The sequence below is a fragment of the Colossoma macropomum genome, unplaced genomic scaffold (assembly GCF_904425465.1).
Source record: "Colossoma macropomum unplaced genomic scaffold, Colossoma_macropomum, whole genome shotgun sequence".
Taxonomy (NCBI): Eukaryota; Metazoa; Chordata; class Actinopteri; order Characiformes; family Serrasalmidae; genus Colossoma; species Colossoma macropomum.
Genome location: NW_023494801.1, coordinates 24,112,784 through 24,255,288, shown reverse-complemented (window position 1 = coordinate 24,255,288; position 142,505 = coordinate 24,112,784). Strand labels below are relative to the sequence as shown.

General features: G+C 38.5%; 11 protein-coding genes and 1 long non-coding RNA gene across 20 annotated transcripts in view; 6 read left to right on the top strand and 6 right to left on the bottom strand.

The window, feature by feature from the left end:
* The first annotated feature begins 12,912 nt into the window (after positions 1-12,912).
* notum1a (notum, palmitoleoyl-protein carboxylesterase a) lies at positions 12,913-21,557 on the top strand. 2 transcript variants are annotated; one of them, XM_036590109.1, is made up of 11 exons: positions 12,913-13,541; positions 15,835-15,887; positions 17,466-17,561; positions 17,782-17,842; positions 17,988-18,046; positions 18,177-18,279; positions 18,477-18,668; positions 20,392-20,489; positions 20,734-20,881; positions 21,004-21,051; positions 21,190-21,557. In XM_036590109.1, the coding sequence occupies exons 1-11, from the start codon at positions 13,183-13,185 to the stop codon at positions 21,494-21,496; spliced, it is 1,524 nt and encodes a 507-aa protein (XP_036446002.1). In that variant the 5' UTR covers positions 12,913-13,182; the 3' UTR covers positions 21,497-21,557. The 2 variants fall into 2 exon arrangements, with proteins under 2 accessions (XP_036446002.1, XP_036446003.1); XM_036590110.1 differs by having other exon boundaries at positions 13,417-13,541; positions 18,174-18,279.
* A 3,166-nt stretch (positions 21,558-24,723) lies between these two features.
* LOC118821496 (myeloid-associated differentiation marker-like protein 2) lies at positions 24,724-26,560 on the top strand. Its single transcript, XM_036590149.1, has one exon. It carries the CDS (start codon positions 25,548-25,550, stop codon positions 26,457-26,459), a length of 912 nt encoding a protein of 303 aa, XP_036446042.1. The 5' UTR covers positions 24,724-25,547; the 3' UTR covers positions 26,460-26,560.
* Positions 26,561-29,335: 2,775 nt separating this feature from the next.
* Positions 29,336-34,915, top strand: pycr1a (pyrroline-5-carboxylate reductase 1a). Its single transcript, XM_036590148.1, has 8 exons — positions 29,336-29,452; positions 29,692-29,774; positions 29,856-29,926; positions 30,070-30,249; positions 30,742-30,963; positions 32,218-32,310; positions 32,397-32,560; positions 32,835-34,915. The coding sequence occupies exons 2-8, from the start codon at positions 29,708-29,710 to the stop codon at positions 32,989-32,991; spliced, it is 954 nt and encodes a 317-aa protein (XP_036446041.1). The 5' UTR covers positions 29,336-29,452; positions 29,692-29,707; the 3' UTR covers positions 32,992-34,915.
* An 847-nt stretch (positions 34,916-35,762) lies between these two features.
* On the bottom strand, positions 35,763-41,944 carry LOC118821487 (5-hydroxytryptamine receptor 3A-like). The gene is made up of 9 exons (XM_036590128.1): positions 41,905-41,944; positions 41,246-41,406; positions 40,266-40,310; positions 40,047-40,156; positions 39,744-39,916; positions 38,234-38,394; positions 37,073-37,283; positions 36,737-36,877; positions 35,763-36,044 (listed from the first exon to the last, which is right to left on the bottom strand). Exons 1-9 carry the CDS (start codon positions 41,936-41,938, stop codon positions 35,785-35,787), a joined length of 1,296 nt encoding a protein of 431 aa, XP_036446021.1. The 5' UTR covers positions 41,939-41,944; the 3' UTR covers positions 35,763-35,784.
* A 311-nt stretch (positions 41,945-42,255) lies between these two features.
* Positions 42,256-52,004, bottom strand: tsen54 (TSEN54 tRNA splicing endonuclease subunit). 2 transcript variants are annotated; one of them, XM_036590104.1, is made up of 11 exons: positions 51,901-52,004; positions 51,240-51,398; positions 50,563-50,626; positions 48,264-48,347; positions 47,768-47,866; positions 46,678-46,730; positions 46,486-46,590; positions 44,466-45,085; positions 43,983-44,043; positions 42,931-43,044; positions 42,256-42,730 (listed from the first exon to the last, which is right to left on the bottom strand). In XM_036590104.1, exons 1-11 carry the CDS (start codon positions 51,960-51,962, stop codon positions 42,583-42,585), a joined length of 1,569 nt encoding a protein of 522 aa, XP_036445997.1. In that variant the 5' UTR covers positions 51,963-52,004; the 3' UTR covers positions 42,256-42,582. The 2 variants fall into 2 exon arrangements, with proteins under 2 accessions (XP_036445997.1, XP_036445999.1); XM_036590106.1 differs by lacking the exon at positions 48,264-48,347.
* Positions 51,457-56,468, top strand: LOC118821511. The gene is made up of 3 exons (XR_005008343.1): positions 51,457-51,562; positions 52,561-52,662; positions 56,208-56,468. It is a non-coding gene; the product is annotated as an uncharacterized LOC118821511 (long non-coding RNA).
* A 9,533-nt stretch (positions 56,469-66,001) lies between these two features.
* On the bottom strand, positions 66,002-70,490 carry foxj1a (forkhead box J1a). Its single transcript, XM_036590125.1, has 3 exons — positions 70,362-70,490; positions 69,165-69,781; positions 66,002-68,042 (listed from the first exon to the last, which is right to left on the bottom strand). Exons 2-3 carry the CDS (start codon positions 69,738-69,740, stop codon positions 67,197-67,199), a joined length of 1,422 nt encoding a protein of 473 aa, XP_036446018.1. The 5' UTR covers positions 69,741-69,781; positions 70,362-70,490; the 3' UTR covers positions 66,002-67,196.
* A 3,975-nt stretch (positions 70,491-74,465) lies between these two features.
* ubald2 (UBA-like domain containing 2) lies at positions 74,466-92,795 on the top strand. Of its 2 annotated transcripts, XM_036590159.1 has the most exons (3): positions 74,466-74,744; positions 79,632-79,688; positions 88,501-92,795. In XM_036590159.1, exons 1-3 carry the CDS (start codon positions 74,625-74,627, stop codon positions 88,879-88,881), a joined length of 558 nt encoding a protein of 185 aa, XP_036446052.1. In that variant the 5' UTR covers positions 74,466-74,624; the 3' UTR covers positions 88,882-92,795. The 2 variants fall into 2 exon arrangements, with proteins under 2 accessions (XP_036446052.1, XP_036446053.1); XM_036590160.1 differs by lacking the exon at positions 79,632-79,688.
* Positions 92,796-100,879: 8,084 nt separating this feature from the next.
* LOC118821792 lies at positions 100,880-126,482 on the bottom strand. Its single transcript, XM_036590518.1, has 14 exons — positions 126,141-126,482; positions 116,912-117,016; positions 116,406-116,486; positions 116,079-116,192; positions 114,502-114,835; positions 112,639-112,724; positions 109,409-109,531; positions 109,077-109,151; positions 107,964-108,128; positions 106,538-106,656; positions 105,898-105,963; positions 104,241-104,342; positions 101,759-101,933; positions 100,880-101,495 (listed from the first exon to the last, which is right to left on the bottom strand). The coding sequence occupies exons 1-14, from the start codon at positions 126,480-126,482 to the stop codon at positions 101,343-101,345; spliced, it is 2,040 nt and encodes a 679-aa protein (XP_036446411.1). The 3' UTR covers positions 100,880-101,342.
* A 2,031-nt stretch (positions 126,483-128,513) lies between these two features.
* mfsd11 (major facilitator superfamily domain containing 11) lies at positions 128,514-136,564 on the bottom strand. Of its 4 annotated transcripts, XM_036590123.1 has the most exons (14): positions 136,360-136,564; positions 136,012-136,174; positions 135,723-135,778; positions 134,833-134,940; positions 134,575-134,654; positions 134,382-134,478; positions 134,196-134,254; positions 133,920-134,079; positions 133,304-133,344; positions 133,149-133,214; positions 132,853-132,978; positions 132,591-132,765; positions 132,215-132,350; positions 128,514-130,804 (listed from the first exon to the last, which is right to left on the bottom strand). In XM_036590123.1, exons 2-14 carry the CDS (start codon positions 136,105-136,107, stop codon positions 130,643-130,645), a joined length of 1,362 nt encoding a protein of 453 aa, XP_036446016.1. In that variant the 5' UTR covers positions 136,108-136,174; positions 136,360-136,564; the 3' UTR covers positions 128,514-130,642. The 4 variants fall into 4 exon arrangements, with proteins under 4 accessions (XP_036446016.1, XP_036446015.1, XP_036446013.1 ...); XM_036590122.1 differs by having other exon boundaries at positions 132,591-132,978; positions 136,012-136,264; XM_036590120.1 differs by having other exon boundaries at positions 132,591-132,978.
* A 2,986-nt stretch (positions 136,565-139,550) lies between these two features.
* The window catches only part of mettl23 (methyltransferase like 23), a 3,922-nt gene continuing 967 nt past the window's right edge, over positions 139,551-142,505 (bottom strand). The window contains exons 1-5 of one of the 3 annotated variants that reach the window (XM_036590156.1): positions 142,226-142,384; positions 140,682-140,786; positions 140,346-140,583; positions 140,014-140,098; positions 139,552-139,832 (exon numbers count right to left, since the gene is read on the bottom strand). In XM_036590156.1, coding sequence (XP_036446049.1) covers positions 139,670-139,832; positions 140,014-140,098; positions 140,346-140,583; positions 140,682-140,765 — 570 coding nt within the window. In that variant the 5' untranslated portion in view covers positions 140,766-140,786; positions 142,226-142,384 and the 3' untranslated portion in view covers positions 139,552-139,669. Of the gene's footprint in view, positions 139,833-140,013; positions 140,099-140,345; positions 140,584-140,681; positions 140,787-141,265; positions 141,486-142,225; positions 142,385-142,505 lie in introns of those variants that run through there. The other 2 variants (XM_036590154.1, XM_036590155.1) reach the window with 2 other exon arrangements.
* Positions 141,684-142,505, top strand: part of jmjd6 (jumonji domain containing 6, arginine demethylase and lysine hydroxylase) — a 9,973-nt gene continuing 9,151 nt past the window's right edge. The window contains exon 1 of the mRNA XM_036590139.1: positions 141,684-142,111. Coding sequence (XP_036446032.1) covers positions 141,983-142,111 — 129 coding nt within the window. The 5' untranslated portion in view covers positions 141,684-141,982. The remainder of the gene's footprint in view (positions 142,112-142,505) is intronic.

The following is a 142,505-nucleotide window of genomic DNA, read 5'->3' as shown; positions in this document are numbered from 1 at the left end:
GATAGAAGTAGCAGAATGAATTCTGAAGTGTATAGAGCTTTACGTTCTGCTCAGATTCTGTCAGATGCTGCAAAACTGATAGGATGGCACTTCACAGTATAGATGCAGTGAAAGCAACGCAAGAGCTTCTTAAGGCAAAGAAATAGAATGTTCTTAAATTGCCAAGCCAGTCACCTGACCTCAACCCATGTGAGCATGATTTTCACTGAAGACAGAACTGAACACAGAAAGACCCAAAAACAAGCATCAATTAAAGACGGTTGCAATAAAGGCCTTGCAAAGCATCTCAAGGGAGGAAACTCAGCATTTGATGATGTCCATAGGTTCCAGACTTCAGGCAGTCATTGACTACGAAGGATTTGCATCCAACTATTAAAATAATCCTTGTATTTAGAATTATGTTAGTTTGTCCAATTACTTTTGAGCCTTTGAGAATGAAAGGACTATGTAAAAATGTCTGTAATTCCTACATGGTTAATGCAATATTTTCGTTAAACCCCTTGAATTAAAGCTGGAAGTCTACACTTCAATCACATATTGACTGATTCATTTCAAATCTATTGTGGTGGTGTACAGAGACAAAATTATAAAAAATTGTGCCAGAAACATACAGAATTCTTTTGAAAAGTTACTTTCAGCCACATCTAAGCGCTGCAGCAATTGGCCAAATAACTTTAAAACAAAGAACAAGGGAATTAAAACAACAATGGATTATTTTCCAGATATCCAAGTGTTCACTGAATCACAACGTTTCAGTAGGATTGTATCCAATACTGGTATAGCATTTCAAATTTGTAGAGGCAAACTGCCTAACTCGATAAACTTATCTGTGCACTACTGCATGATCATGGGCTTTGTAAGTAAGGCAACAGTGGCATTCATTAATGTTTTGTGTTATCTCATGAAATTGAGAGGATTTTCATTTCTATAACAGGAATTTGGCAGATTACCCTTTACAGTATGATTTGCAATAATATTTACTTTAGTCAGAAACATTTTTCTGTTTATTTGATTCATTTTCATACCAAACTCATCACTTCTAGCAGATTGTTGTTTTGTACATTTGCTTATTCCTTGAAAGTTCTATTGCTAGAAAGGTCTTCAATGTTTTTGATGGATTATAGGTGAAGAAGTGTCTGACATCCAAAAGAAACATTCTTCTGGAATATGGAGCCATGCAGCTTCAGATTCTGGGCTCCCCTCCCTTTGATGGTAAGAAGAGAAAATGCAGTTTTTTCAACATTCTCGGCTACTGCTTTGAGATGTGTTCCAGGTGGCATATTTTCACACCTGTTAGACCATATATTCACATTACAGACACAAACAAAATATCATGAAACTTAGATCAAAGTGAAAGTGCTCACAATCGCATCATCAGTACACCCATTCCTGATACAAATTCTGTTCCTTCATTCATGATCACAGTAGCATCTGAAAATTGTTTATTTTGAATTATACTATGTTTACTTTGTGGAACATAACAAGGATAACAAGTTACTGATCTAATTCTGAAAGCTAAAGGCAAGCATACACTCTTAAAAAAGGTGATTCTTTAAGGGTTTAGTAAAGAAAATGATTCTACATAGAACCATGAACACTCAAAGAACCCTTTGCATGATTAAAGAACGCTTTGCATGATTTGCATCATGATCTGGTTCTTCAGATTGATGGAGAATGTGCATAAATGTGCTATACATGGTCCTATATAGAACACTTTTGAAAATGGTTCTATATAGCACCCAAAATGTTTTTTCATTGTTACAAGCTTGACCTCATAACAATAGAAGAACCATTTTGGGTGCCACTGCCATCTACAGCACATTCTCCATCAATCCGAGTAACCATTTCATGATCCAAAGAGCCCTTCTTTGAGTGCTCATGGTTTTATATGGAGCCATTTTCTTTTCTAAAGAACACTTGAAGACCCCTCTTTTTAAAGAGTGCATAGGAAATGTTATGGTGTAATAAAAGGTAGATTTTTTGTAGATCATGTGGATCTAACAGCCCTTGCTTTTTCACAGATGTTAATCTTTACAGGCCACTCATAGAAATAGCGCTGACAGCCTGCATTTGGGGTCAGGGAAGGGTCAAAGGCCAAGCACTTCCTGCTGACATGAAAGCACATCTGAGCACACCTTGCTCTTCGTCTTTGTCATTTGGTTCTCAAGCCATCTGTATCCTCACAATCTGGGGCTGATCGAAGCCAAACAAAAGCCATGTGTTAATTACCTTTGAAGAGGTAATGACTTCAGGGCCATGCACAGCCCCTCATCTGGTTTCAGAGTTTGGACAGAGAGTGGGCTATTCTTTCATGACTGGTTACAGTGCAGCTTCTCTGGTACCTGTCTCACGTGTACTTACTCCTAATAGAAGCACCCCACTACAAAATTAACCTAAAAAAATCTAATTAACATAAAAAATTCTATGTATACTGCATGCACCATGTACACCTCGTGTAAAGTAACATCATGCTATTAAGTGTATGTTGTAACATAGTTTTTTGTTCACTTAGCATGAGTCTAATGTATGATAGAATAACTGCAGGTGCTATAAGCAGCAGCATGCTCTTTGCTCTGTGTACACTGTAACATCCTTAGTTTATGGTACAAAGAGTAAATACATGTGCTATGTATACTCAGTGTAAAAAATATTGTTCAAAAGCATAGTTTTTCTAAAAATGCTGACCTTGCTTCGGCCACCTTAACAAAGTCTACATATCAGAGTATAACAAGAAGTGTCTAGGATCTTTAGCAGCACAACAGCCCTGCAATGCCACACACCCACCATATTTTACAATGCAAATTACAGAAGTACTTTCCTGCAAAATCATCGCTCTTTTTATGTCAAACTCATCTGTAGTGTCCATGGTCAGGGTGATTGTTAATTTTTGTCACAGGATTCAATCAATGTTCCAATGACGTTTAAAACCTAGCTGCCAAAATAAGCACACTTCGAGCAATGAGTGACTTTCAAGTGTTGTTGAAATCTCAAGACAAAAGTTAAAAAAACATTTTCCAGCATTCTGAGAGCATGTTCTGAGAGCTGGAAGCATTAGTGGAAAGCAATCAGGCAAGGGAATGGTGTCATCTTGATGAAAGACAGGCTGTCAGGAAGCTGGTCTGGACCTGGCACTGTTCTGGCAGTTACTGGGTTACACTGTGCTAAAATGCAACATACCAAAATATTGCTAAAGTATGACTTAACTGGTTTCCAGAAATGGTTTAAACAAATCAGCAGCATTTGGTGGTCAATTGTTAAGTAACTGTGCAATATGTATGTACAATGGCAGGTAAAAACACAGCACAGTGTTTTCCCTTCTTCTTCAAAACAATAAAATGAACACAAATGTGAAATCATAGCGTATTTTCATTTTTTGTGTATTTTTGACTGGAACACAGAGTCTCTGAGCTACCTGGGCATTTCACTCGGCAATAGGTGAGATGGTTGAGTGGGGTCAAAATTGATATCATTAGTTAATATTATTTATGTCTTTTATGAAATAAGATCATATAAGATGATGTAAGATTTACAGTTTTATTTGTGTCCTATGTTGTAGTTAGACACACCCCTCAAGTGCCCCCTCTGTTGGAGGATCCCATTAACTTGTTAGATGTGTGCCGAGTAGGTTGGTAAACAAAATGTGTTTTTATGTGGGGGTTGTTTTGCATTGCTTTGAGCCCTCAAAGTTGTCAATCAAGAGATTGTCTGAAGTATAAAACACTTGCTTTAAAGTACAAAACACTTGCTCCCATTCTTTGGAAGGTGACTCAACTATGTGAAAATGTTTTCTGTAAGCAGATATTAAAAAGTAGCTGTGCCTACAAATTTTTGAACTTAAAAAAATATTCGTAAATCTATGCTTATCATGAAACCAATGCCTGCAACATGTTCAAAAAGTAGGCAATTTAAGACTAGGAACATTGTGAAAAACATTGTGAACCTTTTGAAATTTATAGATCCTTCACATAAATGTTCCAATGAATGTTTTTCCTAGAAATGTACACGCAAGCCAAGACCCATTTAAGAACCATGATTTTTTAAGAGGGTACTCAAAGGGGGATTTCACATGGCAACAAACTAGTCATGACCCACTATAAAGATTTCCTGACTTAGTCTACTCGACACTTAAGAATTAGCAAAATGTTTACACCATAAGCCACATAAATAAACGAGCTATCTCAATTTAAACCAGTTATTGCACAACCTGACACCATTACTCTCATAGGTCTCCTGTGCCAGGACACCCCACAGGAAAGCTGCCCTGTCTTGAACTGGTTAGTTTATATCGAAAGGGGCATCATCTGCATCCAATAGAGGGTCTCATCTTACGAAAGCGGAGTCTGCACGACAGATGTGTCCCACCTCTTCTCTCTCTTAAGTCTACATCCAAGATGATACCACTCATTTGAGTCAGGGTCAAGATTCTTTCCTAATTCTCTAGTACATGGTGATGTAGCTATCACAAAATTCCCAAAATTCTGTAATTGAAGGACTATGTTTGCCATACAGTAGATCAGCTCTTCCCAGCTTCAGCACCTGCCCATCGGCTTTTATTATAAGCGTGTTTCAAGTCAACAGGTTCGCTATTCTTTTACATGTACAGTATGGGGAAACGCACTGAAATTGCTTTCTGTGGTAATCAGCCATACATTACAGATGCCACAGATGGAGATTAGATTGAAAACCCTTTAGTTATTTAGCCCTCTATTGTATCCAGTAGGAGAGCAATTTTAAAAATCTTTGATTCAATTTTCTTTTATTTTATAAATGTATTTTATTTTTAAAATTGAAAAATAATGTGTGTGGGGTCATTCTGGGGTATGTTGACCTGAGGCAACACTGTGTGACAGTTTTTTAATTGAAATATTTTTATATTTGGAATGAAACTGAGACTGTAGAAATTGAGTAATAACACAGTTTGTCTATCTTTAAATTCCAGAACTACATTTTAACATAACCATGTTACAACACTGTAACATAACAACTATGATGCAACATAGTAAGATACTGTTTTAACTTTTTGGACATTTAAATGACAGCTAAAAGTTAAAGCCATGTTAACACATAATAAGTATCAAGTCAGTTTCAAGTAATCATGACTGCAACGATACTAGCAAAATATATTGTATGCTGACTGCTGCATGACAGAATTAATATAACAAATATTCAGTTAGCTTCAGTTAATCCAGAATGCTGCAAACAGAGTCCTCACAAGGACCAGAAAGTTTGACCATATCAACCCAGTTTTATCAAACCTACACTGGTTGCCAATTAAATTCTGCATTGATTACAAAATTCTTTTACTGACATATAAACCTCTAAATGGTCTCGCCCTTTAGTACCTAAGTGAACTTATCTCTTATTATGAACCATCACGCCTACTTAGATCACAAGGTGCTGGCTTACTATTAGTATCTAGAATTAATAAAGTTACATCAGGGGGTAGAGCCTTTTCATACAAAGCCCCCCAGCTTTGAAATAATCTTCTAGCCAGTGTTCGGGACTCAGACACAGCCTCAGGCTTTAAGTCTAGACAAAAAACCTACTTGTTTAGTCAAGCCTTTGGTAATTAGTTTTTCCCAGTTAGATAAAAGGTGCAGATCTGGGGGTTCATGGACAGAGTATTATGGTAAGCTGGGAGTGTAGGTGCTGTCGTCCCGCTGCTCTCATGCGTTCACTCAAGTTTGTTGATGGTGGAGCGGAGAGGCGCTGACATCTCAGGGAGCCCTCATGTCTCTGTTACATTTCTGGCTCTCCCTTTTAGTTAAGCTATAATAGATAGACTTGCCAGAGTCTCTGCTTTACTCTGTTAACACTGTAAACTGTGAACAGTCACTCTTTACAGAACTAACTCTCTGTATTTTCTTTGCCGAGTTGAACAGCTGCCCATCCTGTGCGGTCTGATGCTGTTGCTTCTTCTGACTTGATTGTGTGCCCACTGCTCGCCAGCCCCTCGGGACCAGTTTAACCACTATGGAGCTTCTCGCTGTACAGCGCTGGGCAAACCTCACCTGCATGAATTGACCTTTCTGATGCTGCTGCTGATGCTGCACAGACTCGAACAATCTAATCTTAGCCATTGCTTCACCTTTTTTAATATTTTATACTAACATTAAAATCTTATCATCTGTTCCTTTTGCTCTTGTGTTATTATGTGCTATCCAGTGTCAACCAGAGGAGGATGGGTTCCCCTTTTGAGTCTTGGTTCCTCTCAAGATTTCTTCCTCTTGCTTTTAGAGAGTTTTTCTTGCCACTGTTGGCTTGCTTTGGCTTGCTCATGGGGGCTCAGCCCCAGATTTTTCTGTAAAGCTGCTTTGTGACAGTGCCTGTTGTAAAAAGCACTATATAAATAAACTTGTCTTGAATTGAACATATTGAGCTTCTAGCCACTAATACTGCACACAGGTTAAATACAAAATATGTTATAAATAAACAAAACACTGGCTGCATAAGTTACACTACACTGGCTTTATCCACTCCACTGTTGCACATTGCTCCTTCTAGGCAACACACACATTTAAGCAGTTTCTAATAACAAAAAGATATATATAATTCCATTCACACGAAATAAATGTGAGTCATATTTTTGTATAGATGAAAATATATTCTGTCTGGTGCAGAAATGTGTGTAAACCAGAAGAATGTGACCAAAAAAAAAATGAAAAAAAAATCAGAATGAAAAAAGCTCCAGAAGTTATGAGGTTTATGTGAGTTTGTACCAAAAACGTAATTCATTTTTACATGACCATTTCCAACCTCTCTTATTGTATAAAAAAAACAATCTGTATTTGTTAAGGTGCTTTTAAGACTGATATATGTAAATGACCTCTGATCTGATTGGCTGTCCTATCTTGTATTTCTCACTCTTTGTAGATCAACACCAATAAATGATTACATTTGACTCAGTTAGTGTAAGAACACGTTCCTGTACAAAAACCACAAAAAGGCTTCAAGCTGGAGCTCAACAAAAATACAGAGAACATTTTATATGTGTTGATTACTGCTTTGTTCTTGGGGTGAAGACATGCACCTGTTTCTGATGATGGGAGCCTGACCCTGTCCCTTTCAAGAACCTGAACCCTCTTGATCTTTCTGCTGTAACATGACCTAACAGTTCCAACTAGCAGGGTTTAATCATCATGGAGATGGGCTCTCCTCACCAACAGCTCGTGAGACATGGGACTGAGGTGGAAGGAGGGATGAGGATTTGCGAGATGAAGGAGGAGAGTGATCTCTCTCTCTACTTTCTGTGATATATCTGAGACATAGGCATGGTGGTCACGTGGGGTAACTCTACCAGGCCAAAGTTAACCAGGAAAACCTGTGGATCTCTGAAGGGCACATGCAACTGATCAGAGATAAAAGACAGACTTTGACTTTCATAGAGGGCTGCAGTCAGGGAGAAAGGGGTGGTGATATGGCATAGGGCACCTTTTGAAGCCACTGCATTTGCATCAGGCCCAGCATAGTTCAATCTGCCTCATCTGTAGCATACAGTTGACTACCACACACAATAATGTTGACGCATTTTGACATTATTCGTCAAAAGAACAGAAATACACTGTTCATTTACGCATTTTTCCTTTTCTATGTATTGAAATTACTGTCTGTGATAACAGACTTTATGCTAGAGATGCGGCTAGTAGAGATTAGGTTGAAAAATGCCTGAGTATTTCTTTCATCCACCTGTTCTCACAATGGAGAAAAAGAAAGTGAACTCCCGTGACTTTTAATGTAAGCTTATCCACAATGCCATTTTTAATCTGTGTCACACTACAGGAGTTAGAACACGTGTGGGAAATTTAAGGGTTCTGTGTTCAGAGATGACATGTTATAAAAGCGAGAGGCATGGGTCGAAGTGGCTAGACTTGTTTAAGGCAGGCTTTTTTCCTCTTCAGCCCACCACATGATCTAATCTGTATATGAATCTGTTTGAAGTTCCTCAGTGGATACCATCATCCCTGTTGGTGTGACTTCATATCAGGGTTACCATGCTACAGCACATCAAGTTGGCATCAACTTAAATTATATCAGTTTGATGTCTTTTGTGCCATCAGTCTGTTTCTATGTAGACTCTTCATATAGCTTTTAAATATGCTTTTTAACCAAAAGACATACATTTTGTAGAATAAGACATCTTCATACAATAATTTTTAATAAAAATAGAATATAACAGCAGCCAACTAGGACATTTTAAATCTATAATGATTTAATAATATCAAAATTAAAAGAAATGGCATTTGTACCTGTCCAGGGTGTATCCTGCCTTCCGCCCAATGACAGCTGGGATAGGCTCCAGCACCCCACCGCAACCCAGAAGGATAAGCGGTTTAGATGATGTATGTATGTATGTATGTATTTGTACCTTTTAGGAACTTGAATAACAAGAGAAAACACACAGGATAAAACATTGTTTTTCTTGAAGTGGGAAAAGCTTTTAATTAAGGTTGCGCACTGTTTTAGCATACCGTTCACCGTTCCAATTCCAGATTGTCCAGTCTGATTGTGTGATGCGTACTTGCATACAGCTTTTTGATCAGATGCACGGATCCCGTGTAGCAATGGAATTTTGCGGAATTTTTTCCCATAGAGAATGAATGGGGTGACAAATTGCATGCCAATCTACTGTACTTCTGCTTGCCCGAACAACACCGTTTCACATACACTATCTCAGGGCAGGCCCCCAAGAACAAATTCACTGTTGTTTTGACCCGCAATCATCCATTTGTCGTTTTTCTCCATCCCTCGTTTCTCCCTTAGACTCCTATTCATTTTTGCCACCCCACAAAAGCTAATACTTCTTTGCGTTACAGGCACCAAACATCATGTCTTCACTCAGGAAAGGTTCCCAAACTTTAATCCACAGCCACACTGACCCGCACTCCTCTATGTGTTGTTTTTTCATCCCTCGTTCCTCCCATAGAGTCCCATTCATTTTCACCCAAACTGTAACCCTGGTTTTTCCTTTGCCCATCAGACACCAAAATGCATGTACTAACTCAGTGCAGGTCCCCAAGATAGAATCCAAAGTCATACTCACCCGCACTCCTCTATTTGTCATTTTTCATCCCTCGTTCCTCCGATAGAGTCCCATTCCTTTCCGCACAAACTGTAGCCCTGTTTTTTCCTTTGCCCAACAGCCACCAAAATGCATATACTAACTCAGGGCAGGTCCCCAAGTTCCAATCCAAAGTTCATACTAACCTGCACTCCTCTATTTGTCGTTTTTTCATCCCTCGTTCGTCCCATAAAATCCTATTAATTTTCAGGCCCCAACAAAGCCCTAATCTTTTTTTTTCCCTACAGCCACCAAACTACATGTACTCACTCAGGGCAGGTTCCCAGGCTCTAATCCACAGACATACTGACCCACACTCTTCTATGTGTCATTTTTTTCAGCCCTCGTTCCTTCCATAGGTTCCCATTCATTTTAAACAACACAAAGCTAAAACTTGGTAATTCCCTATGAAATACTAAATACACACCCCATGCACCATGGCAACTACCTAGCAGTAATTTAGCAATGGCGTGGGATACCATAGCAATTGCCTAGCAACACTCTAGGTCACCTAGGATATCATAGTAACTACTGCACAACCATTCCACGTTTCCTTCAGGGAATGCACTTTTCTAGTTATTCTTATTTTTCTGATGTTTCTTTGCTGCGTAACTCTTCCCGCAGTTTTCGAGATATCAACACCGTTCCAATTCCAGATTGTCCGGTCTGATTGTGTGATGCGTGCTTGAATACAGCTTTTTGATCAGACGCACGGATTCCCTGTAGAAATGGAATTTTGCGGCATTTTTTTCCCATAGTGAATGAATGGGATGAAAAAATGTATGCCAATCTACGGTACTTCTGCTTGCCCGAACAACACCGTTTCACATACACTATCTCAGGGCAGGCCCCCAAGCATGAATTCACTGTTGTACTGACCCACACTCATCCGTTTGTCGTTTTTTTTCCATCCCTTGTTTCTCCCGTAGAGACCCATTCATTTTCACCCAAACCCAAGCCCTATTATTTATTTGGTGCAACAGACACCAAAATGAATGTACTAACTCAGGGCAGATCCCCAAGCTCTAATCCACATCCATATGAACTAGCACTCCTCTACTTGTCGTTTTTTCATCCCTCGTTCCTCCCATAGAGTCCCATTCATTTTCGTCCAAACACCAGTACTAGTACTATTATTAACTTGGCCCAACAGCCACCAAAATTCAAGTACTCATTCAGGGCAGATCCCCAAGCTTTAATCCACAGCCATAATGACCCCCACTTTTTCATCCCTCATTCCTCCTATTGACTTCCGTAGTTCCATTACTTCAGGAAATGCACTTTTCTAGTTTATAAATGAAAACGTACACTTTTGCCATCAGTATATTTACAGTACTGTGCAAAAGTACCATCCTTTATTTTTAATTTCCAGTCAAATGGCCATTAAGTACAAGTGCTTAATTTCCCAGTATCAGGAAAAAAAACAGATAACACATATTTAACAGTACATTACACAGAAGCCTAAACAACAAAATATAATATTTTTAATATTTAGTATGTCCTCTATGAAAGTTTCCATTTAGTGAAGACTGGTTTTCAGTTTTTTAAAGAAATCTGCAGGTATATTTTTCAATGCTTCTTCTAAACTTATCCCAATTACATATTTAGACTCATCAGTCCATTAAACCTTACTCCATAACTCAAATATCCAGTTACTGTGTTCTAGTGCAAACTTTTTCTTTTTGTCTATTTCCTTTTCTCAGTACCAGCTTCTTGACAGCTGTACATCTTTTCAAATCCATGGCGTTGACTGGAAGGACGGACAGAAACACGTGTAGATTTTTGTTTCAGATCTGAAGCAAGAGTGGAGCTTGATTTTCTTCTCTCTCTTAAAGATGAAAACTTTACGTACTGTTTATCTGATGGTAACAGTTTTGGTGGTTTACCAGACCCCTTATTATGCACGTGGATTATTTGATATCTAACATCCTCTAAGATTTATTATCCTTGAAAATGCATATGGTTTTTACTGGATATGAAATAAACAAAAGGGTGCTTTCTGATGTTTATCAAGATATCATCTAAACTATTTTAACATCAAAATATAGGCTTTTTGTAACTTACACATTGTCTACAACGACTTGCAACTTAAAGTACCTTGCACAGGAAAACAGTGTTCATCAGTGTCTAGCTGGACTTAAATGATCACTCTAGGTGTTGCTTCAGCACTCTAGGTGTCAATTCAAAAACGGACACTTCGCTGTGTAGCCATTGTTGAACATCTGACAGACTAGGCTTGGAAGTAAGAGTGCTGAATTATCCAGTGTTTCTGTGTGTGAATAGAGGCTGACTGCTCTATTCTTTTAGTGATTAGCATTTAAACAAAAGCGGACTCGTGGTAAGTCACTCTCATTGAATCAAAGGACGGGCTCCTCTGTTACCAGGGTGCTACATAAATGACAGTTAGACTCCTGATTTCAACCAATAGACTTGTGTAAAGTGAAGTGTTCCTTTATAATTGGCCGCCGGGGCTCTTTGATCTCGCCGCCTCTGTTACGGTGAGAGAATCCCCAAAGGCCGTCACGCCCTACGTAAGCTATTTAATGGGCCAAACTCTTCATTAAGCCATCACAAACCAACAATCCAGGCCTAATGATAATGATAAACGAATTATCATTGTGATTTGAAACAGGGAGCGGATCCTGATAAGTGTTTGTGGGCATCGACATTTGCCCTCGAAACCTCCTACGTGATCCTTAAAATGGGTTCATTAGGTCGACACATCAGGCTGAACGATACGAATGTTCTCAACATGTTTACATGTACTGTATGTTCAAAAAACCTGTTCATCAACACTGGAAAATGTCGTGATGAAGCTTTAACACAAGGTTGCAATCTTCTTCCCAAGCAAATGTTAAAGTCGATCTGCACTATACAGCAAAAAGGGAATCTAATTTCATGTTGGGGGAAAATGCCCAGTTTTCTCTACACTATAAAGAGGTAACCGTTATTTGGATTGGCGTGCGATGAAAACTCGGTTTATTCAGGACGTGTGTAGAAATGAAGGGTACCAAAACAAGTAGACTGACTAAAATGGGTAGAACTGGTAGATATACGCCCTGCGATGGACTGGCGACCTGTCCAGGGTGTATCCTGCCTTCCGCCCAATGACAGCTGGGATAGGCTCCAGCACCCCACCGCGACCCAGAAGGATAAGCGGTTTAGATGATGTATGTATGTATGTATGTATGGTAGATGTACTGCCCGAGTGTCGTTCTTATCTGCAACATTTTTTCCTTTCTTGTTTCATATTTTCATGTTTTTCCACTTCAGAAAGTCTTATAATGTGAATCAGATGCATAATGTGAATAATCTGAATCAGATTCATAATGTGAATTATGTGAATAATAATAATAATAATAATAATAATAATAATAATAAAAATAAAAATAGTAGTAGTAGTAGTAGTAGTAGTATTCGCCCTTCGCATTGTTCTCTTCAAATAATTCAGGTTATTTTCAGTGTTGCACTGTCGTGTGTTTACGATTTTCTCATGCACCCTTATTGTATCATTGTTATACTTTTTTCTTCCACAGCAGAAAAAGCGAGTGTGTCACAAGAAGTTTGAGTCTCACTCCATAAAATCATGCGGATTAGGAAACAGGCATTTCAAGGCCAATAAAAACTACCACATCAAATAAAACATCGTGGATCAAAGGAGCCAAAGCATGAGCGCTTCTTTTTTTCCTCTCTTTTTTTTCCAATAAATGAAAAGGGTTGAAAGACGTGTCGTTTGGCTCCGCCCCCGAGGTCTGCCCTCCGCTCCGATTGGCCCTGGCGAAAGAGAAGGGGGGCAAATTTAAATAAAACCCGGGGCTTAAGACACACGCACAGGTATTCAAGAGAGAGGGAAACAGAGAGATCGTATCCTGCAGCACAGCCTCACGCAGTTATACAGTGGACGCAGGACTACTTAAATAACTTGTAGTGTTTTCTAGAGCCCAGCTCTAGAAAGCAACAAGCCTGTTTACCGACGACCCTGTGCTCACTGTGGTGGTGTTTTAGTTCGACTGAGAAAAGTCACCTGTCCCACTGAGTACTGTGAGGAACGCCAGCAGCTCGCGCTCCCTCCTCAGCCCGCTTTCCACAGCAGCTCATACAGACGTGTAACTCGCCTGAAGGAGATGTGCAACAAGCGTCAGCAGGAGAGGCTAACAGTAATCGGTCTTGTCCACTCGGCGCTGGTGCTGGGGCTTCTTCAGTCCGGAGCTCTGGGTGCCCGTAGGCTCCGGGGAGGCCGCAGCGAGCGGAGAGCTTCCCTGCTGCCCTCATCCCCCCATCGCCAGCGCGGCGACACTACCACAACCGAGAGCTTCGCGCTGGACTTCACGGCCGTCGAAGACAACATGGACAGTTTCATGACTCAGGTGAAAAATCTGGCGCAGTCCCTGTACCCGTGCTCCGCTCAGAAGCTCGACAATGACATGAAGTTGCATTTTCTGGAAAATACGTCAGTCACCTGCAACGACGGCACACCTGCTGGGTAAGTGTGTGTTTGCTCTTCACAAGTGCCCGCACGCAGACGAAAATGGCAGGCGGTGTTACCGAAAGTCGCAGGTGACTTGCGTGGGCACCCCGGCAGCAGGTGGGCGAATTTAGAGCAGTGGTCCCCAACTCTCTGGAATGCAAGTCTTAATTTTAACCTAAACACACTACATCTGATTGGCTGTCTTCAGAAGTCCCTGATTTTTCTGATCCAGAAGGATGAGTGACCACTGAGTTAGGGATTAAGCACGTGGTCCTGAGAGACATGGACGGATAGAGATTCTATCCCATAAAGTACTTTGCTGAGTTCTGCAGTGCACGTATTTATTAAAAAAACGCCTAAATTCAAACGGAATAGCCTTCAAATCAAATAGATTTACGAAAATGTAATGATTATCCGCTCATGTACGCCGTGTTCTGTATTGTGTAGTGTACCAGACGTTGCAAACGTCTTTACATTTCCAGCTTCCACTAACTCTAGTTGCGTTTTCAGAATTATAATTTTGACGTTTAGATGGATATTTAATTATAATAAGAAGTGCACATTCAGATGCGCCTGAAATAATATACCAGCCTCACTTCCTCCCTGATGTTCATTTCATTCATACTCTTTAACATGGCATGATTTCCTTCAGGTAACTTATGTTACACAGTGGCCTGATCATGTTACTGGTTTTCTTGTCTGTACCACGTTTCTGATCATCTTAAGTGACTCTTTGCTACACACTGTTTCTAAGTGGGTTTTCTAATATTGATATTTTCTACATGATCTTTTGTCAAGGTATTCACACACAACATTTTAAATAACTAAAAATTCTTTCCTAATCTAAAAAGCATCCAGTGTCCTTTGCCTTAGGAGTATGCATATCACTGAATGAAAATGTACTGTAAATTCTAACATGTTTGTTTTGTACAAAATGTGTTTTTATTGCTGGTTGTATTGCTGAGCAGCAGTTATTAGCCGTACATGTGTTTAATTACCTCAAGAGTGAACAAAGTAGGTTTTTAAAGATGAACAGTGACTTCTCTGTGGATCCTTTATAATTCCTAGAATGTAAACTTTAATGTTCCATAGAAATGTAGTTCTGTGTACCTTAGAGTATATAGAACTAATCTCTTTATTGTTCTTCATCTCTCTGGTACAGTGACTGTGGCATAGGTAGGACAAGCAGACTGCTACCCATATCTTTTTTTGTGTGTATCTGATGCTTGAGCCAGCAGTTTTACAAAGGTGCATTGTAGAACTATGTACATAATTGGTGGACTTTCAAGGAGGTCTGAATGCTCTCAGATGACACGACATGCTCATACTACTGACTTTTAATGAATGTTCAGTACTGTGCCATGAAACAAGGTAGATGAAAAACAGAGTTATTGATGTGTGAAGAAATAAGTTCTCTCCATAATTTTAAATCCATTAATTATTCACATGAACAGTAAAATACATAATTTACTATAATCTGTGCTTCAGAAACTTTTAATCTTAATCTGTACTAAATATCCTATCATTTATTTACACACTCCCCACCATTATACCATTTATATATTCTCCCCAGTGCGGGTTTGCAGTAGGTACACAATAAATAACACCACAGTTGAAAAACAACACATTTCATGATAATGTGTACCTGCTACAGGTGAAGCCATAAATGCTTATGTCAATTTCCTATTCAAAAACAATCAAGGCTTGTCTGAATACACTAGTTATGAGAATGGAGAACTATTCATAATTTATTTAAAGTAGGTTCTGTCCTTGGAAGCCTATAAGAAAACTAATTAGAAATGAGATCCTTGGACTAGTATTCCTACCTAGAATCCTACCTACACCTGGCTTGTATGCAGAATTTTGCCGCACATTGCCGCTATAGTACAGTTCCTTGTCCATTACATGAAGATAAGCTATTGTGCTGCACTGTTTATATGATGATGTAATTGCAGGACAAGACAGGACAGAGATATTTGTTAGTGTTTGCAATTCGTTTGTGTTGCTGTCCCATCTGAGCCATGCAGATAAACATCTTCATGGAACCTCTGGGTTGCTCTGGGTAGACGTTGCCTTTATAAACTCCTACACAGCCTACAAATTGCCCATATGAACTTCATAAACTGCCATGCACGCAAATAATCTTAATCTTAATCATTACCATAAAAAATATTGCATCTTAGGTTATCATAAAGACATTACATTGTGCAATATTGTGAGCATTCTGGTTCATAGCAGTGCTGGCACCTCCTCGAACGCTTGTTGATGTGGGTAATGAGTTTGTGGGGTCTTGCCTCTTGTCTTTTAGGTACTACCTGAAAGAGTCAAGGGGAAGCAGAAGATGGCTGATCTTTCTAGAAGGCAAGTTTAAATAAAATATCAGCTCTGATTTGTATCTTTGTACCTTGTCATGTTGTCATTATTTTTACAAAACTCATCAAATGCATTTTTATTGTTACAACATGGAGCAGTACTCTATCTAGAGTACTCAGTTTTTCTTTACATACCTGTTGACAAACAGAGTAGTGTGGAAACAGGGACTATATCTACTTGGCTTAGCATTATAGAGAACTAATTTCTTTTATATCATTCCTACAGGATTACAAATGCTGTAATGTCTACATTTTATTCAGATGAGCACAGTAGCCCATTGCCAAAACTATCTTCCAGAGTGCAGTAAATGTATTATCAAATATCTGTTTGAAATATATGTCAAATCAGATCTGTCAGGTGCTGCTATTTTTTTTTAAAGGAATTATATGCTGTTCCCTTGTTATTGTGTGTCCCTATTAAATAGGTTTACACCATAGTGTTTTTGTATTCTGCCTATAAGTGAATTAAATTGTGCGTGCTAATTTGTGTGGGATGGACAGAGGCACACATATTAGCATACCTAATACACACAAAGAGTTGTGTTTTTGTTTATTTTTTTTTTCCTCAGTAAAATTTGTACATGCATGACCTATTCAAACATCCAGATGAGGAGTCTGTCCAAATCAAGCATTTTTCTTTTTTTTAGTGTGATGAGTGTTGAGGCTATGTTGTGTGTCCTCATATTAATCTGCTTTTGTTGAATAAAGCCACATCTAGCTGATTTAGTTACTTATACTACTTAATAAAATAAATGATACATAGATAAGTTTAATGTATATAGCTTCTTTTTCTTCCAACGTTTCTTTACAGAAGTATCATAAACACATCAATATAAACAAAAATCAACAAGATAACACAATAATTGAACATACAAAGAGTGAGAGAGAGAGCACGAGAGAGCACGTGCACTGAAAGAAGAGAGAAGAGTTTTCCATAGTATCATGTTGGCATCAAGTAGAGATGTACCGATCATGAATTTTTAGGGCTAATTCTTTTCTTTACAGCCAAATTGCCCGATACCTTCATTCTTTTTGGCTGATTTTTATTTTACTTTATTTTTTTGTCGGGGTAAATGAACGTATGAAACACATTAGCACATTACCAGTATGTTATAAGTTAAACCTGCAACTAAACATTTATTTGCCCTTCAATGGGCCAACCTTGCATATGTTTTAAAATTTTAAATCAGTTGCCTATTTAAATAAATTGAATCAAATAAAATGCTAGATTGAAAAAAAGCAGCTGGCTGTTTATAAGTATGCTATGAAGTTTTGGTATAGGTGTACCAGCAGCATTGAAATACAGCACAAGGGTACTGACCTGGATGTTGTTATTTATGTCATATAATTGCAACAAAATAAAAACAATAAATTGACCAAATGCCAATTTTGGGATTTGAGCCAAAGTCTGCCCGTTCCAGTTGTGCATCCTTAGTATCAAGCAAAGCACTGCTACTCTTTGTATCAGTATTGAAGTTAAATCATAGAAGAATAAAGTTGTATTATGGCAGCCCTTATTGTCATGCAATAACAAAGCCACTCAACACAGGTCTCTTACACTCTGTAGGTGGGTGGTACTGCTTCAACAAAGAGAACTGTGACAGCAGATATGAGACAATAAGAAGACTCATGAGCTCCTCAAAATGGCCCCAGACCAAGACAGGTTAGATATACAACTTGAATGTTCTGTTTTATAGATCAGCATAAATACCCATAAAGTACTTTTAATCCCATCATGCTTATGTGGTTCCACCAAAGTAAGAATAGCAAGAATTACATGCTTTCACAATGATGCAGTAGGAAGGTTATTCATAACAGATGTGAGGCACAGATGGCATTTTCACTTTTTTCATATTTTCGCATTTTCATCTTTTCTTCTGCAGGCACAGGTATTCTGTCTCCACTACCAGAGGATAACCCTCACTGGTGGAATGCCAACATGGTGTGAGTACTTCAGATTTTCTTGTTTTCTCACATAAAAGTTATGTGGTCAATGATTCAGTTTAATAAATTGCATATGTTGGTGATTACTGATTTGGGGGGAATCTTGCTTTGGGGGGGGGGAATAATTTTGCATATTTTTCTTCAGGTTCATTCCATATTGCTCCAGTGATGTGTGGAGTGGAGCCACCCCTAAAACAGATCAAAGTAAGTAACTTCTGTACTGTATTCTTCTGGGAGATGGCTTGTCAGTTTTCAGTTCTGTTAAGAGTTAAATGGCATTGACATGTTCTGGTTGCATCCTGCTCTTTTTTGTATTCATATTTGTGGTAAGCAGATGAGTATGCTTTCATGGGTTCGCTCATCATAAAGGAAGTGGTGAAAGATCTGCTAAGTAAAGGTCTGGACAACAGCAAGATTCTACTCCTAGCTGGAAGCAGGTTAGTCTGTAGTGTGAATCTTCCTAATAGGGCTGCATGTTATTGACAAAATACTGGTATTGTGTTTATCTTGTTACATATTGCAAAACACCTTGCAGTATGTTAAAACACATTGGTAAAATTAATAATGTGCCCTCAATAACGTGACCACATTGTCCTGCGTTATTTTGATTAAAATTTGTTTTTGTTTTCTGAAGTGCGGGTGGTACTGGAGTGCTGCTAAATGTGGACGCTGTGGCAGAGCTGCTGGAAGAGCTGGGGCACCCCAACATACAGGTGAGGGGTTTATCTGACTCAGGCTGGTTTCTGGACAACAAGCAGTACCTCTGCACAGACTGTGTGGACACAATCAGCTGTGCCCCTACAGAGGCCATCAAGAGGGGAATCAAGTAAGTAAACACTTCTTAACGTTGATATATTACATAAATTTGTATGCCTTAGTTGCCTCCATTGAAGAGTGCTGATCTTGGCACTAATTGTAGGAAGCGTAATTTCTCAGATTAGCACTTTCATTCATAGAAATTTGGTGTCTAAATTAAAAATTACCTAAAGCCCATAAAGGCTTCTACAATTTGTATAGTACTTATCATAATGGGACATAATGGTATGGTACTACAAAGATTGAAACCTTTATTTTTTTTACATTTCTTGGGCAGAAGCAGTTAAAAGGGATTACAGAATTTGAGACATGTCCTAGAGGAAAACTTAAACATTTACAATTGTTATGAAATTGTGTGTGTGTGTGTGTGTGTTGTTGTTGTTGTTGTTTTTTTTGTTTTTTTTTTAATTAAATTTAATCCCGCCAGTGCATATATAGACATCAAGTTTGCACACAAAGCATCTTTTAACTTTGTACTTTATATTATTAATGATAACTGAGTTTCATTTTTACTTAAAAGCCACAGAATGCTCACCTTTGTTCAGCCAGCCTAACGTGGCAAGCTATGTCATTATCAGAATTGTCACTTTCACCCCAGAAAGCGTCATGACAGCCTAATGTCAGGGGAAAAAAAAGTCATCTGACACAGATGTTATGTCAACTTGGCATCAAAGTTGGCTAGGGCAACCTCTATGAAAATGAGTATACATATACTTATGTTTCATATATATCAAAATAGATATTAATGCTAAAAATTATGCTAGCATGGATATAATGCTAAAAACCTGAAAGCCAGCAGTCACTTGAAAAAAGTGGCTGGAAAGCAGCAGGAAGCAATGTGTCTAAATTAAGCACAGAGACATCTGTCTAAAATATGCACATTTTGAGCATTTAGACAAATTGCAACTAATTCAGAACAACGTACTCTGGTCATAATGAAACAAAAACAGAACTCTTGTGCATTAATTCTGCCCATCATGTTTGGGGAAAGAAGAGTTGCACATATGATCTCAAGAACACCATACCCACAGTGAAGTATGGGAGCATCATGATATGGGGCTGCCTTGCTGCAAACGATACTAGGGCATTACAAGTCGTTGAAGGAAACCTGAATGAGACAACATATCAGGATATATTAGAGAATAATGTAATCTCGTTAGCCAAGAACTGAATATGAGGAGAAGATGTTTGTTTTGACAAGACAGCATTCCCAAACTTACAGCCAAAATAAATCAAGTCTGGTTTCAAAAAATAAAAAAAGAAGGTGAAGGTGCTTGCATAGCCGACAGGCTTGAATTCCGTGGAAAATAAATGGAGAATTTTGAAATTGCGAATCCATCAGAGGCCCTCATAACCTTGTGGAATTGAAGATAATTTGCTGAAAGGACTGGGCCAGATTTGAACCATAATACTGGAAAAATCTAATTACTTCATACCGTCAATGTCTCAAAGCTGACAACAAAGTACTAATGTTATTCATTTTTTAATGTCAGAGGTTTTTTTTTTTTTCCCCAATCTTTGTTTATGCTTCTGAATACGTATGGTTTTTTTTAAGTACTAAGTCAAAAGATATTTAGTGCAAATTTGAAGCAGATAAATGCATGGGAAATATATTAACTAACAAAAACAAAAGTGTCTGGATACTTGTTTCCCCTCACTGTATGTCCTGTCTATAAAGGTTATCATGCGTTTACATTATAAATGTATAATCTGAAGTATGATTTTCCCCCAAGGTATTGGGGAGGTGTTGTGCCTGAGCGCTGTAGACACGCGCATGAAGGGAGTGAATGGAACTGTTTCTTTGGTTATCGAGTTTACCCAACAATTAGACGTGAGTCACAAAGCACATGGTTCCGAAGAACAAATGAATTCAACTCATTAAACAGTATAATTCTAAATGTATACCTTGGATCTTTGTGTGGCATGCATTTGCGTCCAGCACGCATCTGTCACATATCCTGTGCTGATTTATTATCAAGGTGTGTGTGTGTGTGTGTGTGTGTGTGTGTGTGTGTGTGTGTGTGTGTGTTTGCTTGTTTGTTTTTTTTTGGTTTTTTTTTCCCCACTATCCCTAGGACCTGTGTTTGTGGTGCAGTGGCTTTTTGATGAGGCCCAGCTGACTGTGGACAACATCCATCTTATGGGTCAGCCTGTCCAGGAGGGACAGTGGCGTTATATACAGAACCTGGGCATAGAGCTTAGAAACACTCTCAAAGATGTCCCGTAAGTACAACGCCTCTTTCAGAACTTTCAGAACCATAGGCAATCAGAGAACACCCTTTCAATTAACAGTTACGTTGTGGAACACGCAAGACATATTTTCTTGTTCTGTCTTTGATTTCCAGAGCTATGTTTGCTCCAGCATGCCTCTCACATGAGGTTATCACGAGAAAGTAAGACATTTTCTTGTATTGTTTTTCTATTATGAGCCATACACCCTTCCTTATGTTCCTTTCTAAGACGCTTCCTTTCTCTTACTATCTGGAAGTGCACATTCTTTGAACAACAGTGCCCTCTTATGTCTGTTGTAGCTACTGGATTGACATACAAGTGAAAGGGACATCTCTTCCAAGAGCTCTGCACTGCTGGGAACGCAGTCTCCATGACAACAGCAAAAACAACAAGGCCCCGCCCAAGGGTTGTCCCATGCACTTGATTGACAACTGCCCATGGCCCCACTGCAACCCAACGTGCCCTACCATCCGAGATCAGGTCACCGGGCAGGAGATGAATGTCATCCAGTTTCTCATGCATATGGGCTTTGACGTGCAGAAGATGGCTCAGCAGCAGGGCATGGACCCCAGCAAGCTTCTGGGCATGCTCAGCAGTGGCAGCTAAACATCATGACAATGGAAGGACTGCCTCCCTGCTTTGGTGGTTCTTCCTGTCTGGCTGTTATTGTACCTCTGAACAGTGACCTCGGACCACCTTAACCTGACCTGTTCCCTAACCTCACCGTGAACCCCTCCCCATCCTTTAGTATAACATTCCAGTTCTCATTGGAGGTCTCCATCCCTTCCTGTCATTAGCACTGACCTTAAATAAAGCTGGACTAATGAGAGCATAAATAGCTGCCACATTCTCTCATCTGTCCCACATATGTACAGCAGCTTATTAGCCTTGAAGGGCAGGGAGACAATAGAGAACCCTCAAATGGATATTTAGGGTGATAGAGCTGTTGTCAAATCCACCTCAATGAAAACCATGGGCTGCTCACTGTTAAACAAATTCCACTCTCATGCAGTACATAGCTGCAGAGGGAACTTTTAACAACACCCAGGGCAAAACAAACGTGTTTCTTGTCTCTTAAAAGAATACTTCACCCAAAAATGCTGTTGGTGCTAATGATCGAAAGTGGCAGGCAGGCAGCATTAGCGTGTTACAAATCTTGCAATTGAAATCAAACAAAACACTTGATACTTCTCAGGGCACATTTACTAAGCACATCCAAAACAAACTTTAACAACTGCAATCATTGATCCGTAGTAGTAGTAGTAGTAGTAGTAGTAGTTTTTTCTTGGCATGGTCTAGGCTAGTGGTGAGCACTTTTGTTTTTAACTAATTTACATTAGCGTATATGATACCAGCTTCATGTTTTTCTTTGTTCATTCATTTGTAGGCATTAACTAGGTAGATCTCCAGCTGCTGGCAGAAGTAATAGCTAGTGAAGACCTAAGAATTGTTTTATAAACAACTTGGCTTTCACCTGACTTCCAATTTGGCCAGTTGACTTTGGAATGTCGAAATTTAGTTCTGAACAAATTAAGCCTGTCTAGCCTGCCATTGGTTACTGTTTATTCACTTTTAGCCACATAAATTTTTTTTTTGGGTGAAGCATTCTTGAAATTAATCTTTTGGTTGTAAAAGTATGACAAATGTAATCCAATTTTACAGATTTGAATTTTTAAAAAACCTTTTTAAACCTATATATTACACATTTTATTAGGTTCATATGTCAGTTGAAAGAAAAGACTACAACATGGTGGTCATGGCTGAGTTGTAGTTTAGCTTTGTAGCATATATGAAGTACAAATAAAAATGCTGAGTTTATAAAATTGCTATAAGGAGTCCTATAAAAGCAGGCAGACACTGATGTGACTCCTAGCAATGCTGATGTTGGATAAGCTTCCTTGTGTATACATAATTGAATTGATTAAAAGTATCCCAGGTCAGCACACTGCAAAGTAAATGCAGCATTTGTTAGTGTACTCTCACAGCAGCTACAATTTGTTACAAGTCTTTAGTAAAGTTTAGATGATGAACTAAAGTTCCTTTGTACGGTCATGACATCTTTTCAGTTGTACACAAAATTGAACCAAACTAGGATGCTAGTGTTTAAGTCCTGTTAGAAAGTGTATACAGTGAAGCTGGCCCAAGTCTCTTTTATACTACTTGCTGCTTCCTCACCATTATGACCAGAAAGAGCTGTACAATAAACATCTTCTCAGTTTTTACAGTTTTTTTTTTTTTGTTTTTTTTTACTCAGGTTGACTTCTATTCACTTTTTGATACACCTGAAAAGAGACCTTTTTTTTATATATGGAGGAAAAAATGAAAAATGAAACTTCTGACCACAGTACTATTGTACTGCTGCAACAGTATGTAAAGTTAAAGGAAATGTTTACCAATTTACCTAGACATTTTAACTTGCCTAAAAGTTATATTTATTACAATCAGACCCAGAGTTAGGTAGAACTAATAGAACATAGATTAGTTTTATATTCACAATAATATTTAGAGTATCCAGAGTGAAACCTTTGTTTATTTCAGCACAATGGTCAACCATTTCTTTTAATTTAACTTTTAATGCAAATGATTTAAATTCTATCAGTGTAATTTTTCTCCCTGTTATTTACAAGAGAGGAAATTTTCAATGTGCTTCCGTAAGCATTTGCTTATGTTTTAGTTGTGGGTTTTTGTTTTGTTTTGTTTTTTTGTTTTTTTCTTAAACATTTTCTCACTTGAGAAATTATTAAATGAGGCACTCTGGACTGTTACAATATTTAATAGAAAGTTTGCTTTTTAATATAAAGTTTGTTTCTTGAAACAGTCTGCAAAAAATCAAGGCAAAACCATTGACAAAGGTATTACTATTTTTTTTTTGCTCTGTAACATATTTTTTTAACAAAGGAACTCAAAGCTACATGGTAATTTACATATTTATTTTGCTATGTAAATCATATTTATAAGTGATATTTTCACAGAGAAGTGATTCTTTGTAAATTGTACATATTTTTCCCATTGTGTTGTCTGCATGTATTTGTATCAAAAGGAACACATTACAGTTATTCCAAAGAATCATTTCGTCTCTTCATTGCTCAGATAGTTTTTTCTGAAAGATCCCAACGGAGAGCTCCCTACATAAAAAGGTCTAACCGTGTAAAATAAATTTGATCTCTTACTCAATTTTTCATAGTCATGTTTTTGTAGTAAATGTCTGAAACTACGTCCCTGCAAGTCCACAAATATGTTGTGTACATTTTTAAGTGTATAGTGTAAGGTGGAAAGTGCGTGTACCAACACTGGGTTAAAAATAGCCTTCATCACCAAGCAATTGTGTTGCTTGGGTTTAGCGCTCCACCCAGTGGGCACAAGCTTTATTCTCTGAAACTGGCACATGGACATTGCATGCACTCCACAAGAATTATCCAAAACCGACAAGCCTGCAATAGAATATGTTCACTCTATAGAGATATTGTGATGCTTCCTAATATGAAACTATGATCATTAAAAACAATCAGCATAAAGGCATCACTTTTCTAAAGTTGAATGAACTTGAAAACACCCATGTGGTCCTCCACCCAACACATTCACATACATAATTACCCCAGAATTTTCAGGGGTTTTTTCCTTTGCTCTACTGAAGCGTAAATGAGGATCTTTTCATCAAGGTCTGTCATTACCTCACACAAAAACATTTCCCTAGGAGATGCACGCACAACTTCCCCATTCTGTGAAACACGACTCCCCACACGGTTGCCTGACACAGACATGTGGACACCCACCCCATTCCGCTGTGGAATATAGGCACCTATTTATAGAGATGGTGTGGCTTATGGCCCTGAGCTCAGCAGAACGGTCATTTGAACAACTTTCCCCAGTGCTCTACTGCTCTTTCAGAGACTAGACGAAAACCCAGTATGTATAACAGTTCTAGAGAGACTACAAAGAAGGAGCGTAATGTCTTCAAACGGCTGGAGTTCCTGATTTGAACCCACTTTGTTTTTTTTTTCTTTTTTTGTGTTCAAACCACCAACGGAACGAAATTTTGTGATCTCCCTAGTTTGGAAAGGCATTTACCAACTTTAGTTTTGGAACTTTGCTGTGGCATTGTTGGGAAAATTCTGGGACCTTCTATTTCTTGAAAGAAACTGCTTTGAGCTGTTGGAGGTGGCATATGTCTCTCCCTAGATGGAACTTTCCATTTTGCTCCAAAGGTAATGTCTGGCTGGCAAATACTGAGCACATTTATTAAGAACAGTACAAAAAAAACTACAACATGATTTAAACAATTTTATATTTGAATATATTGAAATATTGATATACAGCTCATATTGATATACAGCTCAATCACAGCTAAGACATAACCGTACATTGCTGTATTATAAAAATCCTCTTATCTATCTTTATCTAAGATCTTTTTGTAAAATTGCTTTAAGAGGCAGGCATAAGGCAGACAGGAGTTTTCTCTGTAATCTGATCCCACACACACGGCAGTAATTACAATGCATGGTGGGAAAGCACTGAAGGAGATTTGTAATTAAGGGCATCTATAAAAAGATCCAGGCAGAGGGCGAGGTTTGTGGAGCCGGGTGTGGAGGTGCGGTGATACCCAGTCTACAGTCAAGGGTGCTTGGGCCCATCCTGAGTGCAGCACACAGGCCTGCTAATGGATCCCTACGGAGGCCACTACCTGAACCGGGATGCAGTCCTGTCTGGCCTGGGGGCTGCCCGCATGTGCCAGCTGGTGTTAGGTTGCACCACCATGGCTCTGGTGGCCCACAGTGCAGGCTTCAGCGCCACCTATGGTACTTTTTGCATGTTCGTGTGGTGCTTCTGCTTCGCAGTGACATTGATCATCTTCACGCTGGATGTGGCACGGCTTCACGGCTGCATGCCCATCTCTTGGGACAACTTCACCGTGGCCTATGCCATGCTGGCCACACTCATGTACGTCACAGCTTCTGTGGTGTACCCAGTCTACTTTCTCAGCAGTGAGTGTCCATCAGAAGGCTGTGAGGTACGCAACTACCGCATTGCTGTCACAGTCTGCTCCAGCATCTGCTGTTTCACCTATGGGGCTGAAGTCTTCTTGACCAGGGCCAAGCCAGGACATGTTGTAGGGTACATGGCCACCATGTCCGGCCTGCTGAAGGTGGTCCAGGCCTTCATTGCCTGCATCATCTTTGGTGCCCTTGCAAATGACAGCGAGTACAACCGTCACATCCCCACCCAGTACTGTGTGGTTGTCTACAGCCTGTGCTTTGCCGTCACTGTGGTGGTAGTGATCTTAACCGTCTCTGGAAGGACATCGGCGCTGAGGTTTCCCTTCGATCGTTTTGTCATCATCTACACCTTCCTTGCGGTGCTGCTGTACATGAGTGCCGCTGTGGTGTGGCCCGTTTTCAGTTTCGACAAGAAGTACGGCACCCCTGGTCGCCCAGATGACTGCCCCCGTGGGAAGTGCCCTTGGGATAGCAAGCTGGTGGTGGCTGTGTTCACTTCTGCCAACTTGGTGCTGTACTTTACTGATCTGGTGTACTCTCAGAGGATTCGGTTTGTCTCCCAGTCAGCAGCCTAAAATAACCTTTCTTCCAACTGCCAGAACATGTACACATACCTCACTGGAAATTATAAAGAAGCAATTATTGATACAAATAAGACCATTGTGCATTGTGCCATTTCCAGCTTGTTAGCAAACCACCAAAAAAATAAATATATATATATATATTTTTTTTGGTGGTTTGCTAACAAGCTGGAAATGGCACAATTCACAATATATATATATATACACATATATATATATATATGTGTGTGTGTATGTGTATATATATATATATATATATATATATATATATATATATATATATATATATAAATAACAAATGAATTTAGGTACCACAATATTACCTTTTTCTCATATTACCCACCCCATATTTAAAAGGTTTTTATGCACAAAGATAATGAATAAAACAATGGTTCTTAATAACCTCAGCAATTTTTAACAAGGACACACAGATCTCCTGCAAAGTGTTATCTACCGGCTGTTGTGTTGAAGTTATAACCATATCTGCTTCCATTCTGTGATATCTTTATTCTCAAGAAATGCTTTCATTAATAATCGATAATAACACTTTTTAAAGTCACAATCAGGAATTTGTAGAGCCATTTTTGTTTACATCAAATGTTCAGTAAATGAAGGTAAAGCACTTCAAATACAACTGTTTTATCTTATTGTGGGCAGAAGATTTTACACCATTCCTTTTAAGCAATGACTGTCAATTTGACTATTCATGTGTATAATGGTTGGTTATTGCATTTATCCTTTTTTGCCCTTCCTTCAGTGTTTCAGTGTTTTTACTTTGTTGTCCAGAAATTCCAAATTATGGTTTTAAAGGCAGGAAACTTTTAGTTTAGTCTATTTAGATCTGTCTATTTTATTACTATTCAGCAGTGTTAATCATACAAGTTAAAACCTTTTGAATTTATGTCTAAATGTTAAAAATGGTCAACTAGTATTCAGAAAAGCAGTTTGAGTACTTTATTTAAATTAATTGATAAATGGCTGTTTGGTTTTAATTACATCAATTACATAAATGTTATGTCTCCAAAACTATGGCTGACATGCCATATGTTTATTTATGATAGATTTAATGTACACTCTTAAAAAAAGATGGTTCTTCAAGGGTTATTTAGTAAAGAAAATGGTTCTATATAGAACCATGAACACTCAAAGTACGCTTTGCATGATTAAAGGGTTCTATGCATTGTGAAAACATTCATTAGATTGCTGGTTGTATATACCACTAAAAAGCGTTCTGCTATTGTTATAAGCTTGACATCATCACAATAGAAGAACCTTTTTGGTGCTATACAGAACCTCTTTTATGCATCACATTCCCAATCAATCTGAAGAACCCTTTCACAATGTAAAGAACACTTCAATTATGCAAAGAGTTCTTTTAGTGTTCATGGCTCTATATAAAACCATTTTCTTTACTACAAAACCCATGAAGAACCATCTTTTTTTTTTGTGTAGCTTCTATTTCAATGTTTCAGACTTTTCTTTTGTGTAAGTATCCCTTTCTAAATGTGTTCAAATGTATACAACCACTGCAGTGATTAAACAAGATTTCATATTGTACTAATCTTTCAAATCAGTGTGTTCAGGCTCAGTCACTCGGTCACTTTAAGATGAATCAAGACATGCGCATTTCAAATAATTTGTCTTTGATACATGGAGTTCATATGAACACATGGACAATAAAAAGGAATACATTTGGCATATATATGGCAAATATGTTGTTGAATTGATGAAGCAAAACAAGCTAGCTAGCTTTGGAATTGTTTTTCCCTTGCAAGGGAACCTCATTCTCTCCACACGTCACACATCTACATGCATAACTGAAGTTTTTGGGGATACTTTTAAGCCACACTAACTTACATTATGTTTATGAGCTAACAACAGTCTTGTTATCTGTTGGACAATGTTGATGCTGCACCAACACCCCTTCTTTGAGCTCTGCCTTCACCAAAGTTTGGATTGGTTTAGAAATCTTACATGGTTTGTTCGAACTCTTATACGTCTTTGTTTCTATCCACATTTAGCATAAAATTTCTTATGGTTTTCCCCAGATGTTCTAGCTACAAGATTATGTCTGGCCTTATGAGACTACAAGTAATCTAGATTTTCAGGTTGGAAAGCATGAACATGTTATGGTTGTTGTTTAAGAAGTTGTTAGTTGTTTTGGTTGTTGTGATCAGTATACAGTAGTGTGTTATACTGATTAACTGTGTGATTAGACTAGCATTTGCTTCCCCATCTATGCAAGCACACCATGCTCTATCCATGAGAGTCCTTATGCAAGACTCCTAATGCTACATTTGCCTACCACTGTGTTAAATTAAAAGTCGCATTGGATAAGACCCTTTAGCCAAATATAAGATGTCCTGTAAATTTTATGTAAATTTCTCAACATGCTTTTATAGAATATGTTTTGAATAGCACAAAAAACCTGATGTAAAAGCAGGAGTGAAATAACATGTTGTGAACGTGTAATCCATTTTTAAACATCTACCACAGTCAACACTCGCATATAGCCTAGGTGTCTGTATTGTAGAATAAATGCAATCATTTCATCATATAGGTTACATCGAGTGTAGGCATCGGGTGTTATACAAACATGTTGTTACATCACTCCACATTTTTAATCAGATAACAAAACAACTGTTTCATTTTTAGTACCTTAATATATGTGTATAGTACTTCTCCAGTAGAATAATTAGATAACATAAAAAAATATTTTTCACCTTGGTCACCTGAGTGAAGAGATTTTTAAAAAGTGACGTAACTGTCGCCCCGCCAGTAGAGAACAAAATCTAGCACGATGATTGGCTGTTTGCATAGCAATGCTTTCCTGTTATTGGTTCTTCAGCTTGTCAGCTTTGTCGTGTCATCTCGCAAACGCACAACGCCTGACGATGAGCATGACGGTGACACGCGAAACTAAGCAGCAGCTAAAGTGTCCGAAGGATTTTTTTATTTATTTATTTGTTTATTTTTTTTAACAAGAGGTAAGTATGCTTATTTATTCTGTCCTTACTTAACTAGTTTGTGAGTCTGTACTGCAAAATTTCCAACCTGCCTCGACTGCGACCAGGAAATAAGTGTAAATAAACATTAGCATGTGTGCTGAACAACTGTCCATGCACAATATGCGTTATACTCGATATGCTCGCCGTAGCACCGAGTGTCTTTTACAGACTATGCTACGGAGTTTTAGAAGTATTTGTTCTGTTCGGTTCGTATTCAGCTAGGCAGCTCTCAAAATGAGTGTTGGATTTATCGGAGCCGGGCAGTTGGTCCACGCGTTGGTGAAGGGATTCAGTGCTGCAGGTAAGTTACACTCTCTTAATGGCTTCTTCGTCGGTTTATAGAAACAAAACCTGAGCTGTTCCTTCCTTCCTTCCTCCTCAGGTGTGATCGCTACACACAGGATAACAGCCAGCTCTCCTGAAACGGACCTATCGACAGCCACTAGTCTTCGGGTCAGACCCGAATTTTTCTGGTTGATTTTGTAATCTCCATACAGGAATGCCTCTAATGACAATATATTGTAGTTCTATGTGTCTTGAATTAGTTGTTTTTAAATGCTTCTGAATGCTGATGCTGATTAGTAGTTTGTCTTCAGAAAATGGGAGTGAACCTGACCACCAGCAACAAAGAGACTGTCAAAAGGAGTGATGTGTTGTTTCTGGCCGTCAAGCCACATATTATTCCATTTGTGTTGGATGAGATTGGACCAGATATTGAGGAGCGTCACCTAATCGTCTCCTGTGCTGCAGGTGTCACCATCAGCTCCATAGAGAAGGTTTGTGAAGTGATTGCAAGAGACTTTAAACATAGCACTCAGTTCATGCGTAATTACAAACAGTGTTAACGAGATGAGAAGGCCTAGAAATTCACACACGAGAAGTCTACATCAAAACCAATATTGGCAGACTCTGCAATCAAAAGATATATTATTTCTATATAGTGCACATTAAATAACCTCTTGCTGTTCCATGTCATTATGGGTTTTAAAGATCTTTAAGGTAGGTCACAGGTTTTTTTTTTTATTTATTTAAAAGGATTCAACATAATACCTGAAAATTAAGCAATAATTTTCTTTTTGTTGCGCAAATGCAACATTTCAAACCAACTCTTTAAGCTATCTAAGATTTTACAAACAAATAAATAAAACACAGCAGTTGTCCTCATTTTGCTTGAATATCTTTCTGTCTTACGGAAACTGCCCCAGAATAAATCATGTTAGTCTGATCTATGAACAATGGTCAGTCTCTGAGCATCTCTTATTTCACAGAAACTGCTTCAGCACCGGTCTGCACCTAAGGTGATGCGCTGCATGACGAATACGCCAGTGATGGTGCGGGAGGGGGCAACAGTGTATGCCACTGGCATGCACGCTGACTTGGAAGATGGGAAACTGCTTGAGCAGCTGATGTCCAGTGTGGGCTATTGTACAGAGGTGGAGGAGGATCTGATTGACGCCGTCACAGGCCTCAGCGGCAGTGGGCCAGCCTATGTGAGTAAGACTGGGGGAAGTCTTGGCTGCCTGGACAGACAAGAATCCATCTCAGGCATTGAGAGACTTTGTCTGTACCATCTCAAATAAGTAGTTTGGTAAAAACACAACTATGCTATTATAAAGTTTTACCCTTATCCTAAATGTAGTCTATCAGCCAAGACTGCTTTGTTTTTATTGTCCAAAGTTTGGTGCTTTAGTTTTGTCCTGAAGCTACATGGCTAATGTAGCTAACAAGTGATGAGGGCTTATACCCCACTAATTAGCATCCTGCAAATTGCATACATAAATCATTACCAGTGCTTTAAACTGGTTTGAAGACATAAACCAGAAACAAGCAGTATTTCAGAAAGAACAAAAACAAAACCAAAAGTGTAAGAATCCTTAACTCTTCTTGAACAGAAATGTTCATGAAATGTTCATTGATTTTAACTGTTATAGCATCTCCAATCTCTTTGAATGACACCACTACACAATTTTGGAGGTAGATTTAGGTAAACTGAGCTTGCTATAAATGTTTGTGTACAATTTACATTATGTTAAAGTATACCATTTACTTGGTATACAGTAAGTTACAATATAACAAGCGCAATGCAAGGCAATCATTAGGCTGTCTGTACTATAATAGCAGCCTGTTAAATAATTTGATTGACTTTTTGATAGCAAAGTTTTGGAGTAACTTACTGTTTGAAAACAGTAAAATTCCATAGCCTGTGTGTGTGCAAACATGTCCATTTCAATATAAACGCAACCACCAAGCCTAACAGCTTTGCAGAACCTACTACTTAATATTAGGCCTACACACAGACACTGCAAAAGGAATAGAAGAACATTTTTAATTTTGTTATAACTAATTTAGGAACATTTAAGGTTAGATTTGGAAAGCAAGAATGGAAATGTGTGGTTTCTGACACACTCTGAAACTGTCGACACACTGTTGTGGTCAAAAGTGGTCAAAAGTTCTGACAAATATCAGACTTTAAGATGGCTACTACTGCTTTTTTTTGTCTGTGTGATGTCCACTTTTTCTGTGTTCCTTTAACACTAGTCCTCAAGAGCGTGTGAACCTATCCGATTGCTTTTAGGAAAAACTGATCCAATGTAGCAACCATGAATGCAAATGCCATAGATTTGATCTATATTGAAGAGCACAGACTTGCTTTACAGATAGCTCTGTTACTGTTTAGCTCAAGAGCCCCTGTTTTGTTATCTGTCATGGTCCTGATAAGATGTTAAGCCTATATCTTTGGTCAGGCTTTCACTGCTGTTGATGCACTTGCTGATGGAGGAGTGAAGATGGGGCTGCCCAGGAGACTAGCTGTTCGGCTTGGAGCGCAAGCCCTTCTGGTTAGAGCTTTGTCTAAGACATTAGTTATATTTATTTAAAATGATTAATAATGCAGTGACTGTGACTGACAGTTAAATGTTTCCAGGGAGCAGCAAGAATGCTACTGGACTCTGAGCAGCACCCTGGTCAGCTGAAGGATAATGTTGCGTCACCAGGGGGCGCCACTATCCATGCTCTGCATGTGATGGAGAGCGGCGGTTTCCGCAGTCTGCTTATAAACGCAGTGGAGGCATCATGCATCAGAACCAGGTTATCAGAAAAATTGCCTTCAAGCAGTATAGACAGCATGCAGCTGTTATTGCTTTATAGGTCATTATTTATTCCTGTCTGTGTTTTTTTATTATTATTATTATTATTATTATTATTATTATTTGGGGTTTTTTTTGTTTTTTTTTTCATGCTCATGGGGACCCACTGCCCTGCACAGCTAATTATCAGGCCTTATATGAGCTGAATTAAAATTAGGCATGATTTGCGAGGTGTTTGAAGCATTTTTAAAACAGATCTTATCTTCTGCTGCTAGGGAGCTTCAGCACTTAGCAGACCAGGAGAAGATTTCTGCAGCTTCAATCAAGAAGACCACTTTGAAAAAGGTGTTGCAGCAGCCAGGTGTGAGTGGGACAGGGGTTGCGGTGCGGACTGGCATCAGCCTCAACAGCCCCAGCTCCAAACACAAATGAAACTGAGGCTGTGGGTGAAAGGTTGCACTCCCATACTGTTCAGTACATTTACTTTATTGTCAGTGTTTCCCAAATTTGAAAAATGCCAGTATGATCCATTTTCATGTGCATGCACAGGGATATAGATGCAACAGATAAGGCTTGCGATTTCAGTAGTTTCTGTGTGTAAATAACCAAAATTGCAAGTGTAATCTGTAGCGTCCATATGCCTGTGTGATATGTGAAGGAAAGTTGGAATTAGGCACAACGCCAGCAAAGAGAACAAAAGAAGGGAATGAACCATGTTGACTTACAAGGTAAATAATATTACAGGAGGTTCCAGACTTGGGCTTATATGGTGCGAGACTATTAAAGACTGACCAAACTTTTTGGCATGAGATGAATTTATTTCTTTGCATGCAAGCCTGAAACGGGACTGAGGTTAGGTGACTTTAGCCTCCAGAAAAACTACACAACTCTGTGAGACAGGGATGACAAAGATAAGGTTATAGCCTACGTCACCATCTTTCATAAATAACATTGGCAGGAATGTACAGGAATGTGCTGTTAAATTTTTTGTTGTTTTGCTGTTAGATGTCAGATAGTCTTGCAACTTTTACATCTCTTTTAGCTCTCGCCGAGTAAAAGCCAGTCCTACACTTACTCTTTTCTGGTCTCTTGCTTGGTAACTCTCTTTTTCTCTCCCTCACTTCCTCCAACAACGTCTTCTTCAGTCTCTTTGCAGCCTCTGCCATTATGTCTGTGCTGGGAATACTGAGCTAGCTTCTTCTTATAACTAGCTAAACACCCATAGTCGTTGGTGTAGGATATGGTGCCGTAAAGCATTACGCAGTTCTCGCAAGAGGTCTCGTGCCTGCTCTTTCAGAGTTATATAGCGCTATAACAGGCATTCTTGGCCTGGAGTGGCAATGGCAGAAATGCCATTCTCCCTATTATAAGTCGTGTAGCAATAAATTGATCTTGATGCTGTTATTTTAAAGTAAAATTGTCACAAATTGTTGCTTTAACAACTCAGCGCAGTTTGAGTCAAGCACAGTATGAGTATTCAGTATGTTATGTAACTTTTTCCCACAATTTAAGTATCTTTTAAAAAAAAGCCAAAGATTGTCCTACCTGAGCATGGACCAGTGTCAAGTTGCAGAAATAAGACACTTTTTCTTAAATAGATGCTTCAACTAAATGTTTACACTGTCATTAACCCAGTTTGCCCATAACATGTTTAGTGTAAAGATCATCTTAACTGGTAGAAAAAGTGTTCAGTATGACTCGCACTACCATTTTGTGCTAAGATGCTTTAGGGACAGTCAGCCGTCATCCAGTAAATTTTGATACAACAATCAAGAGAAGATATGGTAAATGTTTAGATTTCGATTTCTGTTACAAAAATATGTAGCCTCCATTTTTATGTCTTTTCTGAGCTGTCCTCTCTGCTTCTCTGGGATAAGAGCTGAATGCTGTATTTTCATACTTTGAGTATGTTTGTAACTTCTCCTGTCATTGTGTCCAACTGATATTGGAGCTGTGCATTGCAGCAGAATGTATGAAGTACTACTGTATAGAACATAAAACTGCTAGTTGTTTGGGAGTAGGGTTGGCCTTTATGTGAAGATGTAAAAGGAGAACCCAGGCATGGTAATTTTAAATAATTACTGCTGCAGCTGTGATACAGGTAGTATCAATTTGTTGTATTACTTAATACACATAGTTAGCAGGTTTATTAGGTACATTTACCAGTTTGTTAGGGATGCAATAGAGTTAATAAAGTTACTGACTCGTCCTTCTAAGCTGACACTAGGATACCAGTATGTTTACATACACTTAATAATCCGAATCAGAATGTAGTTATTGGATTAAGTGCATTTTAACGCACTTATTCTGCATACTTACAGGCCACTTTATTAAACACACCTTCCTCGTTGGTTCACCTTGTTTGTATCTTATTTTTCTCATGCACAGTTATTTTAGTCATCCTCTTGCCATTTATCAGTGGTCAGTTTCTGAATACAAGACCACTGCTAACTGGGTATTTTTGGTTGATGGACTATTCTCAACCCAGCAGTGACACTGTTGAAAAACTTTAGCAACACTGCTGTACTTGGTACACTCTTACCAGCGCCACACACTCTGCCATACTGCTGTGTTAGGATTGGTCAACCTAACATATACTATCTAGACAGCAGTGGTCCTACGGTGGTCTCTTTTTGACCAGCTGTGCAGAAACAGATGGGATACAGTCAGTAATTGTAAACCTACAAAGCCCATCTGTATGGTCTGTATAGTGGGTGTACCTGATAAAATGGCCAATGTACAAGGTGGCTGTACCTCAGTCTATTTTAATGGAAATGGTTAAACTTCATTCTTGACAATTCAATTGTATCCAGCCTTTAATCTTTTGGAAATGCTAAATGGTGAAAGAATAACATATTTGTATTTGAAATATGTCTTTGCTCTGTTGCACTGTTGCTAATTATATACTGTTAGCCTATATACTTATATAGGCTAACTTTAACTATACAGAACATGCTGTCGGGTTGTGGAACTAGCTAAGTAGTAATTATATTAATGTAAAACAAATAATTATTTTTGGAAAAAATCTTTTGTGGTCATATTTACATTGCACCACAATAAATGGGCCAAATAAATGGTTAAAATAAGTGTATTTGAAATAATACGATGATGTTTGCATTCAAATGATAAAGCTATTATGAAGATTCATATAATTAAACAACATATAAATAGCAAAATATGTGAAGCTGACATTTCATTATTGTTTGACTCCACTGAAAAGATAAACTATGAAAACCAAGCCTGCCAAATCTGTTGCAAAAACAACATGACACCATTTACATAGATGACAAAGAAGGTTTTGTCTGTCACTTGAGCTATTTTTGTCCATCGTGATGTCTTCCGTTGCTTGAAGGTTTCTGTGGTTGAGAGATGTTGATGTGCTTTCTGAAGCTCTGTGATAATCTGTTGAAGGACAGTGATGCTACACGACTCTCCATTGCTCCCTGTAGACATGTCTGAGCAGCTCTGTGGAGCTCTCTCTCCAGCTGTAAACAGAGATTAAAAAGGCTTATGTGTCTCAAGAAATATGTAACACAAAAAGACATAGTCAATCTCAGTGCATTCAATCCAATAATGAAACTGACCTGTTCATGGTACAAAGACCACCAGATATTTATTGTACACTAAGATTGATACTTTTGGAATTTTGTTAACGTTCTGCAACCAGTCACCTAATTTCTGGACTGAAAAAAGTTTGTGAAGTACAGCATTACGTTTTTAAAAAATTCATTATTTTTCTTTGAGGTATTTAGTAGTTAGTTAAAGAGCATAATTAATCAGGAAATTTACTGGCTTTAGCCATTTTAGCTTTGCTACTTTAAATTATTATATCAGTAATATCAGGTTATATCAGTAAAGTCAACCTACAAATAGCAGTGGAGACTATTTTTAGTCTTTAGATGTAAAAGAAAAATAAGTCTCTTTCAAGTTAGATGATACGATCATGAATGATTGCTGTAGCTGTGAGGCAGATTAGACGAGAAAACAGCACATTATCGCAGCAATGTGACTTCATGCATACAGACTACATACCATTTGAGATTAATAATGCACTCTAAATGTAGGTATTTTATATACATTTTCTTATTGGATAAAGTGGGATTTTGCCAACATTCTGTAAAGATGCATTTATGGACAGAGCATAGACAGATCTTGGCCTTCAGATGCAGGAACTTACTGTTCTGAAGTGCAGGAACAGTCATGGTTTCTCCAGGCGGTTTTGCCGTGGCCTGGGTGACACGAGTCTTAAGAAAAGTCACAAGTATAGTCTCCAGAAGGCTTACTGCTGTGAAGGTGAAAATGACACTGCAGTAGACCCCTAAGGTGACAGCAAGGTTGTCATGTAAAGTTATAGTCAACCACACTAACAGAATGGCTGCTTTTAACATAACATTGCTGATGTAATGTAAGCTAATGTATTATGGTGTTCATAAAACATTACCTTACATCACATCTGTATAGCTTGGTGTTCAAGCTATACAGTTTAGGAAATATATAGACAGTGCAGACAAACCTATCAGTGGAAGCCTATGAGAAGTGGAAGGCAGCATGTCGTGGAGGATTAGCAGCAAGACAGAAATTGCCAAGAGTAACGTCACCTTAAAGCTTATCTTCTCTCCTCCATCATCAGCGATGAAAAAGGAGGCCAAATCCAACACCAGGAAGTACAAGATTGGGAGCAGAAAGATGACTACATATAGTAGGGGTCTCCTTTTTATGGTAATCTGTTTGTTAAACGTATAGTTGTATTGCAGTTATATATTATCATCATCATCATTAGTAGGCTTACAGAAATGAGTTCAGGTCAGTAAAGACCACAGCACACCAACCCAACAACATTATAGTGATGACTATAGGGGTGGGTGAACTCAAATTTATATCTATTCAGATGACAACAATAGCACAATAATTCAATAAAGTCACTTTTTCCAACAATCTCAGCCCCTTTTAATGCTTCCTCACTCATCTTCATTTTTTCACTTTGTAGCTGATCTCTAGAATAATATTTAGAGACCATCTAGGTGTAGGGTAGGTGTAGCTGAGAAAGGCAGCTCATTCCATGCTTGAGTTTACAGCCCTAGTCCCTTCTAATGACATGCCTCACATGGCAGGCAACAAAAAACATTCGTTTAGTGTGGGTGCCATGCTATCTGCTACTCACAGATGGTGTAAAAGTCTACACTGATTAATGTGGGAGCAGCGGAAAGTTTCAGGTCTAAAATGTGCTTTTGTTGAATTTATAAGAATTATTGAAATTATTGACATTCATTTTTATTTTGTTGTGAATGCAGGGTTGTTAATGGTTATATAATAACAGCATCACTTTTATACATACCTTGCAGTAATTCTACAGTATTTATAAAAAGAACTGAAAAACCAAATATGGACATAGAATCTCCCAGCAATCCCACACAGGCAGTGCAACACCAAAGTTTTGTTTGCTGGTGTATGTTGGGTCAGTGTGTTCTGGCCTCAAAGGCGATATTGAAAGTTAGTCTGATTACTGAATAGCAGCAGTATTTGCATATATGCCATTTAATAGAATGGTCAATTTTTGTAGCCAAATCTGAATACATTTTTCTTAACATTTTTTTGTGTCATCATAAGCTAATAACAACATAAATAATGACTGCAATAATACAGTCAAGGCCGTATTATATTGTGAGATCGGTACCGTATATGTGAGCTGGTCCCATTGCCTTCCATTGCTCTGTAAATGAGTCTTCGACATATTAATGCAGACTAAGTCCCATTCTCCTTGGTTTTGAAAGATCTCCTTTGAGCTTAGAGTCAGCATGGAAGCATTGGAGTAGGCATCAATTCGAAATTCTTCAACTGTGGAGCATTGAGGAGGAAGTTGTTTAAAGGGTATGAGAATACTGTTGCAGCTACTAAGGAGTTGACTGCATATGCAATGGCTTTTACATTTTTTCACCTTTTTCACCTGCGTGAGTGTGTGTAGGATGATGAACATAAACTATATGGACAAAAGTATTGGGACACTCATACACATTACACCTACAGGAGCTTTCATGACATTCCATTCTAAATCCATAGGCATTAATATGGAGTTGGTCCCCCTTTGTAGCTATAACAGCTTGCACTTTTCTGGGAAGCTTTCTACATAATTTTGGAGTGTGTCTGTGGGAATCTTGCTCATTTATCCAGATGAGCATTTGTCAGGTCAGACACTGATGTTCGAAGAGAGGCTGGCTCACAATCTCCTTTCTAGTTCATCCCAAAGGTGTTTGTTGGGGTAAAGGTGAGGGCTCTGTGTGGCCCAGTCAAGTTCTTCCACACCAAACTCACGCAACCATGCCTTTATTGACCTTGCTTTGTGCAGTGGGTTACGATCATGCTGGAACAGAAAAGGGCCTTCCCCAAACTGTTCCCAGAAGGTTGGAAGCATAAAATTGTCCAAAATGTCTTGGTCTGCTGAGGCATTAAGATTTGCCTTCATTGGAACTAAGGGGCCTAGGCTAACCCCTGAAAAAAAAACACAGCATTATCCCTCCTCCACCAAATTTTACAGTTGGCACAATGCAGTTAGGCAAGTAACGGTCTCTAGGCATTCGCCAAACCCAGACTCATCCATCAGACTACTAGAGAGAGAAGCAGGATTCGTCACTCCACAGAATACGTTTTCCACTGCTCCAGAGTTCAGTAGCAGCGTGTTTCACACCACTCCATCTGATGCTGTTGTTAATGCCAGAGGAGGTTTGGAACTCTGCAGTTACTGAGTCAGCAGAGCATTTGAGACTTTTATGCACTCAGCACTTGGTGACCCCCTCTGTAACTTTACATGGTCTGCCACTTCATGGCTGAGTTGCTGTGGTTCCTAAACACTTCCACTTTTCAATAATACCACTCATAATTGATCATGGAATATCTAGAAGGGAATAAATTTCATGAACTGACTTGTTGCAACGGTGGCATCTTATTACAGTTCGAATTTAGTGAGCTCTTCAGAATGACAAATTCTTTCACAAATGTTTGTAAAGGCAGACAGTATGACTAGGTGCTTGATTTTATGCTGGGACTGAATGAAAAAACCAATGATTAACAGGTGTGTCCCAATACTTTTGTCCATATAGTGTATCCTAGGTCAGGACTTCAATTTTGAGATGCTTGATCAATAATTAATATAAGATATAAAATTCTTGATACCACACAATCCTACTTACTGTTGTGCAAAGTAGACTGGAGGGTAAAAGTGCAGCTCTGTGTGTCGAAGGGAAACCGGTATAGATCCATCTTACAGGCAGTGGTCATTATGTATGCCTGTGCGAATGCTACAATGCCTGTAGACTGTACCTTCAGAAATAGAGCCTCCTGTGTTGAAAACTCTGTTCTGATGCTAAACAAACAGCAATGATTAAGTCAAAAAGCAATAACTATTTGAATCTTAACTCCAGTTGCATTGTTTGTCATAAAAAGTTGTTTATGTGTTGACACAAAGGCTGAGTAGAGGTGTATTTGCTACTTACTTCTCCATTACGATGACATCCGGAATCCATAGCATTTCTTTGGGAACAGACATGACAGTTATACCACAGAAGTCTGCAGGGTTCCATTTGGTAAATTCATTGACCCACCCCTGGAAAAAATATGTTAGATGTATTAATTTAACCAAAATAATTTCCAAAATGAATAATACTCTGTGTGAGAATAAAAAAGAGGTGGCTATGTTGTGTATGATAGCATACCATTTCCAAAAAGACCAGAGGAGAGAAAGTTTGAGCTTTTTCATTCTGGCGGAAAATAAGAAAACTGCATTTAAACAGTAAGCAGTTGGAGTTGAAGCGAGTCATTCATATTCAAAGGGGATGCTCTGCCCACAAATATGTTCTTTTGTATCTACTGTTCTAAAGCTGGTCAAGCTTTATTAAAAGTTGACAAAAACCCATCTAACCCTAGTAAAAATTTTTAGAAATCTTTTTTTTTTGGTATTGAAGGGCAGTGTTCTTAAGGCTACACAACACCTACAAAAACTGACATAAACCTATTTAGATACTATAATGGTAATGAAATTACATAAAAATTGACAAAAGCAGCTTTTATGATAACTGACACTTCTTGTAATAAGCCTTTAGAAATGCTTATGTTGGTTTATGTGATGTAGCCTCATGAATGCTTTTGTTTAGATTCAGTACAAAAGTTTTTATTTAAAATGCTACATTACTGAGCTGGCTGACACTGCATGTTCAAATGTTGGTAGACACGTGTTCAACATTTCTTCCTCTACTCTTCTGGGAAGACTTGGCCTACATGTCTTAGATGTTAGGATTTGATTGCATTCAGCCACAAGAGCATTAGTGAGGTCTTGTACTGATGTTGGATTAGTTTTGAATTGTTTGTAATGAATATTGTACTATCAATATGGTTATTTTGATAAAAACTGACATATGCTTTCTCCTTAGGGTTGAATGGAAATTTCTGAATATATTCAGTAAAGCTCATCCAACTCCAACAGTTGCTATAAACGAAACATTTGTGGGTGGAGCATGGGTAGGTCATTTAATTCTCCCCTTTATGTATGAATGGGTTGCTCAAAAAGAGCTGCTCATTGTCCAGTGTGTGCAGTTAAATTGCTTGGCTGATGGAAATATTAAAATCAAAATTCTAAATATTCCCAGAACACTGCAAATGGTAATAGCTGTTTATCTTAAAGGCAGAGGTCACATACCACCTCTGTGATAGAGGAAATGTAAAGATCTGCTGAAACGAAAGTAGGGGTTTTCCAATTAAAAACCGGCCGTAAAGAGGTCATCTTGATGTTGTCCTTGTCCAGACCAAGGTACTCCTGAACAGCCTGATAGCTGCAATTGGACAAAGCTTGCACAATCCCTGTAGAGGCAAAAGATGTCATATTTCGATTCCTTATTTCACAATATAACACTAGTTACACAGAGTTGCCAGTGTATTAGGTAAACTTACCTACACTCATTGACCATTTTATCAGGAATACCAACTATACAATGCACTTTGTTGGTATAGTTTCTAACTTTACCTCATGAATTGCTGCACAGCCAATGTCACTTTTTATATATTCTAAGTTGAAATATACTATACTAACTCTAATTGAATGAGGTGCCAAGGTAGGGGATACCTAAAAAATTGGCAACCCAGTGTAATTTCTAATACAGCACTTTAAACATACTTAATGTTTAAACTTTTCCTTCATCCACAAAAACTAACAAACATGCATTGCAGATACAAACAGCCTTAGAACCCAATGCATGGGCTCTTCAGTACTCTTTACTGCTTCTAATTGTGTCTCAGTCATGGAAAGTATAAATAATCTTTTCTTTCTTTTCTGGTTAACCAATTTAAACAGAGACTTACCAAGCAATGCAGTGAACAGGCAAAGAAGATACATGTCACTAGAAAAAGCTACTTTACTGCACTAACATACAAGATTCTGACCATTCACTCTTTCAAACAATTATGAATTTTTGGCATCCAGTCAGATATTTATGCCTTTAGCACACTGATTATGCCCCACCTCTTCTTACCTTAACAATAGCCTATGATCTACCCTAACCAGGAGATATGGACAGCTCTGTTTTCTGAGCTGACAAGATGATGCTTTACACAAGGCCGACAACCCTGATGTGTACTCAGTGAAGCTTTGTCCCTTTTGGTTTGTGTTAGCAAAAAAAGAAATCAAATTAAATTCACACACAGACGCTTGGAGAAGTTTGAGTACTAGTGACATTATATAAGTAATTACATCATACCACTTCACTCCCAAGTTTTAATTTCCTGACCAAGTCATCAGTTAACCGTCACTGACAGCTAAGGCAAGAATGCTGTTGTTAATGCTGAAATAAATTCACATTATTCCAGTGAGAAGGTTTTTACATCTTGGCTAGGTTATCAGATTTCCAATCATCCAGTTCAATCAATATTAAAGGAATTCCCTGAGAGACAGTTTTTACTTAGTTAAAGTTCCACTGATAGCAATTCAAGGTCCTTTTCTGCTGTGCAGACAGTATGTAACTGAAGGGTGGGCAAGATCCTTTAGTAGATATCAGTGGGCAGCTTGAACTCCTTGAAGCAATAGAAAGAGATATCTCCATGGTCCACCACTGCAAATGTGACTGGGACGTCCCCACTCTGGAAGGACAACTGCTTCATGACACGCAGGTCAGGCACTGGACCATCAAAACTAGGTGAGGACAAGACATTACAGATCAAAATCAAACCACACTTCACAAAAATGTGGATCAATATTTAGCTCAAGAACAAAGGTTGCATGATATCATCAAATTACATGAATAAAACACCTGCTCTGAAAATCATTTACAACAAACAGAAAATGTGTTGGTAGAGTCTGACTTATAATCACCATATTGTGTTTCTGTTTACCTGCAAACACAAATGCGTGTATAGGGCTTTCCAGGGTGACTCTTCTTAAAGTCAGCTACCATGTCAGGCTGGTAAACATTGAAACAAATACTCCACTGCTCTGAGTGAGGTAACCTGAGAGGGCAGAAGCTGAAGTGAGATATCAAATAGTGCTGTTCAAACATTGCCAAGGCTAAACATCATGCCTCAGCGTGGAGCAGTATGCACCTGCTTTGAAAATATAAGGGAGTACAATCAAGGGCATGATTTTGGTTCCAAAAGTAGGTGGGGGAAACAATGAAGCAGAAGGCCACCCCATCCCTCACCTACACACACACACACACACATCCACTCTACATCTCCAGTCTTCTCTGAACTTGCAGAAACAAGGACCTAATTTGCACATTAGCAACAAAGCCAAAGAGCTGTCTAATTCTGCCAGGTGAATAATGCAGGCTTTTTGCAAACTTTCAGAAAGTCTGCTTGGGATGCAAACAAGCAGGGAAGGCAAATGTACAGATTTTCGTGTCAATATGAACCATGGACGTGAGCTGAGCTAAAGTATACTCTGATTAGCACTTTTTATATGATTGCAGCCATGCGGCCTTGCAGGTTTGACGTGATGACGACGAGCACTTCAATAAACAGCACAGAACGTAGGTCCAAAGTTGGTTACAATTTGTTCCACAGAGTTCGGATATTCAGATTGGGTGATACATTAAGTTAACTAGCTAACATGATTTCAAACACATATTGGTCCAGCACAGCAATAATTCTCTTGGCATGGATGGTAGATAGCTGTATAGCAATAGCTAACATAACTACCAGCAACTAGCATAAGCTAAATAACTAAAGTAACTCCATTTCACTATTTATATGGTAATGCATAGAACGCTACGATTTCCTTGCAACCTCTTTCTACTTCTGAAGGTTGAAGGGACAAAAACAGAGTTTTGAAAAGTGGGGGTGACGCATTCTTTCCCCATCCCCAGTGAAAACTAAGCCTGTGAGTGGAACAACAGAGCATGCCTTAAGCAAGTCAATGAGAAAATAAAGACGGAAACTTTAAGTACCTGGAGGCTCCGTGCAGCAAATCAGAAGACTGAATGATGCTGACTTGCTCCAGCAGATCACCTGCCCAACACAAAGGCAGAACAAATATTTACACTCCCCAGAAAAAAATAATAACATTCTGTTCCTTTGTCTTTTTTTAATCATCTTTAAAGAAAAGTTTTGGAAAATCCAATCCTTCCTTCTGCGAGTTATCTATATCTAGTGGAGAAATATCTACTTTTATCCATTTTAGACGTGTATGAGAAAGAAATTTTCTCAAGGCACCTTGGGTAGTTGCTTTTTGTGAATGTTTATGTCTTGGAAGGGTGAAGGGTGACACTTTTGGGAACAGCTCTGTTGTGAGGACACATCTGTAACTGGTTGGTCATAAAACTGGAAGGATGAAAGAGGTGCAGTAGGGTGTACAGAAGAGTGGACAAAGTTGTCCCTTGATTCTAAACAAAGGTATGCACACATACAAAAAATTGTAGTGCAGAACTTACGGTGTGAATCGCACTGCCCAGGCTGAGTGAGGGGTATAACGTCCTGTTCCCAGAGGTGGGCAGGTCTTTCCCTGCACCGCTGGCTCCTCCTCTTCTCCATCAGCTCTAAATATTCGGCCCAGTTCCTGCAGTGCCGCACCTCTCTGTCATCGTTAATGTCCCGATGGTATCTGTCCCGTTCCCTCTGTCGCTCCCGCTCCCGCCGGGAGAGCCTCTCTGCTTTCAAATTCAGTTTCCTCAGCCAGGGGGCCACCTCACATTCTCCCACCTGCAGAGCCCCTGGGAGTAGCTTAGGGTCAGGGGCTGCCAGGCGGGCATGGCCAGCCCTGGACGAGCCCAGGTCAGGGAAAAGGATGCATCTGAAGTCCCATGGCCGAGCTGACGTATGTTGGCCTGAAGTATGTTGGGCCTGGCACGATGTATCTGTCCACCAGTTTCTCCCTGGAGCTCTGTCCAAAACTGTGTTAAACTCCATCAGCTCATCCTGGGGAGTCTGCTCTGTTTTCGCCTGGTCAGAGGCTGTCTGGTCTAGGCATGGATCACCGGTCATAACTTCTCCTTCACATTGTTGTGCAGCTGTTGTCTCCTCAACAGGCACAGTACTTTGTTTGTCACAGTGGCTAAATGACATGGATAATCTATCAGTCATACATACACACTTACACACAGTGGGGTCCAAAAGTCTGAGACCACTTTAAAAATCTAGGTTTGTTTTCATTTAATCCTGTTTAAATAAACAACGGGAAGTTAAAAAATGTACAACAAAGAAAAGTCATGACGAATAAAAGGAAGAAGAAATGTAAGATTCTTCAGTATTCCTAGGGCACTACACAAATTTAAGCAAACTTGTAAAACTGACCATGTTAAGGCCTTTGTACAATAGGTAGGCTTGCTCTTTCCACTGAAGATCATATTCAGATGACTCTCAGGTGGATTTCACCCACTCATCAGAGGCTTTGGTCACTGTCAGTGATCAGAGTTGTGCCACCTCAAGTGCACACTGTCGTTAAACCAAAAGGGGAAAAAATACTAATAAATTCTGGAATTCATGTTAAAATGTAAAAAATTCTAATGTTCACTCAAATTGTAATGCTGATAATATAACCTGTAATGAAGACGTTTTATTCAATTAGAAAACAATGCAAAATAGAACACTTTTCACTAGTGGTCTCAGACTTTTGGCTTTTGGTTCCTATATATATATATACACATACAAACATACATACACACACACACACACTACTGTCAAAAAGCTTTAGGTGCCTGAGAAAATTCGAATTAAAATTAAGCATTTCGTGCTCAGAAAAACACCTATTTTACAATACATACATACATATAATATCAAGACAACAGGTAATGATTTAGGTATGTAAATGTGTACTTATTCAACCCTTCGTTATGTTAAAATCAAGCATACTGGTGATGAAATTTAATAAATCTATGTGATGGCTGAGGGCACTGAGGAGATATCTGACACCAAACTGTGTTCTTCAAGCTCACAAGATATCAACTACTTTTTTGAAGTGTGATATTTGAGAATGTTTCCCTTTAAAACTACCGGATTATAAAATTTAATATATATTTGAATGCAAAATTATTTTGGTCAATTTTATCAGTTATTTATCAGTCAGTTCATTTTTAACCTCTTTGCCATAAAATTTTCATATCGGCCACACCCTAAATATTATCCCAAATATTCAATCATCTAAGATTTTGTATCTTTGCACTGGAGCTACACAGCTAGAACTAGATATGTAATCTCAAATAGACTTACTTGTGTGGTTTCTGACATAATGTGATGTACTGTTATCCAAGATGGACATGTGTTGCATAGTTAAAACAGTTTTGAAGCTAAAAAAGAATTTTGCTCATTTTCATAAATAACACTATGTCAAACAGTGTCTGAAACCAAATAAGCATGAATTTTTGGCCAAACCGTGCCTTTAATACCCAAGACAAGATTGACTGGAGACAAGAGAATGTATGATGAAGGCAGTCACTGAGCAAACTCAGTGGATACCTAGAGCTTAGGGGGCTGTTGCTACGTTTCCTCTTCAGATGTTTAGTCTGTTTATTGCAGGACAGAGGCAGATTCAGCTGTCTTTCATAGAGGGACGGCACTATGCTGCAAGAGAAAAAACTCTTTTAGAGAAAAACTGACACATACACATCAAATGTTAAGGTAAAAAAAGGAAAAATAATGTGAATTTACCTAGGATCAAATCTGTTCACCACATATCCCAGTCTCTTTAAATGACCAAACACCTAAGAAAGGGAAAAGAGCCATGCATGAGAATAGCAACAATTTGCCATCAAATACTGGGACAGTAAAGTCAAAACTATTTTTATTTTGCACTGTACACTCAAGATATTTAGAATAAAGATAAATGCAAAAATAATGTCACTTTTTATTATTGCATATTTTTAAGCCTCTACTATTTTAAAATTGGTTAGCGTTGCTGCGTATTGAAACCACTGCACCTTTTCAATTTCATATCATAAGCATAAAAAAGGAAAAAACATGAATAAATTGCTCATTTTAGTGCTTGGATATCTTTTCCAAATTTTGGAGTCTGTAACCCATAAACATGACCAGATACTGGAAATCTTTCCTAGTGATGCTTTTCTAGGCCTGTAAAGCAGCTGTCTCTGAGGCTTTCTGCCTTCAGTCTCTCTTTAGCAAGTGAAATACATGCTCAGTGGGTCAGGTGATTGATGGGGTTATTCAAGAACATATCAGTTTTGGTTCAATGACCAGTTCCTTTTTTCTCCACAGTTTCCTCATCTTTTCTCTTTTGCCATCTGCACAGTAGCACTTATATTGCACTTTTAATAAAATAACTTTACCTAAAGCTAAACCTGATCTCTTAGTTAATGTGGCTTTTTGTCTCTTGTCTAATATCCCTACTTTGCACATAATCTTTAGTACAGGTTTATCTCCTGGTCTCTATAGCAAAACTGACTTATTTGTGCCGTTCTGGCCAGATAAGAGCATTTCTCATGATAGACACTTAACAATTCTGCTTACGAAGTCACTCTGAAGTACCTCAAAAATACTTGCTGATCTTCCGCATTTATTGAGTGTCAATGTTTGTTCATGTCTACTGACTTTAAAGGCAAATGGCAAAAAAGCAAAGGCTAAAATTAACAACATACAACGACAACTCTATGTGTGCTCAGTCAGTGCCACAGGAAGTATGCAGCCAGTCCAGAAACATTTCAGCCAATACAAAGCACCAAAACACAAGATGTGCTTGCAGCCACAATTTTGACTCCACAGTCAATACAAAATGATTACTAACTTGGTACTGATGGAGAGTCACTGTTTCAGGAGAAAGAAACTGTTCATAACCTTCCTGGATGGATAGTGGAAGGTCCTGGTAGAACACCTGAACACTGCCCTATTATGGTTAACAAAGAACAAAGATTTAATGTAATAACAAACAGAAGGGAAAAAAAACATGCAGTAGTTACAAAATAAATACACTGCCATTCAATCAGCTCCTTCATACTATAGTTTTTATCTGACAGTGTGACACCACTGGCCATTGTTTACAGGCTCTTTATATTGAGTCTAAAGCTTTGTTTTTTATGAGGCATGGAACTGGCCAGTGTTCTAGAAATATTGACTAAACATGCAAAGGTTTGCTTAGGTAAGCACACTGTGATGTGGTTTATTACTATAACAATAACATATCACCCTTCTCAAAATGCTAATATGGCTCAATCAATGCTGGCAAGTGGGGACTGGTTAGCATTTTTATTACAAAATACTGCATGGCCCCTACTACCACTCACACATTCCATGAGGTAGAGAGCCTCCTCTGGAAGCAAGCACTGCTTGCCGCGATCTGAAAAGCCCATAGTCTGCCAAAATTTCCCCTTCAAAAAACACAGTTTACACACAGTAAGACACAGTCATTTCCACAATGTAGAAAATGGATTGTCCTTGAAAAATGCAAACTCTTAACAGATGTGAAGTTGGAAGAAATTCTCTGAAAGCCATGGTTCAACCAGAAATCTTTTACAGCTTCGCTTTAGTTCAAATGTAGTCAGTCAGGAAAGACATACTTGCTGTTTTAAGTCTGCTTCTTTAGTTTTGCACTGGAGCTACAAGACTAATGTAACTAACAAGTATAGTTAACAAGTAAACTAGGCTTATAACTCATAACTATTATTGCAGCAACTGCCTCACAGAATCCAGTTGTTGAAGTACCCTTAAAGCCATAAATTAAAACACAAAAAATGATTTATGTTGAAAGACAAATTATTAAATATTTGTATGCATTATTGTTATGCACAAGACAGTTAAAATAGCATAGGAGCATCCTAAACCTTAACACTCATTAAATATGAGAAGAGCTATAAATGTCCATGATTATGCAAATTGTAAATGACCCTTTTATGCTGCGTTCCAAAACCCCACCCCTTCCCTTCGGGCTCAGGCCAGGCCACCCCAGCCTTTGCCTTCCAAATAACACACCCGGAAGTGACCTGCTTAGGGATGAGAGAACCATTTGAGAGAATTGCTCCATTCTCTTCCATTCATTACGGCTGTTTTCAGTCCAAAAATATAGGTTCAAGCTCGATCATCACTTTATCGCTTCAAAATAAACATTTATCCATGACAGTATGGAAAATGATGTGAAGAAGCTGCAGCTCGAAAGACTGCACTGCAACATTTGAAGTAGAAGCTCCTCAATAACACAAAGCATGGAGAAGATTCACTCATTACTACTACTGCAACACAAATGCTGCAGTACAATAAATTAATTACAACTATTTACAGTATTTACAATAATATTTATTTATTAATTACATTTTTTGTTTTTTAATGATCAACATTATAATGCATGTTTAGTTGACCTCGTTTTCTCTGTATCGTTCTCTTGCTCTGTTGTTCTCATATGTTCTCAATATTTTACACAAACAACTAATAATGGAAGAAGTATATTTTGAAAATGTACTATTGTTCTGAATGGCTGTGATACTTGCATAGCACACTGGAGATCTGCATCGTTGTGGCGCCTGTGCAGTTTCACACATCCCAGCTATCAGCTAATCAGGAAGTGACACAATTGACCTCAGCTTGTCCCCACTGAAAACAGCTTGGGTACTGGCCTCATGCCGCTTCTGTCGGCTCTCGACACCGCCTGGCACTGTCTGCACTTAGCATATTTAAGTATATTGGACCGTGGTAGGTTTAAGCATGTACAGAACTATGCTGAAACATAGCGCCACACAAAATTTAAAAAGCCTTTTAAATCTGCACTTTCATCTGTCTAAATCATCATAATAAGCCATACAAGACATGTTTTAAATAATATCAAATAACATTAAACACCCCAGTTCCTTATTTATGTAAATATAGTGGCTGTTGCCAATGTTCAGACTGCATGGATGGCTAAAACAACTTATAATCAAATGGGAGAGGAGACAAAGAAAGAAGCTATACAGCTGCTTTTGTCTCTGTTCTGATGTAGCATTCACACTACAAATGTAATGCGATCATAATGAGACCTGACCACTTGTGAAGGTGACTTAAGATGCACTGGACCTCGTTCACAGCTACACATTGCACCGTCCATTTATAACTGGATCATCCAGGATGCACATAAATGCCAGGTGTGAATGGGGCCTTGTTTATGACGATTTTCTGAATTTTGTCCTTATTTTTGTCCATTTCCTATGTAACAGTACTTTGTACAGTGTGTAATTTAGGCAGGCCGTTTGCACAACAGTATTTGTAGCTATACACCTCCATTGTTTGTTAGCTGTATTATCCTTGCAGCCTCTGTGCAAAACTAAAGACGCAAACTATGGACATCAACCATGTCTTGGCTGATCAACTACAGGGTAAAGGGGAAACTGCATAAATCTATTTTATGGCCGAACTATCACTTTCATAAATAGATAACTACAAATGTTTCCTATCTCTAGCCCTAGATGCCCACCTGCACTGCATGTTTTTCCTGTTATAACACACCTGATCCAGATAAAAAAGGATTTGATATTTACCTAACGATATGACAGCAGTGCAGGTGGGCCTTCAGAACTGGAACTAAAAAATACTGGAAGAGAAGTAGGGAAAACTCACTGCTGGTGACTGCAGCTTCACTAGCTTTTCTTCTGGAATCCATTCTGCATTTACAAGGTTTCCACTACACAGGAATGAAAAAATAAGAAGCACACAGAAAAAAATAACATTCATCTTGATTAAAAATCACATATTTACAACTATATAGTAGTTTGAGGATAACATTGTTCCATCTTGAGTTCCAGAAAAACTGAACTTAAATCTGATTTAACTTGGTTTATCCACTGTGGTACCAAGTGGAGTTTGCTCTGACCACCAGTATCATATAGCAGTATGTACAAAATGGTATCTAATGGTATCTAAATGACTCGACTTTAACACTCCTCTGTAAAAAAGCTGAGGTTTAGTTCACCTTTAGTTAGAATAGGGAAATCACTAAACTCTGTTTAGTCTGGCCTCCTAGGAACAGAACTGATGACTGAAGAGGCAAATCACTTTTCAAGGTGTGCACTTGGGCCAGATTCCCACATATTCATATTGTAGCAAACTGCCAATTTGAAAACTGTAAACTGACTTGTAAATTGCACACAAACAGCTACCAAAGCGGCATTTACAATTGTGAAACTCTGGAATCTGAATGATACTTCTGGATATTTACCGGATCTCATATATGAGTCTTATCTTTACACATTAATTGTTCAAAAGTCCCAATTCTTCGAGATCTGTATGCCACTCACAGTCTCTCTACTCGTTCCTCCGCCACGAGTGTCCAGTGCTCATCCAGACTCTTCTGCAGGCGCCCCCTCTGCTGCTCAGATCCGGTGGGCAAGAAGTCTTTCTGGCCCTTCACAGGAATCTTATGATTTCGAGACCGCGCATGGAGCAGCTCTGATGGACTGCGAAGGAAAGAGGGGGGAAAGTTTTTGAGAAGTAGCAACGAACATGTACACAAATAAAAGACGAATGCAGCTTGGCGAGTTGTCCCCTAAACGCGATGTTCCTGGTTACTCAATATCATGTCGCTAACAGCAGAGACTCTACATGAGCCTGCAGTGAATCGGTTAGTCTCCATTCCAGTGTGTGTCTAGTGAGTCTACCGCTCGGGCCATTTGAGTCTCGCAAATTATATACAAATCATAAGCCTGAAAAACTTATTGGAAGACCGGCTAAAAACACGTTTATCTATTTTTCTAAATAGGGCAGCAGCTGAGTTCATTCAACAAAAGTTTGTTGTGTTGGCTAGCTTTAGCCGTCTTGCTAACGGTTGTAGGGCTCAAATGCTTCACGGTTAGCTGTTCGGACTACTGATTTGTCGCTGAAGAAGCCGTGCTCAGAGAATCAAAATGGGAACCCACTACTTAACAGCAGCACAGTAAAACAGTATTTAATTCCGCTTACCTTAGTAATTCATTACTAAATTCTACTTGTACAGCCTCTGTAAGAGTGTCACTGGCAGCCATGTTTACAGCCTGCTCTTTAGCTTGTGGGTCCTAGTGCATAAGAGATAAACGTGTAATTGTATAACTGTACCATGGGGTGGCAGCATAGTACAGCATAATAGAGTGAATTTGACTCGAGCCCGTTGCCCACTTTCTCAACAGGTTCATGAAAGTTCAAAAAGCACCGGTACCGACGCGTGAGGAGCAAGGACACTGTAGTGAGGATGGGAGATGGGGATTTTTCTGCCACCACGTGACCAATAACATTCTCCTTATAATAAACATTTTGCATAAGGACTAAAACTAAAACGTTTTTTAAGAAATGAAAACCACTGGAATTCTCAATAATTTTAAATTTTACATGGGGAGGCTTTGGCCAGTTCATTGAGTCTCAACATCCTAACTAAACTTAATCTTGGACTAAACTGCAATGTCAATATTGCACCACTGAAACACTTTAACAGTCTAGGACTAAGCTTAGGGCCATGTCGACCTGAAAAGTGCATTTAATGTGTTAATTTTATGTTTCATTTGTCTTGTTATATAATAATATAAAGCATAGCATTGCATCAGTGAGCCACATCCGTTTACAAGATTTCTTGATTTTGTATCCTTTCAGTGTTTTCATCCACCTTCAAGATACATCACCCTGAAGGGAGTTTCCCTTGTCTTTAAAGTGGAAACTCTCACTTTTGAGACTATTGTAGCACAGCTGTAGGAGGTGAGTGGGCATATTTACAACTTTTCTGTCAGGTTGCATTTTTCATTTTGGCTGTTTTATTCATTTAAAGTGATGTTTTGAATCTAGGATATGGAGAGAATTAAAATGGGTGCTAATTACTTAATTTATCATCAATTTAATTGTCATTTTATATTGCTTACCATACACATTTGTCATCAAAATGTAAATGTAAAATCTAGCTTAACAAAAATACTTAAACAGTTGAGGGAATATGATCATATTGTGTAGATGCTTATTCTCACATCCGCCTATCCTCATAGTATGCTACTGATTGACGCCAAAGAAGAAGATGACACAAGACCCTATTACACACCCTGTGAATGTTTAAGGGCTTTTGTTTTGTATACTTTTTCACTGTCATTCAAGGCAATTGATAAAGTGTCCACTGAGGTTTTATTAGGGGTATCAGGTGGAAAGTGGACAGTGATGTGTGTGGCCGGCACATGTTTAAGCTGTCCTTTTTTTGGTCACGAAGCAGGGCTACCTGACCCCAGAGGTGAGGTATGAATGTGAAATGAAGGGATACCTCGCAAACTCAAACCTGGACACACAGCACAAGGAAGTGAGCAGCCACTCCTCCCACGGCCCCCCGTCACCCCTCTCCCCACCCCCTGACTGAAAGTCAACAATACAACCACATTTCCAGTAAGCCAGATAGCTTCCCAAGTGCTGATCATCACCATAGAAACAAACGCCTCAAGCTGACAGTGGTGTCTCTCCTTTGGCCAAATGAGGCCACCCAAGCTCCAAAAACATGCAACATGCTCTGTTTTTACTTTGCAATACATTAAGCAAGTTTTTACTATAGCCATACAGACTCATGTACACAATAAACTTTTTGTTTTAACCATTTATCAGTTTTTTGTATAGCTTTTTTTATAGGTAGAAATGTGACGAAAGAAAGAAATAAAACAAAAATTCTAAAAACATCTTGGCGATCACTGGTTACAGTCACATTGTTTTTAGTTGCACATTTATACCCTGTGCATATATTACATCCAGAAAATCCAAAGGGCTAAAAATATAAATAAAAGAATAATTCCATTTTTTTTTTTATTTCTGTAAAAAACGTAAACTGTCAATAAAGTCATTCGGAGTGGTTTGATGTGAAATGTGGCATAAATGTTCACAGTGGTGATAGGAACCAGACATGTGAAGTGTTTAATACCTTTTTAAAACAGAAATTAAAGATATGAAATGGTTACAAATATGCCTGTCTGAAGTCTGAGACATTGTTTTATGTTATTATGTAAATACCTTATATAGTGTAATATACGATTTGACCCAAAGCATAAATAATTTAAACATTTTCATGGTAGATAGACATGATTTTGAAAGACAAAATAAGAACCAAAGTTAACATATTTTCCAGATTTACTGCTATTTTAGCGTTATCAGCGTTAAATGTAAAAACTAAAAAGATGTGTATTCCGTTTTGAAGTCAGTAACCTTCTCTTCAGTGCACCATTTCACATTAAAGAACTTAGAATGGCTTGTGTATATCGCAATGATTGAACTATGCAAAATCTGTGGAATTCTCATTTAACTAATAAAACAATTAATATGTGAGCTCTTTGCCTTATGGGCATATCAAAAGAAGCAATTAGAAGAGAGCACTAGAATATAGATTGTATGAGTGTTGAAGTGTAATTTTGCAGTAATTTTCTCCAATAGATTTAGATATTTAACCCTCTCCACTCATTGACTTACAGTTGCTGCTTATGATCTATGATCTATGATCTTTCTTGCCACCAAAAATAGGATATTGAGCATTAGTAGGTTAGTTCTTTGTACAAAATCTCTTCACGAATTACTTATATAATATATATGCAACTATAGTAACCTTAACCCTGTTGTTTAAGAGGGAACAAAGATACTACTCACAGTACACATTAATTGTTATGTGAATTATGTAGGATCAAGTGTGATGTCAGAATTGTGGGAACATTCAAAATATCAAAATCTTTACAGCAGTGCAGGAAAAAATTTAACTAGTGTTCATTCACACCTTAATGGGTTGACAGATTTTAGCATGTGACGTCATTCGGCCCATTGTCTAATGTGACACGGCAGCTTTGTGTGCGATTCTCCATGTCTTATTCAACCGTGCTTAACTCCTGGGTCTGGGGTTGCGTGGAGGTCTTTTATAGTATGTGACTCTTTAATCCTCTGGATCGAATGCGCTGAATTGAGCTTCTTGCATCTAAATTCAGCAGAGCTGGATGACTGCTGACTTGCAAAACATACGTGGATATGTACAGGCAGCGTGCCAACAGGATCATCTTAAAGCATTAGCCTCAATATTAACACTGTTTGATACTGGTGTAGCAGTATGTTTTAAGCTTTGGACCTTTATGATGATAAAAGGTGGACCATCTACTTTGAAGCCTGAAGTTATAAGACCATTTAAAATGCTGATTTTGGACAAAAGCTTGGATGTATTAGTGTGGGATAGGTCAATGAGTAACCTTCTCGTAGCTAATAAAATATTTTAGATATTTTCCAACAGTCTGAGATGTAAGCTCTCTAGTGCCCAATTTAAATTCTCTCACTCAAGAATCCTGTGTAAACACATCTTAAGAGTGGCAGAGAAGCTGACACAAGCAAAGCCATTAGCAAACAAAGCCACGCTGTGGACTGCTTTCTAGCGTAACAGACTCATCCATGATTTTGCTTCCTACAGCACTAATCTGTTAAATCTTTTTTTTTTCACCTCTATGCACTTTCACTGATACTGTGTCTGACACCAGGCCAAATCCCCAAGCCCCCTCACCCACCCCCCAACAGAAACTTCTGAAGCTTCCTAGTAGCTTACGGCATGATAAGTAGGCAATGTCTTTCACCTGTTCAGTTTCACATGGAAGTTACAGATTTGAACAGCAATGTTCTTGCCCTGCAAGACCCTTTGATAGTTTATGGTCTTACAATTTTTTGAGGTGGTAGTCTTTGTAAGGAGACCTAGGGGAAAAAAAAGAGAATTTACTGCACTTATTCTCATGACCTTTAAAAAATTTGGACTTACCGTTCGATATGTGACTTGTGGAATATTACAGATATTTCAGAGGGGTAACCACCATCAACCACAGGTTGTGTGAAACACACTTTATCTAAGTTTAAATGTCATTTACCTTTATTTTACATACATATTTGTTATTATAGTATCAGTGGCACAGAAATGGCACCTCAAAAGTGGAAACACCCTTTTCATCTGCCCTCAGAACTGTATAGACTGGTAAGAATGCCAGCACAGCTAGTTCTGCTAACTGCTAAAGGGAACACAGCCCTGAATGTGATGTTAGGCTAGGTCCTACACAAGGTCACCATGTTCCACCCTTTTAAGGATTCCATTGTTCTAGAATGTTCTGGTCCCCCCCGGATGGATCGTTTGTGTGGTTGAGGTGGTGATGGTGGGTGAGGGGACATACCCCTCCTTTATTTTTCTCCTTCTCCACTGTGTCCAGCCTTTAAGCTCTGGCTTGTTTGCATTCCTCTCAGTTAATAAGTGTTTGTCTGATCCCTGGCAGGGACTAAAGATCACCCCACACAAACACACTGGGCCCCTCCCACGCCTCACTGGAAAGGAAGGAGCAAGAGTGACACTAGGCTAATGAGCGTCATAAATTTCATGGACATCCAGCTCACCCATTAACCATGATAATAACAAGCGGACCCGCAGAGATCCGATCTACCACAGTTGAGTCAGGTGACCCCTCTGCATGCTAACACTTGTACTTTGCTAGCACTCATGCAAACACTCACACTCATAAAAACTCTCAAGACATAGGAGCAGTGTTTCAGAATTTGAGAATGCAGAGAAACTGGGAAAAAGAATTATGTGGGTCAGTGAACATCATGTTTTGATCATTATGTAATAGAATAGTATAGAATAATATAGACAGCAATTATATGTAGCTTTGGAGTTGTATGAAATCAATCCCTATCAAAGCAAATATTTTTGACTATAATGACATAACCACTTATAGAAACAGACTGACTGAAAAAAATATTTTTTTATTATGTGAAAGTTTATATTTTTCTCTCTTTGAAGTACATAATGTGACCTATAAAGCTAGTAGACCTCAGTAGGCCTATCCATTTGATGTTCAGTTAACCTTTAGCTTCATCCAATAAACTTGCAAATTGTGGTCAGTTCAAAAATTATGGGTCTCAAAGTGTGCATCATGAACATTCATCACAAGTCCTACACTGTAAGGTGATTCTGTTACACTCTGCTAGCCACAGGGCAAGTCACGCTGATGAATCTATGCCCATGCTGTATAAAATCAACCTTGGACATGGAGCAAGAGGGCTGTGGGAAATAGCCATGGTAGTTTCTTTTTCACTTCATACCCCGTCTGTTCCAATCAAGCCCTTTAAAGACAAGTGCCCGGCACAAACAGCGGGTCCCATTGCTGGGGGTTTGGTGGCCTGAGAATGCGTGGCCGTTGTGTTCGAATTAGCAGGAGAAAGCCCTGGCCAGGCTACTCTACGAGGGGGTCCCACTTTGGATCCAACGTTTGGGCCTTTTGTTGGGTTTTTGTCACCCCCGGCAGCTCACCTATTGAAGGGAGAGCCTAAGATATGTAAAGCAGCATTGTTTCAAAGCGTTTGCTCTGCTGGGAAACAAACAAAGAAATAAAGAAATCAAATTAAAACTTTTTAGAGAACTAAGAGTCTGAGTGTGTATGTGTGGTGGGGAAGAGAAACAAAGAGAAAAAAGAGAGAGTATGCTCTGAAGAAAGTGTTTAAAAAAGGGCCCTGGCAAGCAATATATAGGAAGCCAGTGACGGTTTGGTTCTGAGACAAATAATAAATAAATAAATAAATAAATGAATGAATACATGGAAAATATGGACTGGGGTGCAAAGAGCTTACTATGGTTTTATTTGACTAAAGTGGCAGCTTTTTTTTCTTTTTATTGAGGCCTGACAATGTCCTGCAAGTGCCTTGGTATGCCTCCCACCCTGCATTGAAAGGCAGGCCTGGGCTTGCCCGTCCAAGGTCGTGCCACAGCCAACAGGACTGCACTATGAAGCCTTAACCTGGCTGCCATGGCCTTTGTTTATGTTTGTTTTTTTCTCTCACTCTCTGTAATCCTCTCTCGCCAAGGCCCCCTTAGGGATAGTCTGTAAGTCTCTCTCTCTCTCTCGAGGCTGAGATCAGGTGTCGGCTGTGCGCTCCTCTTCCTACTGAGGTATGTGATAAACAGCTCAGGTCAGGTGCTGCATTGTCTTTTCGTCTCCACAACAGTATATGTCGGTGTCTCAGGCTTAACGCACCTGTCCTCAGAGGTGACAATAGAGGCCCTGTAATTGTACCATTTTTCTCCATCAAATAAATGTACTTCCTCTGCAGTTCAAAGCAATTGGTGCTTTGAAGTCATCAGATTGAGTTGTTGTTGGTAAGGTGACAATGTGGTTTGATAGTGGAAAGTAAGAGGATGCCTCTGGTGCTGCTGTTTTTTTTGCTCAATAATAATAATAATAATAAATAATAAATAAATAATAATAATAATAAATAATAAATAAATAATAATAATAATAAATAATAAATAAATAATAATAATAATAAATAATAATAATAAGAAGAAGAAAAAAATAACTATTAATAACTAACAACAGTATTATTATTATTATTATTATTATTATTATTATTATTATTAATGTTTTATTTAGACAGTGCCGCAGAACCAAGGTTATTGTACCATACATATACATGTAGTACAGCATGGTATTGTTACTAATCTGAACCCAGTTATCTGTACCCAAATCGCCCAACAGAACCTTGTTCTCCGGTTCTCTGGAGGTTGTGTGACAGTCACATGATTTCTCATGTGACATTCGTGTTAGCAGCAACCATGGAGAGGTTTGTGGTTTACCTTTTACCTTACGTTTGCTTTTACATGAGAATCACAGACAGTGATTATGGTAGTTCACTAGTGTTTTTAGAAATGGCTGCCATCTGACTTGACTGATGCCATTTGACGATTCTGTAATGATTCCATTTGACCAACCAATTGTCTGCATTATTTCTATACATCTCTGATAGTTACGCTTGGTACCCCAGCAAGACAGCTAACTAAATTCAGCACAGGTACAGTACAGTTCACTTGGCAGTGGGAATGATGACAAAATGGGTAATCATGGATTTGTAAACAAAAAAAAAAAACTAAACATACTGCCCAATGGAAAACACCCTAAGTTGCCATATTATCAGGTACACCTACCATAATGGTGCACTTAGTTGGTTTACAATCACTTATTGCAGCCCGTCTGTTGTTGCATAATTTATCAGCCACCCCCTACAAAATCCGTCAATGGAAAGGGACAGCCATAGAACCACTAAGCAGATATAGTGGCATGCTAGTGTCTGTTGTGTTGGTATGAGTGTATCAGACATAGGAGCATTGCTGGGGATTTTTACTGAGGAAGCCAGTGTAACTGGATTCATATGTGCTGATGAGTAGCAGCAGCGATATCAACAACAGATGCTATGCTACACTCTTAAAAATAAAGGTGCCTAAAAGGGTATGCACAATGCCATCAAAAAAAAGAACCACTTTTGGTTCCATTAAAAACCTTTCAGTGGATGGTTCTTTGGGAAACCATGTTTGAAAAAGAGATTTGTGAGTGGGAAGAACCTTTTTAATGTTGTACTTTTAAAAAAATGTGAATGTTCATTAAACCTTTTCAAACATGGTCAGGTAACCAAAAGTGGTTCTTCTAAGGCATTACTCAAAGAACTTTTTGTGGCACCTTGCTATGGTTAGAAAATAGAGGCAGACAAACACGCCAGTGTTCACTCCCACAGGTGGCATCACCAGCTTCTCAGAAACAGGGCAGTGTAGATTTGCTTTTCGGGAACCCGATGCGTGCTCATCTCCTACTGCAAGCAGAACCTTTTCAGCTCACCTGCTTACGCTCTGATTGGTCCATCCAAGAAGGCCCGCTTTTAGATTTGGGGCCATGAAGAACATAAAACAAATCACTCTGGAGCAGAGTTTATCACTATGAGACATGACGATCCCCATTAATTGGCTACAACGGGAAACGGCTTTGTCATGGCGATCTTTTGCCGTTTCATACGAAAACACCTACAAAAGAGCGTCACAGCTTTGTGCAATGAATAAGGGACCTCCCACTGTTTCACTTGGTATTGTTCCCTCTGCGCTTGCTCACCGTATGTATTGCTCGCTAAGCTGGTGATGGATGTCAGATTACCCTGCTGCTAGTGTCTCACTCACAAAGAGACAGTGGCTCAGAGAACACTCACACACACACACCAAACCTAAACCCACCAGCAGCAACTCTGCATACAATAGCTAACGGCGCTTGTCTGACTCCCACTTTTGAGAAGTGTCTGTATCCATATGGCAAGGAAACTTTGGATCTGAAAAATAAAGCCTTCTTAATAGTTTTGGATGGGCTGGTCACCTTTGCATGTAGTGTATCTCATTTAGTAAAATGGCACCTTAAAGAGCCATCCATTGAATGCCATCGTTCAACCTTATTTGCAGTTGAATTTTAGTGTGTGGAAGTAACTGCAGTATTATAAGTAATAATAATAAAATTACAGAAATGATTTCTTTCTGCCTTGTGTCAGCATGTAGCTATACTGGAGTATATAATGAAGTTGAAGAACTCTCTATAATCTCTAAGGTCAAAATGCCATCCAAGCACTCCTCTTTACTGATGTGCATTTGTTTGTGTGCAGGACCTCAGGTCAAGCGATGTATTGTCTCCTCATCTCCACAACAGTACCTTACTTAAGTGATGAAGCCAACTAAAATAAAATGTGAACATCAGCCCACCATATTTTTATACTGTATCAGCAGTACTTCAACTTCGTCTGCCACGTCTGTACATTTGCTTTCCCTAAGGTTTTCTGTTACCTATGTGCAAAGTCAGGAGCCTGACTCTACCCGTGTTCCTGTGTTGGTAACGCGCTATGGCATTCAAGATTCTCAAAAAATCTTGCCACAGACTCGTAGACCAAGCCTCAAGCTGGAAAAAGCCTCAGATAGCTAGCTAATACACATCAAAAGAGTGATGTACTTTTAAGCACAATTATGTACCTGCAACAAACCTTCTCTGAAACAATTAATTTTGTGATAACAGACTTTTACCTAATGTGTGAGCTACCTCACTAAAATTTAGATAGATAACTTGTATAGCTAGCCAACTTAGGTGGGACGCCACCCAAGCCAGGGCTAATTTTGCAAAAAAAGTATGTGTTTTGCAGAAACATTTACTGATGAAATTTAGCAAAATTGCCTCTTGTCTGATTATGGGTAAGATTTATGTAAATGTGATTTTTATTCTTTAAGTACAAGGAAACATGTAAAAAGTTGTTGTCTGCAGGTTCCTGAGTTTCACAGCTTTCTAAGCATTGGCTTTACCATCAGGAAATTGTGAGTCCCCCTGACGAGGCAACGAACGACAACTGACAGAATCATGTTTGAAAAGAGATTTGTAAGTGGAAAGCATTTCTATATAGGTTCTAGAAACAACCCTTATAGGTTGTTTATAACCTTTACATTATGTGAAGGTTGTTTAAACCTTTAAAAAGTTCTTCATACTCAAAAATTACCTTTTTAAACAGACAAGTACCACGATGCTAACTAATGCAGACATCCGTTAGCTGACATAAGAGATTGGCGGTTAGCACTCTCTGGCAGCACATGCTGGTGCCATTTGTACAGTAGTTTGATAAATATGTCAAAATACTATAGGCATACTGAAATACTGTAGAGCTTAGTTCAGTCTCAAACATTAAGGGGAGCTTCAGTTGCCATCGCATGAGCCATAGCTGTTAGGGGACATAGATCTGGACGTTTCCTTGCCCTTTCAATTTGCTGCTGTTTGAGCACTTAGAAAAGCCCCATATAGTTGAACTACAGAAAAATGTATGTCTACCATGACATGATTAATCATGCACATGAGAGACATATAGACTCACTGTAACTATCCCCTAAAAAGAAATTATCCCCTACAGTGTAGATAGGCACAGAGGTGTTCATTGATTTTTATCTCTCACCCTCACTGAGAAGCACTTTTTCCATTGAAGACACTCTCTGTTCATTGAGCAGCTAAAGAGGCTCCAACAAACAGTACACCCCTGAGTGGAGAGAAGAGTCTGAGGTTGTGAATCCCCCCTCCAGTGGTTTTTAGAGGTTCACATTGGCTATGGGCTATGAGTGTAGCTACAAAGCCCTACAGCATCACTGTAATAAATCTTGGTTACCACCAGGCTCTTTCTCTTTCTGTGTTTTCCAGAGGGACTGTTATGGGCTCTCTCACATTTTGTGTCCAGCCTTCATGACAATAGCACCCGCAGTTACCCAGGAGACTGGCCTTTTTGGGGGGCCATGTGATGAAAAAAAAAGATGTGTTCCACCTCTCTCTTTCCACTTTTCCTTTTTTTCAGACTTTTGCTGGATGGAGGGGATACATTAAGGTTTGAATGGATGCCTGAAGCAATGGTGAAGCTATGCTTTCCTCCTGTGGTCCACAGCACCAGGAATACCAAAGAAGTTGTGGTGGCAATAGTGGAAAATCTATCCTGAAGGCACAGCTTGTCAATGTGGCTGATATTTTCATCAGTGTAGCATTTTATTGAATTATAAAAGAACAGCTATAAGAAACCATAATGTCAGCTGTGTTATTCTAAATAAGTCAACCTGAAATGATGATAGATCTGTTTTACATTGTTAGTGGTCATATTAAGCATGGTTCATCGTGTCGTATCATTTAAAAGACAAGATTCTTGTTATAAATTAAAATGTAATGACTTTTGCCCACCTCTAAACCATCTTCTCATTTTTGTTTATGTCACTGTGCACTAGCAGGTGGGGAAAGATAATATTAACCAATAATATCACATTTCACCTCCTATCACCCCCATCATTAAGCAAAAAACTAGCTCACCAATACTGAGAAAACTGACTAAATGAACTTTTCCTAAGTGTTATGATACAATCACCTCTCCAGTCAGATCTAACCCCCCTTTGACAGCTCAATAAACAGCTCACAACGGCTAAAGCCTGGCCACTTGGCTGTTTACTCTCTCTGACACTGTACAATGTTCGCGACTTCCACAGATGACACCAAATTCCTGCACTTTTCTTTCCTTTATTGGCCAAAGGATTTTAAATGCTGTAGTAGCCATTTTACAGTTTTGGTTTTGAGCGTTTGCACTGGGGGAAAAAAATAGTCTGGTTAACATTTCATCAGGGAGCTCTCCTTACGTGCCGCCATCAGCAGGGATGGAGAATAATGCCTGCATCAGGTTACCCAGGCATTCTCGTTTCACCAAGCCACAACATTATAATTACCAGCCATGCACTCTACCAGGAAAGACAACTCCATTCCAGCATGGACTGGCCATCCCAGAGTGGAGACATGACCTAACCAAGAGACATATCAACATTTCTGGAGAGAGAGGAGAGGCATTGTAACACCACTGTCGAAAAGTTTTGTTATATTTTAAAAAATGTAGTATTTCTTATACAATAATAACTTATACAGTGTAGATTTAAAACTAATAAATTAGTTATGATAATGATTTGATGTTTTGTTCAATATTTTAAGAATTTTAAAATACGTCAAGCTTTTATCAAGCTTTGATCACAACTTTTCAAATATAAATACAATAAAATATCTATTATACATATTTTAATATTAATTATAAAATAACTTTCATGCTCATTCATGTTCTACAGCTTTCTCTGGCATTTTAGAATCTTCTACATCTAAAATGTCTTAATTTCTTACAGCTTCTTAACTTCCTACTAATTGTTTGAAAGCTATGAAACTGCACAGGACTAGCATACTAAATTCACTTTATTAATTTAGCTGAAATTGCAATTTGCTTTTATATTGTTGAAAACAATGCCAAACTTTTGAAAAGAGATTTCAAACTTTTGAACTGTAGTGTATAACAATAATAATAATAATAATAATAATAATATAATTATAATTATAATTATAATTATAATGATAATAATAATAATAATAATAATAATAATAATAATAACACTTTATACACTTTATTTACAAAAACTCAAAATGCTTTACACAGGAAATAAACCACTGGAATAAAAAAACCCTACAGTCTCAATGAAATGACAGCCAATAATTATAAACAGGCAAAAATTAACCCTCATATACCAAACTTTGAACATCCCACGTCAAGTGACATGTTTGTTTGCTTTCCTAATTGAAAATACGTTAACACATCCTCTACAGGGATGAATTATTATGAGTTATTTTAGAGAGAACATGCTTGAGCAGTAGACTGAAAAAGGGGGCACAGGCTTACTTTCATGCCAAAATTTAACAAGTGACTCTTGCACATGCTAACAGTCTGCCATTCAACAACGGCAAAATACCATTTTATGAGGTACAAACTGCAATGAATGTGCAAGTCGATTCATTTGGCTAATCACTCTCCATCCTCTCCCCTCCTCCACTGCACTGGTCTGGTATGGTGTGGAAATGCAGTGATATACGAGGGCGTGGGACACTCGTCCCCATCAGACCCCACATGGTCCCACTGAGCTGACGACTGACTGGAGCTTCAGAGGGTGCGAGAATTTGACTGAGCACAGACAAAGCCCTCATAGCCCCCCTACTCTCAGTCACCTCTGAAACGAGACAAGCTGAAACAAGCTTGTATAAATCACACACACACACACACGCACACACACACACACATATACACACAAACACGCTTTCCAGAATAATATAAGTACTGCCCAAGAGCGTAAAAACAGAGAGAGACATTATGCTTGTTGAGGATAGAAGTTATATTAAAAACTTTTAGGAGCATTCTTGAGCAACACAAACCACCTGTAAAAAAACAAAGTCATCCGGCTGCTTTTAACATAACTTCTGATAGTAAGTTAATGCAATATCTTCCAAATTTTTTGTTACAACATGGAACCATTTCTTTCTTTCACATATACTGATCATTTCACGGATTTCCGTTAATAAAATCAAGAAAAACTTCACTTACGTTTATGCAAACATACAAAATTTCTAAACTCTGCTCCAAATTATTTTTTGTTAGCTTAACATTTAAAGTTTGCCTCAGCAGATTCTAAATCACATTTTAAAATATTGTGTTTAACTGAACTGAGCTGAATTACAGTACTAAAACTAAAAATGGCAAGATACTTGTTCTCTGCAAGAGATTCTGTGCATAATATTCCCCTAACAAACAATAAATGGAACAATAAATTAATTGCAAAAATAAACAGAGAGAAACAATTTAGAGAAGTGGATGAAAGATTTTAGCCCCTTAACATCTCAGGCTTATTACATACTAAGCCTTATTATTCAGTAACTTCAATGCAAACTGGTTGAGATATTCTTAGATTACAGGAGCGTGTAACAAAACTTTAGGCCCGCCGGCATGCTATGGTCATGTAAGGGGTTAACCTGTTGACCTGCTGTGATAATATATGAAGATGAAACCAGCTGCACATTTGAAGTGAACTTTTGTGAAATTTTGCATGTTTTTTGTTTGGTTTGTTTTTTTCCATGGAAATCATGGCATGGCCTGTTAGGCCTTATGTGAATTAGTGTGGAATGACCCTGATAAGAGACACTTTCCCCTCTCTAGAAGAGGTTACTGAGCTATTAAAGAACAAGAAATAAGGCCAGTATCCAGTCAGATTTAATTTTAGCCAGTCCATATAATCAATGTGAATGAACTTCCAAATTGAAAACATCATTGTTTTGTACCTATAAACTCATGAAAAGAACATTAAGAATTAATGTAATTATTAAGTTAATTCAAATTAATTTGCAAATATATGACAAAATATTTGACTTATTGTGCCATTCTTGTATGTATATATATATATATATGTATAATGTGTGTGTGTGCGTGTACTGTTATTTTTCTTGGCACATTGATCATGACATTCAGGTCTTCATTGACAAGCATCTGTAGCATGATATATTTCATGTATAAATATTTCATATGTACAACAAATAAAGTTTGACAGACAAGAGAGACAAAAAAAAGAAAAATCTGCCACCAACATCTCTGATTACTTGATCAGCCGTTGCTTTGATTAATCAGTTGCTGATTTATTAGCAAGTAAAGTTCTTTGTCTAGTCAATGTAAAATGTATTTCCCAAAGTGATAAAATGATGATAACATTGTAACATACCACTAAATGTTAAGAATCTACAATGTAAATGTAGCTTGAATGGTGAGAATAATCACTTTGATAACATTCATAATAAAATGTACAGTAAAGTAAGCATTACATTAGAAGAGGTTTTAATCCAAAGCATTTGAATTGGGACCAGATATGTTTGGCACTTTTACACATTATAAAGTAATTACTCTATCCTCTAGGATGGGATTCTTACAGATGTTATTGAACATGTACAGTTTCAATGCCAGTATGTATTATTTGCTTGGTGGCCTTTAAACATGTCAGCACAGTTGCTGTAAAAGTGTATGTGTGTCTTATTTGATCTGGATGTAAATGCCATACCAGTCCAAATTAGTAAGGTTTGTATTGTTCTTATCAACATTCGAAAATGAGGCGTAATAGTTTCTTCATACATCAGTTCTTCATATAAATGAACAAGAATAAGTTTCTGAAAAGCATCGTAGCACAAAGCTAATTATAAAATACTGGATCCAGTGTTACTTTGAGCACTCTTTGTAATTACTAGGGTGATATTAACTTTACAATACTATGGAAACTGGATGCAGTTCTGCATAACTATAAGACATTAACCCCATCAAAACTCAGGCTTATTACATACTAAGGCTTATTATTCAGTGACTACTTGGACTTCAATGCAAACTGGCTGAGATATTCTTAGGTTATAGTGGTATGTAATAAAACTTGCTGGCCTTTAAAGGGTTAGCAACACCGTCTTCATGCTGTGATGGCGTTTCATAAAGTAATAGCATGTTACAGCGATAACTATAATAATAGCAGTCCAGCGTTATCAGTGTGATCCATGTTTATTTGCATTTTTAATTTTGTTCTTTTCAAGCGGGTGCCTCAGCTGCAGTAAATGATTGGTACATTTTGACTTGCTTTTTTGTCAGTCTTAAATATTAAGAAGAAGTCAATTTTTACTTGGTTTTTAAATGCAATTAGTTAACATGGGCATCTAAACTGTAAACAAACACAAACTTGTGACTCTCATTTTTCTCCTTCTACATGCACTGTATTTGTAATTCCACAGTTGGTCAGTGTCCACTTTGCAAGTCCAATCTTGGAGAATGTTTTAGGAGAACCCACTGCTTGTGGCAGTCTTTGATCAGTGGCTTTTAAGTCAATAAAGGAAGACAACTCAGTTTGCCAAATATAAAAACATAATCATAAAAATCAAAATAAGGAAAAGCCACAAGCTTAAAATGCTCTCTTTGTGATGAAAAGTTCTTTGGGATAAAACAGTCTCAATCCTCTTTGTTCCTTCTAACATTTCCTGGGTTTGGTTGGAAATGAAGTACCTCAAGAGCAACTGATGATCTCTTCAAAGAAGAGATTCAATTTTGCAGTTCATGTCAACTCCAAGTGAGTCTCCCAGATCAAACAGCTGATCTAGATTAACGGTGGAACTGCAGAGGAAGTCGGGACGGTCCCCTGCTTCGTCCTCTGCCCACGGACTCTGTAAAAATTCTGTGGCTAAGAATGTCTCCTTGTCAAAGTCTACATTGTTGCTCATTTGTGTTTCTATTAACACACTGCTCTCTGCAGTACCAGCAGGGGCCTCCAGGGGGCTGATGTGGACACCGTGTATGGTGAGGTCCTCCTCTCTTGGTATTGGGCTCAACGGACTACCTTCATTCAGGCTCAGTTCCCCATTCAGGGCTGAATCAAGTAGGGCATCCCAGTCAAAATTGCTCTTGAGGGAGTCTAGATCCGTCGGTTCTTCCGTGGCCAGGAGCGGGGAGCTGGAGCGGCGCAAGGCTTTGTTACCACCAGTCCGGTGTCCATACGGCTGTTTTCTCTTGTGGCCCTTTCCTGAGCCCCAACAACCAAACATTGTGGCTTCAGCTAGGCGAGGGTCCCAGTTCTGGTCAACTCCAGTGGCTTCCTCGAATTCTTTCAGGAGTTGCTGGGACTCAGGGCTAACACAGAGACCTCCAGTGACACTTGTTGGCATACTCAGATCAGGTTGCGAGTTCATCCTGAGACGGTTTTGAAGAGCTGGGTTAATCTGTACTGGAGGCATCCTCCGCTTTTTATAGGCCCCGCTGAGAAGGCGCTCGGCATACTGGGGGTCAATCTTCCAGAAACCTCCCTTTCCTGGCTCGTCCTTCTGTCGTGGAACTTTTATGAAGCACTTGTTTAGCGAGAGGTTGTGTCGGATCGAATTCTGCAATAATGCATGTGGAGAGAAACAAAACCACAATAGCATTATTCATTAATCCTACTGTGGAAACAAATGCAGGCATGAGTGTGCTCATCATTCATTATGATTTTCAGCAAAGCAGGAAGTCCACATGTTTAAAATCCATGCATTATACAAGCCTTCTGCACATCCTGCACTTTAATGAACAGCACAATAGACTGACCAGGCACCACAAAGCACTTATATTTAAATGAAGCACTGACCCTTTGACCTTGGTTAAACATTATTTGTTAATGTTTGGGTTAGAATAACTGAAACTAGAGGAAATGTCTGAGTTGTCCTCAGAAATGCTACAGGGTTCATTAATCATTCACCAACAAATTAAATTTTTCTGAAAATCCCCCTTTTTGACAGTAAATATTTACTTTAACATGTCAGTACCATTGGTCAGTAAACCTTTTCAATTTCTTTCCTTTTAGCTGTTGTTGGTCTATACTGATTTTTAAGTCCAAAGGCTTATGTGCATTTGAATGAACAAATTAAATCCTCTGTAGTAAGATACCCCATGTGCTGGAGAGAGACCCCTCTGGGTTTGCTGCCATTCCTGCACCTTGAGCACACTTAATTAGCCATAGTACTTAGTTGCTAAAGCTATTTCACTGTGTGGCAGGTGTCCAAGAACTTCCCAAATATAAAATCTCTGAATAAAAAACGGCTTTCTGAAGGGTTCCTGTTGAAGAAAATCATTGTGCTGAGCAGAAATGGATTTCTCTCCAACATAGAGAGTCTGCTGTGACAGCTGTTGTAGAAGACTCTCTCCTTCTCTCGCCTACTTTAACAAGAGCAAAATGCTAACATTTAGCTCCTGTCAAGTGCGCGAACATGCTTTTTTGCCTTGTTCACTGGCAAATAAGTTAAAACATTTTCTGAAAGAAATATCTCATTATATGCAATATCGCTAACAATGAATGAAAGCCAGTAGCCACCACCTAGCATGATAGCATTTAATAATGCTAATTTGTGGCTAATCACTTTTATTCATTATTAGCACTTTTATTCATTATTAGCAACTTAGTCCTAACTGAACCATTCATTTAATTCCTGTATTTTCAAAATAGTCCCCATATGTAAGGGAAAAAAGCTCACCTGCCAAGTGGGGTCAGCATGGCGAAAATAGCAGAAGTTGTCAGTGATCCATTTATAGATGCAGGAGAGGGTGATTTTGGTTTTCTTGCTTGCCTGCATAGCCATGCAAATGAGGGTGGCATATGAGTATGGTGGCTTGATATGAGGGTTGGTCTTGTAGTCAACCTCATCTGGGCAGTGGCCATGTGCCACTAAGCTGGGCAGAGCCGACAGGGAGGGCACCCGGCAAAAAGCAGCCGCTGTGGGCTTACCTGGGGTCAGCGGCATACCTATGGAGGCGGGGTCGGCCGCTAGAGGAGATGAGGGGGCTTCAGCACTCAGCTGTTGGCCAAAGAAGTGGTTGGGGTGTTGGCTGGAAGTAGACACATGTTGCCCTCCGCTGACATTGATGATAGAGAACTCCTGCAGCCACTGTAGGCTGGTCAGGCTGTCGTCCAGATTGTCTGAATTGCTGCTGCTGTTATAAGCTGAAGAGCTTCCGTCCAGATCCTCAGCCTGAGCAGCAGCGGTCACCACCTCTTCCTCCAGCCCCACAGAGCCATCGGGCCAGGAGTCCGCACAATTCATGGACAGCATGGTGTTACGTTAACCTCTCCCTGCACCTCCTCAGCCAAAACCTGCACAAGGACAAAACACTAATGGCAGCCTGTTTTAATCATTCATGAGGCTGGATGTCATTGCAAGAATGAGCCGCAGTACATCAAAGCAGCCCAGATAAAACTATCAGCCTGAAGTTTCTGACAGACAGGTTTCTGTAAGCCTGAATAGAAGAATGTTTTTTAAAGTTGGTTGTGTTCGAGCCACTTAAGAGTGGCTGCCAAGAAAGCCCCCCTCAAATTCCACAGCTGATCGGAGGCCATAGAATGTTCCTGAAAAAGCCACAGCTCGCTGTCTATGTGAGCCATCTTCCACCAAGACTATGGCTAGATACTTTATTCTCATAAAAATAAACGATTCTCTTGTGATACATTGGTCTAAAAGAACAACATCTTTGGCCTACACGTTACCCTACAACGCGCAGGACATAACGTAAAGCCTGATGATGTTAAAATGTTCACATGTAATAATTTAAACTACGTGGTTTCAAACCCGCAGTGTTTTGTTTGCATTTATCCAACAACGATGAAATTAGTAAATACACAAAATAGCTTGTGTAGCCTTATTAAGCATTATAAAAAAACACTAAATCCAGCTTACCTGTTTGTATTAACTTAGAATGACTTGGAAAAACATCCAAAATGGATTTTTAATATGAATTTTAAATCCTTATTCGTCTTAACGAGTCGGCACAGCTCTGAAATTCCGTAAGATGACGTCTCTCCTCAGTTTCAGGTCTCTGGGGCCTTCTGACCGGGGGGCACTTTAATACCTGCTGCACGAGGGCTGTCCGGTAACCGTAGCAACGCTACACCCCCTTGTAAACAGCTTGCCGTTGTTCTATTGGCTGGGCGGTTGCTATAGAGCTTCATTTTAATCACTGTCTCACAGGTTTGTTCGTCACGCTAGTGAATTCAGGCTAACTCGCAAAAGGGCAAAAAAGGATGAAACGTGTTTAATTTTGGCAGACCAAGCCAAATGTGGAGGTGAAAATGGCCAGTTAAAATTAGTAGTTTGTTGTAGCACTTGTAGCAGTTGTAGTAGTAGGTTGGTTATTATGACATTATTATGACATTTATGGTATTTGTTTTCACTGAAATCGTTTATTCCACGCGTAGGCACTGTAAGTTAGCTACATTTTTCCCCTGACAGAATTTAAGAAGAATCAGTAAAATGATGTTCAAGTGACAGTGACGAGCGGAGCAGCAGAGACTCGGGGTACTTCGTCCTCGATGCTAAATCGATGAGAAAGTCTTGTTTTTTTTATTGCTTGACACTTGCCTTTGTAAAGTGCTTCAGGAAGCCACTCAGCCACACTAAAGGAGTGTTTAAGAGGCCTAACCGTTTTCCCTCTCCGCCTTTTTTGATTTCTGAGAATAAATGCATTCCTTCACAAACACCTTACTTACAAGTCTGAGATGTGCTTAAGTTTTGTAGTCTTCTTTAATAATTATCACTTTTTGTCATCTTTTTTATGGCAACTTTTTTCAGCTAAAATCTGTCTTCTGTTACCACTGAAACTCTCCACTAAAAAACGTGACAATGAAAGTGAGAGAAAGGAGCAGCAGACAGTGCTTGAAGTACTTCCACCTCTCGCCTTGTTGCCAGCCGCCGGTCAAATGTCCATCAAAACATTCCTTTCTGTTCCACCTTGTCAGGCTTGTTTATATGCCTCACGTGACATAACTCAGAATAGAATGGTTTTCTATGAAGTCATAGTAAAACAGAGTGATTTTCTATGAGGTCTGTAGAATATCATGAACTAAGCGGCTCAATTTAAGGTATTTTTTAGCTCAAATCAGTGGTATATTAAGTAAGTAGGCCACAAATTCAGCCACCTATTATACAATCAAATGTTTGCTGTCGTCATGTAAGCTCATGAACTAGCGTAGGCAATAGTAGCTCTTACTTTCTTTTAGAGCCTATATATATATATATATATATATATATATATATATATATATATATATATATATATATATATATATATATATATATACACAATGCACACGCATAAGAGGCAGTATGTAACGGCAAACAGTAGAGGGCGCAAGTGGATTAATTTCTGGCAGTTTGTCATTTCAGATTCTGCCACTGGAGGGTTTAAAATTATTTACAGACTTTTTCAAGAATGAACTTTGTTTGCTAAAAATAACACGCTGAAACTACAAAATGAAAATTCAAGGAGGGGAAGAAAAGTTTTCCTCTTCTTTGCTCCTATAGCACATTTAATATACAGCTTATAGAATTTGCAAATAAGGTCATTCAGAATAAGAATTTTACACTGAATGAAGCTTAATGAAGAAGTCTTTGGATTACACATCCAAGGAGTTTTCTTAACCATCAACCTCAGCATACATAGAGAGTCCTAGAAAAACAAGGGTGACTTATTAATAAGGCAAAGTATATAAGTCACACATGTCATTTTAATTACGAGTGTATTATTGAAGTTTACAGAGACTACATCATTATCTCTGGATGCAAGTCTAAAGTCCTTTGTATCAATCATTCACTGTCCCTTCACAGGCAGGAATAAAGAGGAAAGGGAATTCCAGTGCAAGGCAGACTTGGCTACAGATTAACAACAAACAGACAATAGCAATACAAAGTCTGTGGCAAGTGTATATCAAAGAAAGATAAAACTTTCACTGTTAACACTGTTGCAGTGCGTTATGGTAGAATGAAAACAGAATTACAAAGTTTCTTTTGATGGATTTGGTCAGCCTTGGCTCATTGTACTACATTATTCCAGACTAAACAACTTATCATATGATCCCCAGAGTGTTTATTCTTTTGCTACTTCATGGTTTTGCCAAATCATGGAAGGTTATAAATAATACTTTGACAAAAAACTTTTGACAAATGGTTCTAACAAATATCATGTATGTCCAAGCTTACTAGGCTGTAGGCCATAGGAGTGTTTTTTATTTTCTTATGCACAGTCAGGCATCCTGGCTTTGTTTAACAGTGTATTACATGGCCAGTCTTGTATGTCTTGTATTTGTTTCATATTCATTTCAATGTGATTCAAATAAACATTCTAAAATGTTTTATTCTCTTATATGATCATTGAAAGGCGAATGTAATCTTCCTGATGGTGTTCAAGTAAGGAATTATTTCAGGTAGCTACAGCGCAACTGTTGACTTTGGTTCTTTAGTCACTCAGCTATAGAAGAGATTTTATAAATTTATTAAAATCCAAGCACTTAACTTTGACAGTTTAGCTTAGCCACCTAACCATAGATCTATCTCTTCAGTTTACTTCTACAGTTTATATACTTAAAATTGGACCACACCCAAATATACATTAAAAAAATAAAGAATTTACTCAGAGAAGAAAGCAGAAAAGAAAATAAGCAAACTAATGTGTTTTTTCATTGAGTTCCATAGGCATAATTCATCGCACATTCTTTGAGTGGCTTGCATTAATGTTACTGTATCCTCACATCCAGTTTAATATGCCACAATTAAATACTCAATACTAAGGAGACGCCCAGCTCCAATACATTATAGATAACTTTCTTTGTAATAGGCTTTCTCCTACTCCCAATCTGAATTATTCAGTCTTGCAGCTGGGAAGGTTGACCCTCCTGAGCTGGTTTCAAAGTGTTAGTCCTATCAGCACACTCTCTGATTACACCCTTTTCAACAGAAGGTGCATTTACTTCTGTAGGTAAAGGGAAAATTAGCAACAGACAAATGCAGTAAAATCCTACATCTGCATGATCCTCTGTTCATATTCTCTGTTTATTCTATGTAACTTAACCAAACAATAACGTCATTCCATGATTACTTCTACATTAATGTTATATTTTAATCTGAGAACAAGTCTAATGGAGTAATATGTTACATCCAAAACAAAACATTTAGAACAGAAAGATACCAAACATTTCAAAACATATTTTAATAATTATATGCGTCTGTTCAGAAGTTTGGAATCACTATTTTCTATAATATCAAACTAATTTCATTGCAGATAAATGTATAAAATGATTATAATGCAATGCTAATCTTTTAAAGGTTTCAAATTATGTTTAGGAAGCTGTAAAAGACATGTTGAACTGGGCTGTAGATGATTCCATAATAATAATAAATAAAATGATAATAAAATGGATAATATACAACATGCCTCATATTCTAAAAGTTCTAAGTCTTGCAGTTCAGATACCAATTCATAGTATTTATTGTACAGTTTATTATTTAATGACATTTTTTTTTACCATGTCATAATTCTTGTTTTTTGTTGCTAAAATACTTTCAGTTGTGAATAAACTGTCCATTTACGTTTTAGTGTACAGTTCATAACATTTCAATCCACACTGTATGAGCTATTATTGAATAACAGTAATTTATATGCCAAATGATTCCAAACGGTAGTGTATTTCTCCCTGTTCATATGGAACGTGCTTGGGTTTTTTCTTTTTACGTTCTGATTTCCGCACTGAAGCTTGTAAATTAAATTTGTGTAAACTGTGAAAAAATGTCCTAACCAATAATAGTACTGTTCTGTAAAACCTTCCTTCTGCGCTGACCAATAAGAGTTTGTGTTGCGATTTTCCGGTATCCAATCACTGAAAACGTGTGGTTTCAAATTACGTCACTCGAACGGATTGACACTGTGCCGAATGGCCAATGGGACGTCGGCATGTAGTAGTTCCTTTTCACTGCTGTCCAATCAGACGCTGAGTTTGGGTTGTTGTTGGTGATGACATAAAATATTTGTTGTTAGTGAAGGCGAACAGCCGAGAAGTGGAAGCGAGGGCCTGGCCGGGGATTCGTTTCGAAAATTGAACCGTACTGAGCTACTATTTGTTACCCCAGCGGCTTTAACATACACGAGTGCGGGAAGTGTGAAGCGCGGTCATGTCGGTGAATATGGACGAACTCAGGCATCAAGTGATGATTAACCAGTTTGTTTTGACTGCTGGTTGTGCCGCTGACCAGGCAAAGCAGCTTCTCCAGGCAGCCCACTGGCAATTCGAGGTAGCTGAATTAGCTAGCTGTGTTTATAATGTCTGAAAGCCTTTCTTAGGGGGTTTGCATTGTTAAAGTTTGTTGCTGTAAAGCCGTATGCTGCACTGAATGCGGTTCCTGAACTTGAAACGTGGGACATGTATCATATTCTCTTTTACACGTGTAACGTTAACCAATTTAATAACGAGGCATGCGTTTTAAAGCTAATCCGGAAGACATGCTCAGACGGAAAGGAGTGTTCAGAAATCAGGTGCATTTTCCAGATTTAGTTTGGGTCGTCAAAGTGAATCTTGAAGCAACTAAGTCAAATTCTAAAGCTATATTTCTGTCAATTAGAGGAACCTTGTTTTTAACCATGTTTGTGCCCACCGTCGTGTCAGTACGGCTAGTTAGCTTGTTAGCGAGATTTCCCCGTTGGCTTTTTTCAGAAACGAACGATGGGCTTTAATCACACTCAGCACTGGTATTAGCTGCTTGAGTCTATTGACGAGGCTAAAGAGGTGATATCCATCAGCATTTATATATTTATTTGGGTTTTTTAAGAAGGACGTCAAGCAGAGATCAGGGAAAACTCAGAAAATGTCTTGTGAGCTACGCAGTAGCTTACAAGTAGTCTTCTTAAACAATAAATGTTCCAGAAATGTATTAAACATAAGCCGTTTTGTTATATATTTTTGCTCACTTTATTCTTACAGTGTCACTATAGGCTCTTTTCGGTTTCGTTGCGAATGTGTTTTGCAATACTGTGGGAGCGTTTTTTGTGTTTACATTCCCCACAGTTCAGTCAAATAAAGCAAGGCAGGCTTTTCCGCCTCGGGCTCTGTTTACTACCGACAGTGTACTGGTCGTGTACAAAGAGTGGCATGGATCGGGTGATGGTTACAACTGCATGAACCCGGTTTGCCAGCACTGACAATACACGCTTTGTTTATGCTTGTCGGGTGGGTATGGACAGTTATGGACAGTATAGGAGGCGATATTAACATGCACCTTGTGAACCTACGAACCCTATGACTCCATGATTTTTCCCCTCTTAACATGAGATTTGAAAAGAAGGTTCTCTAAACTTGATTGTCTTTTTGGGTTATCAAAGCTGTTAACATTTAATGATTTGTCTTTAGAATTCAGTCACTTTGCTTGGTAGTGTTTTCCACTCACAGTGATCAGTCAGACTGGGATATGGTGTCTTTCTCCCTATGTCTTTGCATAAAATAAAGAGTCAGGGATTATACTGAGATCTGCTTTGGCTCTGTTACAGGCTTTATGTAAACTTGATTGTCTGTTATGGTCTGTTGTCGTGCCTTTAAGACTTTACTATGGTTCTCTATTACTTGGAACATTTTCTGCTTGACCACAAATTGTGAAAGTTTATCTGAGAGAGAAGGAAGTGAACCACACCTTATTACCAGCACACAGTCAGGACATGGCTGCTTCATTGTTGTTTAGGTCACGTCAGTTAATGGCTGATCATTTTCAAAGACTAGGCCTCTGGTTACAAAAAGTGTATCTGCTTAGCTCAGAGGTCAGTGCTGAAGCATTTCCAACTCCCAGCCTTAGTTTCCAGATGGTTCCTCAAACGCTCCTTCTAATGACCAATCTGTTGAGGGAGCTGTAATTTGACCAGGTGGTTTATTAGGGTAAATATTTTCTGGAATGAAAATGAATGCATGATACAGTTGCTTTAAATGGGGAACTGGGAAATGAGGGGCAGTACCGATATCCAGTATTTTTCATGTATGTATCAGCTTGCTGATGCATATACCAATACATAAACATTTATAAAATGTAAAAATTGGCACTAAGTCCACTTGCATTAACATTGTATAGAAATAAGACATTTATTTCTGTAGGATTACAAATCCAGTAATGGGTAGAAAGCAGGCATTTTTATCACAGTAGCACAGCAGCATCACCCAAACATTCTGCTCTTCCAGATTACAGTAAATATGTAATCAAATATCAGTTTGAGTGTTGGTCAAATTTAAACATTTGTCTTAGGCCAATGTATTTTTAGAACAAATATCTGTTGATACCAATGTGTTTCTGATACCATTTGTGCATCCATAATAATAATATTAATAATTATAATAATAATAAAAATGTGCCAGTAACAGAATTTTGTTTCTAAATTATAAAAATGGTCAGGATAGTTGAAAGATGCTTTGAATAGTGCATGTATGAAATTGCTTAATAATATTCCGTTTTATAAAGCTTGCTCAATGGTCGTTTTGAAAACAAAGGCATACAAGTTAAATGTAACTATGATACAGAAAAAACTTCTCATTTAAGGAAAGAAAGCTTTAAAAAATATTTTTATACTAAAAATAAATACACTGAAACAGACTTTTTGACACAGAAATCTTGCCTTAAATGATGGAACTATGAGTGTCCTTTACAGATTCGTTGTGTAGAAACGTGCACTCCCAACACTTTTTTTGTGTATCGTAGCAGATTTATCAGTAAGTTTGCATAATAACTGTAGCTATAATACTGTCCAGATAAAAGGTCATTGCTGTTTGAGCTTTTTTGGTTGTATAACAGACTCCCTGTACCACATAAAGGCAAAATGCTGCTTATTTTAGCTCCGTCTTTCTAAATGATGGGTTTCTGGTGTGTTTGAACGCACATCAGTGGCAGGTTGTGCACATGTTGTCTTATTTCCACTTTCAGAGACCTTCATGTCCTGTAAAGTAGCTGTCATTTTGGTTTTGTTGCAATTGGGTGAGACATTTAAAAGCTGTTGTGTACCAAAGCCCAGTGTGTTTGTGTGCCTGTATGGTCATAGGAAATGAGCTAAAGACTAGCACTTGAATATGAACAGTTCACATAAACAAAACGGACTTCGGGGTGAACAGGAGCGGGGGAGAGTAAAGATTTGATGACAAAGAAGCTCTGTGGTCCTGTTAGCGCAAGAGACTATAGCAATTTCTGCGCGTTCATGTTGATATGTGTGTCACGTCAAGCAGCAGACATTCCTGCGCTAGCCACTGCTGTTGTCAAACAACGAGAGAGGGGGAGTGCATGGGGTTGGGGGAAGGGGACTAACAGCGGGGAGAGAGAGAGACACAGACACACGCACACACACCATATATTGCAGGAAGTGTTGTTAAGGAAGAAAATTTATAGAGAAAGAAAGCCAGGCATTCACTTGTTGGGCAATACTTATAGGCCAGAAATGCTTTTAGAACCACAAGCGGTGCTGCTGTTGATGTTTTTGAGGCACAAAGAGAAGGATCGGCTTGCTTGTGTCTGGTTCTCAGTATGAATCATCATCTAGTCACCTTCTATGACGCTGTAAGTCACTGTGTTCCTCAAACACAAAAGACAAGCTTTAAGGCTGGGTTATGTAGCAAAAATGTAAGTATACTTAAAATTATCGTAATATTTTTCTAAGGTTTGCGAACAAGCTGAAATGGACTAACTGTAGCAACAAAACAGTGGTGCCACATTTTAAAAATAGGTGAAGAAAAAAGCATGAATACAACAGATTTGATATTTGCAAGATAAACTGTTTAGTAAGAAACAGGAGTGAAATTTTAAACAATTGATAAAAATAATCAATGCAATAAGATAATAGGCTGACATCAAATCAGCTACTGCCAGTCTGTTACTCTGCAGTTTATGCAGTTACTGTTGTTGTTGTTGTTTACAGGCTTTCTGTTATTGGTATAGATCTTTTTCATGATCCATGCTCCTAAAAGTAGTGACAATACCCATGAAATACTGAGAAAATCACATCATGACCCAATTTATAATAATACTGATTACTGATAGTGATGCACTGAAATAAAACCAAAACCGAAACACTGCGCCAAAAACCAGCATCCAAGGCAATGAATTCCTTTATTTTTTACAAATAATTTTATGTACTCTGGCACGGTTGGTTGGTTGTTTGGTTGGTTGGTTGGTTGGTTTTGCCATTTAAAAAAACTGAGGCTACAGCTATCAGGAGCTGCATGCTAGCAGGAACCTTCCTTTCTGCTTATGTTGTTTTGCGGTGCATATCAAGCATAACACTGTGTTTTCAAATGCTATCAAACCTGCAGTCTGCACTAACCAGCAGAGGACAGTGAAAGGAACAAATGGTGTGTTTTATCACTACCATTGTGTTTTGTTTTGTTTTTACATCAGTGAAATTGTGGTGCATCCCTTCTAATGGCATAGCATGAGATTGCCCACTCATATCAATGCTTGTGTTTTCCTGATATTAATGATATTTTATTGTGTTTAGTGTTCACAATATACTCTTTAGGATGCATCAGATATTTATTTATTGTTTTGAAGTAATTTCCTTTTGTTAGTTGATTTATCTGTACAGTTAGCATCTATAGTGGTTTGTCACAAACTAGGTCTGTGGTGATATTATCAGAGATATGTGGTAATCTTACACACTTCAGAGACTTTTGCATACGTTGTTCTGTGTGTGATTTTTGAAGGTCTGGCTGGCTCACTTTTAAAGGTTTAGGCCTGTCTGGCTTTCTTTTAAAGGCTGGCTAGCAATTTTAACCCCACAGTCATGTGATCTGCTTCCTGACTGACCCACAGATCAGAGACGAGGGGAGGAGGGGCTGAGGCACAATGTGAACCTTTTTTTTTGCTCTGTGGAGAGTTTGTGAAGTTCCACTGGTGATATTTTACACACAATTTCCTCTCTCTCTCTCTCTCTCTCTCTCTCTCTCTCTCTTTCTTTCTTTCTTTCTTTCTTTCTTTCTTTCTTTCTTTCTTTCTTTCTTTCTTTCTTTCTCTCTCTCTCTCTCTCTTTCTTTCTTTCTTTCTTTCTTTCTTTCTTTCTCTCTCTCTCTCTCTCTCTCTCTCTCTCTCTCTCTCTCTCTCTCTCTCTCTCTCTCTCTCCCAAGACTGCACTAAGTTCGCTCTCCCTCTCTCTCTCCCCCACAGACTGCACTAAGTTCCTTTTTCCAGGAGGCTAATATCCCCAGTCACCACCACCAGATGGTAAGTGTATTTACGACTGTAAGAAAGAGAGGTTTAAGACTAGTCCAAGTCCAACATCCTGTCATTGTTGTCCAAGGGCTAATTGACAAAATGGAGGCTGCATGCCAGTCTGTGCCAGGAGTCATGATTTTTGGTTCTGTTAAACTTTAATAAAAATTGCACTGGAATGGGTATAAACTTCAGTACATTAAAAACAATTTTTCTTTGGAGATAATTTGCCTTTTGAAATCAATAAATCAAAATATATTGCAAAATGTTGCAGCAATAATGACGCACATTACAAGTCATTAAATATCACAAATAGGATCACATTGTGGCTCAATTATCGTTATGATAATATTATATTGTGGGGGCATTCATATGTTTGGAGTGTACAATATATGTTGTAACTTGACATTTTTCTAAGGTTTGTGAGTTTAAATAGGCACAGTGCACCAGTAAAACAGTAATACCATGTTTTAAAAGACTATGGACAACTGTGTGTACAAACGCAGAAATAGAATACTTTTATTTTTATTCATTATGATAAGGAAGAGGAGCAAAAAGCAAACAATTGTAAAGCATTAATAAGATGGTGACATAAACACAGGTACACAATCAGCTGCTTGTTACTGTGCAGTTTTAATGTAGCAGTGTAACATGCCTGTATCTTGTTTGCAGGCTCTCCACGTTTGGTGTAAATACATTTTTATGAAGGATGCATTTATCCAGTGTTCTAGAAATACTGACCGTACTTGTGATAAGATAGCCAAAAGCACTAACGTCAGTGGGCCTCATTCACCAACCGTTCTTAAGAATAAATTTCTCCTTAAAACCCACTTATGCAGATTCCACAAAGATTAGGACATTCAGTAATGTTTTCCTATTTGGAATTTGTTCCTAGGTGAGAACAGAATCTTTGCAGACTCAAGAGCACAAAGGTGTGAACAACTCTGCGGTTTATGAACATGTAGTGAATCTGATGTAGTTTTTTTCTTAGGACCTTTCTCGTTAACAAATTTAAGAAAAAAGTTAATATTGGTAAATGAGGCCCACTGTCTATGCATGGATTTGAATTCTTAAACAGAGATATATCTAAATGCCTCGATGGCATTTAGATATATCTCTGTTTAGAAGCGCTGCAGAGACATGGATATAAATCCCTGTTTTTTTGTTGATAAAAACTTGGTGTAGCAAATGTTAACTTGCCCATTTTTTTGAAGCGCATTATGGTATAAGACGCTTTCTTAAAGAGGTTATTATTGGTGGGATTTCCAGCACTGTGGTGATAAGAGACAGGTTGGAGTTACTGAGCATGACAGGCAGTCGGTACTGCACCATTTATTATAACGTAGTAGTAATAATAATACATTTTGTGTTTTATATCATGTTCAAAGTATTATTATTGTTGTAATTATTATTGTTGTAATTATTATTATTATTATTATTATTATTATTATTGGTGATGATGATGATGATGATGATGATGATAATAATAATAATAATAATAATAATAATAATAATAATAATAATAATAATCATGAAAATGGATACAGTTATCATACTCACCAAACAAGACGGCACTTGTACAATATGAGAGCAAAGGAGCAGGGGCTAAATTACCCCCCCCCTCCCCCGGGGTCAGTCTGTGTACATGCCTAGTTTGCACCTTGCATGAACATTTATTTTTGGTTACAGGTCATACACCCCACTACGCTGAATGTTGTGAACCCATTTTTTAATGTCTTTAGCAATCTGTCCAAAAGCAACCTCTCAGCAGCCTTTTTTCATGCTCCTTACTAGTTACTGTGTGCAGTATCATTATTGCTACTTGCAATTCAGTGTTTTGTTGTGTTTTTTTGTTTGTTTGTTTGTTTGTTTCTTCTGTCACGTGTCATCTTTTTTATGCTGAGGGTTATCCAAGCTGGTCTTAAAAGCAAAATGTGGTCCCTGCATTCAGCCTTCATGCATTTGCTAGAAATGTCCATTGTGTATACCTTAAAACAAGAAGAGAGGGAGAGTGAGCGTGTGCACAGACCCTTTTTTAAACATCTGTATGCCTGTGCCTGAGCGTTTGTTTTTGTTTTCTTTCCACCCCATCCCCCCCGCCCCCACCTCCGTACGTGCATGTTCGCTGCCGGGGGAGGAGCGTGCTTGAGCAAGGCAGTGGCAGGAAGTAAGTTTGTCTGTTGGTGGGGGAGGGAGGGTGGTGGGATGGTTTGTTTTTATTTTGGGTGCAGCCATTACATCATGCAGCCAGAGGCAAGGAGGTGGAGCAATGCAGGGCAACAAAAGATGTGATTGGTTGGAGGGAACTAGAGCTTTTGTGTGTGGAGGTGGTGCACAAGCAAGCATGAGCAGTAGTTATTTCTGTGTTGAGAAGGACACTCTCCTGAGCTGTCTCAATGGAGCACTTCTCTTTAAATTGCTAACATTGCTGGGAATGAATGAGGGCCAGTAGGTGTCGGCTAGCATTGTGTAAGAGAGATCATTGTTAGCAGCATTAGCATTTAGGAGTGCAGTTTACTTTCAATCTTTGTTGTTTGAGGCAGAATTGACCCAGCAGTAATACAATATAAAACTGATTAGTAGAATCGACCGGCAGGCCCGCGATCATGAACACATCTTGTCAACACAAAGAATGAGATTCATTTCTTTAAGGCTGCACAGATGACTAGCCTTTTGACAATTTAGGGCTGTCATGATAAGGATTCGATTTGTGGGGGAATGCTATTTAAAAAATAAATAAATAAATAAATAAATAAAAGAGAGAGAGACAGAGACAATCATTCTGACCATACTCTCCCCCATTTTCCACCCCATCCTCCTTCTAAAACTACCATCCCCCTTTCCATCCCATTTGGATTAATGTGATACACTCTGGGATGTCTGTTATTAGATATTTCAATTTTACAGCTAAATAAATTTGAGATTTACACTCCAAGTTTTCTTTGATGCATGTCACACCAACAAAATACAATTGTGGAAAAACATGCCTACATTTAAGGAGGTGATTATGAAGAAAAATATGTATTTTATGGGGGACAAAGTCTAATGACTCTTACATGTAAATAACTTAGCTGTTTAATCACAGTATAAGATTTCTGAAACGTTTGGCTTTTTTCCTGCATTAACAGTTGTTAAAAACACAAACATGCAGTAGAATAAAAGTTTTGGTTGTAGTATATATTATCTTTATTTGGCCAGAAAACTAGTTAATCTAATAATAAAGAACGAAAGTGCAAATGTTGCAGACTTTACTGTTTGAAGCCTGATACCTTCTTCTATGAGACTGTTTTGTCCAAGGCGGTTTGAAACATAGACATAATTTTACTTCTGTGTTTGTGACAAGACCTGAAGCCATTTTGTTGATGTCTCAAACTTGATGCTTTGGCCTGTGAATGAAATAAAATGTAAACCAAACCATATAGGTGGCATGTACAGGTGTGATATCTGCCTCAGCACAGTTGAACAGCTTAGTTACTAGAACAGTCTCATCTCTGTTAGGTATAATAAATATGGTATTAATGTAGGATATCACATCACCAAACATGTTCAGTTCAGTTATGTTCATGTATGGGAATACTCTTGTCTTCATGTTTTTGTGTTGTCTCTGATCACTATTGATTAATGAAACATTTTTATTTGATTAAAAAATACCTGATTAAAATGTACCTTCTTGATGAATTGGGCTGGTTTTTCTTACAGTAAAGACTCCAGACCTGCACACTTAGTTTGTCAGATTTAACCCGCTTGTAGTAGTAACAGTAATAGTTTTTCTCCAGTTGGAGGAAGTGGGAGTGCTGTTGAGAATGGCGAACGACGCCGTTTTGCTTTGTGTGCTGTTTTGTTTTGGCTGAAGCTGGAGGTGTGTGCGTGTGTGCGTGTGTGCGTGTGTGTGTGAAACACTAACCTGAGCAGTCTGCTGCTAGGCCCCTGGGGCCTTGAGTCACATGTCTGGACCCGTATCCCTTCAAGAGAACTTGCTAAACTCTGTGCTCTGTTTCTCTGTGTCACTCACACATTTCTCCACCCCTCTCCTCCGCTCCCCTACCAGCACAGGGACTGTTATTGTCCCAGCAGTGCTCTCTCAAGGCTGGGCTGAGCTCCGCTGAGAGAAACCCCTTGCTCTTAAAGGTCTCCTCTGAGAGCTGGTCTGCAGGTCATGTTTACGCGAGGTCAGGCACACACTGTTGTGACTGCCCTAAGAAAAGAAGGATCAAACTGAAAATACTCCTCCATGTGCCAGACACTGCAGTACATTTCCACTCCTTGAGCTGTGATTGTTTTGGACTGGTGCAGTTGGGAACTGGCTTTGTTTGCCATTACAGATGTAGTGATTTCTTCTGTCTCATGCAAAATGGAAGCAGGTTGTTCTTTTTTTTCCCCTTTTTGCTTACATGCCCTATAGATCAAAACTATATACAGTGCCCTCCACAAATATTGGCAACCCTGGTAATCATGAACAAAATATTCTTAATTACTTACTCTTTTTGAGCTTTCATTCAAAATATCAGCAAAAACCTAACCTTTATTTAAGGCACTGATTGAAAGAAAAATGGTCAGATGAGACCTAAAGAAAGGTTTTTGCCGAAAACACTAGAGGTGAGTTTGGTGTGGACACAAAGATACCCATGCACAAAAGTATCTCATCCCCACTGTGAAGTGTTGTGGTGGATCTGTGATGTGGGGCTGTTTTTCGTCCTGGCTTTGGACAGTTTATTCAGATACATGGTATCACAGACTCCATTAAGTACCAGCAGAAATAAAAATCAAAACGTGACTTCTTGGCTGAGGCAGCTTAAACTGAGCGATAGTTTGGATCTTCCAGCAAGACAGGGATCCAAAGCACACCTCGAAATCAACACAATACTATTTCCCTGACCTAAACCCTGTAGGAAACCTATGCAATGAGACAGTGTGGACCTCGGAATCTGAAGAATCTGGAGAGTTTCTGTATGGAGGAATGGTCTCAAATCCTTAAACAGAAAACATTCAGACTCTTTGCAAAGCTGTTATCTTTGCAAAGGGAGGTTGCACAAAGTGCAGAATGAAGGGGTGCCAATAATTGTGGCACATACAGATTTGACAAAAATATTAATTTCCTGATAAGATTTAGTTGGGTTTTTTTAGTCTTTGTACTTCTAAAAAAGATTGGATTTTTGTTAATATTTTGCATGAAATATCAAAAGGATCAGCAATACAGAAAGTTTTGTTTTTTTGTTTTTTTTACAGCCTGTTTTGCTCATGTTTACTAGGAGTGACAATATTTGTGGAGCGCACTTTTTTTTTTATTTTACTATTTTCATTAAGCCAGTTTGTCTATCCAATACAAGACGCGTGAGTTTTAGCTAGTAAGTTAAGCTGGCCAGTAAGCTAGATAACTAATGAGCCAATTAAGCCACAGCTTCTTTTTGGATAGTCTTGTATGACTGACTTTTGCCGGTTGTCTCCAGGAGTCTCATGTATTTTGTTGTTTAACTGCAACTTTAACAGGAAAGGCAATTTGACTGGCATGTAGAATAACCAACCACAGAACACTGTTTTAGTTTGTAATGGCCTGTGGAAAATAAATGCGTTGACAAACTCTAAATATCTCACTTAAAAATTCTAAGATAATCTAAGGATGCAACACCATGAACCTCACACTTTTTTTTTCAAACCAGCGAAATACATCATGTATCATATATTCTATACATTTTTTCATTTTTTAAATTTTATTTTATTTCCCCTCAATTTAACCATGTCTATATCCACCCACTGGTGTTATCATATGATGCTACCAAGCTGGGAGGGTAAAGACTAGCCAGTTCTTCCTTCAAGATGTATGAAGCCAGTCACCTAATCATGTTTGTTGTGCCGCTCAACACACTTCGAGAAGAACACTAACTGTGTTCTGATTCCTTACAACAGACACCCGCATCGCTAGCATCGCAAGAAGTGCTGTTACATAGTAAAATATTTTGTTTCAGCCTTTTAGGTAGTTTATGTGCTTGTGAATAACAAAATCTTGTATATATCGCAAGGTTTTGCACTGCAGACACTTGTGTTAGTGACACATGCCATATGTTCGATAGCAATCTGGTAAAACTCGGCTTGCCTGATCTAGTTTTAATTAGGTGAGTTAGCAGTATCACCAGGTAATCAACATAATCAATATTAAATCAAGCACAGAACAATAAATTTAATCCATGTTATCAAGCACACAATATTATCTTATTCACAATATTGTCAGTATGATGATTAAAATAATATCCGATTATGTCTTGGCAACAGGTGTTGTTTACATGCAAAGGCAGTTAGTGTGTGCTATGGCACTGACCTTTGTGTTTATGCTTGATTAAAAAACATTATGAAAGGCAGTAGTGAAGGAAAAATAGGAAAGTGGTTTGCAAGTTGTGCAACTTGACTTCTCAGTGTACTCCTTAAACATTAGGCCTAACAAGAGAACTCTTTCAGCAAGGGTGGCCACTAAAACAGTGCTGCTGGATTGGCCAAGACATTCATTGGTTTGGCTTGCCATGACAGTATAAGCAAACAATGGAAGTTTTGAGCTTTCAGAATTCCGAAGAGAATTTTAACTAGGAGTAGAGGCATTAATGCATACAGGTTGAGGAAGCTCTTCTTACTACACGGCCTGAAAAATGACCATACAAATGATACTTTTTCATTGTTTGCTGTGACCATCCTGATCAATCTCAGATGTTCTCCCTGTGTGTTTCAGGAGTGTTTTTGGTTAGATTAACCACCAGTTATTCAGATTAGTGAGCACTTCTGTGCAAGTACTTTTGATTAAAATAATCAGTTCAGTGTTCTTTCAGTCCTGAAATCAGAGGGCATTTTTTAACCTTGTTAGCTAATTTTTCTGGTCATATTAAGCGTGGTTCATCATATTGCTTGCATCACTATGCAGGGAGAAATAAAATTGACCAGTAATATCATGTTTCACCTCCCACTTCCACCACCAAAATGTCATCGAGCAAAATGCTCAGCTAGCTCAGAGACTCTTGCTGATACCACGTTTCATTCAGAAAAAAGTCACAGTATGAAAGAAAAATGTGTTTACGATTCAGTGTGACTTTATCCATGTTAAGTGTTCACCAGATTTTTCTGAGTGAAAATACCACGTCATAGTCACAATATAAAGAAATATAATCAGTATAATGACAGTCACAACTACGATGCAGCAATAGGCCTAATTCTGTTTATATGGTTTATTCAGAGTACATTATTGGAATAAGATGTAAGAATACGATGCATGTTCCACCATTGGAGTAGTAACATAAAAATGTGGCTAATGGCTTGAACTACCACAGTGCCCACTTTTCTGTACAACACCAGTAATTTTTCATGTTCATGTTCACCTAGACAGCCTGCATCCTTTCCACTTGAAGTGAATGTGTGGTGATTTTGTTGAAGTGACGCCAGCAGTCATAGCCATGTTCTAAATAAAGCTCCACTCCGCTGGCAGAGTACTTTCTCCATTTATGGCTGTCAGTTTGTATGTGTGTGGTACATTTAAATGAAATATTATCAGTCCCTGAAATGGCTATTGATGAGGTAGCCTATTTTTCTCAGCACCACATGGACAGCTGTGTGAAGTTGAAGTGCATAGTGAGGCCAGATTTACTGCCAGCATGAACAAACCTTGACTTTAATTGAGATCATGGGACTAATACTCATGGGTTGAGCATGATGCCAATCGCATACATCCTGACCGCAGGCTGATGGCAAATAGAAGACGAACTTTTGACTCTAGTTAAGGATTGGGGGTAAAAGTCCTCACAAAGCTTTGTGTTCATTCTTGGTATGCAATCTTGTTAGATAATTAAAAACCTCAAGTGTCTACCACCGTGCAAGAAATCTGTGTTGTTGATATCCTTGTCACATCAAAAGAAACTGAGGTCAACAGTTGAGAACTTAAGATTTTTGTCAACATGTCAACATGATCATTTCAAAAGCTCTCTATAAGGTTTATGATGTAGTATAGTTTAATAACTGTAGCTTAGTGATTATAGTGTTAGAATTGGGTCAAGTATGATGTATGCAGTCATTCCAAGATGCTAAACTAAATGCTGGGGACAATATGATCTTGTGAGAACATAGACTTATTAGGGTGGGAACAAACTGAGTGTGAAATTTCTAAACCAGTCAAACTCTTTGTGACGACAGAGCGCAAAGATCGTGGTGGTGCACTTATCGACAATGTCCAATGGACAACAAAACTGTCGTTAGCCAGTGGATGTAACTTAGCATGGTTGAAAAGTCCCCCTCCCAAAAAACTCCAATAAGGCATGTCGATGTGTTTTGTGTGTGCAAAGAACACACGTGGCAAAAATAAACAATACCTTTTGCAACACCATAAGTTTAAGAAGTTATCCCCAGATGTATATTCTCTTTATGAAATCACATCTGGCTCCACAAGACTAGAGGAAATTTGTTTAGTTGCTCTGTGGGAGGTAAGGGGGGAAAAAAGTGCTTGTTGCATTACATAATTTAATTGGTGGTTATTTACTCTTTTAATATCTTTTGTGTTTGTTTTTATTTTATTGTTTTGTTTTTAAAGATGCACTTATTTGGTGTTATACATTTATTTATTTAGGAGCTGGCTCTGATACAGTTACGTTACTTTTCAAGAAAAAATAAATAAGATGAAGCTCTTTATTAAATGACTTTTCACTGAAGCAGGAACATAGCATTGAATAGTCCATTATTAGAAACAATAGACGGTGGGTTAATCCATTTTCAGAAATAATCATTAGTTACATCCCGATGTCATAGGATGCATTTGTTTTTAACTCGTTGGCTTTTTTTCTTAATCTTTCCATTTTAGATGTGTACTCCACGCAACACTCCAGCCACGCCACCCAATTTTCCTGACGCAATCACCATGTTCTCTAAGATGCGGGCATCCGAGTGCACAAGCGGAGGCAGCGGTGGTCCAGCTCAGGTCCCCATGGCCTGCTCCCCTCCCCCTACATCCATGCCAGGCTTTAGCTCCTTCTGGGCTTCGTCGCCACCCAGCCACCAGCCCGCCTGGCTGCCTCCCTCCTCTCCCACGGGCCACCACACACACCATCTCCACCACCACCATCATCATCATCATCACCACCACCACCAACATGCACACCAGCCGCCCACATGGCCACCCGTCTCTCAGCCCGGAAGCACCCAGCAAACACCTGTCATTTCAGCCCTGCATGGCCAGAGATGAGACACTACTATTTGTGGAGGGTAAATGAGCTGGGTCAGGGAGGGGGGGGAGGGGTTTAAGGGGTTTTGAGAATGGCCAGGTTTAAGGGGAAGCTTGGTTGGATAAATTTAAAGAGGATCTTTAAAAAAAATAAAAAATAAACAAAAAAATAAAGGTTTAGGATGGCCGGGGAAAGAGACAAGGTACTGTTTTCTCTTTTTTTTCCTAAAATGAAGAACAATCTTCTCTCAGCAATCTTTTGTTTCTTTCTCTTACTCCATTGTTGATGTAATAATTGTCAAAGCCTAGGAAGAACCACTATGAAAAAGGAAGTGAAAGATTTTGGGTTAGGGGGATGGGCTCCACAGCTGCTGAGGAGCTTGGGAAATTGAGTTTTGTGTATGGTTTTTCATGCCACGGAACCATCTGGAGCCAAGCAGGAGTGAGAGAGACAAGAATGTGTACGTTTTGTGAATCTTGGATTACCTGCCCCTCTGTAGCACTGCGCTGACAACAAGCACTCGCAATAAAGCAGCTGGCAAACCTTTTGACTGAAACACATATGACTGTGGTAATGCTCTGCTCCCACAAGGCATCAAGAAGATTGCTTGTATTTAGAGAGGCTGTCTTTTTAGCGAATTTACAACAGTTCTTTTTACACAAAGGAATTAAGGACACTATCCTCCTCCTCCCCAAGTGGAACAAAGCCTTGAGGTGGATGTGCAGTCTAAGGAAGGCTGGAAAAGTAAGTGAAGATTTGATGTAATCTGCAATAATATTGAATTAATCAGGCCTTTTCGGGGCCCAAGTCCTAGCGTGACAGTTTCCGTCTGGTTGTTTTAGTTGAATTCGAATACAAAATTGACTTGGATGATTGTGTCCACTATGCTGATACTGTTTTAAGAGTGGTGTCTGGTTATGTGATAAAAGGGGTGTGTGTATTTTTTTTTTTTTTTTCAAGCAAACAGTTTGGACTATGTTACTGGGTTGTGATTTGGTCTATGAGACGGTTAAAGACAAAAGGCAAGTCGAAAAGTAGCCAGCAAGCTCCACATCCATCTCCCCAAAAAAAAAAATGCTCCAGTGTTTTTCAGCTAATCTCCATCAGCTGCATCAGCAGCGTATGGTTGATTGCCATGGACAATAATTTTGACAAGTTTGCCTATATTCAGAAAAGAACAGAAAAAACCCACAGACTTTTATTCAACTCAGTTAGAATAAAAGCCACTGGGCATGTGCTAAAGTCTGAGAACAAACATTTGAAATATATGCAAATTACAACCATTACACACTAAAAATAGAGGGTTTACATTGAGACACGTGAGACAAAGCTGTTCTTATGAAGTACAAGAAAACGCACCATTATCATGATCCATGGTCATTAACCACTTGATACTGATGTGGCGTATGGAGATTAGGTTAAAGATACTGGAGAATTTCTTTAAACCGCACAACCAGCCAAGTAAGCTTGACTGCACCTACCTCTGCTCAACCATCCCTCTCTGTACTAAACCAAGGCTTTGCAGGGTTTCTGGCAATCTCTATTTGTACTGGGAAGGAGGTCAGTCATGCCAGCACCTCTTAAAGGTGTCTACTGTTTATGCATTTAACGTCTTAAAGGAATATGCCACCCAAATGTGCTAAATCATGGCTAACAATGACATTATTCACTATGACCATTTGCAAAATTCACACATGACACTGAACTTGCGCATGCTAGCTTTCTTTTGCTAATGGAAATGTTTAGCTTTTTTTTTAAGTGCTGAAAAGTATTCCTTTAAGCACGTTTGGGTCTTGACAAGTGTTTTATTCATTGATTGTAATTGTTTCTGGCATCCCAATTAGCTTGAAACTGTTAAGTATGTGGAAAAAGTTGCATTTACAGTGGGTTCAGGTGGTTTAAAAAAAAATGCAGGCCCTTTTGAAATATAGTACTGTACAAAAGTCAGAGTCATTTATGCAATCAAAACGGTCATTAAGTTATTCATTTTTCAGCATCAGGGGAAAAAAGCAGAAAAGATATATATTTAACAGAAAAAATATGAATTATTTAAAATTAAATAGTTAAATGTAATACGAAAATTTTCAGTTAATGTGTCCACCCTTGACCTTACCTCTATTATTTAAATGCAGTAGCAGGGATAATTTTTCCACCCTTCTAAAGTTCAGTCTTAGAAGTTGATTGCATTTTCTGCTTCTCACGATGTAAATGATCTCAAAATACAATCAATGATGTTGAGATGTAGACTCTGAGGTGGACAGTCCATTGTTCTGAGAACACCAGCAGCTTATCTGTTTGATTTGTAAGCCCTCTTGACACACATCCTTTCAGACTCTGGACTCAAACACTCTTGAGTTGTCTTCGTACAGTGGAAGGATTTTTTTTTTTCTTCCAGATCTCAAGCAAGAGTGAATTTTGATTTTCTCATTCCCTCAAAGATAAAAGCTTTAGGCACTGCTTATCTGATGGTGACAGTTTTGGTGTTCTAGCAGGTATTGCACTGTCCCATTTTCTCTGCATCCTTTAATTTTTTTTATCTTATTTATTTACTTCAGTTTTGGAAACTCCTTTTTTGCCCATTTATTTTACTTTCCTGTTCCTTATGCAAGTAGATCATCTTCTCAGAAGTATCTCATGAAAAATTATTTACTTGTGCTTCATGGCTGTTTTAACTGGAAATTCTATAAATGAAGGGTGGTCTCTGACTTTTACACAGTACTGTACATTCAGTGGAACAGGTCACTTCTCAGCATTGATACCTCAGTGTCTTTTTAAAAAAATGTTTCCAACCTGCCCTATTTTTGATGGATAGCTTTGGACACTGGAATCTGTGGTTTGTCAGGCAACCTCCCCTTTGTTTTTAGTACAGTTTGGGCACTGGGGCCTGCTGATGCGCTTTGTTCTATAGAGAACTGGGGAAACTGTAGAGTGAGAGTGAGTTTCTCAGGCCATCTGGAGAGTCACTGAGGTAATTTCCTGCCGGGAGGATCAGCGGCCCGGCACTACTTCAGTGGCAAACACCCAGCAGTGGAGCTGCAGAGAAACTGGTCTATGCCTAATCTTGCCAGCAGACCACTCAAAACGGGAAACCTGCTCTCAACATCTAGTGCTGTGACTCTGACTGGACTGCTTTTAGGGGGCTAACATTGTGTGCATTTAACACTGTTCCAGTAGCCTGTAGTATAAAGGCTTGGCGGTAGATTATTCAAGAAAGGGATGTGCACCAGTTTAGTAGATACCTTCGATTCAGGACAACTATCCATAGAGTCGCCATGAGCCTTGTACCTATACTCGCTGGACGTTTTCTCAGTTCCATCTACCATATAGGTGTTCCTATGATTTAAGGATGTTGTTGAGGGTTTCTGACAAATTGTGCAGCAAAAGATGAGCCATCTATAGCTAAAAATGCACCTGTATGCTAGGTGTATCTAATAAAATATCTGATCATGTAGTTATAAGGCAGGTGTACCAAAACTCGGTGTATATTCTCTGTTGTCTTTGTACAAAAGAGGATGTTGCTAGATGGAGCCATAAACTAGGTTGTTTTTGTGTTTTCTTGAGTCGTGAAGGGCTGGTCATGGTGACCGCCGCTTATAATCACTATGAGAATTCCCCAGTCCAGTTCTAAGCCTTAAGGAGGCCAGTGACATGGCCGGCTCCCAGAGAGCACCCAGTGCCGCCGCAAGCAAAACGAGTCATTCGTAAGGCAAGCTGCCCAGATAGATTCATTTAAGTGGAGGTTTAAAAAAGAAAGAAAATATTTAATTCATTAATGCACAACCATCTTTTCTACCAATTTTCTCTCCTGTACTTCTGGTCTTTTTTCCCCTTGTTGAAAATTGTATTTATATTGTTCAACAAACAAGCTATGATCTGCAGCCATTTGAGGTCATTGTGGTTTTTATCAAGGTCAAATAAAAGATTTAACAGCTAATGATGTTTTTGTTTTTTTGTGGTTTCAGGGTGTGACCTCGATTGTGATGAGTGTATGGCTCTCTTCTAGAGATTCTTGCATGTGTCTTTGCAAATGTTTAAAACCTCAACATCCCAGACCTCATATTAAAAAGAAAAACAAACTGCCCATCACTGTTTTTAATAAATGACCATGTTTCCTTTGTTAGCTTGCAGTAACATTCATTCAAATACAAATATTGGCTTGCAAGTGGCGCAACCGTATAAGCATTGGCCCTACCCTCAGGAAATCACATATTTGATACTCAGTGTGATGCAAGGAAATTAAGTTGTCTATTAACTGACATGCAGAGTTGACGGTGTTCTCCTCCAAGCAGGTTGAGCTGTCCAATGATGTTGCATTAGTGGTGAACCAAAAAGATGCAGTGGTGCTTCCTGTGTCCCAGAGGAAGCAAATGCTAGAGATCACCCTCCCAGGCTGTTAGCATTCTGGAATGAGTAGTAGGTCAGAACAGGCCACACCTAAATTGGAGGAAAATCTGGGCTTAAAAAAAATACATGTAAAACTGAAGAAACAACTGCTGCATTTTATTCCATTGTTGTGCTATCAGCTATCAAACCTTACATGTGTTTAAACACCTTGGGACCAAAAGACTTTCAGTATTTATCTTTAACAATAGTTTAGAAATAAACTGTCAAATTATTGTTTAGGTAAAAACCTGCTCTTAATACCAAAGACTCCTTGGAAGCATAAAGTTAAAAGTTGGAAAATATTCCTGAAGTATTAGTAAACCTTTGCAGGTATTACTTAATTACTTATTTGATTGATAAATGAAAGTCAAAAGAAAGCAAGGTTGTCCTCAAATGTGTTTGTGTATATACTTGATGCAGTTGCGACGCACGTGTAGAACAAGCTGCAGCATGCTGAGAAACTGTAGTCCTGACAGTCCTGCACCATGAAGGTGTCTGTGAGTTTCTCAGTCTTATAAAAACTTTCAGAATGCATAAATAATGGAAAAAGTGATTAAAGTATCAAGTGATTAAAATACGTAGTTATTATTGTAGTAATAATGTAACATAACCTGATAACTCACAGTGAACTGGTTTCTAAACACTGAAAACATGCGTCATCTACTGTACCGAAACATGTCAAATAATGTAAGCAGAGCTACTATGATCCGACATAAAAAGGATGTGGTCAGCTTCGGAGAGCTGTGAAAGTGCATGTGTAATCTGAGATCACGAGGGATTGTAATAATAAGTCGAGTGCAGTCACAGAATTAGTCGTAAAATGGATCAGCATTATAACACATTCAAGTTTGGAGTCTTAGTGAAAAACGTCCTTTGACTTTTTGGAGCCATTTTTATGCTGTAGAATTTCAAAGAAGGTTCTTTAAAGAACCATACAGAACAGGTTTCACGGAGAACCATTTTACCATGTAAAGAACCATTTATGCATTTCAATGGTTCTTTAAGTGTTTGCTGTTCTATATAGAACCAATGGGCCTCATTCACCAATATCTTCCTAAGTTTCTTCTTAAATGTGTTCTTGAGAAAAGTCCTAAGAAAAAGTCTACATCAGATTCATGACGTTCTTAAAGTGCAGAATTGCTCTCACCTTTGTGCTCTTGAGTGTGTGTAGATTCTGTTCTTGCCAAAGAACAAATCCCAAATAAGAAAACATCGGTGAATGTCAGAGTTTTCGTCAAAACTGCCTGAGCGGGCTTTAAGAGGAAATTTCTTCTTAAGAACGGTTGATGAAAGAGGCCCATTGTCTTTAGTAAAGAACCCTGTGACATATGAATATGTAAAACCAGTTTTGTCACAGATACATTTATTCTAACATTCGAATAGTCCTAGTGCCCTAGAACTTCATAGGTTTAAATTGTTTAGTAGGAAGCTGAAATGAATAAGAAAGAAATGTTTGAGGTGTCGAGAGTGTTGATCAGAGCTGTAGATGATTCTAAAGTGACTGCACAACATTAAGAATAGCATTACTATTAATATGAAAGTGATTCCAAACGCTTAAAGTTGTGTAAACTATTACAAACAGGGCACTCACATTTGACTCATTTTCTTGCTTATTGTAGCTGTGGGTTGTTATAGTTACTTAGCAAAACCAAATATCAGCACCATAAATCTAAGCTTTTTGTTTTGTAAATAACAAATTTCAATGCTTGACAGTTAGACAGATATAAGACAGTAGATCTGCGCTGTAACACTGTTGATGGTGTCATGTTGACGCTGCCGTTATCACCTGTGCCATTAACCTTCTGAGGACACACACCAGCAGCACTCCACCCCCACCATTCAGCCAGTGCACTTGACAGAACATTGTGTCCTTCACAGTATATTTAAACCATACATCCTGCCACAGCCTCTCACTCTTTTGAACAGTGTGTACACTTCTCTTCTTCACACGATGTGTCAGGCATCAGCAGAATGCTGCTTTGGGTGACTGAAGTGAGAGCACTGCCAGCATCGCTGTTTGACTTACAGCATCTGTCACAGCAATCAAAAGCGATGAAGGAATCTGAGGGGGCTCCTTTGCTTGCTTGGATACATTCTGAAGTCCCAGACTTGTTAGAATAATCTAGGCCAGGGCCAGGCAAGTTTTTGTTTTGGGGGCCAAAGTGCAATGTTTATCATGGGCCAAGAGCCAAAAACACAAAACAATGCTAGTAACTCATTAGGTTTATGTTTCTGTTTGTTGCCATTTTACAGAGAAACTGTATTCGACTGTACTGTAATGGTTTCCTTACATATGAGGCCTTTACATCTATATAAATATTTACACATTCTTCACAAAGGTGGTATTTAAATATCCAGTTGTCCATTTACCACCACCTCTCACATTTTATATGTGTATAACATCTGAATTGCATTTAGTGAAAACTGTGTAGTGTAAAGGGTCATGGAGTCTTTTTAAAATGTGTTTTATAGCATTACATACATCATGTTTTGTTACTAGAAGTATTATTTGTAATTTTGCTGCCTAACTATATCCAGCACCGTGTCACTAGCAGAGCAGCGCCGCCTGGGGCAGTCGAGTTTTAAGTCTTATGCAGTCAGGTTTGGGATTTGAACCTGCCACCCTGCCACCTGGCTTGCCTTTCCTAGCACTAGGCTAAAAATCAAAAAGTAAAAAATATGCAGTAGCATAAAAATACATGTTCTCTGATTGGCTGAGGGATTGGGGAGGTTAGATAACTTCCTGGTGGGCCAAATGAAATGTCCTTGTGGGCTAACTTGGACAACTTATAAAGTCATACACAAGTAAATACTGTTTCTTCAAATGAAAGAAAAGTAGGCCTACAAAACAAAGAGCTTAGTAGCTCAAAACCATTTGCACTATTTACTTTAAATAAAACAATTCATTTTATTGCAGACCACCAGTTCTTGTAAATCTTATACAGCACCTCCCTACATTAAATAACCCAAAAAAGACCAGAGCATGAAGGAGAAGCAGCAGCAGAATGTGAAAACATTAGCAAATTCTTTTCTTTGCAAACATATTCGAGTATTATCAGTAGACAATACTCAGTGACTTGAAATGTAACTCATAGGGGTGTAAAAATCAATCAACACATTGTAATGTGTTTATCTAAAGAGGATGATTAAACTGCATTCATTTCAGGAATGCTACATTCAGTTTTGAAGCGCACTAATAACTGAATATCATTATAAACAGTTAAAGTTTGTATTCTTTTAGTGTCTATACTCCACCACTGTGTAAATACTTCATCTAGTCACATTTGTGTATTCAGCATTTTTAAAAATAATTCTAAATCTTACCAAAATAATCTTTTAGAAATGCGGTAAAGTGTAAGAGTTATTTCCTTAAGGCTCATAATTAAATTAAAACATTGTGTGAGGTCAGAGATTTACACCCCTAGCAGCTCATTACTACACACTACAGGCCATATATCAGCTAATGACATTGCAAAGCCATAAGTGTATTATAACCCAACTTGCCCAGTGCTTACAAAACTATTCATCTGTATAGCGGACTCCAATCAAGCATGGAAAAATCTGGTAACACTTCAAGGAACCCATTCTTGTATGAGTTATTGCTGTGAGATTGGACAAGCTTTACAGAGCGCTAGCATAAATCTCATTCAAGCTAATGAATTTAAGTTGGGGTTTAGATTCTTAAGTTTCCAGTATAAATGGTAGCAAGCTGGACTGTGTTGTGTAGCTAATCGTAACAAGGCCAGTTGGGAATGACAACAAATTTACCACCAAATTCACAGTCATGCTAACAGTAGCTTGATATAATGACAAAAAAAGCTGTTTCCCGATCAACCATTACACTTATCATACTGATATCTCATTTTGATAAGTCAATATTAAATTATATATGTTAATTACAATGGCATCTTTTCTTTCTGTTGTATTACTGAACTTCTTAATCTGACCTGCATTATAAATATGCTGGCAAAATGCCCCAATAACAATAGTAAATATGATAATTAATAAGAGTATAAAGGAAGAACTATTAATAACTGTTATGACAATTAACTAATAATAGTACTATAATATTACAGTAAAGAAGTGTTTAAAACAATTCCAGACTATAATTTCACATTAAGCTGAATGAGATTTTGCCAACATTTTGTAAGCAGTACAACTTTGCAGCAGTAGCTAAGACAAAATACTATGGTTAGGTCAATTACTGACTGTAGCCCGTTTACACAATATGTCAGCCACCCACTTTTAAACACTGTGTACAATTACTGTGGCCACTTTATTAGACATGCCTAGCTTGCTGGTCCACCTTGTAGGTGCACTCGTACAGAGATTACAGCTCTTATAGATCTTTTTCCATGCACACTTTGTGTTAAACGTTCCTGACATCAGGACCACTGTTGATTGAATATTTGTGGTTGGTGGACTATTCTCAGCCCAGAATTGACACTGAATTGTGTAAAATCCCAGCAACACCACTGTGTCTGATACACTTGTACAAGACACTACCATGTTACTGATGTGCTGAGAATGCTTTACCACCCAAATAATGTCTGGTGGTCAGTGGTGATCCAATGGTGGTTTCTTTCCATTGTTTGCATTGATGGATGAGGCAGAGGTGTCTGATAAAATGTGCAGCAGTTGAGATACAGTCAGTAATGTTAAACCTACAAGTGTGTCTACTTGATAAAAGGCATTTCTGATAAAATGTAATGAGTCTAAGGACAAAGTAGGTGTGCCTAATTAAACTGGTAGCTCAATCAGTGTATGTCCTGATAACACACATTTTATATTAAAAATGTAAATATTCAAGAGTAAAGGGGTTCTAGTGTTGCTACGAAATGGTATGTTTGTTGTACTCTCCTTTAAGTCAGACATGCTTTCTGCTGTAAACAGTTTATTAAAGCCAGGTAAGGTTGTACTAAAACAAGATTGGAGGAGGTCTACAGAGAGGTCACTGGTTCATTCTGCGGTTGGCTGAAGTCTTTGTGGAGCTCTCTGCCCTGCAGAAGCTCATTGTCGGGGTCAGCAGAGGACTGGGGTACACTGGGCTGGAATAAGCAGTCCATGGAGGACACGGGCCGGTCTTTCACAGAGCTGCTCGAGCCTGGGGGAGGCAGAGGTCAGAGATTAAAGGCTGGGTGACAGCTGAGTAACGATCACAACTGGAGCAACATTACCATTCCCAGTTTCACAGTACAGATGGGTACTTTAACAGTAATATGGAAGCGGGGGGTTTAGAGACTTAAAAAGTCATTTTGAGATTGAATAGCAAGCTCAGAGGTTGCCAGCAAGTTTTGTGAGTCCTTGGTGAATATATGATTCTATTCACTGCACTTAACCAAATACATTTCATCTAGTTTATTTTTAGGCCCCAAACTGCACTCAGAACAAAATCTAAAAATTGTATGGCCTTTTTTATTTAGTATTTTTGTTTATCTTTGTTAAACATAATTCTGATAATGCATTAACTATTGAATATTATATATATATGAAGAAAACTGACCCTGGTAAAAACACACAAATAACATCACACCGTGACCTTTAACTTGGACCTTTAAGATGAGGATCTGGTCACAAGTGGGCAAAGGCTAAGGGAGACACTGCAGGTCTAACAGCAACTTAAGGCTGAGAGTCCTTTGAATATTCAAAGTTATAGTTAGGAACATAGTTAGCACTTTGTTAAATGAACTTATGATAACTGTCCCAACTAACTTTTATTTGTTTTTAGCCATATGTTTACATATGTTGTTTTTTTTTTTTAATGAACTGTTCATTTAAAGCAATGGTTCCAGTCAAAACATCTAATTTACAATTTTCTCCCTACCCTAAAAGTAGTTGATCAGCCATCACAGGTGTCTGAAATGTGCTTCTCTAGTTTTGCAGGAGCGTACCTATGTCCCCAGAGCCCTATGGTCAGCTCTTCATTTGATCATACCTCAATATGATACTTTAAAGAACGTTACCAAAGGGTACCCAAAGTCATGGTTGACTACACAAGATCATCAAAGGTCATACATGGAACCACAAAGGGTATATTTTCAGTAGAAATGCACTTGCCCTCAGCTAGCCCAGCCTCAGTGAGCTAATTAGCTAGCTAAGCCAAGTTTGTGATTTAAACCAGCAAGTTAATGAAATAATGAGGGGTCAGTTGACAAGGGCATGCTAAAAACAGTACTCAAATGAGGTAGATGTCCTTGTAGCGGATGTGTTCAAATATTTCATTGTTAGCCTGAAAGCTAATGAATCTAAAAAGTAATGTCGGTTTTGTAGAATTGTGCAAATTCTATGCATAAATCATCACTCAATTGCCTTAATCCACTTTGAGCTGTTCAGTCATCTTATATAATATAAATAAAACAAATAAAATATATTTGCCTATATGGTTTCAGAAACTGTAAGGGATACTTTTATCTAAAAAATAGAGAAAAATAATTTGCTAAAAGCAGCAGTAGCATTAAAATGAGCAAGTCTATTTGAGATTACTTAAGAGCTGGATTGAGGCAAGTGTGTGATAATTTTGGCATGCAGTTTGCACAGTGTTAACAGGTAGCCATATGCTTCGTTACTTGTTGCCTTCACAGCTCCACTGCAAAAACTAATGGAGGAAACTTCAAACACTAAATATGTGTAGGCTAACTGACAATATTAAGGCTAATGGGAAATCACTGACCATCACTTTAAGTACAGATCAAGGACCATCTGTGCTTACGGTACTTATGCTTTTGGCCACTTCAGCATTTATTAGCATCTTTGGCCTCCATCTTCCAACTTGACATGTCAGCCCATTATATCTCATTTTCAATTATTTTAAAAGAAACAAGAAAAGTGAAGAACACCACTACTAACTAACCTACGCCGTTATGTGATCCTGTTCCCCAGTGTCTCTGGGACCCACCCGAGCGACTGCCCTGTGTTTTCGCACTCTGCGGCCGCAGAGGAGACCCAGGCTCGGCTCTGCTGTACTTCTGCGACTGACAGCGGCCCACCCTGTCTGTGCTTTTGCAGTTGCCTGCGGTGACACAAACATGACAGCACCAAATGTTAAGCAAGGACACAAATCCGCAGGGAGCTGGCACCACGTTTGACCTTAAATAAAAGAACCTGTGACCTCATAAATTGCCCCTTTATTGCTCAATACAAACAAAGACCCTGCCAAAGTTCACTTGTCAGGTATGAGACTGCTCATGTGCCAGGCCAACAGTTAAAGCCAATTTACTCTGAGTGAGTGTCACTGGAGAATGGAGAAGATTTGAATCAGATACTAGCATTGTTGATGGTCAGCTATTAGGAAACACTAAAATATTAGATTCTTTGTGGTATAAAGCATTAAATCTTTAGAAACCACTCCTATTTCCTACTCTTCTCTTTGCATCTTTAATCCCCAACTCTTCTCCATTTCCTCCATCAGGCCTTCAGACCCAGCAAGGACAGTGAATATAAACTACACATGCTTAAAGCACAGTTTAAGTCTGGACTTTCCTTCAATATGTTAACTATTCCTCTACAGTTTTTCTAAGCAGGCACTGTTGTAATTGTGGAGTGTAGAGTTTAATGCGACTGTCATTATAATCTTTTTTCCCCCTCTAGGCCTTTTATTCCCCTTTCAGACCCCCTACAATGAATACTAAGGCTTACTTTACATGGTGAAACTTTCAGGCAACTTGATGCAGGTTACAAGCTGCATAAAACATTAAAAAGTACAGTTATTTACTATTAAAAACACTACAATTAATTGAATTCACTATTTAAAAGTTTGGACTCATTGTTTTCAGTAATATAAGACCTATTTGATATATGCAGAATGTCTCATATTTGACAGTGGTGATCCAATCTCAGGGCATATATCTTATCAAGACTATAAATTGATAAACACAGTGTCTTTGTGTTCCCCAAAAAACTGACATACTGAAATAAAACATCCTAGTTGACCACAAGACCTCCGTACTGGCAAAGTGTGCTGGACTTCATCATCCAGTTCCATCCCTGGCTCTTTCATATCAATCTCAGTACAGCTCTAGAGAGAGAATCTTTTGTCCAAGGTAATTAAAGTAACTTCAGTCTGCTGCTGGCAGAGTCTATTTCAGTGCTGATTATTAGATTATATGGAGGACAAGTTGAGAATGAATGAGGTGGCCTTGCCTTCTTTGGACGTGATGGTGGGCAGTCTAGACTCCACAGTCTTCACAGTCCTGCTGCTTAGACGACCCTTGTAGATGTGTCCATCCAGACCCAGGATATCTACTTCCTCTGGCTTAACACACAGGGCAAGAGCAGTTGCAGGCTTAGGCCGCAACTCACAGTTTCATACTTTCAGACCAAAAGTGTGTATAAACTGCTAAACAATCGCAAACTTAAACCAAATGCCATTCTATAGCATTAGCATTCAAACAATACACTCCATTAATTAATCATACAGAAATCTGATTCTTATCATGCAAATATTTTTCTGTAGATACATATCATGATTCTCAGCTGACCATCTATTAGAAGTCTAACCTAAATGTGACTCCTGACCTGAATTTTCAGGCTGGAGCCAGACATGGCAAGGCTGCTGTCCTCCGTCTGGATGATCTGCGTGATGTGCTGCAGGCGACTGTAACGCCTGTTGGCATAGGTGAGAGTGTGACTACCTCCACAGCTGCGAGACATGGCCAGGTAGCCATAATCGGCCATCTCTGGGATGCGCTCGCTGGACATTAAATAAAAGAAGGCATGACAATGGAATTGGAATATAAATCCATTCATTGTAATATATATTTGCTCTTGAAATTTGGTGCACTTCTTCGTGCAATTTTGGGAACTTCTTTGCTAAGAAACTTTTCAGTAAACAGTACACCTCTGCCAATATTTATTGAATAAAACAACAAAAATTATTACGATTACAAGTGATTCCAAACTTCCAAACTGAACAATAGTATAATTTCCATGTACTTTAACATGAAGCAATTGAGTAATAATACAGGCAGCATGCAATGCATTGAACTGTATCACTAGTTAGTTTGATTGTTACTTTCCTATACATATATCATAGCTTTCAAACTACATAAATCATCTGTGTTATTTAGCCTACATTTGTATCTTCATATCATTATGTTGAGAGGAGAATGAATAATCCAGCCAAATGGATCATGACACAGCAGACTCACAAAGCAGAACAATTGCAAATACAAGCAGCCATTCAAACAGCTATTATGTTGGCATGAGCTGGCTAGCTAACAAGCTAATTAGGTTAACTGGTTACCAGCAAATAAGCAAGAATATTCCATCCCTTGTTTTTTTTTTTTACTATCCATGATGTGTTGATTAAAATCATTTTGAAATGAAATAGAAGTTCAATGTGTACATTATCAGCATTTTTTGAGTATTACAAATGTGAGTATTACAAAAACACTACAGGCTTTCAAATACGAACACATGATCGGTATGTTTACTTTGCAATCTTTTACTAAATTCTGTTAGAAGAAGTGGCCATTAACATTGTGGCCCTTGTGAGACCATAATGCTTTTTAAGCAGTTTCTGGCTGGGTGAACTGTTCATTTAAATCAATCGGTCAAATTATCTGTTTTTTTTTCCATACCCCAAATGTGGTTGATCAACCAAGACATGTTTGGTGTTAGTTTTGCACTGGAACTACGAAGTTAATGTAGCTCACGTGCAAAACTAAAGAAGAAAATTTTAGACTCCAGTCCTGTCTGGGCAAACTGACATTTAAGGAAAGGGTAAGGTATGTAAATTTGTTTTTTCTCTGAACTTTCCCTTTAACTATTCTTGAGCATGTGAAATGGTTCAGCAGAAGTTTTCCCCTGTATGAGTCACTAGTGAAAAACTCCTGCTCTTGCCTAAGTCCTAGTGTTCTGCTCCTCTGTGAGGGCCTGACTCACTGCTTGGGGAGGCTGTGGCTGGTCCTTTGCAGAGAAGACAGGATGGGTGGGTAGCGGGATTGACTGATTTCTCTCAGGCCTTGACTGTAGGGGTGCTCTAGAGTCCTGCGCCTGCACAACTTACTCTGCACTGTATCTATCTGCCTGCACATCATACGGTGGATTTGCCGCATCTGTGCCATGCTCCTTTCCGCACAAGCCATCTCAAAATGACCCTGGTTAGTGCCTGGCCTCAGACTGGGACAGTCAAAAGAGCTGGACATTAGTACTGAGGGGTATGTGGATTCGTTCAATTTAAGAATTTCTTAAGCTAAGCTCAATAAAATTTCTTCACCTTAAATGCTGTTCATACATACTTCGGGTGGAAACGTCTATATTTAGCAAACAATGGATATACAAACTGACGCAATAGTCTAAAAGCGTTAAAACATTTTAATGACATTAACAAAATAATAAAATTAAGATTTTAGGAACCATTGTGCTGTTAATGGAATAATATTTGAATGGTATGTTGCCTGGCAACCATATCCTGCTGTTGATGAACTACAGCAGACTAATGTAAACTACATTATTATAAATAATCTAGTTATTTATTTATTGAACATAAATGTTTTTGATATAAGAATAAAATATAACCTAAACATTAGTACAATAGTAGTGAACTGTTGCATATTGTGGGTCTATGATGAAAAAAACAATAAAACAGTGAAAAAAAAAACAAAAAAAAAACAAAAAGGCTGATGAATAGAGAGGTGGAAGCCTAACAGAAAGAATGGGTATGTTGTTTGTGTGTGTGGTTTGGGGGGGGGTTGTGGTGCGTGCTAAATGGTTATGACTCGCAGGTATACATTTATAAAGATACTGAGGAGGTGTTCCTTCCCATTGTATTATAAAAAATCTTTCCATGTGTTGTTTGATTATTTTTAATTCTCATCTAAACAACAACAAAAACAGCTCTACAATCATGTCATTACCATGTATGACATGCTAATTTCCACCAGATAAGGAGTCATGCATGCTAAATAGATATACCAAGCAGGTAAGGCCAACTGTTGAACTAAGCTGGGTATCTGCCGCAACCTACAGGAGAAACGTGTTTCTTATGTCTCTTTACCTCCTGCTCTGCTGACGTGCTTGCTCCAGCTCATAGACGGTGTACGGCCGGTTTGACTTGTGAGAAGGCAGCCCAGGAGCTGAGGGCACTGTCAGCAAATGCCTGAGAGCATTCAAAAGCAAAGTGGGAGAAGCACAGGGGAGAGTAAATATAAACAGTACTCTAATGTAGTCTTGGGACACCTTTTTTTATTTAGTATTATTTTTATTTTATTTGTTATATTTAATGTATTAATTCATTACATTATTTCTTCTGTTGATGTAGTGCAGAAATTGTGCTTTATAATATTGAAGAGTACATAATTTCAACTATTATAACATATCAGTCAATACTCTGTGTCCAATTGCACAAGAGAAAACTAACCCCAATCCAAATGCACATGTTCAAACCAGAGATCTCCAATGCTACTCCTGGAAAGCCACCATGCAACAAATTTGACTTAACTTTTTATTAACATTCTGCAAGATGTTACTGTAGAAAACCTGAATATTGAGTTGAATTGTCAAATATTTTCTCTTGGTTACAAAATGTCTCTGAGAGAGTACAGATACATTGTAAATTATAAAATCAAGCATGAAAAATTTACTATAGTCTTGGAAAGAGACAGGAAGTGCTCAAAACTTGCCATGCTCTGGCCATTCAACAGAGAAAATCCAACAAGCCTGGTTGAGCATCAGTTGTACAACACTTTAAGCTGTCAGCCAAAAGAAGGGAAATGTAACAATATACTAAGCTAAATAAAATACTAACCTACATAAACAAAAGGGACACTAATCTTTGTCCCAATATGTTTGAGCACTTCTACTTAAGTTTCTAATTAATTACCAGGATCATTTTCAGTTTTAGTTAGTATATCTGGTCATTAATGCTGTTTTGATTCATCTTCTCTGATGAATACAAATAAATAAATAATAATTTTAGCTTGGCCATTTTAACATTTTTCCCTACACTCTAGGAAAAACTATACTAAAAAACACAGGGCACAAATGCTGTTACTAGGGTGGTACCCTTAAGAATATTTCTTTGGTACTTTTAGTTAAGGGATGTAATTGTAGAATTTCAACGCAATTATTGGTTTTAAGGATTATTGACTTTATTTACTCTGTCCAGGCTTTGTTTAATTGTTATTTTTAAAAGTTTTTTCCTACTTAAAAAAGTATATTTCCTCTTGTGAAGTGAATGCACTGTACCTTTAAAACTCGTTTAAGGTATACAACTGGCACTTAAGGACATTGCTGTACCTTTAATTGTACATTTACATTGTTTGTACCTTGTACCTTTCTAGAACTCTTTTTCTGACCTTGTCCAACACTGTACAAATGTGCTGCTGTGTCTAATACCAGTTACTATGTCAGTTTCACTGCTGTGCTGAGAAAAGTCCACTACCCACATAATTTCTGGTCAGCAGTGGTCTTACGGTGGGCCCTTTTCTTTGTGATGGTCAGGGTAGAGGGGGTTAATAAATTGTGTAGCAACAAATGGGCTAGAGTCTATAATTATAAATCCATAAAGAGCACCTATGTGGTCAGAGTACCTAATAACATGGCCAAACACTGTAGTTACAAGGTATAGGTATAAATAATACACTGCAATGCAGTGTAAATAAAACAGGTGTGATGTATGCAAATGAACTGTGAACTAAAAAAGCTAGACGTACGGTCCTGGAGTTATCATGTCAACGGGGCGGTCACAGGAGATACAATGGAATCTCGCCACAAGTTGTCTGTGAGAGAATGACAGAAGAAAGACTTGAAATTGAGATATCATAATATTAAGGTCAAATATAGGACCTTCCATTTTGGCTTATTTACTGTGAAAGAGAAAACATATGTATTGACATTATCATTAAAAAATATGATTAATAAACATAATAAAATCAGAAAATATAAAATATAAAGAAGCAAAAAAGCTAAAAATAAGTGACTAAGTAAAAGGTAATGAAAATATCCATTAACAATACCTTTTTAGTAACCAATAAAATATTACTATAAGCACTGCCATATCAATAACCACAGAAGAATGATTAATTGGCTTTGATTGTTCTTGATATTATTCTCAACATGATGATATTTAATTACGATCAAATTAATGACCCAGTAATTATATTAATGTTGCTAATAACAAATCAAAGTCAATTGTCATCAATTAACATTATGAAAAAAACATCATGCTAATTGGTGGCCACTGCCACTAAAATGAATGTCAATAGCCAATGTGTGAATAGCAGAACATCTTATAATCATTCAGCAAAACCATAAAGTTGTGTTACACTGTTGCACAGTGTTTGGATTTCTCACTTCCTGAAGCCAGCAGCATCATCAGGCTCAGGGGTAGGCTGGGCTTGCAGCTGCTTGCGAATGCTCTTCCAGCGATCCTCCAGCTGCTTCTTCAGAGGGTCCAGCTCAATGCGGTTCAACTGTGACCACCAACCCATCATACAGGGGAAGAGATTTCTGTCTTGAGTTCATCCTCAACAAAACCCTCAAAGGCTGATTTATGAACAATGACTCTCAACATCCTTCACACAACATTAATAATTAACTGATGGGTTAAAGCAAGTGTCTTAGAAGAGGAAAACAACAGTTTTGCAGCATTACAAGACTGTGAGAACGGGGTCTGTATTCATAAAGCTTCTCAGAATAGAAGTACTGATCTAGATCAGATTCCTCTCTTATTTACAGTGACATCACTGGCAGGAACAGATCTTAGAACAGTACTTCTACTCTGAGAGGCAAATACGGCCCTGAGAATTATGAATACAGCCTTGGTCATTTTGTTTTTACTGCAAAAAAATATAATTTGGCAGGTGAAATCATCTTAAATGTAGTCGGTATATCTAATACTTCTCATCATGGCATTGCTGAAATATTATAAGATTACTGAACCTATTTCAACCTAGAAATTTTGCTTATTTAAATATTTTTATCTTTTCACTGGTTTGTTTAAAGATAATTCTGCTTATTTAAACAAGTGAAATTTGAGAAAAAATGACTAGAATTAAGGTTATTTCACTTGCCAAGACAACATTTTATAGCATCTGGTTATGCTTCAGTGTCAGTACCAACAGTACCAGTAATAAAGTTGAAAAAAAAAGTCACAGAGGTTAAAGAAGGTACAATGTCCAGTCCTGCTAAACCTTGTAACTAACCAAGTTTTAGCAGAGAAATCATCTAGGGATGCACTGATGTGGAATGTCTGGGCTGACACCAGTAGCACTACAATTCATATATGAACTACAGTTAAAACAGATGCAGAGAGTTTACACCTCTTGAGTAATTAATTCATTAAATCTGATGGCTATAAGATGCCTAAATCAGACATATCAATTAGTGGCAGATACTGTTATCCACAGTGCTTTGCAATGTTAGGTGAATGCAGCATTAGGAGTCTTGCCCAAAGAGTCTTACTGGAATAGCAGTGACATTTCTACCTGGACAAGATACTGAATCTCTTATCTTCTGTCTATGGGCCTATGCTCACAATGCTCTTGAAGAATGGTGCCCTCCACTGGTGACTATATGTGCATCAGTTCATGTTGCAAATGGGGTGCCAAATTATCAGTCAATTATTGGTTTTAATGTATTATTGGACTGTATGATAAAAACAAAACTTTCAAATTTTAACTGCGAATATCATCCACTAACACATGGTGCAACTCTGCTGAACTAAGGGCTGCCAAGACTGGAGATGAACACTCCTGAGTTACAGAATTATTCTAATCACCTTGCACTCCATCTCCGTGGAAATTTTCTCAATGACTTTGTGCCAGTCCTGCTCCTGACCAGTGATTTTACTGAGGAGCTCCTGAAACATCCTGTTCAGCTGCTCCGTCATGGTGTCGAACTGGATGCGGCTCACCTTTGTTTCCAGGGCTCGCCTGTCCGCTTTCTGGATGAGGAAGATGAGTTTAAGCCATTCATATTCCTTGCTTAGGTTACATGGGTTTTGATTTGAGGTGAGTCTGTATTTCACTGCTGTATGAGACTATGTTAGATTGTGCTAGACTTTGAGACTGTGTCACACTGTGTATACTAAATTATATTAGACTGCACTAGACCTTGAGATTCTACTACACTGTATTAGACTGTGTTGGACTTTGAGACTGTATTAGACCCTACTAGACTGTGTTTGAGTTTGAGGCTGTGTTAAACTGTATTACACTCCACAGTCTTGTGCAGGTGCTAATAGGTAGATAAGCATTTCAGTGTGGTCTTCCAAATAAAACTGCAGCATGGAATTCATGTATTAGACTATGTTAGACTTTAGGACTGTATTAAACTTCAATTGAAATACAATGGTGAACAATTCTGCCGCGATAAATTTCAAATTTAGCAGTATTTTACCATTATCAGCGTGACATATGAAAGCATGAAAACTTATAAGACACATGTAAGCTCACTGGTCATTTTGGACAGCAGATAAAATTATGATATTTGTAGTGTAGACATATCGACATCTGGTTCCTAGTACTACAATGGTGAACAATTTTGACTGTAAATTTCTCTAGAAAGGTGCATTTCCCACCGAACCACTCTGAATGATTTTGTTTACATCTAACCTTTTGAATGATTGAGTAATCTAGCTAAAATGGTGGGATTCCCCTTTAAGAAAAATTTCTTAAACGTGTATCAGACTTGTGTATTAGACTTGTGTTAGACTTTAAGCCTGTATTAAACTGCATTAGACTGTGTTAGATTGTATTAGCCTTGAAGAGTGTATTAGACTGTGTTAGGTGTCGAGATGGTATAGGATCACAATGTGTTATACTATGTTAGACCATGTTAGACATTAAGGCTGTTTTAGACTGTGTTATGTGTTAGACTTTGAGACACTTACAATGCCAATCTCCATCTCCACCACCTCTCTATCTGCCTTCTTCTCATCCAGCTCCTCCACAGTCTTGTACAGGTGCTGAGAGAGAGAGATAAGCATTTCAGTGAATGTGTTTCTCCTACTCCAGCTCCCCCCGCAGCTCAGAAGGATAAGCGGTTTAGAAGATGTTTGTGTGTGTTTCTCCTAACAAAATTGTAGAAAGAGTCCAACTACTGTGAAACTAATGTAGTAATGTAATGTATGTAGTGTAATGTATGTCCATATGAATATAAGAAATTTGGATGTATTATATGTCTAAGGTTCCCTTAGAGTTTTAACAGCTCAGAACTGCTCACGTCAATATGGCTTTGTTTCTGGTTGTGGTCCTCCATCAGGTGGTTGGCTCTGATGTGGAGTTTCTCACACTCAGCCTGGAGCTGCAGGATGGCGCCCTGGACTTCACTCATCAGTTCAGAGGTCTGTCAAACACACAAACAAACAAACACACACACACACACACACTGAACAGTAAATAATGGCAATAAATAATGGCAGCCAATCAAAGACAATTTCAGAAAGTGAGAAGAATTTTAATTACTGCCATATCAAAACCTCAGGAATTTCATTTTTTTCTTTTTTCTTTTTTTTCTGAAAGAGGCAGCTGTCTTTTGCCTGTGAACATTTAATGAGGAATGGAACAATATAAATTATTTCCATTTAAATGACCTTACACTATTCCGGAGATAAAAGGTTTTGTCACAACAGCGATGATATGTTTACAAGTTTGCTTGTGTATCTGTGAACACCTGTACTCACTATGTCAGCAACCTGTGTTGTCCTGCCGCTAACCTGTGGCTTCATAAAACCACTGACCATGCTCTGCAGTGTCTCATAGCGCTGAAACAGCTGGCTGACCTTTCTGCTCAGGTCCACTATATAGGAGGGGCATGTGGGTCCAGCCTGACCTCTCTGACCTGATAGGCCTCCCTGACCTCTAGCATGACCCCAGCCCTGGCACTGGCCCTGTCCCTGACCCTGGCCACTCTTTTCTAGCTCAGCTGTGTCTTGCTGACTCCATGACAGCATAGCAGAGGATGATGCCATCATGTCCTCCAGCATGGATCGCAGGCTGTCCAACTATACACACAGAACAGATAATGTGGCTTTAATATCAGCATATCAGACAAAAGCACTATTCAAGCTGGGTTAGTTTTACCAGAGGACGTAAAGGAAAACCATTTGTAAGGGATATGACAGGGCAATTATATGGGATTCAGTGTCTGTCTAACGTTCCTCAACTAACACAGACAGCTTGGAGTGAAATTAGTCAATTAAAGTCTTAGAATAAACAATTAATCAATGATCATCAGTGATTACTTGGCAGTTTGAATGATAATAATTTATATGTTAAATTCCCCTACTGGCTTATTTTACACTGAGAAACAGAGCCTGATGAATACAATCACTTATATACATAGTTTTATGAACTACCATTCAAAAGTTTGGAATCACTTGTCATATTAATCATTGCTATTTTCTTCTTTTGTAACTTACACAGTGTAGATTGAAATTCTATAAGCTAGACACCATGAAGTATTTATGTTTCATATGGAACATGTTGCATGGATTTTAATTTTATTATAACACTATTCTCAATGTTCTACAGTTTTTTATGTTATTATGGAATCATCTACACTCCCAGGTGGGAGGTTGTAGAGGGTCCAGCATCGAAGCAGCATCATTTCTTACATGTACCTACAATAAAATAGGTTTTATATTACCAAAAACAGTGATTCCAAATATCTAAGTATTTTCAAATGCAAATCCTTGTTTATGATTTTCCAATAAAGTGTTTTACACTCTCTGAAAGGCTTTGAATGTTTGGTTGTTGTTCAGTTAAGTCCATTTTTATTTTTTAGCCTACTTTTAAAAAACCAGATTACTTATATATTTGATAGTGACACTGAGCCCTAAACAAGTAATCGTAGTCCAGATGTCAGTGTTTACATGACAGGCACCATAAAATAACAACACTGTAAACTTAAAATTGGAAGGAAATTTACTTCATATCGTTTTCAAATTAACACAATGTGCTAAACTCCTATTCTGTCAAGTTAACTTAAGCTGTGAAGTAAGTTCCCCTATAATTTTAACCCATTTATACCCAAAGTACAATAAGGAAATTGGCCACAGAATTATAACATTTGAAATTTATAATCGCAAATATTCATGTTTATGGTATCATACAAATTTGGAATTTTGGAAAAACAGGGAACATTTTCAAAAACTTTATACAATAATTATTCTTGTAAATCTGCATGTGTGTGCATATGTGTATGTATTGTGTGTGTGTGTGTTTGAAGGAAGGTGTAAAAAAGAGATATAGAAAAAGAGACTTTTATACAGAATACGTATTGAAATGTATTGAATTCTCCTAGACAGCACACAGTATTTGTGTGTTTTGTGTGTGTGTGTGTGTGTGTGTGTGTGTGTGTGTAAGGTGGTAATAAAAATGTTGATGGTGATTTGTTGAGATATTAGCCCATTTTATCACTCCATAAGAAATTATTAAATTGAGATGAACAGAGTATCAATTTTTCATGAAAACATGCAAAAATGTGTTGATATTACAAAAAAATTTATCTTATTGGACCAAAGTAACCACCAACATAGTACACACGTGTGTACAATTAAAATGAGCTCAGCAAAGGTACAGTAAAGATAATTCACTCAGACTTGTAGATTCATATTGGACTAAAATCATGAAACTTGTCAGTAATCACTTTTACAGGATGATTACAAAACTAATCCAGCCCGAAAAGAGCTAAAGTGTGAAAGAACTTCAGGATGTCACATGAAAGGATATCACTTGAAAGGATATCATGTGATCAGTTTTCTGGGTTTTTTTGTGTGTGTGTGTGGAATTACGATGATGAGTTCCATAGGCCATTTCAAGTTAATGCAAACCTTACGAGTAAATTAATATCTTATAAGACATTGGCAGGCCTATAAGAGCCACTAACCCAGGATTCAAAACCAGCTCCTCACAATGTATTTGGTTATGTTCAAATTATAGAGTTAGAGTGTTATAAGGTTTCAAACTTAGGGTCTCCCAATGACAGGGCAAAATGTCAGACAGTTGTACAATTTGGGAACCTAATAAGATTTAACAACATAGCCCGAACATGAAATAAAAACACCATCATAGTTAAAATAACATATATAATCTACATAACCGTTAACATGAAAGTAACAATAAACTGATAAACAATAGGACAAATAAGAGGTCAGGACTGTTTCTGCAGTTTCTGCTACAGTTATGACTGGTACCCCTGCTGGCTGGGATGAGCATTTACCTGAGATAGGCTATCTGCAGACACTGTAGCTGTTGTGGCGCACTGATGCTGTCTTTGCCTTGGGTGCTTGTTGAATCAGAATCTTCACCTAAATCTGACCCCTCTGCCCTGCTTACTGTGCCCATGATCAAATTCTCCATCTCCAACACCTACAAAAATACACTGTGACCACTGTGTGTGTGTGTGTGTGTGTGTGTGTGTGTGTGTGTGTGTGTGTGTGTCTTTAATACCTTCTCTCTATCAGCCATTACAGTGTCCATCAGAGCCTTCAGATGATTCACCTGTTCCAGTACATTTTCAGGCATGCCCCTCTCTCCTAGACAAAAAACAACAACAAAACAGAAAAATGAAAACATGTAGGCCTAGGTGTTAACTCTAATATACATTGTTTATAAAACATGGTTTATAAAAAAAAATCTTCAGCGTTAGAAAAATACCTGCACAATTAGTATTCTACTGACTCCATTCCATCTATTTGGCCTCATAACACACCTCATGAGAGAAAATTTTAGTTAAATGCCAAATTATCACATCTTAAACCCAAATGTAGTCAAGGACATCTTGGTGATACTTTTCTTGCAGCTGGCTATTTAACAATGACATAAGCATGTCATGGATGTCATATGCTGTCAGGATTTGTCATGATATATTTTGTTCTGCAACAGTTACCAGCATTTACTGTTAAATGTCATGATGGATGCCATTTGGCTTGATGACAGCTTACTTCACTTGCTAATATTTGGTAAATTTACTCACTTTATGAAATAACATCAAACACTATGACATATGAAACTGTAATTAACAGCAATGGTAACATGACACTGTTATACTACTAGAATCTGTCATGACAACTCATGGCAGCATAAGACATCTGAAATGACATGTTTATGGCATGATTATATCTGTGTTATATGTGTCCAAATTCAACTAAAGTGTTTCTGACATGTTTAGTGTCTGAAGTTATACAACTTATACATACCAATCCAACTCAACAAGCAATCTGTCAAAGCATCTAATCATGCTAATATAAATCTCATTGTTAAGAACCCCATACAGAAGGGGAGAGAGCCCCTACACAGGCCAGATTCAATTTTCATCCCAGAATAGCTCTATAAGCATTAGATTTTCTTCATAAACATTTTATTTCAAGGTAGCTAGTTTTTCAAAAAGCATCCATCATTCATAAATTTATAGGGCCCATGTCATGCTAACCCGATTTCGCCTCACTTTTTTATATTAAGTCTTTGGTGTAGAATATAAACAATGTTTCAAAACAAAACATTTACACCCCACGCTCCTGTTGATGGTTGCCACTACTGTTTTTAGCCGTTTGTCAGAAACCACATGAGCAACTTTTTTTATATTACCTGAGGCAATTTAGGCTAGGGATGTTGACGGGAGGAGTTTGCATGTTCTCCCCGTGTCTGCGTGGGTTTCCTCCGGGTACTCCGGTTTCCTCCCACAGTCCAAAAACATGCAGTCAGGCCAATTGGACGTGCTAAATTGCCCCTAGGTGTGAGTGTGTGTGAATGTGTATGTCTGCCCTGCGATGGACTGGCGACCTGTCCAGGGTGTATCCTGCCTTCCGCCCAATGACAGCTGGGAGAGGCTCCAGCACCCCACCGCGGCCCAGAAGGATAAGCGGTTTAGATGATGGATGGATGGATGTTGACGGGAACTCTAGCACTTGGTCAACCATTGGAGGTGCCAGTATTCAAATGTGGAAATCACTATTCGGGTATATGTTATGTTTCATCACAGGAAGACAGAGAAGATACACAGGCTAACGATTCTATGAAACATGCCGGGCTTGCTCATATTTATATGTATGTTATGTTATAATTTACTATAATTTGCTGACTGTCTAAGTGAAAAACTAAAGTTTTTCTAAACTAAAGCCAAAGTACATGTTTAAATCAGTATGGTTAGAACAGATAAAATGTGCAAAGTTGTGGCTGTTCGACCACACTGGTCTAAAGTTTTCACAATATCTGATGTTCCTTATTCCTTGTATTGCTGCTTGTATTGCTGCTTGTATTGTATCGCACTCAGCCGCTCTCCAAGTTGGTGGACCTGTGCCTTATTTGCCTTACCGCCCTCGAGGCGCTCCACACGAGACTCCAGGCTTTTATGCTTCTCCTGCAGCTGGCCCACGTCCCTCAAAGCCTCTACTGTCTCTGGGTAGCGCTTGGCCCCATTGCTGACCCATGACAGTGGCTGGCCACCAAGCAGAGGCAGACCTCCATTAGACAAAGAGCCCAAGGGACGCTGCTGAGACAGGGAGATTTGAGAACCCCCCAATTCTGGACCAGTGGCACTGTCCGAGTCAGCCATGCATGAGAAACCAGCTGTGGAAGAGTCCCTTTGAGTCAAAGGGATGCCGACTTCCAATGGAAGTCTAGAGGCTGTGATGCTGTCCTTCAGTTCCTGAATGTACAATTGATAATATTTAATATTGATTAATTCATGATATTATGTTAATATTCATGACTAATTGAATAGGCTAAAGTCTGCATTTTTCTCTTACTTTTATTCCTGAAGTTCACTGTTTCTTTATTTTTTTTTTTACTTTGCCTTCCACTCCACTAACTGCTATGGACTGTCTGCAGCAAGTATCTTATCATTAACTAAGTAACTTATCAGTTTAGTGTGAAAGAGGGGGCTAAACTGTTAAAGCCTGAAAAACGTAAATGTGTTCATGGTTGTGACATTGCACCCATGAAAAAAAACTTTAAAGGGCCCAAATCTTGGAAAAGCAAATTTACCACAGTTTTTTTATTCAAGATTGTGGAATAGTATGTAAACATTATTAAAGTTTGCTTATATGGTGCACACATATAGAAATTAAGCTGAATATTCTGAAATATTTGTTTTGATAATTCATGGAAATCAGCATATTGTTATTACCTGCTTTATTCATCCTATAGCAGCTTAGGCCCACAGATTCACACTGAAGTGATAAAGAGTGTTTCAGCCTGTACTGCTTTTGAAATGAGGCGGGTTGACTTCTTCTGAAATCAAATATTTTAATTGGGAGTTTGTCTCCAGTTTGCTGCAGTCTCTTCTCTCCTGGAAAGGCTTTACACTATGCACTTAAAAATGTGGTTCTTCAAGGGTTCTTTAGAAAAGGCAACGGTTCTATTTAGAACCACGAGTTTTATATAGAATCAATTCATGTTTAAATGTTCTTTACTGCTTCAATGTTCTTTGGTGAAATGGTTCTTTAGGTTGATGGAGAATGTGTTGCATATGTTTCTATTCAGAACCTTTTTGAAAATGGTTCTGAATATAGCATCAACAAAGTTTCCTCTATTGTTACAATGTAAAGCTTATAACAATAGAAGAACACTTATTGGTACTACACAGAACAAGTTTCACAAATATATATAAATAAATTATGGGCAAGTTTATAAAATCATGCAAATTCCATAAGTGGACTACAAAAAACAAAAGTGTTCAACAAAAGCATTTATAGAGTGTATCAAACTGAGGGAAAATCAAGTGACAATCAGGCATCTCAGCTAAATATCTTAATCTGAATCAGTTTTTCCATTCTACTTTTAATTGAGCAGTTACCTCAAGCTGTGCAAACACAAAAGGATTAATTGTTAAAGACTGAGTTGACAGTGCTATACAGTCATACAGGTATAGTGCTATAGCACCAGCTTACCTCTTGCATCTTTTTTCTCTCATTGACAAGAGCTGCTTGCATAACTTCCCACGTTACACATTGGGTGAGCTCTTCGGGTTGAGGGTAGAGTGCCACTTTCTCCTTCAGCTCTTGCTATCCACAAAAACAAGAAAGACAGAGAAACAAAGACGTAGAGAAAAGAAAGTAATTGTGTACTTCAGACACAAACATTACTCTGCTAAGACAATGTCATGATAAACAGAGAAAGGGGCAGTCATTGCCACCCACTTATAATAAGCAATCTTAGGAAAGACATCTTAGTCATCGTGTGTCACTTGCTATCAGCACTCAAATGGCTTAACTCACCGTGGCACTCTTCAGGACTTCCACTTGGCTGAGGCATTGCTCCGCAGCAGTGATTCTATCAGCCAACTGGTCCACATTAATCTATGCATGAAAAAAGGTCAGCCAAGTCATGAGAAGACTGAGATAATATACAAAATCTTTGCTGATAATGAATATGGTGATAATGAGCTGCACATACACACTGTACATACACTGAGTGCAGTTTAAAGTAATAATCCAGCCCTGCGTTTCAATGTTTCAATACTGTTTTAAGATTCCACCAATGACTTCCCTCAAAACCTGGCAGTGCGTAGCACCCTCATTACACAAGTGGCCAGTTGTATGAAAATACACGAAAAGAGGAGAACAAGAATTGAGGGTCTTCAATTTGATATATATCAAATTGAAGACCCTCAATTCTCAATACATATAAACAGTACTGATACAATACTGAAACAGACGGCTGGTATTGACTCCAATGGATAGATGAGGTTGAAAGAGTTTTCTGTGTCTATGTGTGGTATCACCTGGTTGAATTGAATCTGAAGGGCCTCAACTTCCTTCTTCAGGATGTCCCTTGATTTCTTGAGCTCCTGAATCTCGTTCAGCAAGTCTTGGATAAGAGCCATACACTGAGGAACATAACATGTGGCCTTTCAGAAATTTGATTTCATTATAAGACTTCCCCACTGAGAACACTCTTCCCCTCCACCATTATCTCTTCTTTCAGCACTTTGAAAGGAGATAAAATCTTTACAGTACATCCTTTCTCTTTTACAGGGAAGTCATATTAAGAGAAGCCCCAGAAGTCGTCCTACTCCCTGAACCAAATGGTTAGTCACTGGGGCAACCAGCGGCCCAGAGAATGCCATCAGTCCTGGATCAAACACTGCCCACCGTCTCCCCCAATCTGTGTGCGTAACCCCTGTTCTTATTGGGTGCCCTGTCTTCATCTTATTGATGTTTGGCTTCCCCGCAAGATCCGTTTGAACTGGCGGGCAGTCAAATTTGTCTTGGGTTTTGGCATATTAGATTTGTGGGACAAGTCAGGTACCCAAACTGGAGAGAAGTGATGACAAAGACATTCCTCGAACAGCTCTAAAACAACAGCCCAGGCCTGTTAGTGGCATTTGTCACAGTCTTTCAGTCATGTCCAATGTCTTCTGAATGCTATGACGCACAACAACTACACTTCATACTATCTAAATCACACAACCACACATACACACACACAACCAATGCATGCCTGTGTAGGTATCCATGAGGATTAACTGGCTGTTGCTTTTTAATGTAAATATGTGGTCTGCACTTAAGGATTTACAATCATTAATTGGGAGGTTGGGGAGAATAATAACAACTCTGCTGCAGGCATAACATTATGACCACCTCCTTGTTTCTACGCTCATTGTCCATTTTATCAGCTCCACTTACTATATAGGTGCACTTTGTAGTTCTACAATTACAGACTGTAGTCCATCTGTTTCTCTGCATACTTTCTTAGCCCCCTTTCACCCTGTTCTTCAGTAGTCAGGACCCCCATGGACCCTCACAGAGCAGGTACTATTTGGGTGGTGGAACATTCTCAGCACTGCAGTAACACTGACGTGGTGGTGGTGTGTTTGTGTGTTGTGCTGGTACGAGTGGATCAGACACAGCAGTGCTGCTGGAGTTTTTAAACACTGTGTCCACTCACTGTCCACTCTATTAGACAATCCTACATTGTCAGTCCACCTTGTAAATGTAAAGTCAGAGACGACAACTCATCTGCTGCTGCACAATTTGTGTTGGTCATCCTGTATTCCTTCATCAGTGGTCACAGGACACTGCCCACAGGACGCTGTTGGCTGGATTTTTTGGGTTGGTGGATTATTCTCAGTCCAGCAGTGACACTGAAGTGTTTAAAAACGTCAGTGTTACTGCAGTGCTGAGAATGATCCACCCATGGCCAAATCAACAGGGTGAATGTCTTGAATTTTGAATATCATAATGCCACAAAATCAAAGTTGTTTACTGCAGTGTTTGAAAGAGCATAGTTAGCAAATGAGATCTTAATAACTACGGCTATTAACAGTCTAAATTCTGTCAAGAACTTATACAATTGATACAACTGAACTTCTACAATTGATTGAAGTTTTGATTGGTAATTTGCTGCCAAATACTGTTCATCCTCAAAGTCTAAGTACACCATGTTCAAAACCCACCTCTTGCTACCTTTGCTGGAAGCCAAATTTTCAAAAGTGATACAAAGCAATCACCATGCTGGTCTGAAATTGCTTAATGCTACAACAATGCCTAAGAAAAAATTTTGATATAACAAGGTGAAAAACTGGCCAGCATTATGAAGACTAAAAATCTTTACCATTTTTGAACTATGTGAATCTTTTGATTAATCAAAACACTCACAGAAGGTTTCATTTGCATACTGTGGCTTTTTGTGCCACATATTGCAAAAGCCAATACTGCAATAAAAATTAAACAACATATTTTGTAGCCCTAATGTGAACACAATTCACATGACGTGGCTTTAACTTTAGCTGTGCTCTCACCCACAACGTGCAAAAAAATGAGAATTTGCTAAATTGCTGACGGCTTATTGCCCCTCATCTATATTCCCACATGATGCCTGGCTCACCTTGACCTTGTGCCATGCTATCAGAGCCTCAAGCAATGAAAAACTCAACCAGATGTGGCCACATACCCATCACCATGCTACTGATATGACTCACCACTGTGACAATACGAAGTCTGTTGCTTCAGAAACTACAGAGGCCAGTACTAAACAGCCCAATTAGCTTGATAAGGCTAGAGAAAACGGGATGAAAGAGAACAGGCCCCATTGCCAAACAGAAGAACTTTATCATCCGCAAACAGGTTCGCTGGACTTGTTATTCTTTAACCAGCATGTTTGGAGATGAATGGTCAGTCATTAACAAGGCCAGATGGAGAAGGCAAGCTATGCTGACCTCCCTCAGCATTTCACTTTTGACGAAGGACGCTCATCAACCAGTGTTTCCTCCATCCTGAGAGGTCACAATGTCACTATGTGACACAAACTTTGATGGCAGTGTTGTCATGGGAAACAACCACAATGCATTAGGAAAACACTCCTCCACTTTGGCAACTGAGCTGCGCGATGGCCTCACTGAGCCTGTCAGGACTCTCTCTTCTGGGGAAGAGGCTGCTAAGCAGGCAGGAAATTTCTGATTTGTACATCAGAACATATATTAGATGCATGGGGACAAGCATCAGCACCCCTCATTTGAGCAAGGCATAGGCACAATAGGGCACCCAGTGTTCAGTGCTAGTAGCCACAGTTGGCTCTTTGACTTGTTTTTCAGTGCTTCATTTAGGGTTGGGAGGTATACTGGTACAAAAGTGAATATAAAGTGGTTGTTGCCCAAGTTTCATGTGGGTGGACTGCTGGACATTGCCTGGTCAGCATCAAACAAAGGGGAAAGTTTTGGAACAAAAAAAAAAGTGCATCAGGTATGCAGCTCAGTGTGGGCTTCCATATAATGTTGGATCTTACAACATTAGTTAACAAGTTAACAAGGCTCTTAAGCACTGTATGTTCTCTCATACATAGGTGTCCCAAAACTAAACAGATAGCTTCTAATGCATGAGTCTGATGCCACAAGCCAATGGTTTAGCTCAATTTAGTAACTAAGCCCTTTGTAAGGACTTGTACTTGCAAGTGATAAACAGTGTCTGTGTTGTTTCTATTACCATTTCTATCATCACTAAGCACTCAAACGGGAGAAGAAAATGAAAGAGTGTGTATGTGTACAACAGCAAAATTTGATTGATTTTTTGACGCATCTCTAATCTGTTGTATGAATGTTTCTAATATGTGAACAAGTTGCAGGGGTCCAACAAGGGAGGTGCCAGGACCCAGGTTTGGCTTGTTTGGCACAGGTTAACCCCTGTACAGTAATCACTTACTGTAGGTTATGTTGCCATTAAGATGATATAATGCATTTAATCTGCTACCAGAATCATTTGGAAGTTGTCCCAGCTTGCACAGACAAGTCTGACAAAACTGGAGCAGAATTCAAAAAATATTAAACAAGTCAAATAAAGCTCATTTTCATTGTGTTACGCCTTCAATTCATATTAAGCTGCTCTATTTTCCAATTAGGTACCATGTTTGTTAATGTTTGGCCATTAGTTTGAGCCATAAATGTCAAAAATCCCCAACAATAATGTTACTTCCCTATGGAATTTTAGCAGTATATTGGCAGTTTAAGATGAAGTGTAAACATTTTAAGCTTAAAAAAGGCATTCCATGTTTCACTTCAGTGGACATCAGACAGACAAGGGAAGGAGGGGGGCAAAGAAAAAAAAACAACAACTCAGTGGTCTACTGGTGACATATCAACCTTGCTTTATAATACTGCATGGCCCTACACAAATATGGGAAAAGAAGAACCCCCTACAGTATTGCAGTATGTCAGAGCAATGACGTAGTACAGAACAATTCAATTTGTGAGGTCACAACTTACTGTATCCAAATGGGACAAGGAGGTTTGGAATATTTTCTCATATGTACTGATAGATCCGCAAATAGTGTATTATGCTTTTTCCAAGTTTAAAAGAATCAGGTGTCTAGCAATTCTAGCAAATCTAGGTTTATTTCACTGTCACTTTCTAATTATGTTCGTGTTTAATCTGACACTTTAGTTCAGCTTCTGAAGTCCTGTACACACTTAAAAATAATGCTTCTTCAAGGGTTCTTTAGTAAAAAAATGGTTCTTTGCATCATTTTCAGATTGATGGAGAATGTTTTGAATATGGTTTTATATAGAACCTATTTGAAAAGGGTTCTATATAGCACCAAAAAGGGTGCTTCTATTGTTATAATGCCAAGCTTGTAATAATAGAATAACTGGTTTTAGTGCTATATAAAACCATTTTCTTTACTAAAGAACCCTTGAAGAACCATATTTTTTAAGTGTGTAGGATGGGAAAGCATGCCTGGCTATATCTACATAGAAACAGAAAAAAATCCTGACTACATCATTTTCCTTTGTGCATGTAAATCAAAAATGAAATAAGACAACTATTATAATACTTGCAGGGTTTAAATACAACATGCATGGTGATTATATTGAACAAAATTAGCTAAAAATTCCAGACATGTACTATATAGAAATCCCTGAGGGTTTACCCCTGCTATTTTCATGCAACAGAATGGGTGGAATAATAGATTAATGCAAATAATATATGTACAGATTTTATACAAAGAGAGGCCATTAAGAGTATTTTAATCCACATTGAAAAAAATAGATTGGGCCATGGCCTTTGTGCCCCCCTCCGTTCTATTGTCCATGCAGGCTGGGTCAGCCAGGGCCAGCAGTCAGTAGCCGAGAAAAACTCCAAACACACCCAAAGAGGCCTTTAATGATTCAGAGGGCCCGAGCAGGACCTCTTTGTGCTCTCACTGACCGCAGGCTGTCTAAGCTAAAAGGTATTCTCTGTATGACACTGAGCTTAGTGGGGGGTTAATTACCAAAGGCTTATCAGAAGGAGATGGAAACAGAAGGTAGGGGAGGTATGATCTCATTAGTGCATATCCTCACAGACATGTCTGGGCAATGCCTGGGCTTTGGCTACAGCTCTATAGCTCTTAGCTATGTGAGATGTACCATGCATCACGTCATCTGGAAAGCAGATCTATTAAGTGATAGTAGCAGTCACTGTTTGGTATTGGTAAGTCTAGGGCAGTGTTGCACAATGTATCAAAAGTTCAGTGCTTCATTTAGAGCTCTAACTTTCAATTACTTTCAATTCTTCAACTGCAATTTTACCTTGCTAGTTCGGAGACCCTCATTGATACTGTGGTTTATATGGCAATATGTCATGGCACAGAAGGAAAATGTGGATTATAACGGATTGTCATGATTTCAAATAGGCTACACATTCTATTCTACATATAGGCTTGAACCGTTAGGATGCTGAGTATGCTAATTGGCTATAGGTGAGAATGCTAATTTGACTAAGATGGCCAGAGACACATCCATTAGCATATCTAAATACATATACATATAGATAACACATGTGATGTTATATGTGATGTTATGCTTCTAGAAACAATCAAAATAAGATATAACCTATTTTTAACTTGCTTTAAAGTGTGATGAATGCTGTAAAGCTTACAGAACAAAACCTTGTATTGCCAAAATGGTAGCGTGTATTAGAAGTTACAAAGACTTTTTCTGTTGCTCTGTACAAAGTTTTATGAAATTTTAACAGAATGCAAAGAGTAACAATTTCTCAAATTGGGAAAAAATTAAAAAAGACAAAAACGGATATACAAAATTTTTGCACAACAACCCTGTGAATCTAGCCAGAATAAGCTGAATAAGGCCATGTCTGAATTTATTTAATATTTGCCTTCAGTTTTGCATTGATAAAGAAGCTGAATTTGAAAATCATAAATGTTAATATAGTTGTAACAATTTAAATATTTTTGTTTTTCAGTCCCACTTATATGGGATGTTCAGACGATCGCAAGTTTTTTCCATAGTATTGTTTTGGTATCAAGTACTGTGAGGGTTAGTATTGGTATCAAAGTCAAAATTCTAGTATCATGAGAAACCTAGGTTGGGTTTGGTTTTCTCATTGCTCAAAGGCTGCTTAAAGTGTGTCCACATGTCTACCTCTAGATTACAAAAAAAATAATAATAATAACCTTCTTCAAAATGTAAGCTGATAACTACACTCTTAAATGAAAAGGAACCAAACAGGGTTCTTTACTCAATGCCATAGAAGATCCATAACTGATGTTTCTTTTGAGAACTATTTTTGTAAATGAGATGTGTAAGGTAAAATCTACCTTTAAACATTTAAAATGCTCATAACATTTCAACACTCTTTTTCAAACCCTGGTTCTTTAGGGAACCAAAAGTGGTTCTTCTATGGCATCATGCAAAGAACCCTTTGTAGGACCTTTCCTTGTACAGTGTAATGCATTCTTTATGATCAATGGCACGTAAAAAAAAAAACATAAAATCTCTATATTTACTAAATGAGTAGTATTTTAAAGTGCATTCTCTTTGCATTAAACAGTTGTTGGTGTGTGTTTGAGTGGGGGTGACAGTGCAGCTTGGCTACTGGAAAGACAGTCATTAGTCATTTGAGAATGCAGCTCAGTGTCAGCTCTTCATTGTTCACGAGTCTTTCATCAACCACATCTCCATCACCGAGAGAACCTGATGAAACATTTGACCCCAAGATAGCCCCCCAGCTGAGGGCCACATAACAGGGCCTCAACAGGGCACATGTACACAAGACAAAGTGAGAGAGACTGAGAGAGAGAAAGCAAAAGAGAGAGAGTGAGAGAAAAAGAGAAAGAAGAGTGTGTGCATGTGTGCTGTGAGGGACACTGACTTAATATGACACAGTGTTAGAAAAAAGTAGATCTCACCTCAGTCTGTCATTACAACAAATGAAACATTACACGACTGACAAAAAGAAGAAATATATCAAGTTACATTTACATTTATAACAAGATCTCTAGTGCAGAACTAACTTTAACAGTGTAAAACGAACCCACATTGCCAATTACAATGAAAATCAACCTGTTCAGCCATGTGGAGAGCATTTTCTTAGAAAAAATATTGTTGTTTTTTTGTTTTTCATCACACCCATATAAAAATAACATGTAGGTATTGGTTCAGGGTGCTGGAGACTTTGTGGGCAAAAAGAGGCAAACCATTATCATGTCTGTGGATTTTAATTTCTCTGCGACTACTGGAAGGAGACACAGAGACATTTAGAAGCACTTTTTGGAAATGATCTTCCTTTTAAATGTGATTTCTTATACTTGGGTAACATTCCATTCACCATACGGAACAACAGAAATTGACATTCATAGCAGTTAGCAAAAAGACAATGACAAGGAACTGGCTAAATCCAGAGCCCCTCATTGTTAATGAATAGATGGACATTATGCATTTTATGTATATTGGAAAAATTCTTATATTTTTTCTTATATTTATATCCTAAAATATAAACGTCACAAAGAATTGACCGACATATATAATTAGCTGTGTTGCATTAATGCCAGAAATCACAAATTAACAAACCAGTGCTGAAGTAGTGAAGTATGGCAATTTCAGAATCACATTGGTATCGGCAGATAATTGTGTAAAAAAGATTATCTGCATCAGACCGATGTTTAGATTTGACCAATATTTGAGACCGATATTTAATTACATATTTATTGTAACTGGAAGAGCAGAACATTTGAAACTCTAAAGAAATAAATATTGTTTAATCATAATGTTTATATATTGTATTGGCAGATGTGTCCATGAAAAAAAACTGGCATTAGCCAACAGCTCCCATAACAGTGCATCTTTAGAATTAACAGTGTTGAATAAACACTGAATTAGCAAATGCATCTACAGTGTTGCAATGACACCTAGAGCCAGTTTCACAGACAGGGAAAAAGCCTAGGCAAGGACTATATTTTCCTTTCAAAACATAAATCTCCATTTAATATCCTGTGTTGTCCAGGACTCCTAATGCATCAAATTAAGACACATACTATGTTGAATTAAGTATTTGTCCATCTGGATTAAACAGAACGCTCCAAGTTACCAAGTTACCAAACGTTAAAGGGGAACTCCACCAATGTTTCACAGTATCTACATAATTAATGGTTAAGATGTAAACAAAGTCATTCTGAGTGCTTGATGTAAAATAGTGCATTGCAGATAAACAAACCAAGATTTCTTTAAAATGGTGGTGAGAGGAACCAGGGGTTGCGATGTCTTCACTCATACATAGGCATTTTATTTACTATGCAAAATGAGCAATGAGTTTTTATACCCTGCTGAAAAACCCACAGAAACCATTAAGTGTTTCTGTTTATTCCTGATGGTTTTCTAATGTGTTTTTGGCTTTTTTATCACAATGTAAAGGATCTGAATGGTTTAACACAGGATGTCAAACTGGGGACCTTCTGGGCCAAAGTGCTGCAGAAAGTGTTTACCCTCATCTAATGCTCTGAATTCAGTTAATGAAGGCCTTGTTAATTAGCTGGTGAGCTGAATCAGGTGTGTTTAATGAGGCAGGGTGCTAAAGTCTGCAGTGTTTTGGCCCACAAGGACTGGAGTCTGACACATGAGGTTTAACAGGTTACCAGTAGCTGATTCCTACTAAGATCTAAAGGTGTTCTACATGAAACCAGTGGAAAAATGGTTTTGCTTTCCCTTTTTTTCATCAGGCAATGCAATTACTTAATAACTGTAGTAATTATTACAATATTACAATATTAATTATTATTATAATTTCCTTTAGGTACTATTTTGCCTTACTACACCTATGTACCTATCCTCCGTGAATGGCTTTTAAAAAAACGTCTTGGATCAAAACCCAAAACCGTATCTTAAACTTTTACTAGTAAAACAATGAATCAGGCAGTGCATTCATAATCATTTCATGTAATACATTTCTGTGAGGTAGTTTTTAGAGGCATCAATCGCTCCAGGCGTCCGGTTGCTATCACCACCTCTGTGAACAAGTTTGACTAATCAAGTTTCTCTGGAACGGAGCATTTCACATCAAACCATACCGAATGACGTCGTTTACACCTCAACGATTTAATTATGCAAAAAAATCGAAAATTCCCCTTCAGGGCAACACAGTGGATTTTGCTGTGTGTACGCAATAATATTAGTTTTATTTCGCTATTAAACTGACATAGGCATTAGCAGGGGACTAATGAATATTAAAAGAAAGGGGGCTTACTTTGGTCACTCCGTCTTCACTGCCCTCCACTTTCCTGCGGAGCTGCAGTAGTTGCCACACGTCGTTGACAGACGCGGAGCGGGCGAGCAGCTCGGAGCCGCTGGGGAGGCGCTCCAGCGCGGCCAGCTGTCGCTCTATGTGCTGCAACTTGTCCTCCATGCGTCGGTAAGGGTTCTGCGGTGATGCCGTGGTCAGCAGCGACTCGCCAGGGTCATGGCCGGCATCCACCTCCAGCCACACAGCGCTCACATTCTGGATGTGCAGGTGCTCCAGCATGGCGTGCAGCAGCGTGTGCAGAGCGCTGAAGTTAACAGCTCCAGGCTCCGGGGTCCCGATGGACATATTTACCAAGTCAAATAAACTAATATCGCCTGACATAGTGGCACCGATAGAGCTATTATATCATTTGTCTAGTAATATGGATTTGACTGTTGGTCCATCTGTCGCTTCGCTCCGTGAAATAAAGTAGAAAACACATAAACAGGGAGCTAATACACACATTTGATTAAATACACATATACTAGCATATGGAATTCAACGGTTCCATGACATGTCTTCTTAAAAAATACTCTTATAAATACCCATTATAATCGCTTAAGGAGTCCTATATAATGAATATTCCTCATTCCTAAGCAGGTAAAGAGCTCTTAAAATGACATAAAACCTTTTCAAATGTTACGCCTAAAATCGGCAGCTCTTCTACCTTTGTCGCTCCTAATTTCCCATGTTAGCAGCAGCAGCTTTGCTTTTGCTAAATTGTTTTAAGATTATCCAACATTCTATTTCACTCCTCCCGCCTACTGGCTACTCTATTGGTTGCAAGAACGAGTGGAAGTTCCATACGCGCTGTTCATTGGTTGCGCGCTCCGCCGATCACAGCCCCCCCGCCCCACCGTCCTTTGTGACTCATGGCGTCCTCCGTTGCACAGCAACCGATGCCGTCGCTGCACAGTCCTGCCACGTGAGTAGAAACTGCGCTTGTGCCACAAACACAAACAGTGGCTGCGTCCAAAACCGCATACTACTGTATTAAATAGTATATTTTAAAAACGTACACCACCATTAGAAATGCGTTCTTTAGCATAACATGCACAGTATAGGAGTATGTGGTTTTGGACGCAACTCCCGTCTCCACCAAGGGGTGGAAAAAGTCCTTAGAAACTTACTCAAGCGAAGGAACGGATGCTGTATCAAGGTTTTACTCCATTAAAAGTGGAAATGTGAAGCCAAAACATAGTTGAATAAAACTAAAAAAAAAAATAACTGTTAAACTCAGGTATATAAAAGAAAAAGAGTAAATGTTATAATAAATAAACACAAACTCAATTCCAAAAAAAGTTGGGACGATAAGTAAAATGCAAATAAAAAAAGAAAGAAGTGATTTATAAATCTACCCTTGTATTGTATTCCATAATTGAACAAAAGCAGTAAAGACAAGTTATTTTTCCTAATGTTTTATCAGCTTCATTGTTTTTTGTAAACATATGCTAACTATTCTGAAATTGATGCCAGCAACACATTCCAAAAGATTTGGTACAGGTGCAAGTTAAAACTAGGAACAATGTAAAATGTTCAAAAATATCTTGTACAGGTGATACAATTATGCTTGGATATAAAATGAGCATCCAGGAAAGACCTGGTCCTTCATGATGAAGAATTTTGGATGCAGCTTCAGACATAGGCTAAATCTCAAACTGCTTGCTGCTCCCTATGTAGTGCACTATGTAGGCCATAAAATAATGGCTTCTACATGCCACATAAAAAAGCCTTTTATATTTAGCCATTAGCTACATGATTCCAAATCTAACATTAAGAACATAAATTATTAGCCATATAGAAGCCATCGTTTCCTGATCTGTGCAGTACACTATCCATCCATCCATCTATCTGTCCATCCATTATATATCCAATATATCCATCCATCCATCCATCCAATATATCAATTTATCCATATATATATATATATATATATATATATATATATATATATATATATATATATATATATATATATATATATATATATATATATATATATATATACACATACACACACATATACACACACACACGCACACACAAATACAGCAACTAAATGTTAAGTGCTTTACTTATCGGCACAGTGGGGTTATCCATCAGCTGGGATTAAACACACAGCATCTTCATGCTACCACTGTTTAAAAAAAAAAACTCCTCTGAATAAAATATTATTAAATTTATTACACATCCTCACAATCTGTTCACTTAACATAGTGAAGAAGAATAAATTTGTGATGAAAATGCAATCAACTGAAGAAATAGCGTGGCTAATAACCTCTAATAAACAGTGTCAGCTTGGCCAAACCATTGTGAATTATGACAAACAGTGCAAAATAATGTCTCAAAATAAAGTTTAATCTTATGTATAAAAAACAAGCAGAAAATCCTGGCTCCATCCAGAGTTCATTTACAGTAGGCCAAGTATATAATTCAAGTACACAATCAAATATTCATAAATACAGCTTACGTTTACCCATATGTCCCTCAACATCCTTTAGATAGATTGCCCTGAATTAAAGCTGATGATTACATTCATTCCAAGAAACAAGAAGAGTGACAGCATAAACCTGTTCACATACATCTCCCACACACTCATGCAAATATAGTCTAAATTCAGTTCAATAAAAATGAGAAAGTGATAGAGGTCACTCAGTGGTTTCAAATTTACACATAAAATAAAAAGGGAGTGTCTGTTGATTGACAACACTGTAGAAACTTCATAAACTTCAAATGTAGATGTGACTGTAGGATTATTAGATAAACATGCAGGCTCCAGCAGAAGGTACATGCTCTGCCTCTCAGTATTCTATACGTGATGGTGTATTGTCTAAGACAGTGGTCACCAATCCTGCTCCTGGAGATCTGATTTTATAGATTTTAGGTCTAGCCCTTTTCAACTCCATGGGGTCCATCTAATGATTACCTTCAGAAGTTTTTGATTAGCTGGATGAGGTGTTAGATTTGGGGTGGTGGTGAAACCTGCAGAAAGGATCTTTAAAAAAAGTACTTCAAAGGTTCTTTAGTAAAGACAGTGCTTATCTACTAGGAGTTTTGTTCCAAAACACGTTATAGACCACTTGCAAGGATTTTCATTTAGTATATACGGTATTGGGTGCGAGCTTTACCCATATAAGAAATATCAGTGCTATATTTTGATTAACACCACCTTAATTAGTGATATATAAATGTATTTTCCATGTGTCAGTTGTTATTCTTTGCAAAAACTTGTAATATCCAACATGTTACAAATGGATATAGATATACAGCATTTTGGAATGAAGACCAACACTCAGAACCACCTGAGGTCATACATGGGTCCTTGCATGGTTAAATAGTTCTTCTTTATGATGGAAAAATCTGTTGCATATGGTTTTTTAAAGAACCTTTGTTAAAAAAATTGGTTTTCCACAGCACCAGATATGGTTCTCTATTATTAAAGAACCATTTTTACTAAGAGTGTAGATTCCCAGAAGGAGGGTGGGAGACCACTGGACCACTATATTTCTCTCTGACTAATGTCACCACTTCCATGTCTTTGAACATTCACTTCAGAGTTTTTTCCAAGACAAGGATTCCCATGAACTTCAGCAAGCACAGCTGAAGAAACTCAATTCTTTGGCAAGATTTTTTTCTTTTAAAGAAAGAGTACTCTCACTGTTCTAGATTTCAAACATTAAGCCTAAGACTAAAAGTAACTCGTCAGCTATTTATAGTGTATTTACATTGTATAATTGTACTGTTGCCAGTGGCTGGTACATGTAAAAGGCGTTAAATGCCCACTTGTCAGTGCTCACATCACTCATTTAAGTGAACCAGTCTTCAGCAGTATAGTGCATAATTTCATGCATTGTTTACAGAATATAACTATTTTATAGAGTGTAACTATTTTAGAGTGTAATTTCATTGTCAAATGATTCTCTAATGTCTGGATTCTACAATGAAAATGTAATTACATTATATTTTCTCCCTTCAAATGGATAAGCAAATGCTAGAGGCCACACATTTTCATGTTGTCCTGCTGACACAGTTAGTGGTGTTAGAAATACTGGGATTCAAGGCTAGAATAAAATCTGAACCTTTTATTGCATTACTGTAGGTGAACTTTGGGACCTGCATAACCCTTCTCAGAGAAATCAAAATAAAATTTCTAGACGTGTAAGCAACAACAAAAGGAATCTATTTGCAATGGCTTTCTACATTTAAAAAAAAAACAAAAAACAAAAAAAAACACGGGTTCAGCCGAATGCCTCTCAGAAAGCAGAAAGGATACAAGAACTAAGTGTTCCCCGGGACTGAAAGGCCAAGTTAAGGAAGTGTCTTCAGAACAGAGATGAACCAGCAAAAACAAACCAGTAACATACAATTCATTCAGTGAAACTCCCCTAGCTCAGGTTCCAAGAAGCAGCTGGGAAAAAAAAAAAAAACATCTTCTGGCACTACTACACTTCCGCTAACTCCAGACATCAGATGCTGTCATAATCAGAGTCCTGACGGTGGCAGACCACTATCCAGTCGGCCATGAAGAAGGACAGCGTGCCAGCGAAGCCCACAAGCACCATAATGAGCAGCTGCCAGTGCAGCAGAAGATAGTTACTATAGAAGAAGGCCACGGCCGCTGTGATGGACTGCAGAGGCCATGAGGTGAAGAGAAGAGATAAAGCACAGATATTATTATGGTACTGTGCAAAAGTTAGAGACCACCCTTCATTTTTTTCATTTTGATTTTTGTTTGTCCACCCTTTGCATTTATTACATCTTCCATGCCTTTCTTTACGGAGACTTGTTTCAGTTTTCCAAAGACATCTGCTGGGTTATTTGTCCATACCTCTGAAGTTCTGTCTTAGCAGTTGTCTGCATTTTCCAAGCATTCTCAATTCCAAATCTGTCTATAACTCATCAGTTCAAAAAATAATATCTTTTCTCACACAGTAAAAAATGGTGGTTTAACTTTTTTTTAAAGTTACTGGATTGCCTTAAAAAACTGAGTTAACTGAATTTCAAATAATAAGTAAACGGAGCGTGTCATATAGATTACTCTTCCGTTAACTTACTATTAGAAGTTCAATTTACTCAATGTTAAGGCAGTCCAGTGAAGTAACTAAGTTAAAACACCATTTTCTCACTGTGCACCAACAGTGTGCAGACTGATAGCACCAAGTTGTCTACTCACAGTGGGGGGATAGACAGAAACACCTATAAGAGCTTGATTTTGTCTTAAACTCTCTTTTTCACTTATGTGCCCTTCAATATGCAAGTGGATTATCTTTGTGTAATATCTTCAGAAAAACCTCTTTAAAAGTAACAACTTTTGCTTAATGACCATTTTGACTGGAAATTAAATACATCAAGGATGGTCTCTAATAGCACAGTACTGTCTGTAAAAGCAATTAGCTTAAAAAAAAGGAATCAGTGTCTGTTGAACAGTAAGCAAACATATCTATATCATATATCTGTCCACGGTTGTGGAAGTACCTTTTACTGCACAAAATCTCTCTCTAAAGACATTTAAATGCTTCTATGACCTACACAACCGATCAAAATTTTTAATCAATTTTTTTTAATAAAATAAAACCATTTTGGTATGGTAGAAACAAGTGTATTAAAAGATTATTTGTTATATTTTTTATTTTTATACTTTTTTTATTTTATTTAAAAAAGTAACTTCACAACTTTCAAATGATTAATAGAACATTAAGGAGTCATAAATAAAAAAGGAGATTTGTCTAGAATGATGAACAGAGCTGTAGATGGTTCTAAAATTACTTTAAAAATATTAATTAAAACATTACTATCCAGAATTCATCACAATTCATGAGTGCAGAAAAAACTCCTATAGATAATAGTTAATTACAGTTAATTATTACAGTTAATTATTTATCATTTTTACTTGTTCTTTATCAAAGTAAATAAAATCAACAAAGGAACATTTCAAATAGCGTGTATGTGTGTATGTATGTATAATTTAATACTATATGTGAAATAACAAAAAACGCAAACATGGCAATTGCTAAAATAACAAAACTGCTGCGTTTTACCTGTACAAACTTGAAGACAGCAAAAGCTGGAGCGCTGTCATCATGGTACACGAAGCCGATGATGCTGAGCAGCTGAGTGTTGAAACAGCTGTCACCCAAGCCCAGCAGAAAACTGCACAGCAATGCCACATCCACACTGATAACACACACCAGCATGAACATGGAGTCAGACATTCAGCAAACTGCTACAACAATGACAAAACAGTTCTGAAAGCTGAGCAGTGAACAGTCCGTTATTAGTAGAGTTAGCATATCGCTCGCATTTCTCTGAAAAGTGCTACACAAATAAATTTAAATTGATTTTTAAAAGAATGCTCTTTTGGAATCCTGACCGTGGACAGGACTGCCAGGGATTAAACTTAACGTCTGTTCATACTTGGGAGAGATGAATCCCTGCAGCTCGGTTCCTTCCTCTGGCGCTAATGGTGCATCAGGGGCAATGTTAAGGAAGATCAGGAAGAAAGCCAGAAAATGGGTGAGCAGTCCCAAGAGTACTACTGGATTTCGTCCGAAGCGGCTGCACTGGTTCAGCATGCCAAACAAAGATCCACCTGGTCGAAGAAAGATGTGCATTCTACCTTTTTTTCTCGTTTTAAGGACCTTGGAAGCAAGAACACTGTTGATGCACAATGACTTACCAAGTATTTCCCCAACACCAATGAAAATTCCAGAGAGACCAATGAGACTCTTGGCATTATTCCCAAAGCGAGTCATGGCTCCTATACATGTCCCATATACCCCGCTGTAAAATGTCAGTTCCAGTCCTTTAGGAAGAAAGGTGGCAAGGTAAATTCCACAGAATTAACCAACACCACGAACTTAGTACAATGCATTATGCTGTACATCAGACCTGGACAAAATATTCAACAAATTAGTCACAGGTTTTATGAGGTAACCTAAATTACACAATTTCCAGCAAGAGTAATGGGTTTACCGGTGTATGCGATGGAGATGCTCAGCAGCAGCATTTCTTTGGTCACAGCTAGCTGAATGGCTTTCTCTGATCACAGAGAGTTATAGAGTTTAATAGGTGTCCGTATCAATTGACTGTTTTATGGTATGCAACTGCAGCACAAAAGGGAAACTTACTGAATGCATCCAAAGCCCGAGTTGCTCGACTCTGTGGCGCTCTGCATTCAAAAGAAGACACACACCAAATAATCAGTGAGGATTTATCTTTGCTGTATTGTCAAATACAGAACATACACAAACACTGAGTTGCCAGATTAGCAGGTACACCCACCTAATTACACTGACTGGGGATCAAGTACACCTACAATATTTTTTAGTTATTTTTCTTTGCATTTCTGAGGAGATCAAACATAAAACAAGCCACTTCAATAAACAAGGGGAAAGTCAAAGGAAAATAAAGGGGGGCAGAGGGAGAAAGAGTTGTCCAATAAAAGTAGAGGTTGTCACAGCTGGAGGGGGGGAACTCCATATTAATGCCTGTGGTTTTGGAATGGGATGTCCAACAAGTTCAAACAGACGTGACGGTCAGCTGTGCACATACTTTTGGCCACATAGTGTATATGTTGTCAGGGTTGGTCCTATGGTGGTCTTTTCACTGATGGACAGAGTAGAGGAGGGCTGATACATTATGCAGCAACAGCAACTGCAGTCAGTAATTGTAAACTTATATGGCAGGTGTACCTAATGAAAGTGTTAAGGCAACTCAGTGAAGACTCAAGATTTCCATACTCACACCCCCCCTGAATCGCTCTCAGAAGTGTCTCCTGGCAGCAGTGACTCAGAGGCCTCTGAGGGTAGAACCTCTGGCTCGACCCGCTGAATGAGGAAGAAGAGGAAGTTGCCGACTAGACTTATGACGGTGAGTGAGATGAACACTGTCTTGCGGTCCTTGTCTGACACACAGGGAAGTGACACAGATCTGTTATCTTAAAGCACAATCATTTATAACTGCAATCACTGCATATGTAGCATGTATTAATGATACAGGGGAAAGCATCACCATCCTCACCTAATATGTGAACTTTGTCATGCCAGGCAAAATATATGTAAAGATTGCCAGAGAATAAGCTACAAAACAGAAAAAAATAAACCATATGTAAATGACCTTTAACATCCTTAACACCTGAGATGGGTTCAGTATACTCTGTGATCACATGGTAATAAAACACACTCAACAAAGACATAGATACAGCACCTAAACTGCAGCAGAGCCCAGAATATGCCGCTGTTTCGACCAATGGTGGAGTCGGTGGAGTTGATGGTGAGGAGGTTCCCCTGGGCTGTCCACAACACTGTGATAAGAAAGTTATTTAGATAAAGCAGCTAAAGCAGAAGTGAGGAGATGAAAAGTGTTTTTGAAAGCTCTTGACAAATGAGTCACACCACACCTGCAGCTGCAATCCCAACCAAAACAGAGAAGGTGTAGAAACTCCAGGTAAAAGGGTGGATGAACATGGCAATGTATCCACTAAAATGAGACCAGGAAGAGTGCCCATAACAAAACATTTAACTCATTCATTGCTACAGTAACAAAATGAACAGTAATGTCAATAAGAAAAAGTATTGTAATTAGCAGCACAACATTCATTTAATTCAGACAGTGTACAATCAGTGAGGAAAAGTATAGATTGGAAATGTGGTCTTACCTGTAAACTAGTCCGCTGAAAAACAGCGACAGCTGAGGTCCAATGACAGCCACCACTGAGGGAGCTATTAAGTTTGACGCTGAAAAGACTCCATAGATAATAGCCATGCTGTAAAGATGACAGTTAGAGTGGGTCCAATATGTTTAGATATTTAGACACAGTGTCATTTCAAGGGATGACTGTGTGTTGATTTATTCAAGGGCAAGAAAGAATGCATATAGCTTTTTAGAAACATTTACTGTGCATGTAAGCCCAAACCTAGAGCATAATAAAAGTCTTACAGAACCTGAGCTAGTTTAATAGGTATCCCTTTCCTTGTAGCTATGCTCACTGGCTATTTTATCATGTACATCTACCATGTAGGTACACTCTGCAGGTTTACTTTCTCTTTACCCTGTCCATTAATGGAAAGAAATCACCATAGAAATCACCACTACTGACAAGATATTAACTGGGGTGGACCATTCTCTGCACAGCAGTGATACTAACATAGTGACACGGTGGAGTATGTGGTGCTGTAAACCTACAATGACCATTGAAGGTAAAGGGAGATTGTTTTCTAATAAACTGGCAATTCAGGTTTAAAAATGTCTTATTTTAATAATATCCTCACCTGCTTGTGCTAATAGCATTAAGCGCTGTTTCGTTGCCCAAAATTAGTAAATTAAATGAAAAGCCCTTGCCAAGAGAATGAACGCCCAGATTCATTAGATTACCCTAAAAACTCAGGTGACCAAGTTCTGGAAAGCGGAACTTTTAAAATCTCATGAAAGAGCACTTAAGAGGTAAAGTCACATGATTTCCATCACAAATCTAAAGTGCTTTTATAAAAGCCCAATTTCATGCAGATTCAGTTGGAGGGAAAAGTAAATAGAAGAAGCAAAAGATACCTTGTATAGCCGCTGCCATGGAACTCTGTGCTATTGAAACTCTTTATCACAGTTTGCTGTGAAAAGACAAAGCACAATTAAACTGATGCATTTAAATCCACGGACAGAAATCTTCATGAAGTATGACGTGGAAACGTGTACTTAATGTCTCAAAAATGGTGTGACAGAACAGTCGCAACACTTAATTAGACACTGAAATCATCTTAAACTATGCACAAGCAAACAAGGAGAAGTACGTTTCAAAAACGAAACTTTGAATGAGAATTGTCTAAAAGGTTAGTCTTCTTACTTCTATGTTGCCGCAGGTTTGAAAAGCGGTGAACATTAACATGAAGCCAATGCCCAAGATGAAGATGTTCAGGAGCATTTTTATTTCTGGACTCATCTTGTCAACTATAGTCTGCAAACAGTGAACACAGAACAGAAAGGCCCCTCAGGCTGTCTGGTGACATCTGAGGGACAGTCAGGTGACTGTTTAACCAGCAATGCTACACGATGCAGCTTGATAACATGTCCTCATTAAGACAAGCCGAGTACAGCCTCTGGAAACATAATGAATTAACATTACCAAACCCTGCGTCTAATTCAACTATAGGAGCTTATTAGGCGGTCATGACGCGTCGCTGCACTGTCTTACCGGCGATTGTCCGAAACGGCTCTTCTTCACAGCTTGAAGAGTGGCTGAACCATGTCGAGAATATTTCAGTGGAGACAGGCAAGCAAAGACTTCACGTCTAATCCAATTATGCACGGCAGTAAACAGCGGACAGTCTTTAATATAACTAAACTGTGGCCGTTCCCCCACTGTTAACTAGCTAGTCGGATCCGTTTCCCCACTGAAGTCTGTCATGTGAGGCGTCAGCTGACACTTAAAACCGCTTATGGGTAAACGAGTTTTTTATAAAACCAAGCGTCTCTTCCGGGTAACTTTAATGAATGTATTGACGTGAGTGTAAATGCCACTTCGCACTTAATTTGGCATCCATTTATTGTAGTAAGCGAGTGTCTGTTTTGTTGGTGAACTCAGTGTAGCATCTTGTGTTTTTTTGTAAAAGAAAAGAATGATCAAGGCACGCGTTGAGTCTTGTGCGCATGCGCACTGTGTGCTTTGGTATGATTTCTATTTATTATAAAAATACACCGACTACATGTAACTGGAGGAAATATTTACACTGTACTGAAATATAGGAATAAAACAGGCAATACAAATATACCAAGATTCTTTTACGTTGGAAAAACATTCCACGAGATTGCTGCTAAATGGACACGCTATTTTGACATTTTTTCATGTCAAGGAATGTTTTTCGGACTCCCAAGTTTTAATTTCATTTTGCCACCTTAATCAAACTTGGCACCACACTCACTGTTATCAAGGTTCGACCTTCTAATGTCAGTTTTAACAGTAAGTTGTGTAATTTCTGTGAATAACCCAACATTTAATGTAATAAAAGAAACAGTGTATATATAAGAAAAACGTGTATATAAGAAAAGTGTATATCTTTTCTGAAGGCTTACGTGATGTCATTTACTCTTCATCATGTTATTTAATGTGGCACAACATTATTTTTGATGCTAAATAAATTGATGTGATGAGGTGGAAAGCAAAACTCAAAGACAGTTTAATTGCTAATTGTGTTATAAATAAAACAAATGTTGTTTTATATTAAACAGGCACAGTAGTCTTAATGTGGACACAGATATACATTTGGGCATGGTGAAGGATTGATTTTAGTGACGTCTGACACTTAAAAACGCATGTATTCTTATAAAATAAGAATTTTATAATTACATGGGTAATTACCTAAGATTTTAAGGGGGAAAAATACCAATTAGCAATCCTGTGAATGAAAATTGCTTGTGGTTCAGATGAGTCAAAGGAGAATGGTGAGATCGTATAACAGAGAGGCAACAATCAGGCAATATTCAAATTCATCTAGTGTGCACAATGTGATCTCAGAATACACCATTTATCAGACTAGAACGGGCTACATCAGCTCATCTCCAGCGGGCACAAAAGCATTAAAACTGGACGGCTGAAGCATGGAAAAAAGTTGCCTGCTCAGTCAGTTCCAGGTTCCTTTTCCATGATGCCAGGGGAATGATGAGAATTAGTCAAAACATCCATGGAGCTAATCTGTTCAATGTCAACAGTACAGGCCATGGTGGCAGTGTGGATGTGTGGGGATTGTTTTCCAGCATGCATTAGGGCCCTTGATATTCGCTGGGTTTGGTGAATAACGTTAGTTTGGGATCCTAGAGCTTTATGGTGCTTTGGCAATCTCTCTAGTGCTAATATCTTTGTGGTATATTACACTGTCTGCATATCGAGTGTAATTTCTGTTCATGTTCAAACAATTCAAAAGTTGTAATAATTTTAGCTTTTGCCAGTATATTACTATTATTTACATATTACATTATATTACTATTGCATACACTCACTGTGCACACAATTAGGAACACCTGCAATTATTTAATCAGCCAATTGTGCACAGCGGTGCAGTGCGTTAAATCAGATGCGGGCCAGCATCTTCAGGCAATGCTCCTATCAACCTATCAATGGGGGAAAAAAATGTGGTCTCAGTGATTTTGACCATGGCATGATTGTTGGTGCTAGACAGGCTGGTTTAAGTATTTCTATAACTGCTGATATCCTGGGATTTTTACACACAACAATCTCTAGTGTTTAATCAGAAGGGTGTAATAAAGAACAAACATCCAGTGAGCAGCAGTTCTGGAGATGGAAATGCCTTGTTGATGAGAAAAGTCAACGGAGAATGGCCAGACTGGTTCAAGGTGACCGGCTAAGGTAACTCAGAAAACCACTCAAATGTGATAAGCAGTAAAGCATCTCAGAATGCACAACACATCGAACCTTGAGGCGGAAGGGCTACAACATCAGAGGACCACCTCAGGCTCCATTTCTGTCAGCTGAGAACAAAAAAGCTGGGGCTGCAGTGGGCACATGCTTACCAAAACTGGACAGCTAAAGACTGAAAAATGTAGCCTGGTCTGATGAATCTCGCTTTCTGCTGAGGCACACAGAGGGTAGGGTCAGAATTTGGGGACCCAATTTGGGGAATCCATGGACCCAACCTGGCTTGTGTCAGAAGTCCAGGCTGGTAAAGTTGGTTTTATTGGTGAGTAGAATGTTTTCTTGGCATACTTTGGGCCTGTTAATTACCAATCAATCATCACTTAAATGCCACAGCCTATTTGAGTTTTGTTGTTGACTGTTGTCATTGCTCCGCCTGTTTTCCCTATTTTGTATTATAAAATTTTATACTAATGCTGTTTGCTATCCGGTGTCAACCAGAGGAGGATGGGTTCCCCTTTTGAGTCTTGGTTCCTCTAAAGGTTTTTTCCTCTTGCTCTTAGGGAGTTTTTCCTTGCCACTGTCACCATTGGCTTGCTCATGGGGCCTTGGTCCCGGATTTTTCTATAAAGCTTCTTTGTGACAACACCTGTTGTAAAAAGCGCTATATAAATAAACTTTGACTTGACTATGCGCATCTCTTCATGGCTACAATTCACCCATATTTAAAGTGCACCTAAAAAATCAAGAATCACATAATGCAATCACGTCAACACAGACGAGAATCTAAAAGGAATGTTTCCAACATGTTGTGGAATTTATAACATCATGAATTGAATGTGTTCTGAGAGCAAAATTAATCATTACTATAGTGTTCCTAATAAAGTGCTCAGTGAGCGTATAATACATATGCTCAGTCATGTAATTGTTGAACCATCAGTAAACCCTCTGCTAATTTGCATGATTTATTTCTGTATCAGAACATCTCTTTTTTTTAAAGACATAAGGTGAAGCAAGGGGTTTTAAAACAAAACTTTATTAAATAATTGGACATTTCATAAACAGCTGTTCTAGAATAACTAGATATTCCAGAAGCAACATTTCAATTAAGATTGTATTCATGTACACTATTAAATCAAGTTTTAGTTGTTGCAGTTACAATCATCATTTGTATAGTATGATCCCCAGGTAGAGCTGATCCTGCTAATTGGTTTCTATTTGCATGAAATGTCTCCAAAGGAACATCAATGCACTTCAGGTTCCACTTATGCAGCAAAGCTTCTATAGACCAGTCAGTGCTGAAATTATATGAAACATCAACTGATAATCCATGATAATCCATAACAAGATAGAAATATCTTTCAACTGAACTTTGCTGTAAGTAACGGACCTTTAAGATGAGGTAGCTGCTACTGAACGTTCATCAACGCAGCTTTTTATTAGCTGCCATACTTCTAAAAAAAGGAAAGGGATTATTACCTCCTTTCCTGATACGTGGTCCAGAACTGAGCATAGGGGCTCCGCTTTAAGAGAAATGAAATTGTCACAAGGACATCTTCAAAATCTGCAAAAAGAGGGATTCATTAAATAAGACGTCACACACACTATATAAAAATGTTCTCCTGGAATTCGCCACACTCAGCTCGCCTTTTATCAGTCAGTTGGCTTGGATGACAGACTTTATTCCATGTGTATTGATAAAGATAACAGTACAAATGCACACTGCGAGTGGACAGCAACATCAGAGAAACAACAAAATTGAGGTGGGCAACTCTGAATCAAAGAAGCAATAAAACCAGAACCAGGTTCACCTTCAGGCTCATAGAACACATCTGATCCTAGGACAACATCCACAGGAGGCAGAGACAACAGCTCTGGTGATACCTGTCCCCAGGTAAGACCCACCACAGGTACACTAGCTACATCATTCACCTCACAGGATCGCTTGCAGTTATTCTGGCAGAGAGGAAGCTCAGCACTGTCAGACAGAATCACTTGAGCTCCACACTTTGCAGCCACCACACCTGGCAGGCTCACCCCAGCACCAAGCTGTAACAGTAAGAAAATAACAGTGTCTTATTATTCAGCACTACAGAACCAAGTCTTCATGGGAGTTTGAAACTTGAACTACACCTATAAATCTTCACCTCTAGCACAGTTTTCTTCTGTAGTTTCTCCTTTGCAGTCCATACATACTGAGCCAAAACCACCGCACAGGGCCACACATACATTCCATACTGAAGATCAAGAACCTGGATACAAATGGGTGAAATCAGTAATACATAACTTCTTATTTAAGAGTAGTTAAAGTTAGGGGTGATAAAAATAATCGATTCCTAGATGCACTGAGATTCTCTCTTCAAAGATTCTGAATCGTTTCACAAAACATCATAATTGGATTTTTACACAGGCTTTGCATTTTACCCACTGTACATTAAATTTGTGCTCACCCAGAGACATCACAAAGTAGGATGGTCTGGCTTTGGAGACTGCTAACTAGTTAACAGGCTAATACAGCAGCTCTCACACTATCACAGCAAAATGTTTTAGCATGCATCTCAATCATTCACTTTTAAGGACCTTGTTGTTTACAGGACAGATTTCCCAATGAAGGCTATAAATCAAAAATCGAGGCACATCGAGAATTGTTTTATAATCGCATCTTGGCAGTCTGAATCCCAGAGATTCCCACACCTAGTCAACATGGGGTCGCATGAGCATTCACTGTTACCTCCGGTATAGACACAGTCAAAGGAAGCGTGCCGTCGTGGCTTTCAAAGTTGAACGTTTTGTGGACAAAACGTGCGCTTACGGGTTCGTTCATGTTAATGCTGATATACAACAAGTTTCCATTGCGTTGCGTAAACGGACATATTTACGAGCCTATTCAAAACATTGCCATTCTGCCATCTTTCTGACCACGACGAAACATATAGACGGAAATACATGCTCGCCACAAGTTCAGCCAATCAAATGAGGGTTTTTCGGCGGTCTGGTCCACCATTTCTGTCCTATTGGTTTATCATTTCATTGACGGCAAAAATATTTCCAGCAACCAATCCAAAGCTACGGATGCAAAACGTCTAAAAGGGCAGCAAATAGACTTTTTAAACACCGTGCGAAAGGCGGGGTTTAGTCATTTAACAGTAGGTTGCGCTATGCGCTGTTGAGAAGTTGGTGCTATCTCCCGGTTACCTAAGTTCTTGCAGTTTCCTTCCCTCAGTAACTGTTGCTGAAATAAACTGATTTAGTTTTGTGTTTATTAAGGCGAATGGTCGTGTCTTCTACCATAGAACTGTTCATAAACTTAAATACCTTATTGATGCTTGGCTAGCTAGCTTTGGCTCTCCACTCACTGTCAATACCGTCACTAGCAGGGAGCTAGCCTAACCGGCTAACCACTTTTGCTGTAGCCTGAAGTTGACACAGCCGTAATCATCTTGAGGGAATGAACCACAAGAGTAAGAAACGAATCAAAGAAGCGAAACGGAGCGCCAGGCCGGAATTAAAGGATTCCGTTGACTGGACAAAGCATAACTACTGCGAGACTTTCGATCTTTCGCACCGGACAGTGAAGGTAACTGAATGCTTGGTAACTCACTGCGCTGTCAGCCAGCTAACGCTGCTCTCTAGCCGAAAGCGAAGTTAGCTTTGCGCGGCGTCAGTGTCAACCCGTTTCATGTTAGAATACCTGTTGTAAGTTTTCCACGTGTTTGCTAATAACACTGAGCAGCGGTGAGTACAGTGTTGCCTTCCAGCTTGCCCCACATTGCTGGTCGAACAGCGTCTGCTCTGAGTCTAACGGTGGCTTTTTGGTGGAGCTACGTTACTTTCTGCACGTACACCATGGCGAGGTTTAGCTACAGAAGCTCCAGAGTCTACGCCTGCGCCAAATTCTCATCACTTCTGTCCTCTCGGTTCAGTTTGTGTGTCAGATTAGTGAAACTGGGATATGACATAGACACACATTC

What these genes read in the sequence shown, in the direction of transcription:
- mfsd11 (XM_036590122.1), bottom strand. Translation starts at nt 136,107, where the DNA reads ATGAGTCCAGAAATAAAAATGCTCCTGAACATCTTCATCTTGGGCATT. An exon ending in GAGAGCGATTCAGGGGGGGT is followed by an intron (nt 133,345 to 133,919) that starts GTGAGTATGGAA and finishes TTTTGAATGCAG; the next exon opens with AGCGCCACAGAGTCGAGCAA. An exon ending in TCGGGCTTTGGATGCATTCA is followed by an intron (nt 133,215 to 133,303) that starts GTAAGTTTCCCT and finishes CTCTGTGATCAG; the next exon opens with AGAAAGCCATTCAGCTAGCT.
- LOC118821496 (XM_036590149.1), top strand. Translation starts at nt 25,548, where the DNA reads ATGGATCCCTACGGAGGCCACTACCTGAACCGGGATGCAGTCCTGTCT.
- LOC118821487 (XM_036590128.1), bottom strand. Translation starts at nt 41,938, where the DNA reads ATGTATCTTCTTTGCCTGTTCACTGCATTGCTTG. An exon ending in CCTGTTCACTGCATTGCTTG is followed by an intron (nt 41,407 to 41,904) that starts GTAAGTCTCTGT and finishes TTGCCTCTACAG; the next exon opens with GGATTGTGCAAGCTTTGTCC. An exon ending in TCATAGGCTTCCACTGATAG is followed by an intron (nt 36,878 to 37,072) that starts GTTTGTCTGCAC and finishes CTGTCACCTTAG; the next exon opens with GGGTCTACTGCAGTGTCATT.
- foxj1a (XM_036590125.1), bottom strand. Translation starts at nt 69,740, where the DNA reads ATGCTGTCCATGAATTGTGCGGACTCCTGGCCCGATGGCTCTGTGGGG. An exon ending in ATGCTGACCCCACTTGGCAG is followed by an intron (nt 68,043 to 69,164) that starts GTGAGCTTTTTT and finishes GCATTATTGCAG; the next exon opens with AATTCGATCCGACACAACCT.
- tsen54 (XM_036590104.1), bottom strand. Translation starts at nt 51,962, where the DNA reads ATGGCTGCCAGTGACACTCTTACAGAGGCTGTACAAGTAGAATTTAGT. An exon ending in TGAAGCTGCAGTCACCAGCA is followed by an intron (nt 48,348 to 50,562) that starts GTGAGTTTTCCC and finishes TGTTTTTTGAAG; the next exon opens with GGGAAATTTTGGCAGACTAT. An exon ending in TGACTCTCCATCAGTACCAA is followed by an intron (nt 46,731 to 47,767) that starts GTTAGTAATCAT and finishes TCCCTTTCTTAG; the next exon opens with GTGTTTGGTCATTTAAAGAG.
- ubald2 (XM_036590159.1), top strand. Translation starts at nt 74,625, where the DNA reads ATGTCGGTGAATATGGACGAACTCAGGCATCAAGTGATGATTAACCAG. An exon ending in CAGCCCACTGGCAATTCGAG is followed by an intron (nt 74,745 to 79,631) that starts GTAGCTGAATTA and finishes TCTCCCCCACAG; the next exon opens with ACTGCACTAAGTTCCTTTTT. An exon ending in CCAGTCACCACCACCAGATG is followed by an intron (nt 79,689 to 88,500) that starts GTAAGTGTATTT and finishes TTTCCATTTTAG; the next exon opens with ATGTGTACTCCACGCAACAC.
- notum1a (XM_036590109.1), top strand. Translation starts at nt 13,183, where the DNA reads ATGTGCAACAAGCGTCAGCAGGAGAGGCTAACAGTAATCGGTCTTGTC. An exon ending in CACCCCTAAAACAGATCAAA is followed by an intron (nt 18,047 to 18,176) that starts GTAAGTAACTTC and finishes TGTGGTAAGCAG; the next exon opens with ATGAGTATGCTTTCATGGGT. An exon ending in CATGAGGTTATCACGAGAAA is followed by an intron (nt 21,052 to 21,189) that starts GTAAGACATTTT and finishes TGTCTGTTGTAG; the next exon opens with CTACTGGATTGACATACAAG.
- pycr1a (XM_036590148.1), top strand. Translation starts at nt 29,708, where the DNA reads ATGAGTGTTGGATTTATCGGAGCCGGGCAGTTGGTCCACGCGTTGGTG. An exon ending in CGACAGCCACTAGTCTTCGG is followed by an intron (nt 29,927 to 30,069) that starts GTCAGACCCGAA and finishes GTTTGTCTTCAG; the next exon opens with AAAATGGGAGTGAACCTGAC. An exon ending in GCATCATGCATCAGAACCAG is followed by an intron (nt 32,561 to 32,834) that starts GTTATCAGAAAA and finishes TTCTGCTGCTAG; the next exon opens with GGAGCTTCAGCACTTAGCAG.
- LOC118821792 (XM_036590518.1), bottom strand. Translation starts at nt 126,482, where the DNA reads ATGTCCATCGGGACCCCGGAGCCTGGAGCTGTTAACTTCAGCGCTCTG. An exon ending in AAGTCCTGAAGAGTGCCACG is followed by an intron (nt 116,193 to 116,405) that starts GTGAGTTAAGCC and finishes TTTTGTGGATAG; the next exon opens with CAAGAGCTGAAGGAGAAAGT. An exon ending in GATGCTGCTGGCTTCAGGAA is followed by an intron (nt 105,964 to 106,537) that starts GTGAGAAATCCA and finishes ATTCTCTCACAG; the next exon opens with ACAACTTGTGGCGAGATTCC.